This window comes from Eleutherodactylus coqui, chromosome 10 (genome assembly GCF_035609145.1).
Source record: "Eleutherodactylus coqui strain aEleCoq1 chromosome 10, aEleCoq1.hap1, whole genome shotgun sequence".
NCBI lineage: Eukaryota > Metazoa > Chordata > Amphibia > Anura > Eleutherodactylidae > Eleutherodactylus > Eleutherodactylus coqui.
Window position 1 is genome coordinate 57,620,105 of NC_089846.1, and position 121,896 is coordinate 57,742,000.

Sequence of the window (121,896 nt, forward strand, 5' to 3'; positions counted from 1 at the left end):
ACGGCTCCTTTAAATTTTGATGTGATCACACAGCCTAGCAATTGTATTCTAATTTTTTTTTTTTAGCATAATGTTGCGCAAATCCTTACTGTTTCAAGAAGGAGGGGTGCAACGATGGCAACAAAACAAAACAAGGTATTTCAGAAGCTTCATAGTTCAGTAACTAAGTGCATGAGGGTCAAAGAAAGGTGAGTCCTCATCTCACTGGGCCAAGAGTTATTCTACTTCCTCCTCTTAGGGCGCTCTCACATAGACATTAGGGCAGAGCTGCTTTGTGCAGCGTTTAGCGTGAGCGTTTGCTAAAAGAGCAGTAACAGAACTGGCAAAGAAAGCTGCTGGCGTCACCAATTGCACTTCCCCTCCCGGTGACCTGGAACACTGTGTTCAAAAACACGTTAAAATGCTGTACACAGCATTCTACCGCATTTTTGACAGTGTTTTTCGCTCCCCATTGATTTCAATAGGCAAAGCATCACTTTTAAAAACACATAAACGGTAAAAATATAACACACAACGCTTGAAAAAAGCAGAGTTAGAAGCTCTGCATTCGACCGCTAGTCTGAAAACCCCCCATTGAATTCAATAGAGGCGTTTTACGGCGTTTAGTGTGGCATTTGAAATTGGAACTATTGGAAATTTGGATTCCTGATGCTGGAACTATCTTTCATGGGAGCCAATGACAGCGGCTGGAGAAGAGAGGTGGGAGGGAGTTTAGCAGCGTAACTGCTAAACTTCCTCCCTCTTCTCTCCTCCCCTCTGGCTGATTGCAATGGGAGGGGCCTGGACGGGGGTGAAGCTAAGCTCCGCCCCATCCCTCCTCTTCCCATTGCTGGCTGTGGATAAGGGGCGGGAGATTAGCTCCACCCCTGCCCCCTCCCCATTGCAAACAGCCAGAGAGGAGGTAAGTCGGTGAGTGTGAGGGAAGGGGCAATGGCATGGTGGCCTCGGCGTACATGCGTCGGGGACCATGCGGCCTGAATGGGCGCACAAATGTTAGATTTGTGCGCCCCTTCACAAGCTTTTGGTAGCGTATATCGGCTGGCCGTGAAAACGGCATCCGATATACGCTCGTGTGAAAGAGCCCTAACACTGATAAATGTAAGGTTTTGCACATGGGCAGAGGAAATACATGTCACCATTACACACTAAATGGGAAACCACTGGGAAACACTGACATGGAGAAGTACTTGGGAGATTTAGTTAACTGTAAGCTTAATTGTAGCAACCAGTGTCAGCCAACTGCTGCCAAGGCAAATAAGATCATGGGGTGCATCACAAGAGGTCTAGGGGCACATGATGAGAACATTGTTCTTCCTCTTTACAAATCACTGGTCAGACCACACATGGAATATTGTGGACAGTTTTGGGCACCAGTACTCAAGAAGGACATATCAGAGCTTGAGTGGGTACAAAGGCAGGCAACTAAAGTAATAAATGGAATGGGTGGACTACAATACCCAGAGAGGTTAGCAAAACCGGGGTTATTTAGTTTGAAAAAAAGATGGCTGAGGGGCGACCTAATAATTATGTATATCAGGGGACAATACAGAGATCTCTCCCATCATTTATTATACCCAGGATTGTAACATGGGGGGGGGGGGGGGGGGGTCCTCTGTGTCTAGAGGAAAGAAGGTTTCTACACGGACATAGAAGGGGGTTCTTTACTGTAAGAGCAGTAAAACTGTGGAACTCTCTGCCTCAGGATGTGGTGATCGCAAATTCGCTAAAGTAGTTTATTAGAGGAGCTTGGGCAAATTTAGAATGTAAAAATTAGTTATAGTCACTAATTACTTCAGAACTGTTGTTGATCCAGAGATTATTCTGATTGCCAGACTTGGAGTCATGGTGGAATTTTTTCCCTTAAAAGAGGAAAATAGTTTTTTTTTTGTCTTCCTCTGGATCAACATGCAAAGGAGGGGAGGTAATAGGCATAACTAGCTGGACATATGTCTTTTTTTTGCTTAATCTACTATGTTACACTGAATGGCTCCCTTATTAGAGCCCCCCATTAAGTAGCACACTGGGTCTCTTTTGGCCTTCAGAGCCGCAACATTTTGTCATGGTATAGATTCCACCAGCTGATGGAATCGTTCTGCAGGAATATCGGCCACTGCGGACAGGAAGCTTCTTGTAGTTGCTGCAGATTAGATGGAGGTGATGACAGGTTCTGATCAGCTGACAGAAAAGGGTCATCGGTTCATGCTGCTTGCGCCAAATTCTGACCTCTCATCAGCACGGGGCAACAGAAATCTGGATCCATCTGACCAGGAGATGTTTTTCCGCTGCTCAGCGATAGAATTTTTGTGCTCTTTTGCCCCCCAGAGTCTCACCTTTCTGTTTTCCTTAGACATAATTGCGTTTGAACTGGTCGTCTGCTGTTCTACCCATCTGTGTTAAGGAACTCAATCTTCGTAATATAGAGCTCTATATCCGCTGTGTTGGCATAGGGATACATGATACATTTTTCTTCCTGCAAACACCACTAGGGGGAGCTCATCACTTCACACTGATCAACCACCATCTGACTGTTATATGCAGATGATTCTAATGATGTACATGTAATGTGGAACTATCTTTCAGTCCGACTCCTAAACGCGTCATTCCAGGCTTGATTAATATAAGACTAATCCATGTTACAGATTTAGCAACTGTTAGCATGAGTGCCATGCTGTCATGTCTTCCAACCGTCCCGGATTCTGTGGAACAGTCCCGGATTTGTGACGCTGTCCTACATTCCCAGGCAGCAGGAGGCATGGCCCAATTCCCCCCTCATGCTGAAAGTAAAAGCACAGCTCTATTCATATCGCGACCCCCCCTGGGGAACAGCCGCTCGGACCTCACAGTGTGGAAGTGGGAGGGGCGATGTTAGTATAGCTGTTTGTTTTTATAATTAAACAGGGCAAGAGAATCATTATTAATGAATAGGCCCTAATGAGTAGGGCATTATTATAAATGGGCTATGAGGGGCCATTATAACTAAACATAGCATGAGGGGCATTATTGATAATTGGAGCCACGTGGGGCATTATAATAAAATGAGGCCATAAAGGGACATTAATATTATTACTATTATTAATAAATGTTATGTTAGATAGTTGAAAACGAGACCTGGAACTGGCGGATTGGAGTGCACAGGCGAACCAGTTCAGGTAATATACCCCCTTCACTCCTGGAACAGAATTTTTCCTGAAATTGCACAGTTGCTTTAATGCCAGAATTCGGCTGTACAGCCCTTATTAAATTCCCCCATGGTTTGTAATCAAAAGTATCCTGAAGTGCGAAGGATCCCTAAATGGGAACTTATGGTAAATATTGGCCTTTCATATTGTAGTGGTTGGGGGTGTGGCCAGCGCATGGAGGAGTGAGCACGCTTCCTTGAGAGCTCCCGTGGAACCTACCCGCTTACAGACCCCAGACACCGGCACAATCCACCAACAAACCCTCAAACTCCGTGATGGGCAGGCGCAAGACAGAGGCAGCGGCGGAGAACAGCAGCGGTGGATCGATGGAGCGCTTCCTCAGCACGCCGCGCTCGGTCCCCGTCAGATCAAAGATGGCGCCGGAGCGCCATGTGCAGGAGACCCCGGCGGCTCAGACAGGAGCGGCGAACACCTCTGCGGCAGCCAGCAGCTCAGCAGAGGCAGAGGGATTCCCCCCACAGAGCCTCCAAACTGCCAGAAACAGCGCCAGCAGCAGTCCCAAGGCTTCTACCAGCGCCCAAGGACGGGCACATGTGAGTAACAGCAGCGGCTCTGCTACACCGCAGCCTCACACATCTCCCCCTCCACATGACCAGCAGGGACTCACATCAGAGGAGAGCTGTAGCCCTCCATGGGACATGCACCAATCTCCCCCAGACTTCCCAAAAATGACCTTAAAAAAAGCCAGAAGGGTGTTGCCAGCCATGTCCCCGGATGACACAGGGGAGGACACATGGAAAACCCACATACTGGAAATCCCTACTAGAGACAAGCTGAGTGCCCTATTCTCTAGATTTGAAGCCTCTAACAAGCAAACTCTAGAGGCCATCCACACAGAAATACACCAAATAGGTCACAGGCTGCATCAAGTGGAGGAGGTGCAGGAAGAGACGGCGGCCATTTTGGAATCTCATAGACGAGCAATACAAACCCAGGCAGACCAGATTGCCACTCTCACCATACATCTAGACGACTTAGAAAATAGAAATCGGAGAAATAATATACGCATTAGGGGCCTCCCTGAGGAAGTGGAAGGGAATTAACTAGAACCGTGGGCGCAAAATCTTTTCATGCGCTTACTGAACAGACCACCTGAACGCCCTGTCGAAATAGACAGGATTCATAGAGCACTGGGCCCCAGAACGACCGATCCCAACCGCCCAAGGGACATTCTATGCAGGATACACTTTTTCCGCGATAAAGATACAATAATCCAGAAAGGGAGGGAACAAACAGAACTTTTATCATACAAAGGCAAAAACATCATCATCTTACAGGATCTTGCTCGCCACACCTTGCAGCTAAGAAAAGCCCTGGGCCCCCTATTATCGGCACTCAAAGAAAAGGGGATACAATATCGTTGGGGATTCCCGTTTTCCTTATCAGCTAAAAAAGATGGCAGATCAGCAGTCTTCCGTTCACTAGGCGATCTGCCCAAATTTCTGGGAACATTTGAGTTACCATTAATTGCACTTCCTGATTGGCCAACGGCCCCCAATTTGCTCACACAAACCACACAAGAGCAGTAGCAGACAACACAATCTCGGAGACGGAGAGAGTCGCAAAGGAGGAGATCACACGACCTGAAAAAGTCCTTAAAGAGGTTCCGCGAAACGGAACAAATATAGAACGTTCACGTGCACGGTCCGACGGGCTTGGCCTCCGGCTAACCCGCTCGGAGGCGTAACTCCCCTCCAGGGTACGGAGGGTTTGGCCCCTAGAGGGCAAGAAGTTTCAAAGTTGCCAAAGTTTTTGGGGTGTCGGTGCTTGGGGTTCAATGTTTTTACTATCAGAGACCTCATCGAGGTCACATTGTTATACATTTGTTGGGTGGGTGCGGCCCGGAGGGGGCCTCCACTTCCTTGTTGCGCTTCCACTCTCCCTATCGGGTGACAAGTCGCTCAAAGGAGTGCGACATCTGGCGTCTCGCTGGAGTCTCGGTTTCACCACGTTATGGCTGCTATAGGCAGTTCACATCTAATTCTATCTTTTCCTTCTCTGTTCTCTTCTTCCATCCCCCCAGTCTTCCCTTTCCCTACCTTATGTCTGTCCGGCCTTTGAAGTACGCCTCATGGAAACCACCTGATGGCTAGCCTCACAGTTGGCTCCTTCAACGTGAGGGGCCTAAACAAACCAGCCAAAAGGGGACAGATATTAGACTACCTATACAAACAAGGTATAATGATTGCATTAATCCAAGAGACCCATTTTGAAGAAGGAAGTATACCCAGCTGCAGACATCGCCACTACACGTCGTGGTACCACTGCCCCCACCCGCAGAAAAAAGCGGGAGGCACTTCTATAGCTTTCCACAAACAGCTGCCACACAGAGTGCTCTCGTCGGAGGCCGACCCCGAAGGGCGCTACCTATTTGTAAAAATCCAACTGGGTGTGGAGACCTTCACCATCGCTAATGTTTATTTTCCCAACCAGTCACAGGTCCGCTTCGGGATCCGAGTGTTGGGGGCCCTGGCGTCCTTTGCAGATGGCTCAGCTATAATTCTAGGAGGCGACTTCAATGTGGCCTTGAACCCCAGCCTCGACTCGTCAGGGGGTAAGTCCAGTATTTCACCCACAGCGACAGGTAGACTAGTGAGAGAACTGACGAACCTATGATTAGTAGACATGTGGCGCATACTACATCCAAAAGTCAGGGACTACAGTTATCACTCACCAGTACACAACAGTTACCACCACCTGGACTATTTGTTCATCTCGCACAAACTTTTAGATAGGAACCCTAAGTGCTCCATAGGGGCATTCCTGTGGTCAGACCATGCTCTGGTCTGGGGATCCTTAGATTGGGGTCAGAGAGACAGAACAAACAGCAGCTGGAGGCTAAATGACAACCTCCTAAATGACGGAGCTTGCCTACAGGAGATCCAACAGGCGATAGAGCAATTCAAAACAGATCACGCAACAGACGACACGTCAGCCCCAATCAAATGGGAAGCACCCAAGTGCGTGTTACGGGGTACTTTTATTTCCCATGGGGCACGCCTAAAAAAAGACAGAAGCAGGGCAATGGAGAAACTAATCGCTAAATTGGGTCTCTTGGAGTCAACCAACAAAGCTGCCCCATCGGATGAGAGAGCAGCGGAGATTTCAGATGTCTGCGGTCAGATCCTGCAAATATTGGACCAAGCCTCGCTCTGTCAAAGAGACAGAGCAAAGGGGAGCTTCTATGAGTATGGGAATAAATGTAGCAGGGGGCTGGCAAGGGCCCTCAACCCAAAAGCCCCACAGACTTACATCTTTTCCATCCAATCACGTAACGGGGTACAAGTACATACCAACACAGAAATCCTAGATAGTTTTCATTCCTATTACCATAACCTATATAATCTACAGAATGACTACATGAGGGCAAATGACGAGGCAGTAGCATCACAAGATGCCTGCTTAAAACAGAATAGCCCTAAACGCATTCCTGAGGCGGATCGGGGCGCATTAGAGGAAGACTTCTCCCTAGGGGAATTAACTAATACAATCAAGGCCCTCAAAATAGGCAAAAGCCGGGGCCTGACGGCTTTACGCCGCGCTTTTTAAAAATATGTGGAGAGGCACTGGCTCCTATAATGCTAGATGCCTTTAACACTGTCTCACACGAATGCCCATTCCCCCCACAGGCCCTACAGGCCACCATAACAGTTATCCCTAAACCCGGAAAAGATCCCCTGGCCTGTGGCAGCTACAGGCCTATCTTATTGCTAAACATTGACACCAAGATCTACTCCAGCATGTTAGCGGCCCGTCTGAGACCTCTTATCCCCCTACTGATAGACAGAGACCAGGTGGGATTTGTCCCCGGGAGGGAGGCAGGGGATAATACAATTAGAACCCTGGCTATGGTGTCCAGGGCGCGCCGCTCCGGGGACCCACTGTGCCTGCTATCCGTAGACTCCGAGAAAGCTTTTGACAGGGTGAACTGAAGGTTTTTACAAGCGGTTCTGCGGATGGTAGGCATAGGCCCACGCTTCCTGGACAGGGTCCTGGTGCTGTACAGGGACCCTGTGGCTAGGGTACGGGTCAACGGGCGGTTATCCCAGCCAATCAAGATTAACAACGGCACCAGACAGGGGTGCCCCCTGTCTCCCTTTCTTTACATATTAGTGATGGAGACACTGGCGAGGGCGTTGAGAGCTAACCACGACATACAAGGGATTAGGGTGGGCGGAACGGAGCACAAAGTCGCACTATATGCAGACGACCTCCTGGTGTATATCACCAACCCTAGAGTAGCTCTCCCATGCATAATGAAGGAATTCGAAATATTTAGTAGGCTGTCTAACTTTAAAGTCAATCTCAGTAAATCAGAGATATTAAATGTAACATTGCCCGAGAAAGAAACAGATTCACTACAATCAGCGTTTCCCTTCGCATGGAGAAAGGATGGAATTAGGTACCTGGGGACGGTCATCACAGCAAATCCCGATAAGCTTTTTGAAAAAAACTACACCCCGCTGATCACGGCTCTCGAGAAAGACCTAGACAAGTGGAAGTCTCTTCCACTGTCTTGGTTTGGGAGAATAAATACAGTTAAAATGAATTCCCTCCCCAGGTTCCTATACATCTTTTAAACGGTCCCCATAAAATTAACAGGAGCATTTCTCACAAGGATCCGATGGTTAGTCATGAGATTTATATGGGGCAACCATAGACCCAGGAGGAACTGGAGGGCCCTTTCTAGCCCCAAGACAAGCGGAGGGATGGGAGTCCCTAATTTCTCGCTGTACCATAAGGCAGCCCTACCTAAATGCGTGCTTGACCTGCTTCATAGCAGAGGGCGCAAAAGATGGGTAGAAGCTGAGCATGATACGACACCGACCGGAGTGCAAGGGTGTATTTGGATTCCGGGAAAGGGTGGACACAGAGACCTAGGTATGCCGCCTTTCATAGAAAATCTGCTCGGCACCTGGATCGGCCCTGCTGGCAGATCAAGACTGATCACATCTCCAGGGCCGCTCAACCCTCTGGTGGGTAACCCAGGTGCACCAACGTTCTCGGGGGGCTCTTCACTATTAGGGGGAATGACAGACGCGGTCCCCAGAATACGAGATATCATGACAGGCACGAGACTAAAGACCCTACAGGAGATCCTGGATGGGAGGGACCCCCTGGCCGGAGCATGGTACCAATATCTACAACTATGTCACTATGTGAGGTCCTTGGGTAGCTTACAGCAGTTAGGGAGGACAACTACAACCTTTGATAAGATTTGTCTGTCAAACCCTGACCCCCTAATAACCATTTCCTCAATATATAAACTACTATTAGAGAGGGACACATCAGGAGGGAACAGGAAGCTAGAATTGACCTGGGAAAAAGAACTTGAGACAGATTTAGCAATACAAGACTGGGAGAAGGCCTACGTCCTGACCCATAAATTGAACATCTCCAGCAGACTACAGGAACTTAACTACAAGATCCTGACCCGATGGTACAGGACTCCGGCGGGACTAGCCAAAATATACCCCCAACACTCGGACCTCTGCTGGCGGTGCCTCCGCGAACCGGGGACCTTTGTCCACATATGGTGGTCCTGCACACACATTCAACCATTGTGGCGCGAGGTGGAGGCTCTATACCTAGCTACCTGTAAAGGCTCGACCAGCTTTACCCCTGAGCTGGCGTTGCTTTCTATGTTCCTGGGGCCAATGTCTGGTACAAAAAGCTCCCTGCTGCGGTTTTTCATATTAGCAGTCAGGCAGATCATTCCTAGAAAGTGGAAATCCACGACGCCCCCGATGCGAGTAATGTGGTTGGAAGCTATGGACAACTTAAGACAAATGGAGGAACTGTGTGCTAAAGACGAGATGCGTTACTCTAAATTCTATAACACCTGGGCGGTGTGGTTGCAGTTCCGGGTCTCACCCAGTTTAGAGGCCTGGCTACGAGACGGCACTACCGCTACTTAGCCGGCCTGGACACCCCCACCATCAAGGCCAACTCGCCCTATCCAACGGAGGAACTGGGCCGCGGGGTGTGCTCGGACTGGACAGACTTCCCTAACCCTGCTCCTTACCTTTCCCCTTCATCCACTCTTGTCTCCTTTCCTTTACTTTCTCTTTGCTTCTGGACTTTTTTTTTCACCATCTATAAATTCCAGATATTTCTAAGTTCATTCCTAAATTCCCCAAATAACGGGACGATTGATGATCAAGTTTCAGGGGAATGTGATTTACGATTTGCTATGTTACGTTTTGTTCGTTTTAAATAAAAACCTGCATGGGGGGCCGGACAGCTGTAGAATTTGCTAAAGAGATAAGATGGTTACTATGACTGTAACATGTTCATTGCCATATCTGTATCGTACTCCCTGACGCAGCTAATAAAATACTTTTGAACCATATTGTAGTGGTTCACTGTGGAGTCCGTCAGAGACCTGACGAATAGGGTTTACATCTTTGTCATAAAAAATACTGGCCAAGGTAAAAAGGGTAATAATTCCTCTGCAGTGTCCGAGGAGCGGGCCCACAGCCAAGGAGACAGCGGGGTAGAGCTGTTAACCTTGTCACGGGGCTCTATCGTCTCCTCCCCACAGGGTAGCTCAGGACCTGACCTCGTTACTGCTGGGGAATTTCACAGGGGTTATACCTTAAGTCCAGTTGTCACTCGTGACGCCACTGTTCCTCCTCCTGGAGCGGATCTTGTAGATGAATAAAATAGTCCAACACCAGAAGAGTATATTTTGGAACAAAACTGGGAATGGTGTATCTTGTCCATTTACTTCTTAATTAAGTCAATAACAGTTGTAGAAATCACAGCATACAAGAATTATATCTCGGTGGAGCTCACAGGGTAATGAACAATCCATAGTCCAAGGTGTCTGCAGGTCCTTTCACTTCCAGCAATCGCTTTCTCCACTGGCAAAAACACTCACACTTTCTTCCTTCTCTTCTCATTAATAAATGGTTCCTTTCTCTGAGTACTCAGCAGTAGTACAGAGGATTCCTGGGGTGAACGGGCCCAGGCTGAGCATAAGGAAGTCTCTTGGCCTTCTCCATACTCCACACACAGACCGACCTCACAGCCTCTTGGTATTGTTTCCTCTCTCTGACTGACGCACTGGCTCAGACTCTTAGGCCTTATGTCCACGGGGAAAATCAGGCCCGCTACGGATTCTCCATGGAGAATCCGTAGCGGGTCCCTCCTCCCCCATGGACATGAGCGCTGAAAATAAGAATAAACTTACCCGCAGCGGACCGGGCAGGTCTTCTCTTCTTCACGGTCGGATCTTCTTTCTTCAGTCAGCGGATGTGCTCGGCACGCCGGGAGCGTGCCGCGCGCATGCACCAGGCACATCCGCCGGGCCGAAGAAAGAAGATCCGGCTGTGAAGAAGAGAAGACCTGCCCGGTCCGCTGCGGGTAAGTTATTCTTATTTTAGGTCTCCCGCGGATCCGGACGGCTTCCATAGGCTTCAATAGAAGACCCGCACCTAAATGGAGCATGTCCATTTTTTTCATGCTCCATATTTTTTTTATTCACTTTTATTGACCATCCGCGGGTATTTATCTAGCGGCGGGTGGTCAATGCATCCCTATGGGATGCGGATCCGCGTGGACATGAGGCCTTATCCTGACTCTTGCATTTCATTCTTGCAAACAAATTTATCACACATCATCACGTGCTCACAAACGATACATACAAAATGATAAATTCTCCAGACAGGACTAAACATACCAGACATTAACTCTTTCAGTCCTGCAAACAGTCATACACATAAATCTAATGCACTCCACAAACAAGACAGTGACACGAGACAGACATAGAACATTCCGGAGGGGAGCCCATTAACTCTGGGCCAGTACACCTCCAGTAGTGGCTCCAATAGTAAGTGCTCCCCTTAGTGGCCCAATAGTAATAGTGACCCCACTAGTGGTCCAAGCAGTAAATGACCCCAGTTAGCTACCCCAGTAGTGATAGTGTCCCCAGTAGTGGCCTCAAAACTAAGTGTCTCCCTTTGTGGCCCAATAGTAATAGTGACCCAGCTAGTGCTACTAGTAGTAATAATGCCCCTGTTAGCAGCCCCAGTAGTAATAGTGCACTCTTTAGTGACTCCAGTAGTAATAGTGCCCCCACAATGTCCCTAGGAGTAATAGTACCCCCATTAGCATCCACAATGGTAATAGTGCCCTCTTTAGTGACTTCAGTAGTAATAGTGCCCCCTACAGTGTCCCTAAGATTAATAGTGCCCCCATTAGTAGCCCCAATAGTAATAGTGCCCTTGCTGGTGGCCCTAGTAGTAATAGTGATTCGCACAGTGGCTCCTTGGCTGATCACATCTTTTGTGCAGTCAAAAGAAAAATCATAATTTTCAGCAGCAGTTTGCCCGAAGTAAATGAGGAAGGTGCTACCAACATTGATAAAACTGTATGAAGAAGGAACAATCATATGAGCGATTCCTCCTCAACATATTCAGAATAATCCTTGTAAAAGCCCAGTAAACAAGCGCTGATTGCATTGATTGGCTCTTGTCATCAGCATGACATCACTGAATGTGAAAGGATCCTTAGACAATGGTCTACTTACCCAACCCGTTGTCTTGACCCTGCTCTTTGCTTTGGAGGACTGCAATGAGGGGTAGGCAAAGTAAGCGACTGCCCATGCTGCAGTCAGATGGCAGCACAACTTACTGATTTGAATAGGGATGTAATGCAGATATAGATACATAACATTAGCCTTTCCCAATATATGGCTGCCCAGAACCACAACTTCCAGCAGGCCCGCATTCAGACAATGAAGAAAAATGGTGACTCCGCAGCTGCTACCCTTACCAATAACAGATTGGAACCCCCCTCACCGCAATCACTTTATAGTCTGGGAATATCTAGAGGTTAAAGAGCATTTCTAAAATGGACAACCCCTTTAAAAAAAGGATTGCATTTATGAATGAAGTCTTCCAAACTAATAAAGTGTAAAATGCAAAATCTGGGCACAATTTATTATTTGGACTTGTAATCTTTATTGATCACATTTATGAGGTTTTTAACATACTACAAAGGAGGCAGCCAACAAAAATATATGCATGACACATCTTGTCCCTCCCTCAATAACTTACATAGTACTGAATGACATTATGAAATAAGACATCAAAAACAGCCAAAAACAGAAACAAAAGCAACAAAACTAAAAAAGAGTTCCTGTATTTGTTACAAAACTTAGATTCTGGATGGAAAAGTCCATATTGAAGTAAATGAATACCTCTACAGAACAAGGGAAGAAACTTCAAGAAAGGCTTGGGCAAGGGAAAGATAACCCCCCAAAAGAGACATGCCTGAAGATCATCAGTGGGATCTGTGATCTGATAACCATCTAGTGATGTTGGATGTAATGATCATATAGTGATGGTATCTTTGATCTGAGGATCGTAGGGATGGAATATGTGATCATAGCAGGCGGAGATTTAAAATTCAGTATTCAGCAGGAGGGGATTTAAAATCCCCGTCTGCTGAAAGAGCGGCCTCTGATTGGCTGAGAACTGTGACCAATCAAAGGCAGCTCTCAGCTATTGAATGACAGCTGAGAGCTGCCTCTGATTGGTCCCTGCGCTCAGCCAGTCAGAGGCAGCACTCACCCATTCATGAATTCAGAATGTGGCAGTGGACAGCGCTCTTTTTGAGCATCAAAACGCCGATGTGACTGAGCCCTTTTAAGTGGATAAACGCTGCTGGCAGCGTTTTTTCCGCCGTGACGCCCGCTTAGGTCACACAGTTTTTTGAACGCATCAGTTATGCGTTCAAAAATTTGTACGGCGAAATGCCCGTGTGACTGAGCCTTCTTTGGGGTAAAGATAAAGTCCCCTGTGAGCACCGAGTCATGACTGACTCCTAGGGTGACGTCACAATGTAATGTTTCCTTGGCAGACTGTTTTTCTGGGGTGGTTTGCTATTGCCTTCACCAGTTATCTTTAACCCCCCAACAAGCTGGGTACTCATTTTACTGACCTCGGAAGGATGAGTCATCCTTGAGCCAGCTACCTGGGAATTGAACCTGCAACCTTCAGGTCGTGAGTGAGAGCGTAGGACTGCATTTCTGTGCATTTTCCCCCCGTTCCCACCAATGTGCACTCCGACCTGATCATAATTATTTTTATAAACTGAATCGTCTTGTACTTCATGTTCGGCAACATTTCTGTGTTCAACCACTGGTTCTTAATTTGTGGGCTCATATTCATTTGTTCATTTCTGCCCCTTCCGGATTTATATTGATATTCATTGGGATGCACATTCTATAAATTCCATTTTTCTAGAATTTAAAAAAATATTTTAGGCTGGTCTCACACAAACGGATGTGAATTGCAGATTCCGCGATTCAAGCGCATGACGCGCAGTAATACGCCGGCAATCCAGTACATGTATGCAGTTTCACTCACACTCACGTGTAGGAATTGCAGATTCCACAAGTGGAAGAAAAATCGCACCACGTTCTACTTTACCACAGATTCCAGGCGTATGAGCTCCACTGAACTCAATGGATGTGTTCAAAATGTAGTGATATGTGATTACATTGCGGATGGGCGTTGGGGGTGGTGCTAGGAGACAGATAACAAATGGAATAACAGAAAGCAGGAATTTGTGGGCAGCCAATGCAGGACAGAGTCTGGGGAGGAACACACCACCCAACCTGTTGTCTGCACTGTAGGGCATTATACTAGCCATGGCTTTTGAGATGGGCAGATTAACCCCTTAGTGACCAAGCCTGTTTGCGTCCAGACCTTCTTAATGACCAGACCAAATTTTAGAAAACTGACATGTGTCACTTTAACATAGAATAACTCCGTAGAGGTTTTGCATATCCAAGTGATTCTGACATTGTTTTTAGCCACATATTGTACTTCATTTAGGTGGTAAAAATAGACCGATAGAATTTCTGTATATTTATTAAAAGCCCCAAATTGGGAACATTTTGAAAAAAATTATCATTTTTTCACATTTTCAACTGCAATATGTCAAATAAATGCAAACTAATTGTACACATTTTTGATAAGCTGTATATTTTCATTTGTTTACTTTATGTAACGATTGTGGATGTGGAATCACTGTGTCAACCGGTATTCTTGTATCTTGTCACCACCAGGCTGATGGGTGGAGATGGGCTGAGGTGAATGGAACACCCAGAGCTTCTTATCGGCAGCCACATCCACACCCTCACTGCTGTGCCCAGAGCTCTGTGCTAGCTGCTGATGGCCGCTTTTATACACACCTTCAGCCACCTTCAGGGAGCTGCAGAGACCAGCAGCTCGGTGAAGAGACTTCACAGAGGGAGGATTGGAAAGGCTTCACAGAGGGAGGGAGCTCCCTCTGTGTCGCTGGGTTGTCATGGCAACAGGACACCAGCTACAGGGGAACGCAGTGAACACTTTCCATAGACTACTATGGAAAGTGCAGCCCTGCTATCCACGGGCGGAGAATCACAGTGATTCTCAACTCGGGGGATTTAAGTCGCAGCATGCTGCGATTTGTCACGATTCTCCATGGTGAGCCTATCTGTCAGATAGGCTCAGCGCGGAGAGCCGTCAGCCCCTGCCCTGCTCCCCGGCGGCAGCTCCCGCAACGGCAATCTGCCATGGTATATCGCTACGCCCGTGGACAGGAGCCCTAAATCTGCGGCAGAATCACTCTTGTGGGCACTGAGCTATTAAGTTCAATAGAACCCAATAACAGCGTTTTTCCGCCACGGATTTACGCTCCCTCTGTGTCGCTGGGTTGTCATGGCAACAGGATGCCAGATACAGGGGAACGCAGGGAACGCTTTTTATAGACTACTATGGAAAGTGCAGCCCTGCTGTCCATGGGCGGAGAATCATTGCGATTCTCCGCTTGCGGAATTTAAATCGCAGCATGCTGCGATTTGCCGTGATTCTCCACGGCAAGCCTATCTGTCAGATAGGCTCAGCGCGGAGAGCCGTTAGCCCCTGCTCTGGTCCCCAGCGGCGGCTCCCGCAGCAACGATCTGCCACGAGATATCGCTACGCCCGTGGATAGGAGCCCTAAATCGGCGGCAGAATCACGCTTGTGGGCACTGATCGATTAGGTTCAATAGAAGCAAATAGCAGTGTTTTTCCACAGCGTATTTACGCCGCATGAACCGTGGCAGAAATCCGGCCGTGTGCATTAGCCCTTAAGAATCTCCTGTCCACGGGTGATATGTCACTGCGTTATTTGCGGCGATAATCCGACCGTGGGAAACGCAGTGACTGCTTGCCATTGACTTAACTATGGAAAGCGCAGCCCACTGTCCACAAGTGGAGAATCATAGTGATTCTCCGCTCGTGGGACTCACATCGCGGCATGATTCTCCGCTCGTGGGACTCACATCGTGGCATACTGCGATTTGCCGCGATTCTCCGAGGTGAGCCTATCTATCAGATAGGCTCACAGTGGAGACCTCTCAGTTCTCCTCCCTGGTCCTGTGGACAGGGGACCTTATATCGCGGGAAAGAAATCGCAGCATGTTCTATTCTACCGTGTTATTCAGTGGCCTGAGCTCTCCATTACTACAGTACTAATGGAAACCTCCCGGCAGCCGCAGTATAACACGCATTATTCCGTAATCACCAGCGATTGCGGTGTAAAACCACTGCAGAATCCTGCTACGGCTGTGAGCATCCGTCCTAATAGCTCAATGTTCACGCTGCAGAATTCCGCAGCGTGAAAGAAACTGTGGCATGTTCTAATTGCCGCGGAAAACCGTGCATCCTTCTTCTGTGAAGCCTCTGTGGCTATAGGTGTGCATAAAAGCAGCCCATCACCAGCCAGCACAGAGCTTTGGGCACAGCAGTGAGAGTGTGGATGTGGCTGCCAATAAGAAGCTCTGGGCGTTCCCTTTACCCCAGCCCCTCTCCACCCATCAGCCTGGTGGTGACAAGATACAAGAATACCCACGTATTCATCGTCACCAGCCTTCCATGTCTTTGCCCAATATCTGATTTGATTGACTTTCAGTTACTTCATCATATATTAAGGATCTTGAGAGCACAAAGTCTCCATCCCCTGGAAAATAGAGCGATCCATATTTCTATCCATGGCTGAGTCATCATCTTTGTCGGCAGTAGACAGCTTGTCCAGCACCCTTATGGTTCCTCTGGAAGAAGATGGTGTTGGTTTCTTTTCTTACTTCTCAATTTGCCCAAGTAGTAGATGGCAGATACAGGAGAAGACTACACATGGTGGTTTATGATGAACTCCAGCTTTCATCTACAAAGAAATGTTTGAAGCAAAGTTAAAACGGTGCATTCATCTGTAGAGTTCAGTATGAACAGTTATGTCTTTGCACTATAGTTCAACAGTCAGGAAAAAACTTTGGAGCTAGGATTGGAGCCAGAGCGACTTCTGAGAAGGGCATGTAAGAAAACACTGTGGATACAGCATACAATGCACCCTGCAGTCCTGTATTTCAGTACTGACCTTCTGAAGAAGTCTTTTTTGTCTGTCCTCGCTGGAGGGTGTGTACGGCACAATACGTCTTGGAGAGGATTGTGGTGCCGGCACGGTGCTGGCAGATCCTTAATCAGACGCCACTTGGATGGTAACTCATCGGCCAATAGGGTCTCTTCCTGGACTTCTTAGAGCCACTGTCCGCCATTGCTATGCTAATAGAGAAATAAAGAAAAACGAATTAAGTGTATACATTATAACTGTCACAGCCCAGTACATGTGAGAAGTGTGAACATGGCATCAGATTCCAGACACCGCCACCGGAATTACAATCTATAAGTAATGACATCTATATTATAAGGTATACACAGTGATGTAATCATGGGGTAGGTGCCTCTTCTGAATGGACGTCACCAGAGAAGTGTTAATTGATTTATTCTAAAACTGCTAATTAAACAATAGTGACTAGTCTGATTGTCATGGCAACATCCCTAGAGATGAGCGAGCCTACTCGGCCACGCCCCTTTTTTGCCCGAGTACCGCGATTTTCGAGTACTTCCGTACTCGGGCGAAAAGATTCGGGGGGCGCCGTGGGTGAGTGGGGGGTTGCAGCGGGGAGTGGGGGGGAGAGGGAGAGAGAGAGGGTTCCCCCTGTTCCCCGCTGCTACCCCCCACGCCGCCACGCCTCCCCCGCCCCCCGGCGCCCCCCGAATCTTTTCACCCGAGTACTGAAGTACTCGAAAATCGCGGTGCTCGATCGAGTAATTACTCGAAACGAGTAGGTTCGCTCATCTCCAAACATCACTTTTCCTACAGATTCTAATGGGGATTTTTATCATTACCGATTGTCATTTTAATAAACTAGGCGTAAAAGTGAGAATGATCAGTTCTTACATTTATTACGGTGCCTTCATTTCAGTGATCAGCATTAGCTACTTATTTGTTACTGTTGTGATCTGGAAAATATCAGTTATAGAATTCATCAACTGCAGCATCTAATACATCAACTGGGTAAGTACTGGCATTGAACGCTGAAATTAAAGGGTTAAAAAAACATGGCTGCTTTCTTCCAAAAACAGCACCATTAAGGTGAATGGGAGCTGAGCTGCAATACCACATACAACCCTATGGACCAAGGTAGCGCTGTGTTTGGAAGAAAGGAACCATGTTTTTCCAGCCCTGCACCAGAATAATATAGTTCCATCTACAATTCAGTTCCAGAGCTATGACCGCAGGCACTATGACCACACGTCTACACTCCCAGATTGTACAAGTCGTCCACAATAGAGGCAAACCTCCCACAAAGTGCTGTTAGCCACCACTAAGGGGCGCTTACTACATATATATTAATAAACAGCGACATTTCACACCATTTGCACCCCAAAATGGATACCCCTGTTTGTCCTGTGTTCAGAAACATACCCATTGTGGCCCTAATATTATGTCCGTATGCACAACGGGGCCCAAACCGAAAGGAGCAGCCGGTGACTTTCAGATCAGACATTTTGCTTGAAGGTGATTTAGGCCCCGCTGCCCACTTCTAGAGCCCTTGAGCGACCAAAATGACAGAGAACCCCCACAAATGACCCCATTTTGAAAACTAGACCCCTTAACAAATTCATCTAGGAGTCTACTGCGTATTTTGACTGCACAGTTTTTAAATGAACCTAAGCAAAGCAGTAGGAAAAATTATGATTTTCATTTTTTTGGCAATAGTGTCATTTTAAAAACAGTTTTTTCGTACAGCACACATAAGAATGAAGACTTTCACCCCAAAATGAACCCCCTTGTGTGTCCTGCGTTCAGGAACATACCCATTGTGGCCCTAATCTTATGTCCGAAATCACAATAGGGCCCAAACCAAACGAGCAGTCGGTGACTTTCAGAACAGACATTTTGCTTGAAGGTGATTTAGGCCCCATTGCCCACTAGTAGAGCTTTTGAGTGGCCAAAACGATTGGAGGATGCCCAAAAATGACCCAATGTTGAAAACTAGACCACTTAAAGAAATTTATCTAGGGGTTTACTGCATATTTTGACCCCACAGTTTTTGAATGAGCCAAAGCAAAGCAGAAGGAAAAAATTTATATTTTTGTTTTTCTGGCAATTGTGTCATTTTAAAAACAGTTTTTTTTGTACAGCACATATAGGAATGAAGACTTTCACCCCAAAATGGTTCCCCCTTTTTGTCCTGTGTTCAGAGACATACCCACTGCAGCCACAATCTGCTTAGTGGACACATGGCTAGGCCTGTAATGTGTCCCTAATCTTCTGTCTGGCTGCACAACAGGGCCCAAACCGAAGGGAGCATGAACTTCAACTGTTTTTTAACTTTTATGTGATCGCCATTATCCATTGGATAATGGCGATTAGTAACCGGAGACAGCTCACTGCGGCCCTCGGACCACTGAGGCTCTCGGCTACCTTTAGAAGCCATGAGCAAGGAGATTTTAAATTTACCGCTTCCTTCCTAGCTTCTGCACTTTCGTCCGCCATTTTGGGGAAAGGTCAGCGGATAAAGATCCTGTAGGGGAGATCGCCGAAGGCCTTATGTAAGTAACTTCACCTCCCCTCATGGTTCGGGTCCGTGACAGGAGTGAAACTTTAGCTTCTTTTTACTTTTACGTAATCCAATGGATAACGGCGATCACATGATCAGGAACGTCATACCGCGCCCCATCGTGAAATCTTCAGGCTCTCGGGTACGTTTAGTAGCCAAGAGCAGGGAGATTTTTATATCACCCCGGCAATCTGCGGCTTTTCTGCATGTGTCCGCCATTTTGGCAATGGGCGGATGTGCAGAAGCCGGGGTAAGCTCCATAGATAAATCCGGGGGCCCAAGGTACGTAATTTCATCTCCCCTCACGGATATGATCCGAGAGGGGAGATGAAACTTAAACTTTTTTTCACACTTTTTTTTTTTACTTTACATGATCGACGTTATCCATTGGATAGCAGCAATCATGTGAATGGGAACCACATACAGCGGCTCCCAGGGACATCTCTCTGCTCTCAGCTGCACATGGTAGCCGGGAGCCAGAGACATTTTAAGATTCCTGGGCTGTGAGCCCTTTTCCCGCAGTCCTACATGACAGCTCCAGGGTGTCAGCTACCTCAGGTAACCGACAGCATGGAGCTGTCACGTCCACAGCCTGCGGGGCTTTAATCCCCAGAGCAAGCGTGTTTTTACGGCCCTGGGGATTAAAGCCCACTAAAGTTAGACATAAAAAGTCTATGGGGAGGGGGTGGGGGGTCACTAAGGGGTTAATTATTCGATATGTGATATTTTCATGCACAGGAAAATAGAGCATGCTGCGTATTTATTTTTGCGCACATGAAATATATACACTGCCGTATGCTGAAAATTCTACATATCACAATAATATAATGCAGTTAGTGCTTGACAAAGACCCCGACAGGGTCGAAACGTCACGAACTATGGAGGAATAAAATGATTAATGGAACTTATATGCCTGAGATGCTGTCACTTCCTCTGGATATGGTGCATACCACAATAATGTTCCGGAGATATCCTCCATTGGAAAGGTGTTGGAGCCCCTACAACAGGATTCGTGATAAATGCGTGTTTAGACCCCCAACGATCACTAGAAGGATCACAAGCCCCCATTTCAGAGGTGTCTGAACAGACCGGTGGTCACACATGTGCGTCGCTTCATTCAATGGAGGTGGGAAGGAGAAGATAATCCAGTATGGTCATCCCTTTAATTCAGGTGCTAAACCTGAGCAGGAAACCAGTTCACTGCAGATCGTAACCAGCAGAAGTTGTTCAATTGTTTCCGGCAGCTTTATCTTTACAAAACTTAAAGGAGTCGTCCAGAATTAGAAAAATATGTCTGCGTTGATGCAGAAACAGCGCCACACCTGGTCATGGGCCGAGCCTGGTAGTGCAGCTCAACAGGGTCAAACTAGTTTCAGTATAATTCAGGTACATTTACACACCTCTATTATGAGCGGGGAGGAAGGGGGCTTACACCTCCGGGGTCATCGGGTCCGACCCCCCCCCTCCCCGCTCAACGCAGGATCACTAAATCATCCCAGGCCTCTGTCTGTCCAGCCTCTGTCTGACTGTGGGTCTAATGACCCCAACTGACAGCATCTATACCGGTCATCAGAGTCACAGTCAGTCCAGGACCTGCAGCCGTAAGGTCCAATGTCCAAGGGTGCGGTCGGAATCCAGCCCTGCCCGTGGCCAGTGAGCTCTGCGTACCTGTATTTACCTGGCAGCGGCATCCGCGCGGATCACTTCACTTCCGGGTTCGCTGTACTATGCATGGTCCTAACGGCTCGCCATCAAACATACACAAAACAGTTTTTTTTTCAAATTCCTGCTTTTCTTACCGCGGTTCTATGGCACATCTGCAGTGTCAGCTGGGGGTATGCTGCAGATCAGACGGCTTCCATTGACTCCCATCCGTGCGGGATCTGCACAAAAATAGAGCATGCTGCGATTTGTTTTCCGGACGAGAAGGTCCGCAAATCAAATCCACATGCTTTAATTAATTTGCGGACCCGCATGCATCCCTATGGGTGGATCTCCAGCAAATCAAATATGCCTGTGGACATTGGGCCTAATACAGACCCCACTGCTGCTCCTATATTACACTTACATAAAGCTAGCCTAATCCTGGAACAACACAGGTTAATAGCCAATTTGACATACAGGTTTGTGTTTTAAGGGGTCATACCACCAAAAACAAATTTTTCCATTTCTATCTTAGGCTAGTTTCACAGGGGAGAGGGCGATATTGGGCCGTGATTCATGTGAAAGGCCCATGAATGCAAGATGTTTTCATGTGAAAACAGTCTTGCATCACTATGGGGAATCCCTTAATCCTGGTCGGGATGAAGGGATTCCCCCAGCCGCGGCTCAAAGGATTCCCCCAGCCGCGGCTCAAAGGATTCCCCCAGCTGCGTCTCAAAGGATTCCCCCAGCCATGGCTCAAAGCATATCCCCAGCCACGGCTCAACGCATTCCCCCAGCCATGGCACAAAGGATTCCCCCAGCTTGCCACACCCTGGAAGTCTCCTCTGTGTATTCCAGCCCCCTTATCAGTCACCATTTTGATGGTGAAAGATTTTGGTTTTACTCTCACATTGATCCCATGATGCATCAGCGCAGCTATACAATTTCTTTCTGCAGGGGGGCAATTTAATTATCATTAGTCTCCTATATTCTTCTAAATAAGCTACAGACCATATGTGTACAGATAGGGAGGATGAACTGTGATCTCCTCTATCATAACTGTGTGACAGGAGCTGTGTGATCATCATCAGTAACTGCGCCCCCTGCAGACAAGTCCTGTGTATCAGCATCTAACAGACTCAGAAACTGACTAGAAAAGGAACACACAACCCCAAGAAAATCTGAGCTGATCAAAACGGAGATCACATGACCATCTGAGGAAAAAGAGGCCGGGTGTTTCAGATAGAGAGAAATGACTGACCAAGGTAACACCAGCCGACTTATGTAACTGGGGGATAGCTACACAATGAATGAATAAAACAAACAATCAGCGGAGTGTCCCTTTAAGCTTTTACTAGCAAATAAAGTAAAACAATGCCAAGTATCAACATCCCAGAACCCCCAGCTCTTCTGTTAAGGCTGTGCTATGGGGCACATATATGGAGTCCGCAGTGCGCTGATAGCTGCAGTCTAACTTTTTCTGCATTTTTCATGGGAACCTCCTGCGCCAAGTGCATTACATGGGAGGCAGCCATATATGCAGTAGTATACATGTAAGCACCTATACAGGCAAGCAGGTCCCAGTAGTGGTATTAGTGTATCTTGACACCACCAGGAATTGCTGGTGAAATCAAGATTGACAGGGGGTGACGCCACCTGATGCTGATTGGCTGCAGAGACTGTTAGCCTTCAGGTCCTGCAAGCTGAGTAAAGTAAATGGGAAAATGTATTTAGCGTCCAGCGCCGCTGAGTATCATGTGGAGTTACTGACCCCCTGGGCGCAGCGGCTGCGCCGGCCGCGCTCGGTGCGGCAAGGACACAAAAGTCATAATCAAAGAGCATGCAGCAGGGGATGAAGAAGCAGCTTTACAAGTCCTTTTCTCAAGCCAGTGCCGCTGAGTACCAAAACGCGTTGTCTTGTTATGAATAAAGGATTTCTCTGCACTGGACCCTGATTGTTTGTGTGGATCTGCACTATACCATTGGAGCTGACACTTCAAGGAGGGGGCTTCTGTCTTACATATCCCCCTCCTCCAGAGTAAGTGCCGCTTAAGACTTGTTTACTAGCATTGTATTTAGTAGTATCCACAAGCACTCCAGGAGTGCAGGACTTCTTGTATTGATAGTTCTCTTCTGTTGCCTCTTTTTATCTGGGAGAGCTTTTATCTTTAGGACCCCCCTCACCACCACCCCCCAGTGTCCCTGCAGCTCTGCTTTTGGCTCTAAGAGGATGGGATTGACCTGTGTGATGACCATTTGAGAAAATTGTTGCCTTCTGCTGTTAGTCCTGCATTCCACCTTAGGAGGAAGCATCGGTTGAGCACTTGTGACACCAGACCCCTGAGATGCTCTCTATATTTTGTACTGTGAGAACAGGCTGTGGCACTCACTCCACGGGTCAAAACTGATCGATGGGCACCCGACTGCTGGGACCACCACCAATCCGGAGAAAAGGCCAGGGCACTCATTCTGTTGGTGAAAACTGATCGGTGGGCACCTGACTGCTGGGACCACCACTGATCTTGAGAACAGGTTGTGGCACTCAATCCACGGGTGAAAACTGATTGGTGGGCAACCAACTGCTGGGACCACCCCCGATCCTGTCAGTTTTCTTGTATCCATTGGATGGGTGCAACGTAAAAAAAAAAGCATTTTACCGGAATACCCCTTTAAACGGGTTGTGCCAAGATAGCATTCCCTGTTCATATGTGTTTCTTGTTGGGGACCCCGCTCTATGCCCCAGAATGTGAGACTGGCCCCCGTCCTGGGGACTTTCTGCCTTCCTGTATCACTGCTATCCTGCCATGGGGAATGTCAAACTGGCCGTGGCTTCATCTTTCAGAATGAGCTGTTTGCCAGGGGTGCCATAAGCAGGACTCGGGGGGATTGAAGTAATATTTCTTTCAGAGATGCGTCCTGAGTGGTTCTCACTAGATGACATCCCCTACGGTAGCTTGTGGCCGGATGACTACATATGGCTTCCCCGCCTCTTACAGAAGAAGGAATTCCTGGCTGACTTTACGTTTCAGGGACATGAGAGATTGTGGACTCCATACTGGAAGAAGACGTGTAAAAAGGAACACGATGAATGAGAAGTTTATTTTGTAGATCTTTTCTCTTGCACTATTGGGGCAGTTTTGCTGTATTATGGGCCTAGTCACGGGTCTTGGCGCCGCGTACTCTCGGTTGTGAGGTTTTTCTCTGTAGGTCATCTGTATGTTTTTATTAATCCTATCTGCAGTTTTTATGGATGACTGCAGTAACTGATTGGAGGGGATCATATTGTATTGGTTTCCTTCAGTGCCCATTCTCCATGAAAGGCTATGCATACGGCCGCACAACCGCTGAGTTCTGTAGAACTGTAATATAGAACTGTAATAGCGCAGGGGTCTTACTTTACCCCCAATTCCCAAGGAAGGGACACAGAAATCTATTCTGACAAATTCTCTACAAACCTGACCAAAATAAAAAGTCACGTCGTACTTCATATATACAGCATTATTTCACCCATTCTTATAGGGGAAAACGTCCGTATGACATCAGGGCTACATGGTGACACCATATGGTCCCAAAGCAGGGGAGTAACTAAAGGCTCAGGGGCCCGGTTGCAAAAGTTCAGCTCGAGCTTACTTCACTTCACATAAAGGCACATATATGTAGTATATAAATCCTCTTCACATACAGAAGTACTGTAGAAAATAGACTTTGCATCACTGGGATAGAACTGCGATTTTATGTATATTCTATGGTAATAGAAGAGATATTTTCTTGCTGTGCATTACTTTTCTTCAAAATACAATAATTAAAGGCATTTTCCAGGGAAATAGTATTGATGACCATCATTAGGATAGCTTATCAATAGTTGATTGACTGGGGTTCGTCGCTCGGGACCCCGACCAATCAGCTGAGCGGGCGCAAGCTGTCAGCGCCTCAAATACACAAAGGTCAAATAGGAAGCCCCTGCGCCGACCTCCATGTAGTGGCCTGTGCTTGTAACTGCAGGCACGGCTATCATTGGAAGATAGGTCATCAATAGTATTTCCCTGGAAAACCCCTTTAAATACTGTATATACAGGCATCCAGCAAAAATGAAACAGTTTTTTGAGGATGAGGAACAAAAATCTACTATATGCCCAGCGCCATTCTTGCCCGCATAATGCCAGATGGAATACTGGTCGGAAGCCGGATGGACGCTTTTAGAGTCATGGGGTCCGTTCAGTGCCAAGGAGCCATACAAAGGAAGTAGACCGTCACCGTTGGCACAGGTATGAATGTGCCCTTAAACTCCCTTAATGTCTGGGGTCTTAGACATCCCGGCATCCCCGCAGTGATGTGAGGCTGTTTTCTGGCGCATCCCTTGGTATTCACATGGTGGTGAGCACGCTATGGGGGCGGGATTCAAGGCCCAATATCTTGCTCGCCCATATGCAGTTATTCTTATTCAGACGGACATATTTGCGCTGCGAATTACGCAGTGAATAGAACCTATTTATTTCATCGGGATTATATACAGGTCTGAATTTTGTGTCCGCGTTTCGGTTATATAAAAAAATTCCACCATGTTGTATATTGTGCGCATTTGCGTAAATACGCCCGACGTCTCTGGAAACCTGCATATTGACGGCACATATCTGCACATAATCAATGTGATTCTATACGTCTATATTTATGAACAGTTAGGCCGCCTGCACACGAGCGGAAATCCCGCCGCGGGATTTCCCGCGGGATTTACGCCGCTGAAAGTTTGCATAGGAGTGCATTAAAATACGCACTCCTATGCAGACGGACGCGGTTTGGCCGCGCGAAATCTCGCGCGGCAAACAAACCGCGGCATGTCCTAATTTTCTGCGGGGCACGCACTCACCCGGCCGCCGGCTCCGGTCTGCGCATGCGCCGGCTGCGCGGCAGCCGGCACATAAAAGAGCCGGGGCCGCCAGGCGCGGGTGAGTACGCGCTCGTCCCTGCAGGCGCTCGGGTCGGATCGCGCGGCGAGAATTCTCGCTGCCGGATCCGACCCGCTCGTCTGCAGGCGGCCTTAGTACACAAGCGAGCAGGTGTAAGCGCATCTCAGCCACACAAATATGCTGTGTGTTCGCACAGCATTAATTCGCTTATAACCATGTCAACGAGGCGTTTTGCATCCTCGCTGCGCCTGGTCCGTTTCTCCATCTTCTGGCGGGATTGGTTGGAGCGCTGGGGTTTTTCTGAGGTTCATTGCTAATTTGTTGCAGAGTTTGTCTTAGATATGCTGCATGTTTCACCCCTTCAACTTGAATTCATCTGAATGGGTGAAATCTGCTGCCGATCTGCACCAAAATCTGTAATAAAATCCGCAGCAAATCCTCAATGTGTGAATGCGCCCTCCCAAGATAGGCCGCCTGCACACGAGCGTTCCGGATTCCGCTAGCGGATTCTCACGCGCGTATGGTACCTAAGGGCTCATGTCCACGGGCAAAAGAAGAATTAAAATCCGCAGCAGATTTTAACTCTTCTCCTGCCCGCGGATCCGCGCCCCATAGGGATGCATTGACCACCCGCGGGTAGGTAAATACCCGCGGATCGTCAATAAAAGGGATTTTAAAAAAAATGCAGCATGAAAAAATCTGGACCATGCTCCATTTTCGTGCGGGTCTCCCACGGGGACGGCTCCCGCGGGCTTCTATTGAAGCCTATGGAAGCCGTCCGGATCCGCGGGAGACAAAAATCAGATTTTACTCACACGCTCCGTTTCTTCTCTTCGCCGCGGCGCCATCTTCTCTCAGTCGCGGCCGGATCATTTTGCTTCGGGACGGCACATGCGCGGGGCACGTCACCGACGTCATCTTGCGCATCCGCCGGGCCGAAGAAAGAAGATCCGGCCGCGACGCAGAGATGATGATGCAGCAGCGAAGGAAGTATCCCGAGCGTGCTCGAGGTGAGTTAATTCTGATTTATTCTTATTTTCAGCGCTCATGTCCGCGGGGCAGGAGGGACCCGCTGCAGATTCTCCATGGAGAATCCGTAGCGGGCCTGATTTTCCCCGTGGACATGAGGCCTAAATGTGCTTGCGGATAGGTGTGGTTGCGTGAAAAATCACGCGCGGATATACGCAGATGTGTTGCGGAAAAAAACGCGCAGAAAAACCAGCAGACACCCCTTATTGTAAACCCAACCCCTAGAGAACTGCCCATTCCTTGGAAAACAGCTTAAAAATCAACACCCAGACTCCGTTTTGTCCCTCTTGCTTGTGCGAGCACCGTTAAATTATTGATGTCTTTGTGGGCATGGTTGATCCATGTAACTTTTTTCGGGCGCTTCTCCAGCGTGACTTTATTTCAGTCACTGCAAAAAAATTCACAAGAGGAATTCATTACTACAGATTTTGCATTCTTACATCCTGCATTGGCAAGAAATACTACCTATCTCCCTCTACATATTTGCCTGTGAAGCTCTGCTGTGTGTTGGGACGCCTCCTACCATGCCTACTTCCTGTAGTCATAGCAACCAGTGACTCCATCTGCAGCTGCACTGCGGATGTACTGCGTGAAAAAACGCACCCATTCACTTGTCTTGGAGGCTTCACGCGCAGAATCCGACCCAAATTAGAACAGGTCGCAGATTTTTTCACGAGCGTGAAAAAACGCGATACAAATCCGTCCGTCTGGGGACAACTGCGGATCCTCATAGGAGTATATTGGCTGCGGTCTGGGGCAGATAATGTGCCTAAAATAACGCGCTGGAAATTCCGTTCGTGTGCAGGCACCCATACTCCCAGAAATACCAGTCATCACAGAATGGGGGCCGAGTCTACTATCACCGGGGATCTCATGTCGCCCCTTCCTTACTAACTGCACCCCTATGTTATAAAGGAGCTGAAATTAGCTGTGACTGAGCGCGTACACTGCGCGGGACACACAAATATCGCACGACTATGAACATACGATGCGGGAAAAAATTGCAGCATGTCCTATCTTTGGGCGTGCCCATAGGAGTTTATGGGGCTTCCAGCATTTTTTGTCCAAAGATAGGCGAGGACCCAGCTGTGGACAGCACAACTCTGTGTATATGGGGACATGCTCACATAAAAGATGGAGGCTCTAGTACACTGTTTTTGCCTCTAGCTTGGATACAAGATGTGATACAGACGGGCATGGAGGCTCTAGTTCCCACTTGTACTACCTGTAGCTTGGATACAACATCTTAATAGAGGAAGGTGTCCAACAGCATCCAAAGAGACTTGCTCAATCCATATGAGAACTGTCTATATTGATCCCAAGACATCAGTGTACAAATAGAAAGTACAGCAGCAACGTTTCAATCCGTGCTGGGATCTTTGTCAAGCTTGAAGCATGTGTCAGACCTCGTCCGACAGCGGAGCTATGCAGGGAAATCTCAATGTCGGATGAGGCCCGACACCGGATTAGAAAGGGTTAAGCTATGTTTGTTGCAAGGCTTAGGCTGGGTTCACACGGGGCGGAATTGCTGCAGAATTTCCGTGGTGCAAGTTTTGAAGCTGCATTTCTGCCACGGAAATCTTGCGGTATTTCTGTGCAGTGATTCCGGATTGCAGGATTTACGCCCCATGTGAACCCAGCATTACGGCGGTTTCACATCTGTGTCGGGGGTTCGAGGTTCCTGGGGGAGCAGGAAAGGGGAATCCCTGGGCCGAAGGAATTCTTCTCATGACGGAACTGAACAGCGCTGAATGGACCACTTTGACTACAATGTGGTCCGTTCTCTTTCCGCTCAGCTGCCCGGCTTTTAGCTGCAAGAAACAGCACTTCCAGCGCAGATGTGAAACCACCCCCTATGAAACGTCTGTCAAATCACAGTATAATGTAAGACTGAAGTATTGCATTATATTATATAAGTGATCAAATGATTGCAAGTTCAAGTCGCCTTTACATAAAAATGTAAAAAACAATGAGTTTAGATAAAAAAAACACTTTTTTCAGTCATCAAACAATAAAGAAATGTAAAATGAATTGTTATTGCCATGTCCGTAAAAGTCCAGTTTATAATATCACACTTTTAATCCACACAGCGAACGCCAACAGTAAAAATATATGGTCATCCCGTCTCTGAGACACAAATTTAATTAGAAGTGATGAAAAAGTTGTTTATTCTCCAAAATTGTACCACTAAAATCTACAGGTCGCCCCGGAAAAAGTGACCCCCACATGGCAGCAGCGACAGAAAAAGATATAAGGGGTCAAAAGCTGGAGGCAGCAGTAGATGGCCGGCTGTTAGCAGCGTATCACAGTATCCGCCGGACCTCAGTCTTCTTGTTCTACTTGGGTGACTGGATAAACGGACAATGTGCCCTTTCTTACGGTCTCCACCCTCTGTAGCTTCTATTATTGACACCGGAGATGCTATTTTCCGATGGTATCTGCCGTCTGTTCTCGCTTCTTGTTCTTTTGGACATTTTGTTCCCGTTACATTGGATAAAGTGTTCTGTGTAAAATACGTTCATATATGCTGTGCTTTATTTTATTCTGACACGCTTTTATTGCGCCGACACGGCCGCTCTTTGTTTTGTGTAGCTGTTAATCATGTTTAAAAATCTCCATAAACAAAGGTAAAAAAAAAAAAAGATGGCGGCAATAAGCAATTTTTTAAAGTAGTACAACATAAAAAACTATAAACTTCGGCCTCGCCGTATTTTAGTGAGTTCATTCTTTTTTTATGTTTTGCGCCTGTTATTTTCACAGGTGCAAAAAAATAGGAGCTGCCGTATCTTGTACGTCTTTGTGCACCAAATAGCCCCATTGATGTCTATAGGAGGAGTGCAAACACGCACCTCTGCCCGTGCAGGTATGTGGTAAACGCAGCGCATACCCGCAATCGCTAGCATCACTTTATGATAATTAGCCTTTTAAACAAGGGCATTCGCGTGAACAAGCGGTCCCTGCACAAATCTGCTCAGTGTTGAGTATCACGCTCATCGGCTTAAGCCCTGACCCCCAGAATACAGATAAAATGTCATTAAAACTGCAACATGAGAGATAAAGAGGCACATAACACTCGGAGCGCACGCCAAAATAAGGACGCAAATATACATTTTATACACCAAACACTGCAGAGCAAACATTAAAAGCAGAAAACCAGAACTGCCCCATATGAAGCGAGCATACGCTGCCACCTGGAGGCAAAAATCACTAAAAAACAGAAATTACCGGTATATCTATGAAGCAGCAAATATCCCAGAAGTGAATGAATCCGTGTTTACAAATAAGACTTCCACCAATAATAAATTATATAAATAATGAAGGGAAAGAACCAAAATATGACTAATAATATTAGCAACAAAATATGACATCAAATATAAAGAAAAATAACCCGGACCAAATCCCATGATCAGAGCTGGGGATGCTGCGGGCCAAACAATTAATGAGGCTAAATTCACACGGGCGAGCGCGATATCTGCCGTAAACTCTGTCTGATATCAAGCTCTGGAACGTGCGATGTCCCTGCGGATGTGAGGCGTTTTTGTGTCAAGAACACCTTGCATCACATCAGGGAGGCAGCGATCCTCCAGCGTAGCAGTTCCCAAACTGTGCTATGCAGAGCCCTTAGGGCTCCGAGATCAAGGGTCTGTGGTGGCAACGCTGATTCTCCTCCCCTGACCTCCCCTCCCCTGACCTCTCCTTCTTGGTTCCGCAGGAGAGGACAAGGGATGAAACGTTCCAGCTCACACACTGGCGTCAGTGTGTACTCAGGATCAGCGCCGTATCCCTACACAGCTTCCTGATGTAAACTCGATACTCACAGAATATTGATGACGCGCTATTCTTACTGCACCAGGAACGCTGTTAAGGCAACACTCCAAAAATTGCAAAATTGCATTTTCTTTTATTTCCCCCCACGTAGACTGTTTAAATGCTTTCAAATATATTTTGTAGCAAGTTAACCCCTTAGTGACCTCCCCATAGTGTTTTACATCCTGCTTTGCTGGACTTTAATTCCCAGGGCCCTAAAAACGCGCTGCCTCTGGGGATTAAAGCCCTGCAGGCTGAGGAAGTGACAGCTTCATGCTGTTGGTTACTGGAGCTGTCATGGTGGCCCGTAGGAAGCCGCCCCTGGTCAGGCGATCACATTAACTCGATACAATGTAAAAAAAACTTAAACTTTCAGCTCCCCTTACATACTCACTCCATGATGTCCCGCGGCGTTCTCGTCCTCCTTGACCTGACGCCTGATAAATTTACTCCCGACTAGTATGAGTAGCTGAGAGTACAAAGCTGTCACTGGGAACCACTGTATGAGGCTCATGGTCACATGATCGCAGTTATCCGCAATCATGTAAAAGTTACAAAAAAAAGAAAAAACTGTTTGTTTCATCTTCCCTCACAGATCATATACATGAGGAGAGATGAAATTGGATTTATATGCGGACCTCCGCTTGGCTTCTGCGCATGTGCCCATCGCCAAAATGGCGGACACATGCGCAAAGACTGCAGTTTGCTGGAGTAATTTTAAATTTTCTCGCTACCAAACATAGCCGAGTATTAGGTGGGTACAGAAGAAGACTGGGAGTCCCTAAAAACCACCCACCCCTCTGACCCTACCTACTTGCCTCGCCCTGGCTAAACCCAGGAGGACAACTGGGCGGAGGTCCCTATACTGTCTAGGGAACCCTGATCCTAACAGGGAAAAGGAGCACAAAAACAGGGAGAACCTGGAGACTGAAAAACCTACAGCAAGGAGGGTAGAGCAAGGGTTAAGGCAAGGTTTGAAGACCAGAGAGACCTAGTTAACCTCACTAGGTACAAACAAGCACTGGCAATGAACCTAGCCAGCTGCTGCCTTTTATGTCTAGCAAGGGGGGCGGAGCCAATGACATGCTGGTGGGTGGAGGAAGAAGACCCACCCACTCACATCAGAAAAGACTCTCAGAGCCACGCTGCCGCCCTAAGGGAACCGGCACCGGACCTGGAAGGAAGAATGTCGTGCCTGGACCCCAGCAGCAGGTCTGGCATGCTGCTGAGACCCGACCGCGCTGCTGGTAAGTTTCCTTATAACATTACCCCCCCTTTTACGGGGGACCTCCGGAACCCCGATCATCGGGTCAGGTTTTCGAGGAAACCTCCTATGAAAAGAGCGTACAAGACGAGGAGCATGAACTTCTCTGGCAGGAACCCAAGAGTGTTCCTCCGGACCAAATCCCTTCCATGCAATGAGATACTGAAGGGAACCACAAAGCATCCTGGAGTCTAATATCCTCTCCACCTCGTACTCTAATTCTCCCTGAACGAGGGTGGGCGGTGGGGGACCAGAGGTGGGCACCACCGCAGGAATGAATTCCTTCAATAATGTTTTGTGGAACACCTTATGGACTCTCCAGGATTTGGGCAAATCTAACTCATAGGCCATCGGGTTGATGACCCGAGTAATAACAAATGGTCCCACAAACCAAGGCATGAACTTAGAGGAAGGTACCTTTAATTTAAGGTTCTTGGTAGACAAGTATACCAATTGACCCACAGAAAAAGGCTGAGAAATAGTACACCTCTTTCTGCTACGATCCTGCATTTCCTTACATGCCTTTTCGATATTAATACGCACATAATTCCAAATCTTTTGAAAATCCTGAATACGATCCTCTACCGCCGGAACGTTAGATTCAAGAGAACTGAAAGTAGAGAATCGAGGATGCAGACCGAAATTACAGAAAAATGGAGTCATCTTAGTAGCAGAATTTACATGATTGTTAATAGCAAACTCTGCCAATGCCAAGAATTCTGCCCAACGACTGGGGTTGTCACCCACAAACAACCTAAGGTATTGAAGAAGTTCCTGATTCATCCGTTCAGTCTGACCATTAGATTTGGGATGGAAGGCGGAGGAAAAAGATAACTCAATACCGATCCTCTTACAAAAAGTTTGCCAAAATTGGGCTACAAATTGGACACCACGGTCAGAAACAATGTTGGTGGGAATGCCGAACAATCTCCTTAGTGAAAACGGTGGCCAACTCAGAAGCCGTGGGTAGTTTCTCAAGAGGAACAAAGTGAGCCATCTTGGTCAACCTGTCGACTACCACTAGGATGACGGAGTTACCTAACGATTCCGGTAAGTCCGTGATAAAATCCATAGAAAGGTGCGACCACGGTTTGTTAGGAATGGGTAAAGGCAGAAGCGGGCCCTCCGGAGGTCTGCGAACGGCCTTCCCTCGGGCGCAGACTGAACAGGCCCTAAAAAAGCTCTTAACATCCCGCGACATTTGCGACCACCAATAAAGACACGAACACAAACTCAGGGTTCCTCTAATGCCTGGGTGCCCTGCTAATCTTGACGAATGCACTTCCTCCAAAACCACTAGTCTCAAGGTACTGGGAATGAATAACCTCCCTTCAGGGACACCTTCTGGTGCTGTCTGTTGTTCCACTTGAAGTTGAGTTGCCAAGCTTGAGGAGAGAGTAGCCACTACAATGCCTGGTTGTAAAATATTTACTGGTTGGCACTCCATAGAATCAGGTGCTTCAAAACTGCGCGACAGGGCATCCACCTTGACATTCTTAGTACCAGGAATGTACGTAGCCATAAAATTGAACCAAGAAAAGAAAAGTGTCCATCGGGCTTGTCGGGCATTAAGGCGTTTAGCAGTTTCCAAGTAAATTAAATTCTTCTGATCGGTAAGCACTGTAATCGTATGCCGGGCACCCTCAAGAAAGTGTCGCCACTCGTCAAAGGCCCATTTTATGGCCAATAAGTCCCTATTGCCAATATCATAGTTTCGCTCGGCTGGGTTAAATTTCTTGAAGAAGAAAGCACAAGGCTGCAAGCCCGAGCCTCCTAGGAATTCCTGCGACAAAACTGCACCCACACCATGCTCTGATGCATCAACCTCAACAACGAATGGCCGATCCAAATCAGGTTGGGCAAGAACTGGTGTCGAAGAAAAGGCCTTCTTCAACTGAGAAAAGGCTTGAACTGCCTCTACTGACCAAGCGCTAAAGTCCACCCCTTTTATAGTCATATCAGTTAAAGGTTTGGCTATAGTGGAAAAATTTCTTATGAATTTACGATAAAAGTTTGCAAACCCTAAGAACCGTTGTAAGGCTTTCAAGTTGGTGGGTTGTGCCCATTCAGAAATCGCCTTAACCTTGTCAGAATCCATTAGGATGTTAGTAGGAGTGATGACATACCCTAAGAATGAAATCTTTTGAACCCCAAAAATACATTTCTCCAACTTGGCAAATAAGTTATGAGTGCGAAGACGAGATAACACGATATGTAGGTGTTTTACATGTGTTTCCCAGTCGGGGGAAAAAAATCAGTATATCATCAAGATAGACCACCAAAAAGGACCCACAAATGTCATGAAAGATAGAATTCATGAAACTCTGAAAAATGGCAGGAGCATTACACAAGCCAAAAGGCATGACCAAACACTCAAAGTGCCCTAAGGGCGTATTAAATGCAGTCTTCCACTCATCACCTTCTTTTATGTTTCAAAGAGTTTTATTGAAATTGAATTTAAAGTTGGCAACACTCTGCCTCACAGACCCCACGCAGGGGGAAAAGTTCAATATTGGAGAACAGAGTATCATGAATTAAGATTAACATAGATCGTCAATTTTAATGGAACCGAGGGGGAGGTAAAAGTGAAGGGGGAAAGGAAGTTGTGATAGGCTAGGTGGTGCTTGGGAGACGGGGGGGGGGGGGGGGGGAGAAATAGAAAGGAAAGAAATAAAAGGGTAGAAACTACAGATGAGCGAACGTACTCGTCCGAGCTTGATGCTCGTTCAAGTATTAGCGTGTTCGAGATGCTCGTTACTAGAGGTGAGCATTACGCGATGTTCGAGTTACTTTCACTTTCATCTCTGAGACGTTAGCGCGCTTTTCTGGCCAATAGAAAAACAGGGAAGGCATTACAACTTTCCCCTGCGACGTTCAAGCCCTATACCACCCCCCTGCAGTGAGTGGCTGGCGAGATCAGGTGTCACCCGAGTATATAAATCGGCCCCTCCCGCGGCTCGCCACAGATGCATTCTGACAGAGATCAGGGAAAGTGCTGCCGATACCGGAGCTGCTATAGGGAGAGTGTTAGGATTGATTTTAGGCTTCAAGAACCCCAACGGTCCTTCTTAGGGCCACATCTGACCGTGTGCAGTACTGTTGGGGCTGCTTTTTGCAGTGTTGCACATTTTTTTTTTTTTTTTGTATATCGGCCATGCAGAGCATTGCGTCCAGAGCATTGTGTCCTGCAGTAATTTTACATAGTCCAGGGCCAGTAGTGGTGGTGAGGCAGGGACAGTGAAAGACATATACAGTCTATATAGGCAGTGGGCTTTTCCAAAAAAATTTGGGAAAAAAAATCTATTTGGGCTGCCTGTGACCGTCCTGACTGTACTGCGTCTCTGCTGGGGGTAGTTGTCCTAATTCATACGCAGCCAGCTAAGTGTTACAGCAGGCTTGCGCAAAACTCTTTCCTGGCTCTGCGTTGCCTCGTACATCACCGCTGTCATCCTGTCCAGAGTGAAACAGTCTGCAGTAATTTTACATAGTCCAGGGCCAGTAGTGGTGGTGAGGCAGGGACAGTGAAAGACATATACAGTCTATATAGGCAGTGGGCTTTTCCAAAAAAATTTGGGAAAAAAAATCTATTTGGACTGCCTGTGACCGTCCTGACTGTACTGCGTCTCTGCTGGGGGTAGTTGTCCTAATTCATACGCAGCCAGCTAAGTGTTACAGCAGGCTTGCGTAAAATTCTTTCCTGCCTCTGCTGTGCGTTCCGTAAGCAAAGTCAGCCTCCAACCACAGGCCAATAAGCGGCACATTTAATTACAGCGTTCTGTTTCTGCACTACTGGTAATACAGCATGTTGAGGGGTAGGGGTAGGCCTAGAGAACGTGGACGCGGGCGAGGACGCGGAGGCCCAAGTCAGGGTGTGGGCATAGGCCGAGCTCCTGATCCAGGTGTATCACAGCCGACTGCTGCGGGATTAGAAGAGAGGCACGTTTCTGGCGTCCCCACATTCATCTCACAATTAATGGGTCTACGCGGTAGACCTTTATTAGAAAATGAGCAGTGTGAGCAGGTCCTGTCGTGGATGGCAGAAAGTGCATCCAGCAATCTATCGACCACCCAGAGTTCTGCGCCGTCCACTATTGCAACTCTGAATCCTCTGGCTGCTGCTCCTCCTTCCTCCCAGCCTCCTCACTCCATTACAATGACACATTCTGAGGAGCAGGCAGACTCCCAGGAACTGTTCTCGGGCCCCTGCCCAGAATGGGCAGCAATGGTTCCGAATCCTCTCCCACTGGAGGAGTTTGTCGTGATCAATGCCCAACCTTTGGAAAGTTTCCGTGGTCCGGGGGATGAGGCTGGGGACTTCTGGCAACTGTCTCAAGAACTTTCAGTGGGTGAGGAGGACGATGACGATGAGACACAGTTGTCTATCACTCAGGTAGTAGTAATTGGAGTAAGTCCGAGGGAGGAGCACACAGAGGATTCAGAGGAAGAGCAGCAGGACGATGAGGTGACTGACCCCACCTGGTTTGCTACACCTACTGAGGACAGGTCTTCAGAGGGGGAGGCAGTGCAGCAGCAGGGCAGGTTGGAAGAGGCAGTGCGGTGGTCAGGGGTAGAGGCAGGGCCAGACCGAATAATCCATCAACTGTTTCCCAAAGCGCCCCCTCGCGCCATGCCACCCTGCAGAGGCCGAGGTGCTCAAAGGTCTGGCAGTTTTTCACTGAGAGTGCAGACGACCGACGAACAGTGGTGTGCAACCTTTGTCGCGCCAAGATCAGCCGGGGAGCCTCCACCACCAGCCTCACCACCACCAGCATGCGCAGACATATGATGGCCAAGCACCCCACAAGGTGGGACGAAGGCTGTTCACCGCCTGCGGTTTGCACCGCTGCCTGTGCCCCTGTGCCCCAACCTGCCACTGAGATCCAACCCCCCTCTCAGGACACAGGCACTACCGTCTCCTGGCCTGCACCCACACCCTCACCTCCGCTGTCCTCGGCCCCATCCACCAATGTCTGTCAGCGCACCGTCCAGCCGTCGCTAGCGCAAGTGTTGGAGCGCAAGTGCAAGTACGCCGCCACGCACCCGCACGCTCAAGCGTTAAACGTGCACATAGCCAAATTTATCAGCCTGGAGATGCTGCCGTATAGGGTTGTGGAAACGGAGGCTTTCAAAGGTATGATGGCGGCGGCGGCCCCGCGCTACTCGGTTCCCAGTCGCCACTACTTTTCCCGATGTGCCGTCCTAGCCCTGCATGACCACGTCTCCCGCAACATTGTACGCGCCCTCACCAACGCGGTTACTGCCAAGGTCCACTTAACAATGCACACGTGGACAAGCACAGGCGGGCAGGGCCACTATATCTCCCTGACGGCACATTGGGTGAATTTAGTGGAGGCTGGGACAGAGTCAGAGCCTGGGACCGCTCACGTCCTACCCACCCCCAGAATTGCGGGCCCCAGCTCGGTGGTGGTATCTGCGGTGGTGTATGCTTCCTCCACTAAACCACCCTCCTCCTCCTCCTCCTACGCAACCTCTGTCTCGCAATCAAGATGTGTCAGCAGCAGCACGTCGCCAGCAGTCGGTGTCGTGCGGCACGGCAGCACAGCGGTGGGCAAGCGTCAGCAGGCCGTGCTGAAACTACTCAGCTTAGGAGAGAAGAGGCGCACGGCCCACGAACTGCTGCAGGGTCTGACAGAGCAGACCGACCGCTGGCTTGCGCCGCTGAGCCTCCAACCGGGCATGGTCGTGTGTGACAACGGCCGTAACCTGGTGGCGGCTCTGCAGCTCGGCAGCCTCACGCACGTGCCATGTCTGGCCCATGTCTTTAATTTGGTGGTTCAGCGCTTTCTGAAAAGCTATCCACGCTTGTCAGACCTGCTCGGAAAGGTGCGCCGGCTCTGCGCACATTTCCGCAAGTCCCACACGGACGCTGCCACCCTGCGCACCCTGCAACATCGGTTTCATCTGCCAGTGCACCGACTGCTGTGCGACGTGCCCACACGGTGGAACTCTACGCTCCACATGTTGGCCAGGCTCTATGAGCGGCGTAGAGCTATAGTGGAATACCAACTCCAACATGGGCGGCGGAGTGGGAGTAAGCCTCCTCAATTCTTTACAGAAGAGTGGGCCTGGTTGGCAGACATCTGCCAGGTCCTTGGAAACTTTGAGGAGTCTACCCAGATGGTGAGCGGCGATGCTGCAATCATTAGCGTCACCATTCCTCTGCTATGCCTCTTGAGAAGTTCCCTGCAAAGCATAAAGGCAGACGCTTTGCGCTCGGAAACAGAGGCGGGGGAAGACAGTATGTCGCTGGATAGTCAGAGCACCCTCCTGTCTATATCTCAGCGCATTGAGGAGGAGGAGGAGCATGAGGAGGAGGGGGAAGAGACAGCTTGGCCCACTGCTGAGGGTACCCATGCTGCTTGCCTGTCATCCTTTCAGCGTGTATGGCCTGAGGAAGAGGAGGAGGATCCTGAAAGTGATCTTCCTAGTGAGGACAGCCATGTGTTGCGTACAGGTACCCTGGCACACATGGATGACTTCATGTTAGGATGCCTTTCTCGTGACCCTCGCGTTACACGCATTCTGGCCACTACGGATTACTGGGTGTACACACTGCTCGACCCACGGTATAAGGAGAACCTTTCCACTCTCATACCCGAAGAGGAAAGGGGTTCGAGAGTGATGCTATACCACAGGACCCTGGCGGACAAGCTGATGGTAAAATTCCCATCCGACAGCGCTAGTGGCAGAAGGCGCAGTTCCGAGGGCCAGGTAGCAGGGGAGGCGCGGAGATCAGGCAGCATGTACAGCACAGGCAGGGGAACACTCTCTAAGGCCTTTGACAGCTTTCTGGCTCCCTAGCAAGACTGTGTCACCGCTCCCCAGTCAAGGCTGAGTCGGCGGGAGCACTGTAAAAGGATGGTGAGGGAGTACGTAGCCGATCGCACGACCATCCTCCGTGACGCCTCTGCCCCCTACAACTACTGGGTGTCGAAGCTGGACACGTGGCCTAAACTCGCGCTGTATGCCCTGGAGGTGCTTGCTTGTCCTGCGGCTAGCGTCTTGTCAGAGAGGGTGTTTAGTGCGGCTGGGGGAATCATCACAGATAAGCATACCCGCCTGTCAACCGACAGTGCCGACAGGCTTACACTCATCAAGATGAACAAAGCCTGGATTTCCCCAGACTTCTCTTCTCCACCAGCGGACAGCAGCAATACCTAAACAATACATAGGCTGCACCTGCGGATGGAAGCATTGTTCTCTATCACCATCAAAAACGTGGACCTTTTAGCTTCATCAATCTGTGTATAATATTCATCCTCCTGCTCCTGCTCCTCCTCCTGAAACCTCACGTAATCACGCCGAACGGGCAATTTTTCTTAGGCCCACAAGGCTCAGTCATATAATTTTTCTAAACAATTTTTATACGTTTCAATGCTCATTAAAGCATTGAAACTTGCACCTGAACCAATTTTTATTTTAACTGGGCTGCCTCCAGGCCTAGTTACAAATTAAGCCACATTAACCAAAGCGATTAATGGGTTTCACCTGCCCTCTTGGTTGGGCATGGGCAATTTTTCTGACATTAGTACTGTTGGTATACCAATTTTTTGGGGCCCTCGCCTACAGTGTAATCCAATTAATTTTTTGCCCACCTGCATTAAAGCTGACGTTACATCAGCTGTGCTGGGCACTGCAATGGGATATATTTATGTACTGCCGGTGGCTTCCTGGCACCCACCCATGCTGTCGGTCCACAGGAAGTTGTAACTGCATGTGTCTACTTCTAAAGAACCCCAGTCTGACTGGGACATGCAGTGTGGGCCGAAGCCCACCTGCATTAAACATGACATTACCTCAGCTGTGCTGGGCAATGCAATGGGATTTATTTATGTACCGCCAGTGGCTTCCTGGGACCCTCCCATGCTGTCGGTCCACAGGGACTTCACAATAGGGAGTTGTACCTGCCTGTGTCTACTTCTAAAGAACCCCAGTCTGACTGGGGCATGCAGTGTGGGCCGAAGCCCATCTGCATTAAACATGACATTACCTCAGCTGTGATGGGCAATGCAATGGGATATATTTATGTACCGCCGGTGGCTTCCTGGCACCCACCCATGCTGTCGGTCCACACGGAGTTGTAACTGCATGTGTCCACTTCTAAAGAACCCCAGTCTGACTGGGGCATGCAGTGTCGGCCGAAGCCCACCTGCATTTCACATGACATTACCTCAGCTGTGATGGGCAATGCAATGGAATATATTTATGTACCGCCGGTGGGTTCCAGGGAGCCACCCATGCTGTCGGTCCACACGGAGTTGTAACTGCATGTGTCCACTTCTAAAGAACCCCAGTCTGACTGGGGCATGCAGTGTGGGCCGAAGCCCACCCGCATTAAACATGACATTACCTCAGCTGTGATGGGCAATGCAATGGGATATATTTATGTACCGCCGGTGGCTTCTTGGCACCCACATATGCTGTCGGTCCACAGGGACTTCACAATAGGGAGTTGTACCTGCCTGTGTCTATGAATTAAAAACCCTGGTCAGGTTGGGGCATGCAGTGTGGGCCGAAGCCCACCTGCATTTAATCTGACGTTAGCTCTGCTGTCCAGGGCACTGCAATGGGATACATTTATGTACAGCCGGTGGGTTCCAGGGAGCCACCCATGCTGTGGGTGCACACGGAATTCCCATTGCGGAGTTGTACCTGCCTGTGACTATTTATAAAAAAACGCGGTCTGACTGGGGCATGCAGACACCTTGACAGAATGAATAGTGTGTGGCACATAGGTTCCCCATTGCTATGCCCACGTGTGCAGCTCCTGATGGCGGTGGCACAGGATTATATTTTTCATTGCTTCTGTACAGCATTGTGGGCTATCGCCCCGCCCCTTTTAAAGAGGGTCGCTGCCTAGCCGTGCCAACCCTCTGCAGTGTGTGCCTGCGGTTCCTCCTCATGGCAGATGCACTTATAAATAGACATGAGGGTGGTGTGGCATGAGGGCAGCTGAAGGCTGCACAGGGACACTTTGGTGTGCGCTGTGGACACTGGGTCGTGCGGGGGGGGGGGGGGGGGGTTGGGCAGCATGTAACCCAGGAGAAGTGGCAGCGGAGTGTCATGCAGGCAGTGATTGTGCTTTGTTGGAGGTAGTGTGGTGCTTAGCTAAGGTATGCATTGCTAATGAGGGCTTTTCAGAAGTAAAAGTTGTTGCGAGGGGGGGGGGGGCACTCTTGCCGCTATTGTGGCTTAATAGTGGGACCTGGGAACTTGAGATGCAGCCCAACATGTAGCCCCTCGCCTGCCCTATCCATTGCTGTGTCGTTCCCATCACTTTCTTGAATTGCCCAGATTTTCACAAATGGAAACCTTAGCGAGCATCGGCGATATACAAAAATGCTCGGGTCAATGGGGTTCGTTATTCGAAACGAACCCTCGAGCATCTCGAAAATTTTGTCCCGAGTAACGAGCACCCGAGCATTTTGGTGCTCGCTCATCTCTATTAATATGGCCAAACCAAGATAGACATTTCTTCTCGTAAGTATTTAAGGAAGTTGTAATCTTTTCTAAAAGAGGGTGATAGTTTAAAGTATATGCCTGAGAGATCTCCATAGGTATTTGGATACCTAAGTACATTATAAAAGTATTGTGCCATTTAAACAGGAATGTTTGAAACAGGTGACCCCCCCCATCCAGGAAAGACACATTTTAGGTTCTCAAATTTCATAAGATTGACTTCAAAATTGCTCAAGTACCTGAATCTATCAAATTTCTAAAGAATAGAGGGGAAAGACATTGTGGGCTGGGAAACATATATCAAAAGATCATCCACATAGACTGCTCTCTTATGGTGCCTGGGCCCTACTGAGGACCATGCACACTAGAGTTAATACAGAGGGCTATTGCTAAAAGGTCCATTACTAGACCATATAGCAGAGGGGAAAAAGGGAATCTCTGCTGTGTAACATTTTGAATGGGAAAAGCCTCAGAGTGGATCGCATTAGTCCAGACCTGAGCCGTGTTCCAACTAGCTTTTGATAAATGACATCTGTAATTTAATTGGACGGTAAACTTTACTGTCCTCCTGTGAATTAATTGTATATTACGTTTGAAGAGTGGATACAACATGCATATAATTATCTCTACGAATGGGCAGCTTTGATTTTACACCACAGTATGCCGTTATCTTATATCAGTCATTTCCAATACCCATTGTGCAGCTCTCTGACAGTGATGGGACGAACGCTGAGGTGGTCATTGAGGGGGATTCAAAAGTTTAGATATTTAGGTAATGTAGTTCATGTTGCATTCTCAATAGCTTTGCTAATGATATAAGGTCATGTCACCAGTCATAGACTTTAAATGCTGGCTTTATGTAGGGGTCCCGCAGACAAGTGGATTAAGAAAAAGTACATAAGTTGCAGAAACAGTAACAATCTTTACTTTGAGCACAATTGCGGTCCAGTCTTTAAGACATTGTGGCACAGTTTCAGCACTTTTGGCACATAGGCTTTACAATCTCTGCATCACAGTCTCTCAACTTGACAATACTATCCTGTTGGCTGCCTACTTCAAAAAGAAAATTGATGACATCCGTCAAGAAATAACTTCCCAATCCCAGACTAGCCCTGACCTTAGTCTTGTCAGCACTGCATCTAGCTCCTGCTCACTGTCTGTACTTAGACCAACGACAGAGGAAGAAGTCTCCAAATTGCTCTTCTCTGCTCGCCCCACCACCTGTGCCAGCGACCCTCTCCCCTCACACCTCCTCCGATCCCTCTCCCCAGTGGTCATCTCCCATCTCACTACTATATTCAACCTCTCTCTGACCTCTGGCATCTTTCCCTCTTCTTTTAAACATGCCATCATATCCCCACTGCTAAAGAAGCCGACTCTGGACGCGACTGATGCTTCCAACTACCGACCCATCTCTAATCTCCCCTTCATCTCCAAACTACTAGAACGCCTGGTTTACTCCCGCCTTGTAAGTTATCTATCAGAGAACTCTCTTCTCAACCACCTACAGTCTGGCTTTCGACCCCAAGACTCGACAGAAGCTGCCCTTACAAGGGTATCAAATGACCTACTGACAACCAAATCGAGGTGTGATTACTCCCTACTGATCCTCCTCGACCTCTCCACAGCATTTGACACTGTTGACCACAAACTCCTCCTCAGTATGCTTCGCTACATCGGCCTAAAGGACACTGCTCTCTCCTGGTTCTCCTCCTACCTATCTGATCGCTCTTTCAGCGTCTCCTTTGCTGGCTCTACCTCCCCTTCTCTTACCCTTGCTGTTGGGGTCCCCCAAGGCTCAGTCCTCGGCCCCCTCCTTTTTTCTATCTACACAGCTCCTGTTAGACAAACCATCAGGAGATTTGGCCTCCAATACCACTTCTATGCTGATGACACCCAGCTATGCACCATTTCCCGTGACATCTCTGCACCTTTCCTCCAAAACATCACTGACTGTCTGTCCGCTGTCTCTAACACTATGTCCGCTAGCTACCTAAAACTAAACCTCTTTAAAATTGACTTACTGGTGTTTCCACTCTCCACTAACCGACCTCATCCTGACATCTCTATCTCAGTGTGTGGCTCCACCATAACTCCCAGACAGCATGCCCGCTGCCTTGGGGTCATATTTGACTCCGATCTCTCATTTACCCCTTACAGCCAATCTCTTGCCCGAACATGTCAGCTGCACCTCAAGAACATGGCAAGAATCCGCTCTTTTCTCACTGTAGACACGCTAAAAATGCTTATTGTTGCCCTCATCCACTCACGGCTCGATTATTGCAACTCGTTGCTGATCGGCCTCCCCTGCACCAGACTCTACCCTCTCCAATCCATCCTGAATGTGGCAGCCAGGTTCATCTTCCTGTCTAGCCGCTACTCAGACGCCTCTGCCCTGTGCCGGTCACTGCACTGGCTGCCCGTTAAATACAGAATTCAATGCAAACTTACTACCTTCATCCACAAAGCCCTCCCCAGTGCAGCGTCCCCCTATATTGCCTCCCTCATCTCAATCCATCACCCAGCCCGGGCTCTCCGCTCTGCTAACGAAACTAGACTGCGCACGCCTCTAATTTGAACTTCTCATTCCCGCCTCCAAGACTTCTACAGAGCAGCACCGATCCTCTGGAACACACTACCAAAGGCTACCCGAGCAATCCAGGACTTGCAGAACTTCAGGCGTGCTCTAAAAATGTACCTCTTCAGGGAGGCATACCGCATTCCCTAAACAAACCTCTCTGTACTCCGCCTGATAACATGCTCCCTGATCTACTGACTGCAATCCTTGCTAGCCGTCATAAACCGCTCCTGCAGTCATACCGATTCTGCCATCACACGGCTAAATGTCTGACCATTGTCTATGTGTATAGTATCCCTCACTCTCCACCTCACCATACCGTGCACATCTCCAGCCCTTTACCTTCTGTATCACCCCACTACTTGTAGTATGTAAGCTCATTGGAGCAGGACCCTCACCCCTATTGTTTCCATCAACTGATTACTATGTAACCGTGGTTCTGTAATTTTTGTATTTTTGTCTCTCTGTATTTCCCCTGTCCATGTAAGCGCTGTGGAATATGTTGGCGCTATACAAATAAAGATTATTATTATTATCCTGACTTAGCAGTCCTTGCAGGAGTAAGTCACAGTCCCATTAAACAAGTTATGATCTATTTAAACATGTTATAGTTTCTTTAAGCACAGAGCAGACATGGCGTGGCTTCAGGCTATACATTCACAGTCTCTATTGTGGCAAGGCCTTCAACCTCTCGACAATACAGCAACATCAATCAACAATAAGAGCATCCTCAGCTCCATTATTTGGACTGACTGGAGCACGCTCACCTCCAAGCCATGAGGCTCTAGGTCTCTCTTGCAGTATAGTGCCTTCAGCTGTACCCAACCTCTTTTCAGACCATTCATACTAGCTACTGCACTCACACAGTGATTCTCTTACCACCACTATGGCCATAACAGCATTCACGCATGCATCAAACACTCCGCCTTTATACCACAGACACCACCCTGAGGAGCAAGACATGCCCTACCATTCACTTGACAAATGCATATGCCCCTCCCAGCACAGTGATGGGTGTAAACTGTGCATTGGCAACCTAACTGGGATTGAGGCCATACACGCAATGTCCACAGGGCCAAGACAGGGACTGTTACAAGGAATGCAATAAACTGTTGCCCGAAATCACCTGCAGTTGTACAATAAACATTAACAGTTACACAATACACCTCAGCATCTACAGCTGTAGGGAATTTGAACACTTACTGACAGGTTTCACAGCTTATTGCTCCACGTTTTATAGTCACTGCTTCATCTTCCTCCACAGATTCTCAGCCAGGGCTGGACTGGCCCACCACAGTGCGAGGAGATCCTCCGGTGGGCCCAAGCTATGACAGCATAAAACACCCTAAAGTTCCAGCAGAGAATGGTCACATTTAGAAGGAGAGAATCACTTGTCATTAGGGTCTATTTCTTATGGGATGATTCCCTAGAAACATATTCAATCGTATTAATGATACACATTGTGTGAACTGTACAATAATAAGTTATTGATAAGATGGAGGGTGGGACTTCAGAATCATCTTCTCTGGGGTCCCATGAAACAACAATCTAACACTGTTCTCATCAAGATGCAGCCAGTACTTTATCCTCGCCTTACAGCCAGCGACTCAGGGCATCAGAAACACAATGGTTCTTATCATTTTCTCTTCATAACTGTCTCCTACCCCCTTAGGAGAGCATAATATGTGTGAAAACTTGGCAGTGGAGGTGAAGAGGATCAGAGACGTTCTGAACATTAAACAGGGCAATAGCTGGGAAGATTATCTGGGTATGGAATGTATATAGATATACATGTGCCTTGCTTCAGTGGACAATTTTATGTTGCAGTAATGTAAAACTTTGGTCCAACTCCAAATTTTATCAGATGAAAACCAACCTTTCTCTAGTGCATACAGTCTAGGAAATGTTTATCCCCCTTAACAATGTGTGACAGATATATCTATATAAGCAGGTGCTTGTTCTTACACAGCTAAACATAAATCACTCACAATAATCTCATGGTTATCACCAATAGGCAGGAACATGGCTGTTACATATCCTACTCTTGCTACAATTGCTGGAATCTTTAAGATGGCTCCAGAGTTGGTGTAGGAAGGAGGGGTTTGGGTTCCTGGATAACTGGGCTGACTTTGCTGGTGGCTACAGGCTCTACCATAGGTACGGGCTGCATCTTAATGGATGCAGCTGTGCTGGGGCAGAAGATGGCTAGAAGGTTGGAGGAGTGTTTAAACTAGAGACTGGGGGGAGGGCAAAAAGAGAAACAATGGGGTAGGCAGTGTAGATAGCGACCTGGGACCAAGAAATGGAAATGGGGGTCGAGAAGGGGGTGGGGTTAGTACAGGTAGAACTGATGGAACAGCCAATAGTACCATTAATAGCAAAATGAATATAAAGAACAACAACCACCGTATAAATTGTATGGCAACGAATGCAAGACGTCTGATCGGTAAAGTGAGTGAGCTTGAAGCGAGAATGTCTGATGAAAATTATGATATAGTAGGAATAACAGAAACTTGATTATAAGTGCGATTGGGCGGTGAATTTTCCAGGTTACAATCTCTTCAGGAGAGACCGTGGAAATCAGAAAGGAAGAGGAGTGTGTCTGTATATTAAATAGTACTTAATGCCGAAGCTACGAGAAGATATAGGTGCAGGAAATGAACGCGTGCAATCTCTGTGGGTAGAAATACAGGGAGAAAAAAAATAACAAAATTCTGATAGGGGTTTTCTATAGGCCAACAAAAGCAACAGAAGAAGCTGAAATCTTATTATTAAGGCAAATAAAAGAGGTGTCAAACCACAATGAAGTAATTATTATGGGAGACTTTAATTATCTGGATATAATATGAGAAGACGAAACCTGCAAATCTCACAAGGGTGACAAGTTCTTGAGAACAATCAAAGATAACTACCTTACCCAACTTGTGCGGGAACCAACGAGAGGGAGGGCCACTCTGGACTTACTATTAACTAACAAACCAGACAGAATCACAGGGGTGCAAGTATAGGGACACTTGGGAAATAGTGACCACAATATAATTAACTTCTAGCTGTCATTTAACAAGAAGCCTTATTATGGAGCAACAAAAAACTAAACTTTAGTAAAGCAAAATTTGATCAACTGAGAACTGCTATCGATTTATTGGGATGATGTCCCAATTGGGATGATGTCCTCATAAATAACAGTACAGATGACAAATGGGAGAAGTTTAAAAACATTATAATTACTTTATGTGAGCTGTTCATACATTTTAAAAATAAAAGAACTACAAGTAGAAGAAAACCAATGTGGCTCGACAAGACTGTAAGGGGGGGCAATAAACGAAAAGAAGAAAGCGTTTAAACTAGCAAAACAAGAAAGCAGTGAAGAAGCTCTAAAATCATGCGGGGAAAAAAAACAAATCATGTAAAGAAAATATAAAAATGGCTAAGGAAGAGGCAGAGAGACTGCTTGCCAAAGAAAGCAAAAATAATCCTAAACTATACTTCAATTATATAAACAGTAAAAGGATTTGCAGTGGCCCGCTAACAAATAATGCAGGAGAAACCATAAAAGACGATAGGGGGAAAGCAAATCTATTAAATAGTTTTTTTTCTAGTGTATTCACGAATGAAAATGAAAACAAACCCCACCACTAAATATTGCAAGCCTAACACAGGAGGAAGTGCAGAACTGGTTAAATCGGATCAAAATCGATAAAGTGCCGGGCCCGATGAAATACACCCAGGGGTTCTAATGGAACTAAGTGACGTGATAGCTAGACCGCTATTTCTTATATTTATGGACACTATTGAGACCGGGATTGTACCGCTGGATTGGCGCATTGCCAATGTGGTTGCAATATACAAAAAGGGGTCTAAAAGAGAGCCTGATAACTACAGGCTAGTAAGTCTCACTTCAGTTGTTGAAAAAATATTTGAGGGGTTTCTGAGAGATGCCATCGTAGAATACTTCAAGGAAAACAATGGCATAACTCCTCATCAGCATGAGTTCATGAGGGGTCGATCATTTCAGACCAATTTGATCAGATTCTACAATGAAGTAAGTTCTAGGTTAGACCAGGGAGAGTCTATTGATCTCATATATCTGGATTTCTCTAAAGCATTTGATACCGTGCCACATAATAAGTTGATATATACAATGAGACAGCTCACATTGGTTGAAAACGTGTGTATCTGGGTAAGGAACTGGCTCAGAGAGAGAAAGCAGAGGGTAGTAATAAATGGTTCATACTCTGATTGGGCCACCGTTGCTAGTGGGGTACCACAGGGTTCAGTATTAGGCCCCATTCTGTTCAACATATTTATCAATGACCTGATAGAGGGACTGCACAGTAAAATATCAATATTTGCAGACGACACAAAATTATACAAGACAATTAATACAACGGAATACAATATGTGGCTACAAAAGGACCTAGATAAACTAGGGGCTTGGGTAGAAAAATGTCAAATGAAGTTCAATATTGATAAATCTAAGGTTATTCACATGGACAGGAGAAACGGATGTCACCAATATACAGTAAATGGGGTACTGCTAGGAAAAAATGAGATGGAAAAAGACCTGGGGGTACTAGTGGACTGTAGACTTAACTGGAGCAATCAATGCCAGTCAGCTGCTGCAAAAGCAAATAAAGTTTTGGGGTGCATTAAAAGAGGTATAGGGGCGAGGGACGAGAACATTATTCTTCCACTATAGATGGCACTTGTCAGGCCCCACATGGAATACTGTCCACAGTTCTGGTCACCGGTGCTCAGGAAACATGTTGCAGTGCTTGAGGGGGTTCAAAGAAGGGCAACTAAATTAATAAACAGAATGGAAGGACTGGAATACCCAGAGAGGCTATCCAAAATGGGATTATTTACCCTGGAAAACATACGGTTAAGAAGCGACCAAATAACTATGTATAAATACATTAGGGGACAATACAAGGATCTCTGCCATGATCTGTTTATACCCAGGATTGCGATGATAACAAGAGGGCATCCGCTACGTCTAGAAGAAAGCAGGTTTCATCACCAGCACAGAAGGGGGTTCTTTACTGTAAGAGCAGTGAGACTGTGCAACTCTCTGCCTGAGGACGTGGTGATTGCAAAATCCATAGAGGAGTTTAAGAGAGAACTAGATGCCTTTCTAGAACACTATGATACTACAGGATATAGACATTAGGTGACCAGTGGGGTTGATTATCTCAAATGTTGTTCCAGGGATTACTCTGGCTGCCATTATGGAGTCAGGAAGGATTTTCTTCCTCCATAGGGGCTAATTGGCACGCTTTTTTTTTTCTTTTTTGCCTTCCTCTGAACCAACAAGGGGGAGATTAAAACAGTCTGAACTAGATGAACATTGTCTTCATTCAGCCTAAGGCCTCAGTCACATGGGCGCATCGGCACCCGTACACCAGCGCCGATGTGCCCGTGTGACTGCAGGAAGGAGACGGACGTACCTGCAGACGGCCGTCTCTCTGCAGCGCCGGAGGAAAGAACACATGACCGGCAATGAAGCCGGTCACATATTCTTTCCTCTAGCGCTGCAGAGAGACGGCCGTCTGCAGGTACGTCCGTCTGCTGGGGTCAGTCACACAGGCGCATCGGCGCCGGTGTACGGGTGCCGATGCCCCCGTGTGACTGAGACCTAAGGCTGTATTCCCACGAACGTATATCGGCTCGGTTTTCACGCCGAGCCGATATACGTCGTCCTCGTGTGCAGGGGGGCGGAGAATGGAAGAGCCAGGAGCAGGAACTGAGCTCCCCCCCTCCTCTTCTCCCCTCTGCACTATTTGCAATGAATGGAGGTGGGGCGGGGGCGGGGCTAAGTTCCGAGAATTAGCCCCGCCCTGCCTCTCCCCATTGCAAATAGTGCAGAGGGGTGGAGAGGAGGCAGAGAGGGGGCGGGAGCTCAGTTCCTGCTCCTGGCTCTTCCATCCTCCCCCCCCCCCTGTACATGAGGATGACGTATATCGGCTCAGCATGAAAACCGAGCCGATATACGTTCGTGGGAATGCAGCCTAACATATTATGTTACTATGTATGTAGGTGACCTCTGATTGGCACAGCGTCAGCGGGTGGATGGGATTTTGTTGTAATGACAAAACCCCTTTAAGTTGGCAACAAATGGGATAAAAAGGAGATTTGTGAATGTTGGAATTTTTTTTTTTTTTTTCATTGTACCTCCAAATTTAGCAATGGGGTCAGTCAGGCATAAATCACCCAAGGCTTAACACCGGACCATCTCTGACTTTTACAAAACTTTGCACATTTGTTTGTTTCTAGAATGTATATAAAATCTCCGTTTTCTGACCCATTGGGTCATGTGGGTCAAGTAATACAGACGGGTCAATTTTCCAAAGGTCACTATTGAGCGTAGAAAGATGTACAAGGTGTCTTTCTCTTCCGGGTATTATGCAGATTTTTAACTGATTTGAAATACAAGTTATAGCAAAATTGGAACAAACATTTTACTTTTTTTTTTTTTTAACTTAGCCACTCCAGAGAGAAAGCTGAACAAATTTCTATGTATTCTACAAACATTGAAGTTCCTTTCCACAAAATTTCAGGAATTTTGTCTGCAGTTTTTGAGAGAGAAAAAAAATTCTTGATTGTGACCAACACTATACTAGCAATCATTTTAGTAGTATCAAATATGACCATATATACATGAATATGCCTCATATCATAATTAAACATGCCTGATTAAATATGTCACCGAAAGGACCACAAATCATAAAACTTAGCTTTTATTAAGTTCTAAATAATTAAAAGGCGTACTCTTATTTTCTCATATGTGACAAAGGTCACACAGTAATTAAAATCAGTAGGGCTCAAATGATGAGGTAAGTATTGCTTTATCACAATGAGCAATATAGTAGAACCTCTGTTCTATATTGTTGAGATACTTCTCTATCTACCACTCTCCCATCTCCTAATGTCTTTCCTATCCAGCCTACTTATAAGTATGAGAGATAACATATTTAAAGGACATCATCATCTGGGATAATTTATTTTTACCCTTGATAGCCATCAATGGTTTAATTCGGTTGTACTCATCTTTTGTGTACAACTGCATGAGCTACAGGAAATGAGCAGTTCACGTGATGGGTTACAGACATAAGGAAGTGTCATAGAGTATTAAGCGAACATAAGCTTGATACATCGAGCTGAAAGAAAGTGCACTTTGGATTTAACACCTAATGGTGATACATTGAGGTGACTTTTGAAAGAAAAACTAGTCACCCAAACACCGTCCTAAGAAGAACATACATTACCTCAGCAATTACTGATGAGCAACCGTTATAAATGATACCTAGAGGTGGCAATAAAAATAAATGTACTTGTCGGGTTCAATAATAAGGACAATTGGTTATTGATCCCAAATAATAAACACCATTGTACCGTGACCTACTTGAGAATAAGAAAAATCATAGATGTCCGATCTACCTTGAGACATAGAACAAGAGGTGTTGAAACAGAGAGTGATATTGTTGTACAGATGAGCACAACTAGATATAGAACTATTAGTGACAATTGCTGACCTTAAGTCACTAACAGCAAGTGCTTTACCACTTTCCAACAAGTGCTGGTGGTGTAAGTTATTGACAATAGACATTCAATCATCCCTGGATAGGAAAGACATTAGGAGATGGGAGAGTGGTAGATAGAGAAGTATCTCAACAATATAGAACAGAGGTTCTACTATATTGCTCATTGTGATAAAGCAATACTTACCTCATCATTTGAGCCCTACTGATTTTAATTACTGTGTGACCTTTGTCACATATGAGAAAATAAGAGTACGCCCTTTAATTATTTAGAAATTAATAAAAGCTAAGTTTTATGATTTGTGGTCCTTTCGGTGACAGTTTCAAGAAATTCAAAAGGATTTAACTGCTACGGTGATAATGCCTGATTAAATATGCTTCATAATTGGGTGAGAAATCTGCTTTTGGACATACAATTTGTTCAGCTAAGCAATCAATTAATTAAGCAATCAGTGAATCCTCATGACAAATGGGCATTTGAATGATGGGTAAGGGGAATTCCCTTCAAAGCTTGCTGCTTGACCAATGAGGTCACAGCAGGGGTGTAACTATAGAGGATGCAGGGGATGCGGTTGCACCCGGGCCCAGGAGCCTTGGGGGGCCCATAAGGCCTCTCTTCTCCATATAGGGAGCCCAGTACTATAAATAAAGCATTATAGTTGGGGGCCCCGTTCCAGGTTTTGCATTGGGGCCCAGGAGCTTCAAGTTACGCCGCTGGGTCACAGGGTTTTACAGAATTTCTATGTGAAATTCAGATGATTAGTACCTGCACAGTTGGGATAAATACAAGTAGATAACATATTATATAATACTATATATATCTGCAGTGTACATTTATATTATGTAAATAACTTCACACCCGCAAGGTGGCACTCAGCATGTACACAATGGCATTGCTTACTTCCTGCATGTCGCCAAATCTCCATGCACTATATTGTCGTGTATGTGCGCATAATACGTGCCAAGATAGAACACGCCTCAATCTTTTTTTGCACACATATTTCACGCAATATGTGTGACCGGCAATATGGGAGCCTATGGCAGATTTATACAGCGTTTTACGTGCAGAATTAAAAATAGCAGAATGCTGACGGCAATTACACGTCAAAATCCGCAGTTAGCCGCGTTGATTTTGGTGGGGAATTCATGGACAGCATATTCCGCAATGTTGCTGTGAAATATTCCATCCCGTGTGAAAGGTCCCATAGGGTGCTATTACACTAAAGCATTATTCCGCTGATTGTGGCTGACAGCTAGACTCATCATAGGGACTGCACTGACAAGTCCAGATGCCAGCCACAATCAATGGAGGTCCATCTGCATTTTCCAGGCGAGAGATACTACATGTAAGAACACCCCTTCTCTCAATTTTACAATTTGCCCTATCTTTTGACCAAAACACGCTGGCGGCTCCATAGACTCCTATGGGAGTCTATGGGAGCTGTTAGGAAAAGGAGGGGGAAGGGAGTTTAGTAGAGATGAGCGAGTGTACTCGTCCGAGCTTGATACTCGTTCGAGTATTAGGGTGTTCGAGATGCTCGTTACTCGAGACGAGCACCACGCGATGTTCAAGTTACTTTCACTTTCATCTCTGAGACATTTGCGCGCTTTTCTGGCCAATAGAAAGACATGGAAGGCATTACAACTTCCTCCTGTGATGTTCCAGCCCTATACCACCCCCCTGCAGTGAGTGGCTGGGGAGATCAGATGACACCCGAGTATTTAAATCTGCCCCGCCCGCGGCTCGCCACAGATGCATTCTGACAGAGATCAGGGACAGTGCTGCTGCTGCTGCTATAGGGAGAGCGTTAGGAGTTATTTTAGGCTTGAAGAACCCCAACTGTCCTTCTTAGGGCCACATCTAACCGTGTGCAGTACTGTTGAGGCTGCTTTTAGCAGTGTTGCACAATTTTTTATTTTTTGTATATCGGGCGTGCAGAGCATTGCGTCCTCAGTCTGCAGTCATTGCACAGAGTATAGGGCCAGTACTGGTGAGGCAGGGAAAGAGATATACAGGCTATATAGGCAGTGGGCTATTTCAAAAAAATTGGGGAAAAATACTATATTTGGGCTGCCTGTGACCGTGTACAGTTTACTGCGTGTCTGCTGGGGGTAGAAGTCCTAATTAATACGCAGCTAAGCGTTACAGCAGGCTTGCGCAAAATTGTTTCTTGGCTCTGCTGTCTCCGTTACATCACCGCCGTCATCCCGGCAGAGGGAAACAGTATACATAATATTATACGCTGCCTACAGTATCTGTCTGCTGGGGGTAGAAGTCCTAATTAATATGCAGCTAAGCGTTACAGCAGCCTTGCGCAAAATTGTTTCCTGCCTCTGCTGTCTCCGTTACATCACCGCCGTCATCCCGGCAGAGGGAAACAGTATACATAATATTATACGCTGCCTACAGTATCTGTCTGCTGGGGGTAGAAGTCCTAATTAATACGCAGCTAAGTGTTACAGCAGCCTTACGCAAAATTGTTTCCTGCCTCTGCTGTCTCCGTTACATCACCGCCGTCATCCCGGCAGAGGGAAACAGTGTACATAATATTATACGCTGCCTACAGTATCTGTCTGCTGGGGGTAGAAGTCCTAATTAATATGCAGCTAAGCGTTACAGCAGCCTTGCGCAAAATTGTTTCCTGCCTCTGCTGTCTCCGTTACATCACCGCCGTCATCCCGGCAGAGGGAAACTGTTACGGCACTCTGCCCCCCGAGCGCCAGTTGGGGTGCCCTGATCTCCCCCACCCCCACTGTCCCTGCCTACTTGCCTCGGCCCTGGCTAACCCCAGGCGGACAACTGGACGGCGGTCCCTGCCCTGGCTAGGGACCTGGCGACTGACAAGCAGAAACTACCTAATGGGGGGAACAGAGTGCCAACAGAGGAGGCAGATGAATCAGACCAACAAAACTTACAAGGCTGGAGATGGGACTCACAGGCAAACTGGCAGGGTGCTGGATAGCAACTAGTACTGACTGGGCCAGACTAGATTAGAGGCAAACAGGACCAACACAAACAGACAGAGTAATAGGGGACCAGAGGGAGCTGACCGACAACTAGGGACTGGCTGAGGCGAACCGCAGACAGACTGGCTAGGTGCATGCAGAACCAATAACTGGCAATGAGCTCACTTCACTGCCAGTCTTTTAACCACAAGGTTCCGCCCAGGGGCGGAGAGTGGGAGGAGGCAACTCCGCCCCCTGCTGTATAAGAAGAACGGAGGAGGGCGGGCGGCACCCTACGGGCGGACACGCCCATGCCGCCGCCCACAGCTGCTGGGATAACCTCGACACAGGGCTCCAGGCCGCCGGAGCGACGCGCCACGCTGTATGGTAACATTACCCCCCCTCTGACGGGGGACCTCCGGGCCCCCGGAAACTCGACCAGGCTTATCCAAAAAACGGCTGTGAAAACGCTGTACCAACCCGAGAATGTGACCCTCCCGAGCGGTCACCATGGACTGATCCTCAGGTCCATGACTTCGGTAGCCTGTGGCTGCCCCATTTCCTTCAGGGGCTCTCCTTTCTACATCATCTTCAGGACCAACCGTTGACATATCGTCGTGTTTTAGGTCGTCTTCCGAGTCAATGCCCGAACGTTCACCACTATCTCTTGTCCCATCCTCGCTCCCAATGACGCTGTCTTCAAAATATGAGGCAACTCCAATTTTAAAATCACTGTCATCTGAGCTATCATACTCCAAAAAACTCTTCCGGGGCCCCAAATATTGTAAGGTTCCTGTACCCCGGCGAGAATCCGGGATCTCCTGAGCCTCGTGTTCGACTTCATCACAGACCAGGGTGGGCGGCGGGGGACCGGAGGTGGGCATCACCGAAGAGACAACAGGTTTCGACAACGACTTATGGGACCCCCTGCGACCCCTCCTTTTGCGATTTCCAGAGGACCGGTACCCCTTCTGTCCCACCCTGTACGGCTCAAATACCGACAGACTCTCCTCACAACGCAACTGCCTACGAGACCCCACCCCTTTCTTCCGTCCCCTATGCAGGGCATCGGTGGCGACATCAGCCGCAGGGCGGGCGGACGGGGTTTGAAGGTAAGTGAGACCTCGGGGACTGAGTGCGGTATCGACTGGGCAGGGAGGAAGGGAAGCGTGATGGCTATGGCAGGATGGCCCCCACTGGGTTAGCTCCCCAGTGGCCCAATCGAATTGGGGGTTGTGCAACGCCAGCCACGGCATCCCTAGTATCATGTCTACCGACATTTTCTCCATTACCAGGAACGATAGACCTTCCGAATGGCGACCCCCCACAGTGAGTTGTAACACTGGGGTCCTCCATCGTACCAAGCCCGAAGCAAGAGGAGTAGCATCAATGCTAGCAAAACGAATTGGCGTCTTTAGCGCCACAAATTCAGCCCTCAGGGGCTCAACGAGACGCATGCTTATCAGGTTAGCAGCTGCTCCGGAATCAATAAACGCCTGCCCTAGGCGGGAGAAGTTCCGGAATCTAACCTGACAGGGTATCAGAAGTCTAGGACGTACCTGAGGTCCTAGGCGACCCTCCCTGCAATCGCCTAGGACTGGAAGTCTTTCTGCCGATTCAGACTGTGGACGCTGAGGCCTCCGGGGGCAGGTTATCACCCGATGTCCAGCTTTCCCGCAGTAGAGACATAGATGATGTAATAACCGAATCCGGCGTCGCTCCTCGGGGTCCAGCAGGTCCAGTTCCATAGGTTCGGGAACAGAAACTGGTACGGGCGGGGAGGGGACAGGACAAATGACCTCCCTGACTCTATGGGTCGGTCTATCTTGCTTCCCAGCCCTGAGCCTCCTATCTGCCTTCACTGCTAACTCCATAGCCTCCTTTAAGGACCCGGGAACGGGATGGGAGATCAACAGTTCTTTGACCGCGTCCGAGAGACCTTGCATAAAAACGTCTTTCAGGGCGCTATCGTTCCATGCAGTATCACCCGCATAGCGTCTGAAACTGGAGCAATAATCCTCCACACAAAGCGACCCCTGATGCAGCGCCAGCAACCGTGAAACCGCCAACCCCACTCTGTCCGGTTCATCGAAGATGCCCCCGAGTTCCTGAAAAAAGGAGTCCACCGAATGCAGGGAGGGGGAACCCTCGGGAATGGAAAAGGCCCAAGTCTGGGCAGAGCCCCGCAGCAGGGACATTATGAGCCCGACCCTCTGGACCTCCGAGCCGGAAGAGCGGGGACGCATCCGAAAAAACAGGCGACACGCCTGTTGAAAAACGAAAAACTTGTTCCTCTCCCCAGAGAACACCTCGGGAAGAGGGCACTTGGGTTCGGGACTGGTAACGGCATTCTGCTCCTGCGACAACGCCCACTGCTCCTGGGCCACCATGCGAGCTGACAAATCCCGGATCACCGGCACCAGGTCTTGCAGCTGGTTTGCAAGGGCGCTGATCGCCGCCATGAAAAGAAAAACAGTATTTTAAGGGCCAGTTATTATGTTACGGCACTCTGCCCCCCGAGCGCCAGTTGGGGTGCCCTGATCTCCCCCACCCCCACTGTCCCTGCCTACTTGCCTCGGCCCTGGCTAACCCCAGGCGGACAACTGGACGGCGGTCCCTGCCCTGGCTAGGGACCTGGCGACTGACAAGCAGAAACTACCTAATGGGGGGAACAGAGTGCCAACAGAGGAGGCAGATGAATCAGACCAACAAAACTTACAAGGCTGGAGATGGGACTCACAGGCAAACTGGCAGGGTGCTGGATAGCAACTAGTACTGACTGGGCCAGACTAGATTAGAGGCAAACAGGACCAACACAAACAGACAGAGTAATAGGGGACCAGAGGGAGCTGACCGACAACTAGGGACTGGCTGAGGCGAACCGCAGACAGACTGGCTAGGTGCATGCAGAACCAATAACTGGCAATGAGCTCACTTCACTGCCAGTCTTTTAACCACAAGGTTCCGCCCAGGGGCGGAGAGTGGGAGGAGGCAACTCCGCCCCCTGCTGTATAAGAAGAACGGAGGAGGGCGGGCGGCACCCTACGGGCGGACACGCCCATGCCGCCGCCCACAGCTGCTGGGATAACCTCGACACAGGGCTCCAGGCCGCCGGAGCGACGCGCCACGCTGTATGGTAACAGAAACAGTATACATAATATTATACGCTGCCTACAGTATCTGTCTGCTGGGGGTAGTAGTCCTAATTAATATGCAGCTAAGCGTTACAGCAGGCTTGCGCAAAATTGTTTCCTGGCTCTGCTGTCTCCGTTACCTCACCGCCGTCATCCCGGCAGAGGGAAACAGTATACATAATATTATACGCTGCCTACAGTATCTGTCTGCTGTATCAGCTCAGCATTTAAAAAAATAGAAGCAAAATACTTAAGGCCTACTACTGGCCTTTGGCCACTTGACTGCTTCTGAGCTGTGAATTCCACTAGCTCAGTGATACGCACCTACGTCTCACTACAGGCGTGCGCAAAATTGATTCCTGGCTCTGCTGTGCGTTCCATAAGCGAAGTCAGCCTCCAACCACAGGCCAATAAGCGGCACATTTAATTACAGCGTTCTGTTTCTGCTCTACTCGTAATGCACCATGCTGAGGGGTAGGGGTAGGCCTAGAGGACGTGGACGCGGGCGAGGACGCGGAGGCCCAAGTCAGGGTGTGGGCACAGGCCGAGCTCCTGATCCAGGTGTATCGCAGCCGACTGCTGCGGGATTAGGAGAGAGGCACGTTTCTGGCGTCCCCAGAATCATCTCACAATTAATGGGTCCACTCGGTAGACCTTTATTAGAAAATGAGCAGTGTGAGCAGGTCCTGTCGTGGATGGTGGAAAGTGCATCCAGCAATCTATCGACCACCCAGAGTTCTACGCCGTCCACTGCTGCAACTCTGAATCCTCTGGCTGCTGCTCCTCCTTCCTCCCAGCCTCCTCACTCCATTACAATTACACATTCTGAGGAGCAGGCAGACTCCCAGGAACTGTTCTCGGGCCCCTGCCCAGAATGGGTAGCAATGGTTCCTCTCCCACCGGAGAAGTTTGTTGTGACCGATGCCGAACCTTTGGGTCCGGGGGATGAGGCTGGGGACTTCCGGCAACTGTCTCAAGAGCTTTCAGTGGGTGAGGAGGACGATGACGATGAGATACAGTTGTCTATCACTCAGGTAGTAGTAATTGCAGTAAGTCCGAGGGAGGAGCACACAGAGGATTCGGAGGAAGAGCAGCTGGACAATGAGGTGACTGACCCCACCTGGTTTGCTAAGCCTACTGAGGACAGGTCTTCAGAGGGGGAGGCAAGTGCAGCAGCAGGGCAGGTTGGAAGAGGCAGTGCGATGGCCAGGGGTAGAGGCAGGGCCAGACCGAATAATCCACCAACTGTTTCCCAAAGCGCCCCCTCGCGCCATGCCACCCTGCAGAGGCCGAGGTGCTCAAAGGTCTGGCAGTTTTTTACTGAGAGTGCAGACGACCGACGAACTGTGGTGTGCAAGGTTTGTCGTGCCAAGATCAGCCGTGGAGCCACCACAACCAGCCTCACCACCACCAGCATGCGCGGACATATGATGGCCAAGCACCCCACAAGGTGGGGCGAAGGACGTTCACCGCCTCCGGTTTGCACCACTGCCTCTCCCCCTGTGCCCCAACCTGCCACTGAGATCCAACCCCCCTCTCAGGACACAGGCACTACCGTCTCCCGGCCTGCACCCACACCCTCACCTCCGCTGTCCTCGGCCCCATCCAGCAATGTCTCTCAGCGCATCGTCCAGCCGTCACTAGCGCAAGTGTTTGAGCGCAAGCGCAAGTACGCAGCAACGCACCCGCACGCTCAAGCGTTAAACGTGCACATAGCCAAATTGAACAGCCTGGAGATGCTGCCGTATAGGCTTGTGGAAACGGAGGCTTTCAAAAACATGATGGCGGCGGCGGCCCCGCGCTACTCGGTTCCCAGTCGCCACTACTTTTCCCGATGTGCCGTCCCAGCCCTGCACGACCACGCCTCCCGCAACATTGTACGTGCCCTCACCAACGCGGTTACTGCCAAGGTCCACTTAACAACGGACACGTGGACAAGCACAGGCGGGCAGGGCCACTATATCTCCCTGACGGCACATTGGGTGAATTTAGTGGAGGCTGGGACCGAGTCAGAGCCTGGGACCGCTCAGGTCCTACCCACCCCCAGAATTGCGGGCACCAGCTCGGTGCTGGTATCTGCTAGCGGTGTATGCTTCCTCCACTAAACTACCCTCCTCCTCCTCCTATGCAACCTCTGTCTCGCAATCAAGATGTGTCAGCAGCAGGACGTCGCCAGCAGTCGGTGTCGTGCGGCGTGGCAGCACAGCGGTGGCCAAGCGTCAGCAGGCCGTGCTGAAACTACTCAGCTTAGGAGAGAAGAGGCACACGGTCCACGAACTGCTGCAGGGTCTGACAGAGCAGACCGACCGCTGGCTTTCGCCGCTGAGCCTCCAACTGGGCATGGTCGTGTGTGACAACGGCCGTAACCTGGTGGCGGCTCTGCAGCTCGGCAGCCTCACGCACGTGCCATGCCTGGCCCATGTCTTTAATTTGGTGGTTCAGCGGTTTCTGAAAAGCTACCCACGCTTGTCAGACCTGCTCGGAAAGGTGCGCCGGCTCAGCGCACATTTCCGCAAGTCCAAGACGGACGCTGCCACCCTGCAACATCGGTTTAATCTGCCAGTGCACCGACTGCTGTGCGACGTGCCCACACGGTGGAACTCTACGCTCCACATGTTGGCCAGGCTCTATGAGCAGTGTAGAGCTATAGTGGAATACCAACTCCAACATGGGCGGCGTAGTGGGAGTCAGCCTCCTCAATTCTTTACAGAAGAGTGGGCCTGGTTGGCAGACATCTGCCAGGTCCTTGGAAACTTTGAGGAGTCTACCCAGATGGTGAGCGGCGATGCTGCAATCATTAGCGTCACCATTCCTCTGCTATGCCTCTTGAGAAGTTCCCTGCAAAGCATAAAGGCAGACGCTTTGCGCTCGGAAACGGAGGCGGGGGAAGACAGTATGTCGCTGGATAGTCAGAGCACCCTCCTGTCTATATCTCAGCGCGTTGAGGAGGAGGTGGAGGAGCATGAGGAGGAGGGGGAAGAGACAGCTTGGCCCACTGCTGAGGGTACCCATGCTGCTTGCCTGTCATCCTTTCAGCGTGTATGGCCTGAGGAGGATCCTGGAAGTGATCTTCCTAGTGAGGACAGCCATGTGTTGCGTACAGGTACTCTGGCACACATGGCTGACTTCATGTTAGGATGCCTTTCTCGTAACCCTCGCGTTACACGCATTCTGGCCACTATGGATTACTGGGTGTACACACTGCTCGACCCACGGTATAAGGAGTACCTTTCCACTCTCATACCCGAAGAGAAAAGGGGTTCGAGAGTGATGCTATACCACAGGACCCTGGCGGACAAACTGGTGGTAAAATTCCCATCCGACAGCGCTAGTGGCAGAAGGCGCAGTTTCGAGGGCCAGGTAGCAGGGGAGGCGCGGAGATCAGGCAGCATGTACAGCACAGGCAGGGGAACACTATCCAAGGCCTTTGACAGCTTTATGGCTCCCCAGCAAGACTGTGTCACTGCTCCCCAGTCAAGGCTGAGTCGGCGGGAGCACTGTAAAAGGATGGTGAGGGAGTGCGTAGCCGATCGCACGACCGTCCTCCGTGACGCCTCTGCCCCCTACAACTACTGGGTGTCGAAGCTGGACACGTAGCCTGAACTCGCGCTGTATGCCCTGGAGGTGCTTGCTTGTCCTGCGGCTAGCGTCTTGTCAGAGAGGGTGTTTAGTGCGGCTGGGGGAATCATCACGGATAAGCGTACCCGCCTGTCAACCGACAGTGCCGACAGGCTTACACTCATAAAGATGAACAAAACCTGGATTTCCCCAGACTTCTCTTCTCCACCAGCGGACAGCAGCGATACCTAAACAATACGTAGGCTGCACCCGCCGATGGAAGCATCGTTCTCTATCACCATCAAAAACGGGGACCGTTTAGCTTCATCAATCTGTGTATTATATTCATCCTTTTCCTCCTGCTCCTCCTCCTGAAACCTCACGTAATCACGCCGAGCGGGCAATTTTTCTTAGGCCCACAAGGCTCAGTCATATAACTTTTGTAAACAATGTTTATACGTTTCAATTCTCAATTCAATAAAGCGTTGAAACTTGCACCTGAACCAATTTTTATTTTAACTGGGCTGCCTACAGGTCTAGTTACAAATTAAGCCACATTAACCAAAGCGATTAATGGGTTTCACCTGCCCTCTTGGTTGGGCATGGCAATTTTTCTGAGGTACATTTGTAGTGTTGGTACACCAATTTTTTTGGGCCCTCGCCTACATTGTAATCCTAGTAATTTTTAGCCCACCTGCATTAAAGCTGACGTTACCTCAGCTGTGCTGGGCACTGCAATGGGATATATTTATGTACCACCAGTGGGCTCCAGGGAGCCACCCATGCTGTCGGTCCACACGGAGTTGTAACTGCATGTGTCCACTTCTAAAGAACCCCAGTCTGACTGGGGCATGCAGTGTGGGCCGAAGCCCACCTGCATTAAACCTGACGTTACCTCAGCTGTGATGGGCAATGCAATGGGATATATTTATGTACCACCGGTGGCTTCCTGGGACCCACCCATGCTGTGGGTCCACAGGGACTTCACATTAGGGATTTGTACCTGCCAGTGTCTATGTATTAAAAACCCCGGTCAGACTGGGGCATGCAGTGTGGCCCGAAGGCCACCTGCATTTAATCGGACGTTACCTCAGCTGTGATGGGCAATGCAATGGGATATATTTATGTACCGCCGGTGGCTTCCTGGGACCCACCCATGCTGTCGGTCCACACGGAGTTGTAACTGCATGTGTCCACTTCTAAAGAACCCCAGTCTGACTGGGGCATGCAGTGTGGGCCGAAGCCCACCTGCATTAAACCTGACGTTACCTCAGCTGTGCTGGGCACTGCAATGGGATACATTTATGTACAGCCGGTGGGTTCCAGGGAGCCACCCATGCTGTGGGTGCACACGGAATTCCCATTGCGGAGTTGTACCTGCCTGTGACTATTTATAAAAAACCCCGGTCTGACTGGGGCATGCAGACACCTTGACAGAATGAATAGTGTGTGGCACATGGGTTCCCCATTGCTATGCCCACGTGTGCAGCTCCTGATGGCGGTGGCACAGGATTGGATTTCTCATTGCTTCTGTACAGCATTATGGGCTATCGCCCCGCCCCTTTTAAAGAGGGTCGCTGTCTGGCCGTGCCAATCCTCTGCAGTGTGTGTCTGCGGTTCCTCCTCATGGCAGACGCACTTATAAATAGACATGAGGGTGGTGTGGCTATGAGGCTAGCGTGTGGCATGAGGGCAGCTGAAGGCTGCGCAGGGACACTTTGGTGTGCGCTGTGGACACTGGGTCGTGCGGGGGGGGGGGGGGGGGGGTTGGGCAGCATGTAACCCAGGAGAAGTGGCAGTGGAGTGTCATGCAGGCAGTGATTGTGCTTTGTTGGAGGTAGTGTGGTGCTTAGCTAAGGTATGCCTTGCTAATGAGGGTTTTTCAGAAGTAAAAATTGTTGGGAGGGGGGGGGGCCCACTCTTGCCGCTATTGTGGCTTAATAGTGGGACCTGGGAACTTGAGATGCAGCCCAACATGTAGCCCCTCACCTGCCCTATCCGTTGCTGTGTCGTTCCTATCACTTTCTTGAATTGCCCAGATTTTCACAAGTGAAAACCTTAGCGAGCATCAGCGATATACAAAAATGCTCGAGTCGCCCATTGACTTCAATGGTGTTCGTTACTCGAAACGAACCCTCGAGCATCGCGAAAATTTCATCTCGAGTAACGAGCACCCAAGCATTTTGGTGCTCGCTCATCTCTAGAGTTTAGCAGCGGCTAGCACTGGTAAACACTGACAGGTGCCTCTAGTGAGGCATTTAAAAGTGATTAATAGTAGTTCTGCCGACTGAGGGATTTCTGGGCTTCACAGTATTTCCCTGCAATAGGCCGCACCAAGCCTTGTGAATGGACGGAAAATTGTGAATAATAACTGCGACTTGGTCGCAGCTGTTCTTCATTCATGCAATTTTTGGCAGAGATGTCGGCAGCGTTAAAACGCAACGCCTGTGTGAAAGACGCCTAAGCTAGGAAGAATTTCCCCATTTTCATACATCTTGTGCATCGGGTAATGTTACTCCGCTCCTCCCTTCTGGAAACACCTTTTGTTAAACTGCACTGTTTGTTTTATCATTTACAGGAATGAAATTGTCCTCAACCGCTATATATACAGCACCAAATCCCCAGCAAGGCTCAGATCCCAGAAGCAGAGAGGAGAGGAAAGACAACAGTCTGTGCAGGAGAGAGAACACGTACAAGATGTTACCTCTAATCCTCCTCAGCCAAGTAGCAAGTAAGTAACACGGGAGTGATCCCAGGACATACACTGCAATACATGTACTGCAATTCACAGATGGAAAAAGCTTTATCACAGATACATTGTAGCGAATGCAGAGTTTCTATAGAATGAAGAGCTGATCTTGTCAGGTCACAATACATGCCATGTGCATGGCTGTCATTATTTAGCTTCATATTTCCAAATAGAACTAGTTTCACAAAAAGCAGAACTCCTCCCACAGATATTCTTAATAGGTTTAGTGAATATTATTTAAACTGGCACCTAATAACGCACATGTAATAATGCAGCTAATAAAAAAAAGATTTCCAAAAAGAGGGTTTTTATTGCAGAAAAGTGGAAAAACCTAAAAAAATATAAGAATTTTGGTATAGTTGTAATCGGACTGACCTGCAGAAACAAATGTATTGTGTCATTTATGCTGTATGATTAATGCTGTAAAAAATAAAAATCTATGTCAGAATTGATGTGTTTTCTCTCTCTCTGTTATCATAAAAAAAATAATACAAGTTTTACGATATAGTCTATGTAACCAAAAATGGCAGCAATAAAAACTGCAGTTCGCCACGCAGAAAACAAGCCCCTATACGGCCACGTCGACAGAAAAAAAAAAATTATGACTTTTGAAAAAATGGAGATGAAAATCTGCCAAAAATCGTTGCGTTTTTAAGCCCAAAATAGGGCATGTCCTTAAGGGGTTAAACTGGTGTTAGGGGGTCATATCAGTGGGATAATTAAGCAGGGGCTTTTATACAGGAGCGATAGTCATTCTGTGAATGGAGGTACAGCGGACGGAGATCGCTTCCAGCTGCCTACCTTAAATTCACTGCAAACAGGCAGATGTCCAGCTCTGCTAAAAACCAAGTGACTCCAACAAGTGTGCAATTTCTCACTCAGGGCCTTGTCGGTGGCTGCGTGTATACGAGATGATTATCGCTCAAATGCACTGTTTCCAGCAATAATTTAGGCTGCATTTTCTCAATTCCAAATATCCCTACCAGGACTAGGTGCATTCAAATTCCAAGAACTATTCTGTAAAATTTGTCTGCAAGGGCAGGGTTGTACATGGGACAGAGTCCTAGTTCCTAAATGCTACGTCCCTTTAAACTGTTCATTAGCACTTTAAGGAACAAGCGCTGTAAATATACGGCTTGGTCCTGGATTTAAATCCCAGCCAATAGTAAAACTACTGCATGGGATTAAAGCCTCTTCTTCTGCAATCCAGCAGGAGCAGGTCAGGTCCTCGACTGTCAGACACAGCCGAGAACCTGGAGAAGAAGAGGTTTTTAATTGCTTCTGCTTTCTCATTTCCTGGCTACATAGTGCTCAATGAGCACTATCTACTAAAAAGTGAAAGCAGAACTAACACATGACTGCCAGGTGCTCCTGTCAGAGCAGAGCTGCGGGGTCCTAGCAGACCCAGATCAGGTCTGTTAGTGACTATTGTCACTACAGGGGGATGTTTTCCCCTGTAACTGGGGTTCCTATGATGCGCCAACTACAGTGGAAAAGTGTGAAATAAAAAAATTAAAACAAAGACAATGTGAATGACCCCTAGAGGTCTTACATGATGTCATGGGGAGCACAGATGTTAAAATAAATAGTTACAAAAAGAGGTTTAAAAAATCACAGAATAAAATTAAAATATATAGAGTCATTCCATGTTAAGTGGTCTAATGCTCCCCACCTTCATATCTCAAATTTTGTTCAAAGAAATTTCCCAAAGTTTTAGGTTCCTACAGCTAATGGAGCCTGAGTTAGACCCTCTTGTTTAGGAGGGGGGCTGTCTGCAACTGCCGTACAACAATGAGTCAAATGGCATCTTTTAGCTATTAATAAATTTGGAACTACGTGATCATAAAGCTAAAAATTGTAGGTCCTGCACAACTTTGTATTCCAAGTTTAATCGTACCTTCATGAACTTTTCTGGTTCCAAAGCTAGCTTAAAAGCTTTGCTCAAAGGATGCCTCAAACTTTGTCATTCTCCATGGAAGGAAATTTGGGCCACTGTAGCATCTACCCAGAAGGTGATAAAACCCCTGTATTTTGACAGGAATTATAACCACACCATAGGTGGCATTTCAAAATGAAAACTTACTGATCAAATAAGAAAAAAAATTCTCTTTCACATAGTTTCAGTAAAATTAAAATTTAAGCTGACTCTTTTTTTTATAATTAATCTTGAAAAGTGGTAACTTTTATAATTTTTGTAAACAATGACCTATTTGATGGATTGCTGTGAAGTGCCTGTAGGTCTTCAGGAGCTGAATATTCACCAGAATACTGACTACCACTAGTATAATACATGGTACAAATGCAGCATCCAGGGAGCAGGCCCTTAGCCTAAGAGACAGTGGGGTAGAGTTTGGGCCTTGTCACAGGGCTCTACCATCTCCCACCTTGAGGGCAGCACGGTAACACATCCAAGGAACCGAGGGCAGGCCATTTAAAGGGTAAACCAATCTGTGGTCCACCCCAAGTCCTTCTCACGTGCGACGCCACCGTTCCATCCTCTGTGTGAATCCAGCGGGTGCAAACAAAGAGTCCACAGACACAGAGAAGGCTGAACCGGGAACGGTCAGTAAAGCCCGTTTACTTGAAGAATAACTTTAAACAGTCAACAGCAAATTAGATCCACTGTCAGGACACTGGTGCAGGCAAATTAGTGGTGTGACAGGGAGGAATCACAGGATAACAGACGAATGCACAGGCCAAGTTATCTGCAGGGTTCTGTTCCCGGCAACTCTGCTCTTTCCAGCTCTCTACGAGTCAACACTCACACTTAAGAATGGGCACTCAGCGCTGCACGGTGGGCTCTCACATACTTGCGGTTCTCCAAGTTCTTAGCATACAGGCCTGGGTAGATTGGGCCCAGGACACACAAGGCATTCATTCGGCCTCTTCCATCTTCACCACACACAGACTGAAGGTGTCTGTGTGCAGCCAGACTCCCCTCTCTCCAACTCCACTCCAAGAAGAGACTCAAAGACAGACAGACAGACCCTCTCATGCACCTTCCAAATACATATATCCAACAAGGTCACATGACACACAACAAGATACATTTTCCAGCCATAACCCAGACAGTAACCCTTTCAGTGCTGCAGTTATGTAATACACATCAAATTCACTCACATGGAAGACACTGACAATACATAGGCACAAGACATACATAGATCATTTAGAAACTTCTTGAAACTTCTGGAAAGGTCACATTAACTCCTGTACACTACACAAATATCAGGTTTGTATCACCTTTTGGGTAGATGCTAAAGTGGCCTAAACCCTGGCCCAAATTTCCTTCCGCAAAAAATGACAGATTGTGAGGCACCCTTCGAGCAAAGTTTTCAAGCTAGCTTTGGGACCAGAAACGTTCATGATGGTACCATTAAACTAGGAATAAAAAGTTGTGCAGGACCTAGAATTTTTAGCTTTTATGATCACCTAGTTCCGAATTTATTAATAGCTAAAAATGCCATTTTATTCATTGTTGTGTGACACTTGCAGACACCCCCCCTAAACAAGAGGGTCTAACTCAGGCACCATTAGCTGTAGGAACCTAAAACTTTGGGAAATTTCTTTCGAAACCATGGGTGTGCAATACACAAATTTTGAACAAAATCTGAGATATGAAGGTGGGGACTTTTTCTTGTTTTAGACCACTTGACATGGAATGACTCTATACATAAAAAAGATAATGACCCACCCACCGACAACCTTGGGTGACTGTTATTGTGTATCTAAGTTAAGTGATTATTCGCCCTTTAAAAGCAAGGATCTCATTTCATGTTATGTGAATGGTACTTCAGTGGTCTCTCTAGGCAAAGATTTTCTGTTCTCTGGAAGGTATAACAAGAATGCCGATCACATATTTTTATGTTGTACACAGGGTGCTAGGCACCCGCAATAAGTATATTTTTTTCATTCCTGATTAGTAATATATGTTCTTTTAATCCGTATATTTAGTGCAGTACCCCAGTTTTGTAGTATATAGATGGTGGTTCCTGGCCCAGTGTATTTTTAGTTAGCGGTAAGTTGGCAGAGGGCGCTGACCGCCCGGTGCGCCATACTGATGATGGTGAATGCCAGTATAGTGACAATATTGAAGTCAGCATAGGAGTCCCTCTGATGTTGGATGCTGCATTGCAGAATGTGGGAGGGGGTTTAATAATTTGTATGGAAGCCCAGTTCCTGCCAGTTAGCATTGTTATTGGCACTGGTGAATGTTGCCAGGAAGGATGGCCAACCAATAAATTGAATAGAGGGTCTGTTCATAGTGGAAGTGTCTGTCAGGAAGCTGCTTGCCATTAGACATTACTGGTTGGAGTGGGCGAGCCGGATCAGCATCACTTCTCTACACTAATATGAACTCTGTCTAAGGAAAAGGCCAGACAGGTGGGACAAGAGGGCTAATGGATTGTAGTAGAATTAGGACTGACCAGTGATGAACCAGTAGAACCAGAAATGGATTGTAGCAGGAACTGTGAGGAATATTGCCAAGCAGTGTTTAATCTAAGTTACTATAAGTAGCCGCCATGTGCATGATGCAACCACAAGTTTGTGCCCCAAGTGAGAGACTATTATGTAACTACCAGCTATGTTTGAACTGTAAATACCATAACCACTAAGCTTCTGTTATGGGACCGTTAAATGTACACTTATGGCTATGATCACCAATACAAGAAATAAAGCTGGATCAGTTCTCAAAGACCTTTATTCTAAATTTATCTGAGTCTATTGACTAACTTAGTATTGTATTATATTAGCTAGCTAGCTAAATACATAATATGCCCAGTGCACCCTTTTATATCTTATGGAAAAAGCCGAGTCACCTTGTAAATACATTACATTACTTATCATGTATTATTCTTCAGAGCTGTATTCATAAAGCTGCTGGTAGTAAATGGAAACTGTTAGTTGATTACTGTATAGTGCCTGGTGTAAAAGCAACACTTTCCATAATTCAAGGAAGCAAGGTGTGTACAGACATTGTAACATGAACAGTGCAGAACTCTGAATGCAGCTCTGGATTAATATACAGGCTGTAACTCATTGGGATATGTGTTATCTATTTTTTGCCCTATTGGGCAAAAAATGGCTGCCCTCCAATTATATGAATCTCTGTCCATACTGACCAATGGCTTCTGCTGCTCTTGGAATACATTTTCTTCATTAACACCATGCCTCTTTGTTTTAGTGTCCATTGCTCTTCCTACCCCCCAATGTGATCTTAATAAAATAATCATTGCCGGGGGTGAATATAGTCTGACTAATGGCATAGATGTCGGCAGCACGGTGCAGTACATCTGCCCAGAAGGAAAGTATCCGCACCCATCCTACACACAAGAGTGCCTCCCCAACGGTCAATGGTTGAAGCAGAAAGAGAAGCCTGAATGCAAAGGTAACTCACTATGTATATGTTTGCTGGTAAGATGTACTTTTGGGGCTTATTCATACAGCTGTGGCCTTGTGCTGTCTAAGAATTCAGACAGTTATGCCTCTGGCAATAAAGAGTATAACATGACTGTGCCACTTGGCAGTGTTGGAGTTTCTCCTCAGAGGCTTCAAAGACGTTTGTCCTCTACTGAAGCTTTATGGCCCATCACTGTGACATGACATGGGTCCACGAAGGATCGACTGGTACCAGAGCTCATACTTAGCATATCATTCTTATGTGTTATATTTATTCCCATCCCCCTACAGCCGTGCAGTGCCCCCGACCAGCCATGTTCGAAAGCGGAGAATTCTATCCCCGGAAAGTGAGATATTTTGTAGGAGACGTCCTGGAGTTCGAGTGCTGGGGAGGATTTAAAATGTTCGGACCTGAATACCGTACCTGTCAGCCAAATGGAAAATGGAGTGGGGAAAATACGATATGTGACGATCAAGGTACAAAAATATCATAAATCTCATATGGTTGTGTAGTAGCAGCATGGTTATGGTAGGTTGTATGAGTATGCTTTTCTGAAGCGATAACTTCTCAGGTTGATTTTGAAGGTTTTGAATGTGTGATCATTTGGAGTACCGAGTTCCAGAGTATGGGGGATGCATAGAAGAAATCTTGTAGATGGTTGTGTGAGTAGCATTGATTTTGTGAGGATCACAGATTACATGTGGGGGTTGGTATTAGGAGGTTAGGTTAGAGATGCATGGAGGGGACAGGTTGTGGACTAGAACTTACATGTGGGGAGGTATCAGAGGATTGGGTCAGAGATGTATGGAGGGCAGAGGTTGTGGACAACCTTGTATGTCATTGATAATATCCTGAACGGGATTCTCAGGATGATGGTGGCCAGGGAAGGAATTGGCAGAGGGGAGAACAGCAGGGAAGTATCTAGAGGAAAGGTGGATTAGTCAGGCAAAAGAGTTGAGAATGTAGTGGAGGGGTGTAAGAGTGTCATAGTACTAGGATGTTGCAGTAGTTAAGGCAGGAGATAAGGGCATGCACTAGAAGTTTTTCTGTCCCATAGTTGAGGAATGAGTGGATCCTGTAGATTTTTTTTGGTTTCATAAGGCAGGAGGTGATAAGGGCTTAGTTATGTGGTTTGTAGGAGAGGGTGGAATAAGGGCTTACCTCAAGGCAGCAGATCTGTGAAACTGGAAAAAGCATGGAGTGGGATTGATAGGTCTAGTGGGAGGATTTAGTGAGATGGGGGGGGGGCGCCTAACGAGTCAGGTTCTCTCTATGTTGAATTTTAGAAAGCGGAAGGAGAAAGGAGGAGGATATGGTTGATGGATAGCAGGGACCTAACGTCTGGCATAAACGTGGTTCTGAAAGTCATGGGATTGTATCCTAGGCCAAAGGTATAGATGAAGAAAAGTAGGGGTCCCAGGACAGACCCTTGAGGGACACCAACAGAGAGAGGGCAAGAGGGCCAAGTGGTGTATGAGCCGGAAACACTAAATGATCAATTGCGACGTTATGAGGAGATCCCAGTGAGGGTTTAGAAGAGTAAATGTACAAAACATGATTTACTATGTATATTATCTACAGTGATTGTGCTCTGGATGGAGGAAATGCGGTGACCGAGACACAAGGCCAATGCTGAGTAGCTGGCGGGAGCAGAGATGGCACTTGTCACAGTGGCTCTACCAGACTCCTCCGCTCCTAAACAAACACACTCCGAGATGCAGAATTACAGCGGAGGGGGACACAACACTCCGCAGACACTCACTTGAAAATTAGCAGATTAATTGCTGTACTCCTCAAAGATGGTTCCTGAAATTGGGGACCTCAGGATACCTCTCTTCAGCTTCCATCCCTTCACCACATGAGGCTTGAAGGTACCCCCATGTGGCCGGCACTCTCACTCCACTCTCAACTGTTGAAGAAGATAGAAGACCCAGACATCCCTCACTCGCTCATATTTATATCATTCAACACCATGTGACTAGAAAAACTTGTTACATTTTCCAGACATATCCCAGCCACTTGCAGAGACATTAACCTCTTACATGCTGCAGCTGTGCAATACACATAACTGAAGACAAGACACTTTGCGCAGTGCATCCACATTGAAGACATGACATGTATGACAATTATGGAGGAGCCAGACATACGTGTTTCGGGCCATTACAGAAAAGTAACCTAATATTACTCTGACACAATTGTCCTCTCTCTCCTCTGTACATCTCTCCTGCCATTTCTATTCCCCTCTAACACCCCTCTGCTTTCCATACATTATACAGAGGGCGACTGTCCAAACCCAGGAATTCCTCTCGGGGGAAGAAAAATAGGTACTTCTTACAAGATTGAAAAGAAAGTGAAATATGAATGTGAGCTTGGGATGAAGATGTTTGGCTCTAAGGAGAGAGTATGTAAAGAAGACAAGAGTTGGTCGGGTGCAGAACCGTCCTGCAGATGTAAGATCATTCAGATTAAAGTCAAACTGCCTGACTCGCTGTTGTGGAGACTTCCATTACTTTGCCTTTTCTTCCCATAATTCATCTGTCCTATCCCCACAGCCATCCTGTTGGAATTTCAGGGTAATATGATGCAGTTGTTTGAGATTAGGTTTATGTTAAATTGATATATATCTATAATCTATATATATATATATATATATATATATATATATATATATATATATATAAATAATATATATATATTTTCATGTATAGCACCATTATGGAAGTCGCCAACCTCACTGTAAGGGGTTTTCAAGGACTAAAATTTGCATTTACCCTGAGGAAGTCACATGTAATGCGGCGATACACGTGGGGCTTGGGGCAGACATATATTTTGTGGCTATTTCAGCTTGGATTTAGCTACATTCACTTTCTGGAGTGCATGGTATTTGGACTATGTTTGCTACTTTCCAATACTAGATCATTCTACTCCATTTGGGACTTTTCAATTCTGATTATCTCATGCACTTGCACTTTATTATGTTTTCTTGTCCTATTTTATTGGACTCGGGCTCGGACTGACCCAAAGGAAAACGGGTGAATCCTCTGTTTACCCTGGTTAATTCCTTTCAAAGTTGAATTCCCCGGTGGACCCCCCACTTGTTGCACAAGTGGTGCATTGACAGGCTAGCTAGAATCCTTCTTCCCTGGGGCTGGCCTTCTTGATGTTGCTGTGGGGCCTCCATCATCTTGCAGCTCCTCCATGCTGCATGCACATGTATGTTCAGCTCACAGAACTGATAGGATGAATAGTGTAAGGCAAGATACAGGCAGCAGGCTGCTGAGAGGGCTACTACATTCCCCGACAGCTGCACACCTCCAGGACCTGCTAGGAGTTGTAGTTTTCCCTACAAATTGCATTCCTCAAGGAACTTTCGTAAGGGCTCTTTCTCACGGTACGGAATTTGCTGCCATGTAGAAAATTCTGCACCAAAATGGTCAAAGTCTAACATGAAGATTTTAATGCGGAATTCAAAATTGCTAATTCTGCTGGCAATTCCACATCAAATCTGCATTTACACATATGGTTTAAGCTGTGGCAAACTCTTCTGTGTTCAGCGGAACAATTCCGCCCCATGTGCTAAAGATCTAAGGGTGAGGTCACATGAAAACCGCACTGACATTTGGCTTTAACACAAATCGGCACGGTTTTCTAATTGATTGCTAATATAGTTTCACAAGTGAAACTGCTATTCGCATGCCAAAGCATGCCACTATTAAAAACCAATTTGAAAACGTTGTCATTTTGCGATAAAACTGTGTGTTGGTGCTGTTTTTCTGGCCGTTACATGTGATTTTATCCTCTACTGGATAAATGCCACCTCTGGGTTTCACACCTTATGGGTGAACAGGTGTCCACGAATTCCTGCTCTCAGCATTCTCCATATACAATACTTCAGTGGAGACAAAGATGCTCACAAATGCAGCCGCCTTTCCACTGAAGTGTATAGAAAGTGCAGTGCCTGGAATTTGTGAATGAGGATCAGGTAATATTTGCATGTATCTGTAAAGTGGGCCCCCAAAATAAATGTTACTGGTGGGCTCTAGGCACTGATAGTGATTGGACTTTATAAGCACTTTGTTTATCCTTGTTGCCTATAATGACCGTTTGCTTTATTGTAGCATAGGTATGTCTTTCAACTTGACCGCCATCGCTGATTGACTATTGGTCACGTATCCTGAGGCTAGGCCACCACTACTATACAACTGGATAACCCCTTTAACTACAGCCCTTCACAGATATAGATATAGAAATAAAACGTAATAACTTTTATTAGATTAAGATTAAAAACGTGGGCTGACACATAACACTTACAAACATCAGACTATCACGAGTGACATATACGTTAGAGTATACAGAACCAACTCTGGTAAATTGGTCGTATCAGGTAGCTCGTCCCCTATGACATTTAGGGAGGCTACTATGATATAATTTGTTCGTTTTTAAGATATTATTCGAGCGTAATAGTTGTACAAGTACACAGCTTGAAGGTGTCGCTGTTATCAAATCGATGATATACGGTCTTGAACAGTGATTGGACCTTGTACTGGTCTGATACTATCAAGATAAACACCCAAGTCCAGTACTAGGGTTATGGGTGTTGGTTTTTGAATAATTATGCGATACGGTGAACGATATAGAGACACTCGATCGTAGCGGGGTGTTAATTGATCGAGAAGGAATAGGTGATCAACGCGTTTCCCTGTCCTGATTAGGGACAGTTCATCAGGAGCGAAGGTGATGATCACCACAAGCTAATGTAAGGTAATCGTACTATTAAGTAACTGTCACCAAAATTGGATGACTAGTAGAACATGTGATAGTCTCTACTTGTTCTAGCGGTGGGGTCCGGCCGTGGACATTGCCACCTCACTTCTCGTGAATAGGAAATACTACTCGGATATTAGATATATCCTCATACCACTCCCTTTGGGGCATTATCGCATCGACCCACAAAACTATGGGAGCCGACTGCGTCACTGCTTCCAATCATTGAAGCTTCCCAAAAAGGTGTGCATAATTGAGTCTGATATCCACAGACAACTGGAAATATCTAATATCCGAGTAGTATTTCCCATTCACGAGAAGTGAGGTGGCAATGTCCACGGCCGGACCCCACCGCTAGAACAAGTAGAGACTATCACATGTTCTGCTAGTCATCCAATTTTGGTGACAGTTACTTAATAGTACGACTACCTTACATTAGCTTGTGGTGATCATCACCTTTGCTCCTGATGAACTGTCCCTATTCAGGACAGGGAAACGCGTTGAGCACCTATTCCTTCTCGATCAATTAACACCCCGCTACGATCGAGTGTCTCTATATCGTTCACCGTATTGCATAATTATTCAAAAACCAACACCCATAACCCTAGTACTGGACTTGGGTGTTTATCTTGATAGTATCAGACCAGTACAAGGTCCAATCACTGTTCAAGACCGTATATCATCGATTTGATAACAGCGACACCTTCAAGCTGTGTACTTGTACAACTATTACGCTCGAATAATATCTTAAAAACGAACAAATTATATCATAGTAGCCTCCCTAAATGTCATAGGGGACGAGCTACCTGATACGACCAATTTACCAGAGTTGGTTCTATATACTCTAACGTATATGTCACTCGTGATAGTCTGATGTTTGTAAGTGTTATGTGTCAGCCCACGTTTTTAATCTTAATCTAATAAAAGTTATTACGTTTTATTTCTATATCTATATCTGTGAAGGGCTTCCGATTCAATATATAGATTTCTATACCACTGTGATTCCCCTTTAACTACAGTTGAGAGATTCCTGCTGATTTTGATGGTGACTGATTTACCTCTTTCTTCCACAGACTGGTATACATTCGATACCCCAAAGGAGGTGGCGGAAGGTTTCTCTGCTTCCATTTCTGAAACAATTGAAGCATCTGACCCTGATAGGGTAGAAGGTAGTAGAACTAGACATAAGATGACCTCTACAATGGAATATACCTATGTGTAGTAGGAGGATGGACACAATAGAACCTTACCGCTCTATGGCGGGAGAGCATCGATGCTGTCTATATTCTGCTATACGGGGCGCATTATAATCATAGACTGGTATAAAGGAGAATGCAGAAAACTACATGTTTCACAATGTAGCTCAGATTAATAACTCTGACCAGGCTCCAGGATTGGATAGCAGAGTCAAATAAGAAGAAGAAACAATGTTGGGTTCAAGGTCCAGTTTTGGATTTTGGTTTCCTAAGAAGAGACTGTTGATGTTTTGTTTGCACTTGCGAAACTTCTTATCACTAAATGAGGCAATGAAGGAAGTAGATGAGATTTCCACAGAAATGCAGAAGGAAGAGCCAGTATCTGAAATACAGAATAATGGTGCTGAATTAAAGGAGTTGTACAGGATTAGAAGAACATGGCTTCTTTCTTCCAGAAACAGTGCCGCACCTGTCCGTGGCTTGTGTCTGGTACTGCAGCTCGGCTCCTTTTAATAAATGAAGTGAGCAGCACTACCACAAACAACCTTTGGACATTTTGAAAAGAAAGCCACTAATAAAAAAAACCAAACAACTTTTTAACCCCTTCCTGTTGTAGCACTTTTTTTAGGTTTTTAATTTTCATTTCTTCATTCTCAATTACAACTTTTTTATTTTTGTGGCGGTATATCTACATGAGGGTTTATGTTTTGCGCAACAAATTATGTTTTTTTAAGGTACCATTTAATGTACAATATAATGTATTGGAAAACTGTTATTAATTTCTGAGTGGGGTGAAATGAAAATAAAGGTAATTTCGCCATTTTGGCAGTGGGTTTGTTTTTACGACATTCACGGTACAGTAATAATTACATGTTATCTTTATTCTGTGGGTCGCTAGGATTACAGCGATACCATATGTTTTTGTTGTGCTACTTTAAAAAAAAAAATTACTTGCTGTCACCATATTCTGACCACCATAACTTTTTTATTTTTCTTTCAATGCGCTGGTATGGGGGTTCTTGCTTTTTCTTGGGTAAGTTGTAGTTTCTATGGGTTCCATTCTGGGGTTCATACATTTCAGTACTGCAGTAGATCAGACTTTTATTGTCTTCCTATTATGTCATGCCGCGGGACATGCAGGATAAAATCCATGTCAGGTCTGGGCAGCATCACTAGGCATTTCCCCTTACACAATATTTTAAATATTGAAAAAATAAAAATACCAAAAAAACCTTACATATACACTAATTAGTATTGCCACATAATAACAAACTGTTCTATAAAATCTTACATTATTTAGCACAGTAAATCCCATAAGAAAGATAAGAAAGAAAATGACAAAATAGCTGTTTTCTGCTTTCCCAAAACAGGGATAAAAGGTCATCAAAAAGTCGTTTAGAGCTCAAAATGATACCAACAAAAACTAAAAGTCACCCTTAGCGAAAAAATTAATAAATAGTTTTTCAATACATTAACTGTATCTGAAATTGGTTCCTATAAAAACTAGAACTCATCCTACAAAATACAAGGTGTCCGCTGGGACACAATGGGAAGCCATTTACTGGCTCTTAAGGCTAAAATTGAATATGTCACTAAGGCCTCACTCACACGAGCACTGTTTTCATGCAGAATAGGTGTGCAAAGAAAGTGCACCTATACTGCACTAAAAATCACGTGAACGGGCAATGTTTAATGCACAGAAGACCCAAACTTCATGTGCATGAAAATCACCCATTCACTGGAGCAGGAGGAGAGAGAGAAGGGATTTCCCCATAGCAGGGAGAGAGAGCGGAGCTATGGGGGATTAACCCATAACAGGAAGAGACAGAACGGGTCTATGGGTTAATCCCCCATAGCAGGGAGAGAGAGTGGGACTATGAGGGACTAACCCATAGCAGGAAGAGATAAAGTGGGGCTTTGGGTTAATCTCCCATTTAGCACGCCTAACAATCGTTCATGTGAACGCTTCTATAGGAACCAATTGGTTACTATAGAAGCATATTCTGTGTGCACCTTTAATGTGTGTGTTTATGCGGGACGGTTCATAGACCGTAACTCGTTCTGCAAGTTACGTAAGGTTTGTGTTAAAAGTGGCATTTCTTGCAGTTTTGGGTGTCGGCTTCCCAGTTTTTGTAAGATGGCATGTCAGAAACTGCTCTATGGTACTTATAGTTCACTACTGCTGGTTTAAGTCCACTATACAGATAATTATATGTCTCTTGGTAAATTTTCCTTCATTCTTCCCACAGATCAGGCTTATCGTGCAATAAAAGTGCAAACTGGAGGCCTCATGAATATTTTCATTATCATGGATGCCTCTAAAAGTGTAGGAGAGGATAACTTTAACATTACTAAGAATGCCAGTGTGTCGTTCATAGAAACGGTATGTAAAACATATACAGATTTTATGGTCTCTGCCCTTTTAGACTACTCTACGTAGGGATGGCTATATGTTTGATGTGGTACCTTCTGTTGATCCCCTCTCATATAGTGAGCTGTCATATAATGTACAAATAACTATACCCCATAGTGCTGACATATCAGCATCATTCAGGATGGTACTCAGATAGTAGTGCCACACAGTATAACATATAACACTTCCATACAGTTGTCTAAATAGCAATATTATACAGCACTGCCACCGCCATACACCGCAATAGTAATATACTGTATAGTGTCTATGTAACAGGTCTACAGAATATAAATATGGCCATACAGTGCTCAGATAATACCAACATACAGTGGCCAAATAATAGCTTTATTCATTCACAAAGTAATGCTAAATGTTTTAATACCATTACTACTGGTATGCAATTAATTCTGACTTTTGGTGGTCATGAGTTTCAGGTTCCAGGACATCACTGTTGCCCCCTGCAGCACACTTATGGAGCCTTAGTAATTGCAAATATTAAACACCCCTAAGGTTGGCCCTTAATTAAATATGTACTACTAAACAAATATAGATTAACAGATTCTATTACATTCAGCAGGTTGGAAATAGATGAGAAATTTTGCAACCACTTTAAATCACAGTGAAATTGTGCCCCAGAGGCCTGAATTGTGGTGGGTCACAACTTTCTTTCATTAGAGGGGGTGCAGGGGAACTGGAGCACATCCTGATATATCATCCAGACAAGTGCCAGTGCTATAACCTCTGCACTCACAAGAGCACTGCTCTGACAGGTCCTCCATGATGTGTTCTTACCTCACACCCATTCCTATAGCCATGTAAACCCTGCAACTAGTGTGAAGTGGCATCTGTACTCAGCCGATATTCTAAAATTGCCTCCTATCCTTTTTTCAGGACCAATTTTATAAGACCCATTCAAAACAATATTATGATTATAGGGGTCTTCTGTGCGTTCCTATACTGCACAAATACAATGGAGGTACTGTAATTGAAGAAGGGCCATAAGTCACAGCTGTGGCAGAAAAAAATTCATATATCCTTGCACAAGCTGTACTTGTGAAAAACTGGGCAATTTTCCCCTTTATTCATCACACTCACCATCCTAAAAACAAAAATTCAGTCCTGTAAATTTATACCAGAAATTGGCGTAAACAAGAGTGTAAATCTATACCAATGGATTTGGCTTTCTGCCACACGGATACCCAGAGATGCGCCAGATTTCTTAAGAGGTGTCTTGTAAATCCGTACTTGTATAAAAACCTGCATTGGCCCATGTAAAATGGTTCTTCAAAATACTAACGATGACCTATCAGTCTGTGAGTGCGTGAGTTACATGTTCCGCCCCTGATCACATGATGGTGACCTCATCACAGGTCCTGTAAGTACACGGCTACTGTCCGGCTAGGTGTTTGTTAGTATTTCATAGCAACTGAGGCCGCGGGGGTTTGTAGGGGATGCAATACTAACAAACAACTACAGCAGCCGTGTGCTTACAGGACCTGTGATGTCCGGGGAGTCCAGGGTCACATAACCAGGGAGTGATCAGTGTGTGCAGGACTCTGCTGTGCTGCTTTTGATCCCTGTTGTATGAAGAATGTATGTAGCAGAGCTGTATGTGTGTGACGTACATGTAACTGAGGTGTATGTGATGTACATGTAGCAGTGCTGTGTGTGTGACGTGCATGTAGCAGAGCTGTATGCGATGTACATGCAACAGTGGTGTGTGTGTGTGGGATGTGCATGTACCATAGTAACATAGTATGTTAGGCTGAATGAAGACAAGGTCCAACAACCCGCTAGTCACCTAATGTCTATATACTATAATATCATAGCGCACTATAAAGACATCTAGTCCCTCTTAAACTCCTCTATGGATTTTGCCATCACCACGTCCTCAGGCAGAGAGTTCCACAGTCCCACTGCTCTTACAGTAAAGAAACCCCTTCTGTATTGGTGATGAAACCTGCCTTCTTCTAGATGTAGCGGATGCCCTCTTGTTACCGTCGTAGTCCTGGGTATAAACAGATCATGGGAGAGATCCTTGTATTGTCCCCTAATGTATTTATACATAGTTATTTGGTCGCTCCTTAACCGTCTTTTTTCCAGGGCAAATAATCCCAATTTTGTTAGATTCTCTGGGTATTCCAGTCCTCCCATTCTGTTTAATAATTTAGTTGCCCTTCTTTGAACCCCCTCAAGCACTGCAACATCTTTCCTGAGCACTGGTGTCCAGAACTGTACACAGTATTCCATGTGGGCACTGACAAGTGCCTTATATAGTGGAAGAATAATGTTCCCGCCCCCCCACTTGTATACCTCTTTTAATGCACCCCAAGACTTTATTTGCTTTTGCAGCAGCTGACTGGCATTGATTGCTCCTGTTAAGTCTACAGTCCACTAGTACCCCCAGGTCTTTTTCCATATAACTTTTCCCTTGCAGTACCCCATTTACTGTATATTGGTGACATCCGTTTCTCCTGTCCATGTGAGAGAAGAAAAAAAAAAAGCTCGGCACCCAGCGGGTCCCATACAAAAATGCCAGAGTCTCCCATTGAAGTCAATGGGGTTTGTTATTCGAATAGAGCTCTCAAATTTAACGAAAAGCTTGACTCGAATAATGAGGACCCGAGCATTTGGGTACTCACTCATCTCTAATAAAGTAATTACGATGTTTTTAAACTTCTCCCATTTGTCGTCTGTACTGTTATTTATGTTACAATTAATGTTACCGATAGCAGTTCTGAGCTGATCAAATTTTGCTTTACTAAAGTTTAGTTTTTTGTCGCTCCATAATAAGGCTTCTTGTTAAATGACAGCAAGAAGTTAATTATATTGTGGTCACTATTTCCCAAGTGTCCCTATACTTGCACCCCTGTGATTCTGTCTGGTTTGTTAGTTAATAGTAAGTCCAGAGTGGCCCTCCCTCTCGTTGGTTCCTGCACAAGTTGGGTAAGGTAGTTATCTTTGATTGTTCTCAAGAACTTATCACCCTTGTGAGATTTGCAGGTTTCGTCTTCCCATATTATATCCAGATAATTAAAGTCCCCCATAATAATTACTTCATTGCGGTTTGACACCTCTTTTATTTGCTTTAATAATAAGATTTCAGTTTCTTCTGTTGCTTTTGGTGGCCTATAGAAAACCCCTATCAGGATTTTGTTTTGTTTTTCTCCCTGTATTTCTACCCACGTGTTCAACTCCTGCACCTATATCTTCTCGTAGCTTCGGCATTAAGTACGATTTATACATAGTTATTTCATCGCCCCTTAACCGTCTTTTTTCCAGGGTGAATGATCCTAATTTTGATAGCCTCTCTGGGTATTCCAGTCCCTTCATTCCATGTATTAGTTTAGTTGCCCTTCTTTGGACCCCCTCAAGCACTGTAACATCTTTCCTGAGCACCGATGTCCAGAACTGTACACAGTATTCCATGTGGGGCCTGACTAGTGCCTTATATAATGGAAGGATAATGTTCTCGCCCCTCGCCCCTATACCTCTTTTAATGCATGTGACATGTATTTTTCCATGGCATGAGCATAATTTTAAATTTATCAGTGTTCAACCTCAAACCCACAATTTATCCATATCCATTTGTAACCATATAGTGTCCTTTCTGGTGTTAATTACTTTCTTGTGTTAATTAAATATTGGTATTTTACTGTGTAATCCTTCTACCAGGTCATTAATAAATACATTAAAAAGAGTAGGGCCCAGTACTGCCCCCTGTGGTACCCCACTAGTAACGATGACCAGGTGCATAAATATAGGGGGTGCAGAGGGTAAAGTCACACCTTGCCCCCTTTAGCCCTAGGGGCCCATAAAGTCTCTCCTCCCCATATTGCAAACCAATACAATCAATGAAGCTTTATAGTTGGGGGCCGAGTTCCAGATTTTTCACTGGGGCCCAGCAGCTTCAAGTTATGCCTCTGACGATGACCCAATTAGAGTATGTACCATTTATAACCACCCTCTGCTTTCTATTACTGACCAGTTACTTACCCACTTACACACATTCTCACCCAGAGCAAGCATTCTTATTTTATATACCAACCATTTATACTGCACAGTATCAAATGCTTTGGAAAAGCCCAGATACACAAGATCAATCCAATGACTCTCCTCGGTTCAGTCTAGAATTTACCTCCTCATGAAAGCTGATCAAATTGGTTTGACAGGAGCTCATTGCTTCAATTTTAAAGCTTGCTTTTGCTATATAATGGCTGTAATCTGATTGGATGTTATAGGTAACATGACTGTCATCCTGTGAATTAATTGTATATGACCTGCTATAAAGACTGGATTCAACACAACTATAATTATCTCTACAGATGGCCAGCTATGATTTTACCCCTCGATATGCTGTTATCTCATATGCTTCATTTGCAAAGCCCGCTGTGCTGCTCGCTAACCATGACAGTACGGACGCTGAGGCGGTCATTGAAAGGATTAAAAACTTAAAATATTCAGGTAAGGAAGTTCATGTCGCATTCTCAATAACTTTGCTAATGATATAAGGTCACATGACCAGTCACAGAGCATCAGCCAAACTAGAGTACAAAGGCTCGCTATATATTTTAGATGATTGGCAGACAACTATTCTTGACCCCCCCTCCATTCACATACACTACATGCTTGGCTTAGCCAAGCCATAAGAAGAATGGGGGCCCTCTGTTCAGGCAGAGTGGAGAAAAGTTATAAAGAATGTTTCTCGACCTGGAGGACCTATCGTGTCCTGCATTACACATACCAATAACGGATGGGAATAGGCACTGTGTATGCATCATTTCCCCTGTGGTGGCGCTGCAAGGAAACACTTACTGCCAAGTTTCTCAACACTTTACAGCTGATCGCTGGGGATTTCAGCAGTGAGACTCTTTGCAACAACCTCATTGTAGAAACACCTGAAGACAAATTGTATTACTTCTCCTTTTCCTGATCATTCTGCTTCTGGTTTTCTTTTAAAGAACATGAAGATAAACAGGGAACAAATACTTCGGCTGCTCTGCATGAAGTTCGCAAAATGTTGTCTCTGGAAGAAAAGAGAGATCACAAAAAGTTCATGGAAACGAGAAATGTTATCCTACTGATGACAGATGGCAAGTATCAGATCACTGATGGTGCTTCAGATCTCATCCAGTGCTTCATCCTTGTATCATCTCAGCCGTACAGCTTCTTTTTGCTCTTCAATTCAAAGCCACTGCTGCATCTTCCTCCACAAATTCTTAGACTGGAGGCTAATTAGGCTATCTATATTAGGGCTGGTGATTTATTACAGCTATTCTTGTATTAGATTTGAGCTAGGGACGGCCTTAAACAATTAGATAGGATGGGAAAAGACAGGAGCAATTACCAAAAATAGTAACTCCCAAACTGCTAGAATACAGGATAGGGATAGAATTAAATCCCATACCCTGGGAAGGGAGCTCGTGCTCCTCCTTTGTGACTGCGACCCCCCTTAAGCATATGGGGGTTCTGAGATTAGGTGGAGAGAGATAGCGCACGTAACAACTTATATTGCAGCAATCTGTATCCTCATTACACCGTGGTCCTTCCGAATTTTTTATTAAGGGATAACGAATACAGTCTCCCCTGTACGTGTCAGACACTGTAGCCACTAGAGTATCTTTATATATATAAATACTGGAGGTCATCTTAGCCCCTGAAGAGCTGACCTCAAGCGAAACGCGTTGGAATTAAATCTAAGCACCACCTTAGTATGAGAAAATTGGTTTTCCATGATCTATCTCAGGATCCGTAGTGGCCAAAAATAGTGAAATATTAAGAATCGGTGCCACCTATAACTTTTTAGGGAGGATACATGATATCATTTTTCACTTTTTCATCAGTGATTTATGTGACACATATTAAGTAACCTTGAGGTATCAAAAATATCGTTTCCCCCTTGGTTATTCTCATTTTCTATCTCTTTGATGAATATTCCTTAATGTATGTTTGTTCGTTCAAAAATGTGATTGATATTTAATAAAGTTTAGTTATTTTATATTTAGTAGTAGTCCAGTCAGTGATTAGAGTCCCCAAGCCCTTGGACTACCCTTGCCTCAGTGATCTCCTAGCCAAGTGTCTAGTAATTAATAGGCAAAAGACAACACCTCTCTTCCAGAAATTGAGGGCCAGTCTACCTACCAGCCCTCAATTGGCCATTTCTTAGTACTGAATTCTTACAGTGTGCAATGATAACAAGATGTCGATAAGATGGAGGATAGGCCCTTAGAATCATCTTCTCTGGGGTCCTAAGGAGTAGTGTTGAATGAACCGAAATACTCAAGCCCTGTTTCAGGTCGAACTTTGCTAAAACTTCAGTTGGCGCGAACCCGAACCTCAGGCGATTCATCTCAGTTGAACCCAATTAAACTTTTCCTTCTTCTCCCAGTTTTAGGGGTGTTGGTGAAGTTCGGGTTCAGTACAAACTAATTCGGATTGAGCTGAACTTTTTAGCCAAATTTGGAAAAATGCCCAAACCAAAGTTTAGTAAAGATTACTCAACATGACTAAGGAGCTCCAGTCCAGCACTGTTCTTCATATTCCTCTTTGAATTTGTATATAGTATTTTATCCTCACAGCTAGCTCTTCATGTCATTACAAACACAATGGTTCTTGTCATGTCCTTTTAACAACTGTTTTTTCCCCCGTAGGAAAGTATAATATGGGTGGAGACCCAAATTTGGAGATGAAGTACATCAAACAAATGCTTGACATCGAAAAAAACGTTGCGCGAGAAGATTATCTTGGTATGGAGTATACATGGTATATACAGTACCTGCACCTTGTTTTAATAAATGAGGATAGGTCATTACCAATATCCTAGTCTCAGAGAACCCATTTGGTCTCAAAAGTATTTTACTAAGTGTTTAATTAGACAGCAGCTAAATTGAAATAAACATGGTCAATACAGGTTCATAAGCTCAACCAATATAGCTTATTACATACCCTCCCCCCAGGTCCTACCCGAGTCAGGGGTCGATAGAAATCACTGATGTCAATTTTACACAGATTCTATGTTATATTAATGAACAAACTCAACTTAACACATTGTGAAGTAAAAGATAAAAGATAGAGAAAAGGAGAGGAGAGAGTAGGAGAGAGGGGTAGAAGGAGGAAAGAGAGGGGGGGAGGGGTAGAAGGAGGGGAGAGAGGGGGAGGGAGGGGTAGAGGACACCAGGTATCGTTTTCCTCTTTTCATTCAAGTTATTATGATCGCTGTAGGTCATGTGTGCCTGAGATGATCCAATCCCTAAATCTCTGATATGTTTGTATCTACACCAATGGTTGCCAGATGCCAAAGAACTCAGAGTACTTGTTTTTGTCTTCAGCTCTCATTTTCTCATATCTCAGGAGAATGTTCATTGATTCTACCCATGATGCTCTGGAGGGAGCACTCATGGTATGCCTAATCTTGGGATGATTTGTCTAGCTGCACAACAAAGAAGCACAACAGTAATTCCTTTATTTTGGAAATGGGTACTGGAAACATTGATAGGAGGGCAGTTTCCAGAATTAAGGCAACAGAGGAGTGGCACGCTAAGTTGTAGAGGGACATAATATCTAGCCATAGGCTGGCCACTGGAGAACATTCCAACCATAGGTGGATCATGTTGCCCACCTCAGAGGAGCATCTCCAACATAGGGGAGAGTGCTGGCTATACATTTTATGTAATTTCTCTGGGGTTCTGTACCATTGAGTTAAGATCTTATAATTAATCTCCTCCAATCTACAGGATACCACTATTTTGTGTGATAAGAGGAAGACCTTATGCCAGAGCTCCACCGGGAAGCATATACTTAATTCTCTCTCCCACGCCACTACATATCTCGGCTTAGAGTTCCCCACCTCTAGACTCAGCAGCGCCTGGTAGATCACCGAGATAGAGTGTCTGGGGGGTCCACGGATACACACAGAGCCTCAAATGGGGTGAGGGATCTGGTGAGGTTCCCCTCAGGTGTCAGGGAGTCCACAAAACTTCTTAACTGAAAGTAATGTAACCAGGCACCAGTAGGAGTCACAGATTCTCTAAAGAAGTTCCTAGAGGGTCTCAATCCTGTTTGTGAGTAAACGTTTGTTAAATGGGGGGGTAGGGACCAGGGAGGGATAGCAGAGAGGAGCTCTGCAGTGTGACCTTGAATTGAGGATTACCTACCAAGAAGGTGAGTGGGCTTGGGGAGGTAACTAGTTTAAATGAATCAAGGAATCCCTCCAGATTTGCAGTATCTTATCAAGGAGTGGTGAGGATACCACTATATTGTCATGATACCTCCTCAGGATCCAGAATACTACCTCTAACTAATCTGGTTACTGGTCATATTCTATTTCCGCCCAAATTTTTTTAAGGCGATGGTGTAGGAGGTCGAGTACGCAGTTACTAATACACACTGTATACTATAAGGAGAAATCAGGTAGACCTACTCCACCCAAAAGCCTCTCGCGCGTTAGGTGTCATGTTTTAATCTTGGTTTATGCACCCGCCAGACAAATCTAAAGATCAGATGATGATCCTTCTCTGCGTCTACTGTCAGAAGGCACCCAGCCTGACTAATGAAAGGGTCTACCATGAAACGCGTATCTGCTGGTTTTAACTAATAAAAAGAAAAGTTGAATAAATGCATCCCACTGTTTGTAAAAACAATAACAGGTCTTTACCCACTGACTCATTACAATAGTTGCCCAGTATGGGGGTTACCTTTGGGTGATGCATTTTACCAGCTTTGCCTGTTCCACAATCAGAGATACAATCCCCCACCACAAGATATGCATACCGAAGTTGTACTGTACTGTTGGGAAGGGTTATAGTTTGGAAAAGAAGTAAGAACATTACAGCAGAAACTGGAAATAACGGCCTGCCTCACAGTGAATGGCCACCTCAACAATTTACAATCCATTATCTCACATTTAATTAATCACTTTTCTACTATGTACAGATGTCTATGTGTTTGGCCTGGGTGAGGAAACCGATGAAAATGAAATCAATGAACTTGCATCCAAGAAACATCCCGAGAAGCATGTCTTCAAGTTGAACTCTACACATGGAATAAAGGAGGCCTTTGATGAAATGTTAGGTAAGAAACTTTACATCTCTTCCTTCCCTACTGTTATGATGTGATGATGTCATTACATCTGCCTGTGTGGAGCTGCTGGGAGACCAGGCCACAGGCTGGAATCCTTTACTGATATGGCAATGAGTATAGAAAAGTATACATATGGCAGTTTTGGTGGTCTATAGACTTTAGTGGCAAGGGCCACGGTCATGTCTGCCAAATTCTCCTACATAGTAACTTAGTGTGTAAAGCTGAAAAAAAGATGCAACATTGATCCAGAGGAAGGCAAAAAACTCCATAGGTAGAAAGTAGTTATCCTCATTTTAGGAGGAAAAAAATTCTTCCCAACTCAAAGTCTTGCAATCAGAATAAATCTCTCGATCACTGACCTTTGTAAAGTAATTAGTGACTATAACATGGAATATTGTTACACTCCAGGAAGGCGTCCAAGACCCTCTTGTATTCTTTTAGTGAGTTTGCCATTTCCACGTCCTCAGGCAGAGAGTTCCTTAGTCTTACTGCTCTTACAGTAAAGAACCCCTATGTTGTAGAAACCTCCTTTCTTCTAGACCTACAGGATACCTCCTTGCTACAGTTAGGGGGAGTTCAGGTCTGATAGGTGGGATGGAGGAACCCATCACATTTTGTGCCTTGGAGCTGCCCACAACATTAATCTGTCCTGTATGGATGGGTTCTGTTTCTTTATCAAGTTTGCTTTTTATTCCTTACTTTTAGATGTGGCAGAAACTATGCAGATGTGTGGACTTTCCAGAGAATTCTTTCCTATAGCGAAAGAAGATGTACAAGAAAAGTATCCTTGGATTGCTAAAATTACCATCGCTGTAAGTGGCCATCACCACGCTCTTAATAAATAATTAAAAACAGCCCATTTACTTGAGTCCATTTATGCTTAGTGCCTCAAAACCATTCACAAGCATACTGTAAGAGAGCCTTAGGCCCCCTTCACACAAGCATAAACATATTTGTGTGCTCCTGAGAGCTGCGTATTAGCGGAATAAACTATAATAATCTTTATTTATATATCGCCAACATATTCCGCAGCGCTTACAATACAGGGGAAATAACAAGGTTACATGAAGTAATCAGTTGATGGAAACAATAGGGGTGAGGGTGCTGCTCCAACGAGCTTACATACTACAGATAATGGGGTGATACAGAAGGTAAAGGGGCTGGAGATGTGCACAGTATGGCCAGGTGGAGAGTGAGGGATGCTGTACACACAGACAATGGTCAGGCCGTATGGTGGCTGAATTGGTATGACTGCAGATGCTGGTTGATTATGGTTAGCAGGAATGCCAGTCTGTGGGACAGGGAGCATGTTATCAGGCAGGGTACAGAGGGGTTTGGTTTAGGAGATGTGGTATGCCTCCCTGAAGAGGTGGTTTTAGGAGCACGCATGAAGTGTAGTGTGTCAGTGATTGTCCGGATAGCTTTTGGTAGCACGTTCCAGAGGACAGGTGCTGCTCTGGAAAAGTCTAAAACTATGTTGTTTTGTTTGCCCATTGGCGTATTTTACTGTACTTTTTGCGTCTGCAAGGCATGTTTATTTGCGTGCAGAAAAGATGCACTGATTGAAATGGCTAATTAGTCTAATAAATTCTAGATGTGTTCTTTTCGCTCTGAAATTATGCAGTATTACGCATAGGCATAACTTGAAGCTTCTGGACCCATTGCAAAATCTGTAATAGGTTCCCTGACTATAATTCTTTATTAATAGTACTGGGCTCCCTATATGGAGAAGAGAGGTCTTATGGGCCCCCTAAGGCTCCTGGGCCTGGGTGCAACTGCATCCCCTATAGTTATGCTCCTGCATCTCTTAGCCTCTTGCGTGAGCCTTTGGGTGCATAAATGTGCAGGGAAAAAGAGCATGTTGCTATTTTTTGTGCAACTGAAATGCGCAGGTAAAATACGCGCATGTGAACAAATCCATTAAAATCAATGGGTTCTATTCCCTGCATATTGCATGCTTAAATACGCCCATGTGAAGGGGGCCTTAGGCATGCTACACCAAAAGAAACATAGGGTCAGAAAGTCATGGGCCTGCAAGGTGAGGATACTATACTGTAGATCAGGGGTGCACAATGTTTTTTGATGTGAAGGCTGCATTGTCATGTTTTACTTTAACGGTCCACAATAAAATTTAAGCTGCTTAAAGTGCAAATAGAACAGCCATATTATATTATTTAATAGCACCATCTTAGGGTATGTACAGATGTAGCAAATATTAACTTGACACTAAACACGTAATGACTAAAATGTGCTATATCATGGAACCAATACTTCTAGTAGTTCTGTGCCCAATAATCCGGTCACACTGTGGAAGGGTGCGGGCAGACGAGCGCATAAACGGCGCGTTTTTGCGACCAAACGTATATACGTGACCATCTGAGGCAATGGTTTCGAATGTATTCGTTCACATGGGCGATTTTACGGCGCGTAAAAACGGCAATTCGAAAAAAAACGGAACATATGCGACCGAAATACGCGCCAACGCATATTCGATCGCCGAAAAGACCGTTTGCAAAGTAGGAACAAATGAAAATACGCTTTCTAGCTCTGGTCGTGATCGGTGAAAAACGATCGCTCGGGCGATTATACGTTGCGCTCGTGCGAACGTAAATACGCCTACGCTCGTCTGCCCGCACCCGAAGGCTGTAGAAAGTTAATTAGGTTAATGTAGAATAGGCAATTAAAAACATAGACAGAGGTGGAGGTGACCGAGTGTGGTATCATGCGGTAAAACTAGTTCATGATGATTTTTGTGTGAGCCCAGTGTTTCTTTTGATATGCATTTTAATTGATGTTACCTTTATTTGAACACCCTGGATCTCTCACTACAACATATGTATTGCAATTGAATTGCCACATCCTGTCTCTGCTCTTTCAGTTGTCATGTTGTCAAGAGTTATGCTGTTTTTGACTAATTTAGAATAGGGTTATAATGTTAAGGCAGATAGATAAAGAGATTATAAGTATGGCCGATGGGGACAGTTTGCAAGACACAAAGCGCAAAGTCTGATGATGTTCTGTCGCAGTTGTTATTTAAGCAGAAGTTCCTTGCCCTGCCCTAACAAAGACACTCCCTGCACACACAAATACAGGGACATTATGTTTATCAGCTAGGAGACATGTTGCTGTAACTGAAGGTCTTGATTCTCACAGCCTTGGGAGGGTCAGATAAATAATCAACTACCCCAAACCCCAATAAAACTATATACAACAGTTTATGGTCGGCAGTTTAGTTATATAACCTATAAACAAGCAATCCAACATTGCCCCCAAATACCACAAATAGCGACAAGAGTGACGTCATGTCCCAGTTGAGTTCACCACCATGAATATGTGATCGGGCACCCCTCATCCTTACCAAATTAAAATGAAAGGCGGAGGGGCATAACAACCTGCCTTGACAACAAGCAATGGTTCTCTCCACTGTCGTTAGTTGGGGCCACAGAGGAGACACTATTATTAGTCATGGGCACTATTACTGGTTAGGGACGGTATAACTTTGTGGGGCAATGGGGGACATTAGCACTATGAGGCAATTACTAAGAGGTTAATTGGGGTGTAGCAGCAGAAAGGGAAGGTAGAAGTTGAGGCTGCAAGAAGTTTTCATGGCAGTCTGGGCTTAGAAGAAAAAAAGGGGACATCAACAACCTGTAATTGCTAGAGGTGACTGCACTGTCCCTATTCACATTTTGGCAAGGTAGAGACCGGTCTCTTACATGTCTGGCAGCTGTGTCTCAGTTGATGTATAGCTCAAGCAAATACTTCTTGCGAGCTTCACAACGGTGGAGGTCCTGTTACTACCCTCTTGGATAGTCATTGGGAAACCCTGTCAGAGGTGGGCAAATGGTTCCTGAAGTTGGGTGATCCAGCATTAGTGTATCTTGATGCCACCGGAAGCTAGGGGTTTGACAGGAGGAACGCCCCTCTCGCACCCCCAGCTCCCTATGGGGTCAAGTATTGAAGGTCCTAGTAGCGTCTGTATGCCAGGCAATGCACGCTGCAAGGAGTTTAGCAGGGGTGTCAGACCTGGACCCTGGAATCCCCCGGCGGCAAGATGATCCGAGGCCCTGGCCCCTGCAGTCCTTGGCTTTTACCCCTGGAAGCGCCTTCCTCGCCGCCGCAAGCGGCATTCCCGCTGTACTCCCAGTGCCGGTAGCAGCTTCACCGCTGTCCTCCCCCATTAATGCGCGCTGCCTCAGATTAATGCCAGCCTCAGTGTGTTCACCGCAGGACCACTGCACTTCAGTGGAAGACCAGAGGACCACTGACAATGATCGCCGACATTTCAGCTGTGACAGCACAAGTGCTAATGAAAACAAAGATCTGGTACCGTGTTAGCCAGTAGCACAGATAGATAAGACCCCCATCAACAGTAATTCAGGGACCATAAACTTTCACTCCCTTATCAGTATTTAGCTAAAAATGTTTGTGTATCTCTTATAACAATTCAAGCCTGTTGACCTTTCCCCCCCCTCCAACAGTAATTTAGGGACCATAAAACTTTCACTCCGCTATCAGTGTCTAGTTGCAGAATTCCTTTTAAGTGCGAACCAATCACATCCATATCTGTGCCTTGTCATAAGTATGTATGTTATAAGTGTGTATAAATATGCATGCCTCTTCAGATCCAATCCATTTAAGCCGGAAGAAGTACCCTGCGTTGGTACGAAAGCTCGCTATTATTACATCATGTATTTTTGTTAGCCATTAAAAGGTATCATATCTACAAGATTACGTCGTTTCTCTTGCTGAGCACAAGTGCTGAAACAGATCGGTGGTAGGGGAGGGGGCGGGGGGCAGTGTGAGCTGCGGAGGTCCGGAGGGGGTACTGTTAACAGCGGAGGTCCGGGGTGCTTACTGTGACCAGCGGAGGTCCGGGGGGCTTACTGTGACCAGCGGAGGTCCGGGGGGCTTACTGTGACCAGCGGAGATCCGGAGGGGGTGGCCTTACTGTGACCAGCGGAGGTCCGGGGTGCTTACTGTGACCAGCGGAGGTCTGGAGGAGCGGGGCACAGCAGTAAGAAGGAGTGAAATGTGAGTAGCGGACAATGTCCTGAACAGTAGCATGCTGCTCGGACCGGAGGGGGGGTTTGAAACCTGAAACATCAGCACGCTTCTGGGGGCCAGTGTCTGGAGCGCAACAGCAATGCACTTCTGTTCCTTCCAAATTGGAAATGCTGCTATGAGCATCAGTGGGGAGCTTACATCACAGCCTACAGTATTCTACAGAGCGCCGAGGACCTGCAGGGAAGCAATGCCGCCAGCCAATCAGCTACAGGGGGCATCACCCCCCTGTCAATCTTGGTTCCACCAGGACTTCCTGTTGGCGTCAAGATACAGTAATACCAGGTGATCCTGCAGCTTGTTGAACCAGAGGTTCTTGGCAGCAGCAGTCCGCAGCTCCAACAGTCCTCAGCAACAGCTCTTTAGCTTAGCAATCAGCACAGCAGGACTCACATCAAAATAGGAGATGCGGCAATTAGTGAAAAATCGCTTGTGTACAAGTGAATTGGTTCATTTCCTGTGCGAATTCCGACCATACTGCAATCGGACGGAACTCACGTCAGAATATTGCCCGTATAAATATGGCCCAACCTTCAGATGATTGTTCGTCCCCCATTCACTTCCATTGATGTCAGCAGTACATCCCTCCTGTTCACACATGGAGATGTGCTGCTGAGTAAAGTGCATTTTCTGGCTGCACCAAAGATGCGATCAGGCATAAACAAGTGTTTGCTTGTTTTTTGGCCGATCGTTGACCTGTTTATAAAGGGCCATGAGCATGCGAACAAGCGTTCATTAGTTTATAACGGGCAATGAGCAGGTGAACAAGTGTTCTAATAAACGCTTGTTCATGATCACTTGCCTGTGTAAAAGGGCCTTAAATTGTCAGAATGCTATAAACCTGAAATGCCACAAAGCTGGTGATTAAAGATTTCATCAATCTATTAGAAAGCTATAACTATATAATGCAAAAAATCTAAAGATTTGCATGAGCAAACTGTTGGAAAGCCGTAATCATGTAGTATAAGAAAGCTGTATATTAATAGTAGCAGCGTGCTATCAGAAAGCCATAATCTTGTAGTGCCAGGCAGCTGCAGATAAGTGGTGTCAGTAAGCTGCCTGAAAGCCATATAATTCTATTGCAGTATAGCTGTAGAAAAAGCAGATGGTGTTATTTTCCAATAGACTGTATACATGAAGTGCCAGCATCAGGCTCCATTTATTATCATATATTCAGAAGAGCTGGAATCTACCACACTTTTTGACACTTTTCTTTCCTTTTATTTACTTAAAGCGTGAACGTTCTCAAGAAAAGTGTAAAGGATCCATTGTGAGCAAATTTTTCATCTTGACTGCCGCTCACTGCTTCTACATTAATGATTCTCTCCATGCTATCAGTGTCAGTGTTGGAGGTAAGTGCTCCCATTTTCATTCAAGCTCCAGCTGATGTCCAACTACAACCTCTAACACGTTCTCTATCAGGGATATGAGTCTCTAGGAGACACCCTACAATATGAGGCATTCAGGACTATGTATGTGTCTGCTTACTCTATTTACATCTATTGCAGATAAGACATTCAAAGTGAAGAACCTTTACCGTCATGAGAAGTACGACCCAGCGGGCAAACAGGACAAGAAAGTGCCGAATTCCTTTGATTACGATGTGGCTCTCATTGAACTGGAGAAGAACATTGAGTTTTCCAGAAAAATCAGGTAACATTTCGGCTATCTGGCCTTTTTCAAGCATTGATGCTGCCACTATTTCTTTACTGGATGTGATATGTGGATCATGGTTCATGATCCATTTATTGTGGCATTTGCATGAATGCTTCCCTCACTGGATACAGCTTTAATTGAGTGCTGCTGGTAACTCCTTCTTTTCCTAGCTTTTATTATGGAGCAGGAGACTGGCATTATTATAGGGGTACTACAGTTGTGTTATGGAGGGTGACACGTTATTGAGGCTTTCATAGTTATTTCACCTCCCTTGTCTCCTCACTATCCCACAACCCCAAACGACTCTTCAACACCTTCTACTCCCTCCTCAGTCCCAAAGAACAGGCCCCCGTGATGGATCTCAGTGCTGGAGAACTAGCCGCCTATTTCAAAGAAAAAAAATCGACAACATCCGAAAAGAAATCTCTGAAAACTGCATGGTCTCCTCAGCACTGCATCCATCACCCACTCACTATCTATACTAGAACCAACGACAGAGGAAGAAGGCTCCAGACTGCTTTACGCTGCTCACCCCAGCACCTGCGCTAGTGACCCTCTTCCCTCTCACCTCCTCCGGTCCCTTTCCCCGGCTGTCATTACCCACCTCACTACCATCTTCAATCTCTCTCTGACCTCTGGTACCTTCCCCTCCTCATTCAAACACTCTATTATCCAACACGCCTCTACTAAAAAAAAAAACAACCCTTGACCCGACCGATGCTGCCAACTACTGACCCATTTCAAACCTCCCCTTTATCTCCAAATTACAAGAATGCATAGTCTACTCCAGCCCACACACTTTCTCTCTGACAACTCTCTCCTCGACCCCCTCCAGTCCGGTTTCCGCCACCTACACTCGACCGAAACCGCCCTCACAAAAGTATCAAATGAGCTGGTGACGGCAAAGCTGAGAGGAGACTACTCCCTACTAATCCTTCTTGACCTCTCTGCTGCATTTGACACTGTTGACCATGACCTCATTCTCATTATGCTACGCTTAATCAACCTAAAGGACACTGCTCTCTCCTGGATCTCCTCCTACCTCTCTGACCGCTCTTTCAGTGTCTCCTTTGCTGGCTCTATCTCCTATCCACTTCCTCTCGCTGTCGGGGTCCCCCAGGGCTTGGTCCTTGGTCCCTTCTCTTCTATCTACACAGCGCCAATTGGACAAACCATCCACAAATTCAGCCTCCAATACCATCTCTACGCTGATGACACCCAGCTACACATCATTCCTCCAAAATCTCACCAACATCTTGTCTGCGGTCTCTAACACCATGTCCTCCCTCTTTTTCAAACTTAGCCTCTCAAAAGTTTACCTCGTCTTTCCACCTTCAACCAGCTGACCTGCCCCTAACATTTCCATATCAGTACCTAGCACCACCATAACCCCCAGGCAGCACACCCACTGCCCTGGGGTCACACTGCACTCTGACCTCTCCTTTATCCCCTCCCACATCCAATCTCTAGCCTGTACATGCCACCTGCACCTCAGAAATATTGGTAAAATCAGGACCTTCCTCACCACAGACACACTAAAGACACTCGTTGTTGCCCTCATACACTCCCAACTCAACTACTGCAACTCAATGTTCATTGGCCTTCCCTACACCAGACTCTCCCCTCTCCAATCCATAGTAAACGCAGCAGCTAGGCTCATTTTTCTATCGAGCCGTTTCTCAGATGCCTCTGATTGCACTGGCTGCCCATTCACTGCAGAACTAAATTTAAACTCCTCACCCATAAAGCTCTCCATGGTGCCGTGCCACCGTACATCGCTTTCCTTTTGTCCGTATACCACCCAGCCCGCACACTCCAATCCACTAACACCTCAGACTAAGCACCCCTCTAATACAAACCTCACATGCTCTCCTACAGGACTTCTCCAGAGCAGCACCCATCCTCTGGAACGCTCTACCCCAAGGCATCCAGACAATCCCCAATGCACGAAACTTCAGGCGCGCTTTAAAAGCACACCTCTTCAGGGAGTCATACCAAATCTCCTGACCTAGTCCCCTGTCTCTCGCTATGGCTGCCCACACCTTCCACCTTGCCTATTGCATTCGACCCCTACCCCTGCACCTCATTAGCTCCCCACCCTGTTTGCTTCCTAATAACTGATTTCCACATGTAATTTCTGTACTGCCTGTGTCCCCCCCATAGCTTATCTCCCCCTACCCCATTTGTTTCAAACTGATTATATATCACATGTAACTATTGTATTGTGTGTGTTCTCTCATGCTTGAAAGCGCTGTGGAATAAGTTAGTGCTATACAAAAAAAGATTATTATTTAGTTATTATGGGGACAGTGTGGCTTGCATGGTTATAAGTGCAAGTTCTTTGATTGTATTAGTATGGGGCAATAAGGTTGGTATGATCAAGGACTGGGGAAATGCCTCACAACTATCCCTACTGCTCTTCATAACCATCTTAATAACATTATAGTGAAAAACATGGTAGAGTGTGGCCTTGTGACCAGTAAATGCTACATGACACCTTATGTAATACAAAGAGAGATTAGTTTTACCCAATAAACACTACAAGGAACATTTTATGTTTATTCTCTTTTTATTAAATTTTAAATATTTCTCAAACATTAGAAAATAGCAGTAGAAATAAAGACGGGTCTCGCAGGACCTTCAATTCACATTGTACAGCAATTAGGCACATCTTCATTGGAACGACAAATAGAACAAATATTTCTTCTAGCTCAAAAGTGATCTCCCAGACCTCCTCCCCCCAGTCATCTATTCTTTAACTATATCAGTGCAAAACTGGCTGAAAATAGGGTTGGGGCCTCATATCACAATAAAATGCTACCATTTAGAAAATAGAAATCCCTCTAATTGGAAAGGGGAAGAATAAGAAAAAAAAGGGAAAATATAGAAAACTCTGAGAAGATTAAAAACAGATATGACAGAATAGCAAGGCACTTCAGTAATAGCACACAAAATACACAAAACCAAAGAAAAAAAAGAGAAAAAAGGGGGTGGGGAGGGGAAGGGGGGCACCTTGTGCATATTCCTGTCGGTCCCTTATTCTGGCGGACCTGTGTCCCCCTCTAGGCTCATGGGTGGGTCTATTGAAACAGGCTGGTGAACTCTGTGGAAGACTAAAACATAATCCAGGGCCCCCATGTTTCTCTGTATTTTTCCCTTTGTTTTTCGGGTTCTCGAGAGTGTTCCGCGCATAGCTTCTCCATATTGTTGAGATACGACATTTCTTGTTGCCACTCTTTCATAGAGGGGACTTGTATGGTTCGTCAGTGGTGAGGGATAACTGCTCTGGCTGCTGCAATACAGAAATGGAGCAGATCTCCCTTTTGAGCACTAATTGAGCCCAGTAGAATGGAGAGCTATCCGTGGAGTGTTGTTTACGGATTTTCTGCACATCGAGTTATAGGTGGCAAACACCCTGTCCCAAAAGGGGCGCAATTTATCGCAACCCTACCAGACGTGTAGCAGAGTGCCTCTGTCAGTCCCACAGCACCAACACATATCCGACACCAAGTGGAAAATTGCGTGGAGTCGCGTCGGGTATCTGTACCATCTAGCCAACACCTTGTACTCTTTCTCCTGAGCAGCGCATTCCATTGTCAACTTGTGTGTATAAATAAATGACTTTTGCCAGTCGCTCTGTGTGATTTCTTGCCCCAACTCCTGCTCCCAGGCCCACTTGAAGATCATATATTTATGACAATACATGTTCCGGAGGGGACTGCAACTCAAACAACACCTCAAAGGGTGTCAATTCTAAGCCTGTGGTGCCACTTCCATCCCAAGGCACAAGGAAGGAGCATAACTGGAAATACTCGAGCCAGGAGATAAGAATATCTCCGAATTGGTGTCTATGTTCTTGAAGAGAAGGCATTGATTGTCCACCCAGAACCTGCTGGACCCTGGTATCATCTCGATTTTTCCAAATCAGAAAGCGATCTCGCGCCCTTCCTGGTGGGAAAGCTGGATTATTAAAAAATGGTGTCAAAGTGCTATTCTCTCTGGACAGGATTTGTTGACAGGTTTGTATTTCCTATAGTCTGAGTGTACCCCTAAGGAAGTAGTTTGAACCTACAGATTGGGCCCTATCCTCTTTTTTCACTCAAGGGAGTAGCCTCAGGGGAACTGTACAATCGGTTTGCTCCAATGCTATCCATTGTTTATTGTTAGTGTGATAATGCCAGTCTAAAAGATGCGTAAGAACCGCCGCCGTATGATAGTTTTTAAAGTCGGGCAAACTTGCCCCTCTTTTTGATTTGGGATACGACAACACGTGCACAACCACCCGCGGTCTCTGTCCCCCCCAAATGAATCTAAACAGTGTCGACTTCAGTTTGTTAAAAAAATGTTTAGGGTACCATAATCGGGATGGCCTGGAAAATGTATAAGAACCGGGGTAGGACATCCATTTTAATGGTATATATACTCCCAAATAATGACAAGACTCTGGTGGAACAGGAGGAGAGGTCTTTTAGAGTGCGGTCCAGAAGGGTGGAGTAGTTCATGGAGAATAGCTCAGAGTTTTCCACTGGGATATGTATTCCTAAATATTTTATAGCCTCTGGTTGCCACTTAAAGGGAAAGTGTTCTATTATGTGGTTTTTTTTTTGCTTCTGGGCCCAGGGATATATTTAGGGATTCAGTTTTGCTGTAGTTAATTTTAAAATTGGCTAAGTGGCCAAGTCTCTTGAATTCTTCAATCAAGGAGGGAAGGGTGATGTGCTGTTGTGTGATATATAACAATAGATCGTCGGTGTATAAGGCCGCTTTATAATGGATCCCCCCCAGTCAATCCACTGATGTTCAGGTTGTTTCTGATTGTCACCAGATGTTCCATCACTAAGACATATAACAGAGGGGAAAGGGGGCAGCGCTGCCTAGTACCATTCCCAATATAGATGGAGGAGGAGAGCGTGCCGTTTATCCTGACCCTGGCCGTGGGGCAAGCGTAAAGGGCAAGTGTTCTAGTCAAAAATTTAGAACCCAGCCCTATCTGTTTAAGGGTTGTCGCAAGAAACTCCCAGTGAACCCTGTCAAAGGCCTTCTCCGCATCCACTGACAACAGACACATTGGATTAGCACCGTCTCGCGGCTTCCAACGCGTCTCTGGAGTTGGAACTTATTATTCATAGGGCCGTCTCTGTTACATATTTGGATATTCGGTCTTTTAATAAATTTTGGTTCATGTCTGTGAATTGTCCCTTAAGATTGTAGAGCTGGTAATAGTATTTCTGGAATATATCCAGGATTTCTGTAGGAAGGAACATTTTATTAATATCTACACAACACAGAACTCCCAAAGGTTGAATAGTCCTGAGACTTCAGTAGTCATTAAAAGTGTCATTTTGTGGTTAATTTGTAGAAACCACTTGTTATTGTAATTGTATTGAGCTATTTAAATTGTTCTTGTTTGTTTGTTGTATTTTTTGCAAAACGCTTAAAACTTCTAAATTTGGTAAATAAACCTAATTTGCATTGGGTCTTGATGAATAATTTTGATAGCAACTGTAAGCCCTAAGAATTTGGGTAATTTGTAGAAACCACTTGTTATTGTAATTGTATTGAGCTATTTAAATTGTTCTTGTTTGTTTGTTGTATTTTTTGCAAAACGCTTAAAACTTCTAAATTTGGTAAATAAACCTAATTTGCATTGGGTCTTGATGAATAATTTTGATAGCAACTGTAAGCCCTAAGAATTTGGATTTTTCTTCTTAGAGCCAGAGATTATTTGGCTTTAGTGGAAAAGAATGTAATTATTTAGATAGCAACAATGACACGGTTTTCTCTTCCTGCAGACCTATCTGTCTTCCATGTACAATGGGAACATCCTGGGCTTTAAAGCAACGAGGGAAACCCGTAAAATGCAGCGATCATTGTGAGTGTCGTAGGGAAGGCTTTTGCACAGTGGATTTGTGATTTTGTGTTTCGAGCTAAAATTTTGTTTTCATTTAACTTCATAAAAGAACTTAATAGGAATCAGACTTCATTTTTGTGATACAGAGCTCCAAATCCTCTGCTACCTCTTACATAGCCATAGCGTAAACTAATACAATCTGGCTGTGAATAGTCACCACTAGGTGGAGCTTAGAAGGTTAATGAAGACAGATTTATTATTGAGATCAATGGGAACTATATAAATGTGTCACGCTGGGGATGGGTGGCTGGAGACAAGATCACTAAGTCTACAGTTCAAGTGTCATTGAGTTTCATAAAAGTGTAGTTAAAGATGGAAAATGTAAAAGTTTTTTTTAACCCATAGCATTTTACATTTCCTAGTACAAACATTACTCTCTGGAGAATTGGTGAAGGCCATGTTTGTTGCAGAGGAAAAGGAGAAGGCGCTTCAGCGGAAAAATGTCTTGATAAAACAAGGGAATCAAGTAAGGAGAAAGAATAATGAAAGAAATTCCTAATGAGCAGATTGTCTATGGACAGAATGGTGTAGAAGTTTAGCACCTATATTAAGAGAGCAGTCTGTGGACCCCATGTGGGGGGATCCAAGTTTCTTTTACTAGAGCTGCTGTATGTATGTGTTGGGGTCTTAAAGGGGTTGTCTCGCGGCAAACCTCAAAATTTTACATTACCCCATTCCCCCTGTCACCCCCCTGGCATAAAATAGCAAAGTAAAGCGGTTTTTAAGCCGCTTGCTACTTACCGATCCGACGAAATAAGGACTTTAAAAAATCTTCTCCCAAGATGGCCGCCGGTCCTTTCCCAGGGATGCACTGCGGTTTTCTCCCATGGTGCACCGCGGGTCTTCTCCCATGGTGCACCATAGGCTCTGTGCGTTCCATTGCCGATTCCAGCCTCCTGATTGGCTGGAATCGGCACACGTGATGGGGCGGAGCTATGCGATGACACGTAGAAGGGGGCGGAGCCAGAACGCTGCTCGTGCCTGGACCGAGCAGAAGGGAAGAAGACCGCATAGCGCAAGCGCGTCTAAAAAAGCAAGAAGACATCAGAATTAGACGGATCCATGGCGACGGGGACGCCAGCAACGGAGCAGGTAAGTAAATAACTTCTGTATGGCCAATATTTAATGCACGATGTACATTACAAAGTGCATTAATATGGCCATACAGAAGTGTATAACCTCACTTGCTGCCGTGAGACAACCCCTTTAATACGGACCCTAAAATGCAGCAAAATTACAGACATGTAAGCTCAGTCTAAAGTGAAGGTCCTCCAATGTATGTTTTTTTTAAAATCAATTCTGATAAGCCCCTAACAGTCATATTCCCATTGGAAGATCCCTCCTAAAAATGCAATTTTTTAACCCTTTCCCGTGTACTGGGCACATTGAGTGTCTGTATATAAAGTGAGTTCAGGAGTTGAGCCCACAACATGCATGGCTGGTGTCAGCTGACACCCACCGACAACAGCTGTGATCAACGTTGATGCTGATTGCAGCAGTTAAGCCTTGTTAGAGTATACATTACATTTTTGTAATAATGAACAGGTATTGTAGCCTTGTCAATCAGGTATGCCTAATTATTATTTGATGCATTGGAGAAGAAAACCAAGAGAAACACTCTAGTGATGTTTCCAAGCTCTTCTGAAGCGCTGTATTATTGCATAGTTTTTATAGCAAAATTTCTAGCAATTGCCAGGTGTTGATCACGAGTTACCTCGCCCCATCAACATCCAATCACAATGCAACAAACAAATCATAGTAAGCTTATACATCTCGTGCACATTTATGTATCTAAGCATAGAAAATCATTTTAGACATTATGTTCTATTGCAACCAACACAATCCTTGAAAAAGATGCTCAGCACATAAGCAAAGAAAGACTGCCAAACTATCTAGAAGTATGATTATGAAAACAAAGACATTATTATAAATTGTATTTTTCCACTGTTGACCTGCTGCTTTGTGAAATGGGCTTCTCCACTGTAGCCCCATAGAAGGCCAAGGTACAGGGAAAAACATCCCTCTGTAGTAACATCAGTCACTAATAGAGCTGATCAGGGTCTGCTAGGACTTTGAAGCTCTGATGTGACAGGGACAAGCGGCAGTCGCATAGCAGAAGTAACACTTCCACTTTCACTTTTTAGTACATAGCACTCATGGAGTACTATGTAGCTTGGAAAGGAGAAGGCAGAAGCGGTTAAAAAACGCTTCTCCTCCAAGTCCTCAGCTGTGTATTAGGCTGTCTGCTCACGTATCACTTGTCATGGCTCTTATATGCCGTGCAATGTGCATGTGAGGTTTCACATTGAAATCAATGAGAAACACTTCCAATCCTCTATCGTGTGTGAAACTGACACAAGAGGATCGGAATTTCACAGATGAAAGGCGTTTTTGCCTGAAAAATGCCTTGCACCTTCTGGTACATCGTCTCGCCCATGTGTAGGTAGACTTACTGAGACACTCCCAGCTCATCTAGCTGCTGTCTGTACTGCACACTGCAATTACTCTGGATATTAGCTGGTGGTCATAATAATGGGACTTGACCCTGTACAACGCGTTCACAGAAAACAAGCCCTGATGTAGCTATGTAACCAGAAACATAAAAGAGCTATGATTTTTGGAAAGTGGGGAGGAAAAAAAGAAAATGAGAAATGAAAAAGAGCTGCAGTGGGAAAAGGTTTAATTGTAGATATTTAATCTATGTCTCTAGTAAACCTAAATAAGACTTATAAAATACATAGCAAGACACAATGCCATAAGAATATGGTAACAATACGGTAAAGTGTCAAACCAGTATAAAAGGCTGCCAAATATCATAGACCAACAACTAAAACAGTGCACAAAATTGCCATATTAAAACAATATTTTATTGAAACTGCATTAAAATAATAATATCTAAAAAAGATGAGTCACCATAGGAAAAACACTGAGCCACGGGAGAAGAATCCCAAGACAAATGCATGAATGTATTACCCATAAGAGGTCATACATGGAATATCAATTAAAGTGTGTTGGAGTAATCATTTAATTTAGGTGATATTCGAAGGGTATCGTAGCCTTATCAGTCAGGTATGCCAAAGTCGACGATGCACTGAAGAAGAATTCAGCATGAAACAGACAAGTGGCGTTTCAAGGTTTGCTTCCTCCTTTGAAACTCTCTATGAAGGAGGGATTACGTTTCCGAACTCAGCAATCATCAAATTACTCTAAGAGTTACAATTGACGTGTTAGTTATATTATCTCAAATTTACATGTCTAAATATAAAATTGCTTAATGCTAAAGCTAGCAGTTACATTATCTCAGGCTTGCTGTGAACATATGTAGTAGGTAATCTTATCTCAGGCTTGCACAGCGAACACATATTTTACTGCTGAATTCTGTTTTTGACTGCTTCTACGAGTCCCAATGATAAATCATAAATAACCCTTAAATAAAATAATGTGCAAAACACTATTACAGGTTACCCTTACAAGTGCAAGCTAATAAAGCAGCATATATAAAAAAATAGTATCAATGTAGGTGAAAAAATATAATAAGGAAGAAATACTTAGCTCAGTTGTCTGGGATGCCTCACACCATGGCATCAGCCCAGATGTACATTTTGGCGTATATATCTTCATCTTTTTAGATATTTTTTAGGTGTTTTCAATAAAATATTATTTTATTATGGTATTTTTGTGCACTTTTTTTTTGTTTGTCTTTAGAAAATACTAGTACCAGTGTTTCCGGTGCGCAATGCACCACTTAGTAATATAATATAGTGAAAGAGTTTGGAGTTGGTCAAAATATTTCTGTGCAAATAGTAAGCTATCACCATTATTTGTAATTTTGCTGAACAGCGCAAACACCCATGAATAAGGAAATGTCAGGAAATGTACAAAATAGCAATACCAATACTTGTTGGCTCGTTGCTTTCGCATATGAGCTGCATGTGGTTTATGAACTTCAGCAGCTCTCCCAGGAAACATGTTCGTTCGTTGCTTTCACATATCAGCTGCACTAGATTTACAAACTTCAGCTTGCTCGCTAAGGTGAAATTGTGGCTTGTCGCTGTGTCATGTAAGATACATTAGCTTCACAGCGGCGTTGAACCCTCTGTGGTGACGTATTTGCACAACAGCAATGGTTTCTTTCAATACTGGACAACGGTTCACAATTAGATAAATGCTGGACTGGTGTTGGTGGCATTAGAACTTGAGATCACATGATATCACGTTCAGGAGATGTGAAGATAGTGGTGAAGGACTATGATTCAATGTTGTTGGTCAATATGCACCGCCAGCTATGTATGTGGACATTTGTGAGGTGTCATTTATTGGAGTCTTCACACAGGTGTCCAGCTGTCTCACAACCAGCTACAAACTGCCAGACTGAGTTCTGCTGTATCCATAGCAACTGAGGTCGCGGGGGTTTGTGGGGGATGTAGTCCACCTGTAATTCCTTATTCACTGCACATGGATGAAGGACCTATGATGACGTCACCGTCGGAGCATAGGCAAAGCTCAGATCTTCAGTTACTGATCACATGACGGTGACATAATCACAAGATTATATCACCATCTTCCAAACGCTGTAATAAAGATGCGTGAGTAAATTGAAAAAAGCACATACAGAATGGGAGGAATTGGGCTAAGCAGCAGCACATGTGAAAAAGACTTGGGTATACTAATAGATCATAGACTGAACGTGAGTTAACAATGTGATGCAGCAGCTAAAAAGGCAAACACAATTTTGGGATGTATTAAGAGAAGCATAGAGTCTAGATCACGTGAGATCATTATCCCCCTCTACTCTTCCTTAGTCAAACCTCATCTGGAATACTGTGTCCAGTTTTGGGAACCCCACTTTAAAAAAAGACATAGGCAGACTAGAGCAAGTTCAGAGAGGAGTCAGCAGGATGGTGAGCGGTCTGCAAATCATGTCCTATGAGGAACAGTTAAAGGATCTGGGAATGTTTAGCTTGCAAAAAAGTAGGCTGAGAGGAGACAATAGCTGTCTACAAATATCTGAAGGGCTGTCACAGTGCAGAGGGATCAGCCCTATTCTCATTTGCACAAGGAAAGACTAGAAGCAATGGGATGAAACTGAAAGGGAGGAGACACAGATTAGATATTAGAAAACACTTTCTGACAGTGAGGGTGATCAATGAGTGGAACAGGTTACCACAGGACAAATATCTGTCTGGGATGATTTAGTGATCCTGCACTGAGCAGGGGGTTGCACCCGATGACCCTGGAGGTCCCTTCCAACTCTACTCCATATCAATTCCTAGAATCATAGAATGGTAAAGATTTTAAATCCACAGCACGTCAATTTATGCACCAGATTTTCGCCATAGCTTTCTCCCCTTCAAATTAGTAGGGTGAAATTCACCATTTGGATTTTGCTGTAGAAACTCTGAAAAATCCTTGCTAGATCTTCTGTTGTGGACAATGTGTGCAGTCTGGACATACTCCAAGGGCTCACTCACATGGGCGTATGTCGCTCACTTAACCCCTTAGTGACCAAGCCTCTTTGTGCTTTAATGACCAGACCAAATTTTGGAAATCTGACGTGTCACTTTAACATAAAATAACTCTGTAAAAGTTTTGCATATCCAAGTAATTGTGACATTGTTTTTTCGCCACATATTGTACTTCATTTCAGTGGTTAAAAACAGACTGATAGAATTTGTATATATTTATTAAAAGCGCCAAAATTTGGAAAATTTTGAAAAAATTATCATTTTTTCACAATTTCTAGTACAATATCTCAAATATGTGCAAACATACTGTACACATTTTTGATAAGATATATATTTCCATCTGTTTACTTTATTCTGGAAGCACATTGGAAAAAACTGTATTCATTGAGGGGGGGTCATTAGCATTTTGACCCCACAGTTTTCTTTTCAGGAGTTAAAGCAATTTAGAGGAGAAAAAATAAAATGTCATATTTTTGCAAATATGTCATTTTAAAGACAGTTTTTTTTCTATAGTGCACAAGAAAATGAGGATTTGCACCCCAAAATGGATACCCCTGTTTGTCCTGTGTTCAGAAACATACGCATTGTGGCCCTAATCTTATGTCCGCATGCACAAGGGGGGCCAAACCGAAAGGAGCAGCCGTTGGCTTTCAGAACAGACATTTTGCTTGCAGGTGATTTAGGCCCCATTGCTCACTTCTAGAGCCCTTGAGCGGCCAAAACCATGGGGGAACCCCCCAAATGACCCCATTTTGAAAACTAGACCCCTTAATGAATTCATCTAGGGGTGTACTGCATATTTTGTCCCCACAGTTTTTGAATGAATCTAAGCAAAGCAGAAGGAAAAAATTACGATTTTCATTTTTTGGCAATCATGGAATTTTGAAAACTGTTTTTTTGTATAGCACACATATGAAGACTTTCACACCTAAATGGATCCCCCTGTTTGTCCTTTGTTCAGAGACATACCCATTATGGCCCTAATCTTATATCTATGTGCACAACAGGGCCCAAACCGAACAGAGTTTTTAAATTAACCCGACAATCCACGGCTTTATTGCATGCGTCCGCCATATTGGCGACGGACACATGCACAGAAGCCGGGGTAAGGTCCACAGATAAATTAGAAGTTACCTTACTAACATAACAACTTCCTTCTTTCTTCACAGAGGCTTGCCTGTCTAGATGATACCAAAAAAATAGAGAGATTCAAGGATATTCCAGACATTAAAGATGCTGTGACTGACAATTTCTTATGTACAGGAGGAATAAAACCTGAAGTGGATCCACAAACCTGCAAAGGTAAATTGTGTTCATTTGGCCTACTGTAAGCATTAGATCTTTAAACTTTTCATATGTCCATTGCCATTACCCACCGATATCGACTATGTTTCCCCGAAAATAAGACCCTGTCTTCTATTATTTTTGGCCCCAAAAGAGGCGCTGGGTCTTGTTTTTGGGGAGGTCTTATTATACGTACCTAGCAGGCTCGGTCTAGGTCCCTCCCACTGCTCTCCGATGCTTCAACGTGCTTCCTTTCAGTCCTCGGCTGCCCACAGTATATCACTTCCTGGTTACGGGATTTATAAATCCCGCCTCCAAAAAGCAATGGCTCTGATTGGTTCTCGAGCGCTGCTCAGCCGATCAATGCAGCACTCGATGAACCAATGCTATGGCTGTGATTGGTTCATCGAGCGCTGCATTGATTGGCTAAGCAGCGGTCAAAGAACCAATCACAGCCATCATGTTGTGGAGGCGAGATTTATGAATTGGATGAGCCACGGCGTTGATTGTCCAATTCATAAATCCCGCCTCCACAACACGATGGATGCGATTGGTTCTTCGACCACTGGTCAGCCAATCCATGCAAGTTCCCTACTGGAACAAAAATGAAAAGTAAAGGAAAAAAAATTGTAAAAATAAAACCATCAAAGCCCCACCTTCTATGGTAAACCGCAAGAATAAAAAGGAATATTTGCGCTCGTAGGGAGAAAGAAGTCTTATATACTCCAATATACTTTATTTAAAAATTAATAACAGAGCAACGCGTTTCAGCGATAACATGTCGCCTTTCTCAAGCTCATCAAATACAAATAGTGAAAACATATATATAGAATATACAGATCATACTCGCATGTTTTGGCTCGTTACGTACAAACCGAGGGATGTATGCTGTGATTAGACTGGGGGACGGAGACGCACCTCCCGATCATACGTCAGAGAGCGTCAAATAGAATGCCCGTGCAAACCAAAATACGTAGGTAGGACCATTAATAAACTCAAAACACGTATCAATAACCATCGTCTTAATATAAAAAATAATTTACGCACACATAGTTTATCGAAGCATTTTAATGATTTCCATAATGCCGCTTTTTTAAAAATGATTGTTACTCCATTGGAGTGCATCGATGTTAAATCTATCAGTGTATTACGTAAGAAAGAAATGTACTGGATACATAGACTAAACACTTTGATTCCACATGGTCTTAACGAAATACTAGAAAAAATTTAATTTTAGATATTGTTCTTATATGTTCTGACCCCGGTGTGGTCTGTATTATTATTATTATAACTATAACTATATATATTTATATATATTAAAATGACAATCTATACAATAATAAATGAAAAACATTTCTTATATATTTAGTATGTTTTAGGTTTTAACAGAATTGTTAATTTAGGTATTTTTTGTTGTTACATTAATCTGTACGATTTAAGAGTTTTTTGATAGTAATGAATTTTTATTATTATTTTCAGATATTTCTGGTAAATATTGCCTATGGATAGTAGTTTATGATAATCATGTTCTCAATGAACTATAACAAATACAACACTTTTATAACAGTGTGTTAGAATAAGCTTGCAACGTATTGCGTGTCTCTTAACATGTCTAAATAAAGTTTTATTGAATACATGGAACGCTAAGTGCGTTCCATGTGACACTCTCTGACGTAGACGTATGATCGGGTGGTGTGTCTCCGTCCCCCAGTCTAATCACAGCATACATCCCTCGGTTTGTACGTAACGAGCCGAAACATGCGAGTATGATCTGTATATTCTATATATATGTGTTCACTATTTGTATTTGATGAGCTTGAGAAAGGTGACATGTTATCGCCGAAACGCGTTGCTCTGTTATTAATATTTAAATAAAGTATATTGGAGTATATAAGATTTCTTTCTCCCCACGAGCGCAAATATTCCTTTTTATTCTTGCGGTTTACCATATTTTGTCGCAAGCACCCACTATTGGCGGCTCTCCGTCCATCCACGGATTCGGGAGTAAAAGAATTTATTTCAAGCCTTCCCGGACTGCGGGTGTCAGCGAGGTATGTCTAGCCAGATTTACCTTGCTGTGCACCAGGTGATTGATTGTTTGATTGTTAACTAAACTCACCCTGCTGATTTACTTGGCGCATTCCTAATCTAAAAACCCGCCTTCTCCCTTTACTATGTAAAAACAAATACTAAATGAAAAAAAGTCACACATGTGATATTGTTGTGTTTGTAATGAACCAGGAAAAAAAAGTTATTACATTATTTAACCCGCACAGTGCATGTTATGAAAAAAATAGGGTGAAACTAGTTTATTTTGTCTATTTCGCCTTACAAAAAACAGAATAGAAAGTGATCAAAACATTCCATGCATCATCAAATGGAACTATTAAAAATTACCATTCATCCCACACAAGAAAACCCTTGCACAGCACTGTTGACAAAAAAATAAAAATGGATAAATGGGGACTAAAGCTCATCCTGCAAAAAACAAGCCCCCATAAAGTTCCATCGATGGAAAAATACTATGGCTGTTGTAATGTGGCGACACAACAGCAAATCTTAAAATAAAAAATGTTTTTTTGTGTACTGAAATAGCAAAACATAAAAAACTGTATAAACTCGGTATCGCTGGACTCGTGCTGACCCAGAGAATAACGTTATCACATTATTTATTCTGCATGCTGAACGCCGTAAAAATGAAATCCAGAAAACAAATAGAACTTCTTTTTTATTTCCAATCTCCCTGAAAAAATTTATAAAAGTTACACAATACATTATATGAACCCAAAATACATCTTGCTCCACAAACAGCCCTCACTTGACTATGTTGATGGAAAAATTTAAAAGTTATGGTATCTGGAATGTTACAATGAAAAAACACTGAAAAATGAGTTGGCCAATAAGGGGTTAAGCAAAAAAAGAAAAAAAACCCACTCTGTTGACTTTCACTGGGTGACAGTTCTGTAATCAATGTAGGGAGAAGCGGCTGTTTGAATAGAAAGCAAATCCTACTACAGATACAGTGCATAACAGGGTGACCGACCGGGCCTGCATGAAGAGCTGTAGATGTGCAGGAAGGAAAGAGTGGAGTAATATGGAGGGTATATATTACAAAGGCGAACACTAGGAATTGGTGGGGGTGGGGGCAACAGGGACAGTTAAATTAATGCATGTCCAGCTATGATGCTGAACTTCAGGATGGTGAAGAGACATTAAGTACCTACCTTGGGCACCAAAAGGGATTGTCCCATCCCTGAATGGCAGCTTGAGGCTGAGTTGGACCTGATGACTTTGGGGCTGCTGGATTTTGTTTTAGATCATTATGGGGCTGGGGATTCTTATGACTATATGACCAGGAAGTGCATCTAAGTCTACTTTTCTTCTTAATTCAGGTGACTCTGGAGGTCCTCTTGTTGTGCCCTTCAAACGACGCTACATTCAGGTAAGTGACTGTCACATCGAAGCTCATAGTCTCTTTGGTTCCTTGGCTGGATTTGCTTCATGTTGGGTGAATTGTGACATTGTCCACAGTGTTCCAATAAGCTGTAAATGAAAAACCCAATCTTCCCACATACTCAGTGGCAGCCCCTATGGTCTATTGGGAGGGCACTACCAGCTCAGGTTGGGTGCACCCTCCTTTTCCTCTTCACAGGTAGTATATCTTAGCAAAGGCAGGGTGTATGTCTGTCTTCTCTTGTACAAGGGGTAAGTGGGCAGGTGGCACATTCTCCTTATATCATGCGATAGGTGGGTATGAACTACAAATGAGTAAAGTGTCCTATTAGACCCCTAGCTATGAAAACACCTGTTGAACTCTTGGTAGATTGTTCTATTATGTGTTTAGCTGACTAGGCTCAAGACTTCTGCCTTTAGTGTAAAGGGAAGGTGTCATCAAAGAATGATGCATATTTTTAATAATTTCTGTATGTGGAAGAGAAAAAAGTGGACTTATGCTAGAGATTTGTTTGCTCTTCATTTCTATAGATAAAGGAAGTACAGATTCATTTACTATTTGAGGGCTCATTCAGACAAGCGTACAATTGTGCGCACATAAGCACGCATCTATTAGAACCATTGGTTCCCTGTGTTGTGTTCACATGTCCGTGTTTTACAGGCGTGCAAATGCGCGTACCCGCAAAACATAGAACATTCGTGCACATAGGTCTGTGCTGCACGTCAATATTCCTTTTACATGCAAAGATTATCGTTCAAAATTCGTTCAAACGGCCAAAGATGAGTGATAATCGTTACATGTAAATGCGGGCAGTCGTGCACCATTTGTTCAATTATCGTTAGCCAAGGTTTTTAAGCTGGCATAAAATCCATCGTTTGATTGCTGGAAATTTGAATGCAGTTCGTTTAGTGTTTCCAGCAGCCAGCCATGGTTTTGTTTTGCTATGCAGTGTTTACTCAGCCATGAGGAGAACAAAGGAATGTGGCGGCCTTAAATTTGCTTAGCTGGGCAAAAAGCCCCATTTATGTACAACGATTATCGCTCAAAAGCCATAGCTTGAGCAATAATCGTTATGTGTAAATGCTCCCATCTTTCACTCTTCGGCTGAACAATGATTTTAGGTGACCGTTCCTTCATTGCTGTGTGATGTGCGATTCGCAAAATGCTGTCCTATTTTTTTACAAGTGCAAATATTATTCGCTGGTAAAATAACGGACATGTGACTGCTTTCATTTGAAAGCATTGGTTCTTATAGATGCGAATCGCAAACACACCTAACATGCGCGCACAAAATCGTTTGTGTGACTGAGCCGTTGAAAAAAACAAGCACAATAAAACAACACAAATAGTATCACCACGTCCCTAGAAGTCTGATCTATTAAAATATCACATTATTTATCCGAATTGTACTTTTTTGGTCACTCCATTTTCAAGAAAAAAATTGAGTAAAAAGCAATCAGTCATATGTACACCAAAATAGTACCAATGGAAACAACTGACCCCACAAAAAACAAGCCTTCACACAGCTCCATCGACAGCAAAATATTAAAAACGGTTGCATCTCAGAAGATGGCGACAAAAGCAATTATTTATTTTTAATTAGTTTTATGAAGTAGTACAACAAACTGTAAGAATTAGATATCACCATAATTGCATTGGCCCTAATATAGAATAAAGTTAATGTGGTGCCCCATGGCGAGCAAAACACGAGGCCCACCCTGAGGAGCTGGCAGGGGTAGTGGTGTCACTTGTCATGGTGGCTCTACCAGACTTCTCCCCGGAGGGATGCACGGAACCCCGGCCAAGGCACCGCTAGGCCTCTTCTGGGCAATGTCGGGTGGTGGTTACCTGAATAAGCGTAGTGGACTTGAAGTTGTCACTAGAGATGACCGAGCATACTCGTTAAGGACAAATACCCGAGCGAGTATCGTCCTTTTCGGGTATCCCCCTGCTCACTCCTGCAACCCACCACTCATCCCTGCCCGCACCCGAATCTTTGCGGATAACCAGGGAGATACTCGAAAAGGTATTTGTCCTTAGCGAGTATGCTCGGTCATTTCTAGTTGTGACGCGTGATGCCACTTTTCCTTCACACTGGTAAATCCTCAATCACTCGGAACGGGCAGTGACTGAAAAATTTTACTTCTTGTCAATGTAAGCTTCACACATGAGTGCAAGAATTACAGTTAGGCAAGGTCAAGGAGGAGGACACAGGATCATATCGGACCTTCAGTCTGAGTTGTCTGCAAGGTTCCGGAACGCTCCTGGAAAGGTAACAATCTGGAGGAGGACGAGGGAAGGGAACACTCCACTGACACTCACTTGTATTCTGTCGCATGAACACTGCACGGCAGACTCCTTTCTTCTCTGACTCTTCCTGGAATGAAAGGCCTCAGGATACCTTTCCTCCGCTTCCATCAGTTCACCACATGAGGGTTGAAGGTACCCCCATGTGGCCAGCAACCGCTGAGACAATCAGAGGCAGTTCTGACTCACACCCCCTTCACACCCACTGCAGGCCGGCCACGCTGAACTCCGGCTGCCGGGACAAGGTGAGTATATATATATTTTTTATTTTAACACATTTCTGGATGAATTGCAGGGAAGGGCTTATATATTTAAGCCCTTCCCGACAATTCATCCCACGCACGCCGGCAGCCCATTGCTTTCAATGGAGCCGGCTGTATTGCCGGCTCCATTGAATTCAATGGGCAAACATCGTTCTTCTCTGCCACAGCTGTTACAGCTGTGGCAGAGAAGAATGATTTGTCTTCTATATGTTCTCAATGGGGTCGGCGCTGCTGCCGCCGGCCCCATTGAGCTCATATAGAGAAGAGAACAGGAATCGCAGATCGCAGATAGGTGCGATCTGCGATTTCTGTTCTATAATTTATCGGACGAGCGCATAAAAAGCGCTCATGTGTCTGATACCATTGCAAAGCAATGGTTTTATAAAATCGCCGGACGCATGCGCATGTGTAAATCGGGCGAAAAAACGCCCGTCTGACTAAGGCCTGACAGAGATCAGGAAAAGTGCTGCTGATGCTGCTGCTGCTATAGGGAGAGTTTTAGGAGTTATATTAGGCTTCAAGAACCCCAACGGTCCTTCTTAGGGCCACATCTGACCGTGTGCAGTACTGTTGAGGCTGCTTTTTAGCAGTGTTGCACAATTTTTTTTTTTGTATATCGGGCATGCAGAGCATTGCTTCCTCAGTCTGCAGTCATTGCACAGAGTATAGGGCCAGTACTGGTGAGGCAGGGAAAGAGATATACAGGCTATATAGGCAGTGGGCTTTTTCAAAAAAATTGGGGAAAAATACTATCTTTGGGCTGCCTGTGACCGTGTACAGGTTACTGCGTGTCTGCTGGCGGTAGTAGTCCTAATTAATACGCAGCTAAGCGTTACAGCAGGCTTGCGCAAAATTGTTTCCTGCCTCTGCTGTCTCCGTTACATCACCGCCGTCATCCCGGCAGAGGGAAACAGTGTATATAATATTATACGCTGCCTACAGTATCTGTCTGCTGGGGGTAGTAGTCCTAATTAATACGCAGCTAAGCGTTACAGCAGCCTTGCGCAAAATTGTTTCCTTCCTCTGCTGTCTCCGTTACATCACCGCCGTCATCCCGGCAGAGGGAATCAGTATACATAATATTATACGCTGCCTACAGTATCTGCTGGGGGTAGAAGTCCTAATTAATATGCAGCTAAGCGTTACAGCAGGCTTGTGCAAAATTGTTTCCTGCCTCTGCTGTCTCCGTTACATCACCGCCGTCATCCTGGCAGAGGGAATCAGTATACATAATAGTATACGCTGCCTACAGTATCTGTCTGCTGTATCAGCTCAGCATTTTAAAAAAATAGAAACAAAATACTTAAGGCCTACTACTGGCCTTTGGCCACTTGACTGCTTCTGAGCTGTGAATTCCACTAGCTCAGTGATACGCACCTACGTCTGACTACAGGCGTGCGCAAAATTGTTTCCTGGCTCTGCTGTGTGTTCCGTAAGCGAAGTCAGCCTCCAACCACAGGCCAATAAGCGGCACATTTAATTACAGCGTTCTGTTTCTGCTCTACTCGTAATGCACCATGCTGAGGGGTAGGGGTAGGCCTAGAGGACGTGGACGCGGGCGAGGACGCGTAGGCCCAAGTTAGGGTGTGGGCACAGGCCGAGCTCCTGATCCAGGTGTATCACAGCCGACTGCTGCGGGATTAGGAGAGAGGCAAGTTTCAGGGGTCCCCACATTCATCTCACAATTAATGGGTCCACGCGGTAGACCTTTATTAGAAAATGAGCAGTGTGAGCAGGTCCTGTCGTGGATGGCAGAAAGTGCATCCAGCAATCAATCGACCACCCAGACTTCTACGCACTGCTGCAACTCTGAATCCTCTGGCTGCTGCTCCTCCTTCCTCCCAGCCTCCTCACTCCATTACAATGACACATTCTGAGGAGCAGCCAGACTCCCAGGAACTGTTCTCGGGCCCCTGCCCAGAATGGGCAGCAATGGTTCCTCTTCCACCAGAGGAGTTTGTCGTGACCGATGCCCAACCTTTGGAAAGTTCCCGGGGTCCGAGGGATAAAGCTGGGGACTTCCGGCAACTGTCTCAAGAGCTTTCAGTGGGTGAGGAGGACGATGACGATGAGACACAGTTGTCTATCACTCAGGTAGCAGTAATTGCAGTAAGTCCGAGGGAGGAGCACACAGAGGATTTGGAGGAAGAGCAGCTGGACGATGAGGTGACTGACCCCACCTGGTTTGCTAAGCCTACTGAGGACAGGTCTTCAGAGGGGGAGGAAAGTGCAGCAGCAGGGCAGGTTGGAAAAGGCAGTGCAGTGGCCAGGGGTAGAGACAGGGCCAGACCGAATAACCCACCAACTGTTTCCCAAAGAGCCCCCTTGCGCCATGCCACCCTGCAGAGGCCGAGGTGCTCAAAGGTCTGGCAGTTTTTCACGGAGAGTGCAGACGACCGACGAACTGTGGTGTGCAAGGTTTGTCGCGCCAAGACCACCGGGGAGCCACCACCACCAGTCTCACCACCACCAGCATGCACAGACATATGATGTCCAAGCACCCCACAAGGTGTGCCCCAACCTGCCACTGAGATCCAGCCCCCCTCTCAGGACACAGGTACTACCGTCTCCCGGCCTGCACCCACACCCTCACCTCCGCTGTCCTCGGCCCCATCTAGCAATGTCTCTCAGTGCACCGTCCAGCCGTCGCTAGCGCAAGTGTTTGAGCGCAAGCGCAAGTACGCTGCCACGCACCCGCACGCTCAAGTGTTAAACGTGCACATAGCCAAATTGATCAGCCTGGAGATGCTGCTGTATAGGGTCGTGGAAACGGAGGCTTTCAAAAACATGATGGCGGCAGCGGCCCCGCGCTGCTCGGTTCCCAGTCGCCACTACTTTTCGCGATGTGCCGTCCCAGCCCTGCACGACCACGTCTCCCGCAACATTGTACGCGCCCTCACCAACACGGTTACTGCCAAGGTCCACTTAACAACGGACACGTGGACAAGCACAGGCGGGCAGGGCCACTATATCTCCCTGACGGCACATTGGGTGAATTTAGTGGAGGCTGGGACCGAGTCAGAGCCTGGGACCACTCACGTCCTACCCACCCCTAGAATTGCGGGCCCCAGCTCGGTGGTGGTATCTGCGGGGGTGTATGCTTCCTCCACTAAACCACCCTCCTCCTCCTCCTCCTACGCAACCTCTGTCTCGCAATCAAGATGTGTCAGCAGCAGCACGTCGCCACCAGTCGGTGTCGCGCGGGGTGGCAGCACAGCGGTGAGCAAGCGCCAGCAGACCGTGCTGAAACTACTCAGCTTAGGAGAGAAGAGGCACATGGCCCACGAACTGCTGCAGGGTCTGACAGAGCACACCGACCGCTGGCTTTCGCCGCTCAGCCTCCAACTGGGCATGGTCGTGTGTGACAACGGCCGTAACCTGGTGGCGGCTCTGCAGCTCGGCAGCCTCACGCACGTGCCATGCCTGGCCCACGTCTTTAATTTGGTGGTTCAGCGGTTTCTGAAAAGCTACCCACGCTTGTCAGACCTGCTCGGAAAGGTGCGCCGGCTCAGCGCACATTTCCGCAAGTCCAAGACGGACGCTGCCACCCTGCGGACCCTGCAACATCGGTTAAATCTGCCAGTGCACCGACTGCTGTGCGATGTGCCCACACGGTGGAACTCTACGCTCCACATGTCGGCCAGGCTCTATGAGCAGCGTAGAGCTATAGTGGAATACCAACTCCAACATGGGCGGCGTAGTGGAAGTCAGCCTCCTCAATTCTTTACAGAAGAGTGGGCCTGGTTGGCAGACATCTGCCAGGTCCTTGGAAACTTTGAGGAGTCTACCCAGATGGTGAGCGGCGATGCTGCAATCATTAGCGTCACCATTCCTCTGCTATACCTCTTGAGAAGTTCCCTGCAAAGCATAAAGGCAGACGCTTTGCGCTCGGAAACGGAGGCGGGGGAAGACAGTATGTCGCTGGATAGTCAGAGCACCCTCATGTCTATATCTCAGCGCGTTGAGGAGGAGGAGGAGGAGGGGGAGGAGCATGAGGAGGAGGGGGAAGAGACAGCTTGGCCCACTGCTGAGGTTACCCATGCTGCTTGCCTGTCATCCTTTCAGCGTGTATGGCCTGAGGAGGAGGAGGGGGAGGAGGAGGAGGATCCTGAAAGTGATCTTCCTAGTGAGGACAGCCATGTGTTGCGTACAGGTACCCTGGCACACATGGCTGACTTCATGTTAGGATGCCTTTCTCGTGACCCTCGCGTTACACGCATTCTGGCCACTATAGATTACTGGGTGTACACACTGCTCGACTCACGGTATAAGGAGAACCTTTCCACTCTCATACCCGAAAAGGAAAGGGGTTCGAGAGTGATGCTATACCACAGGACCCTGGCGGACAAACTGATGGTAAAATTCCCATCCGACAGCGCTAGTGGCAGAAGGCGCAGTTCCGAGGGCCAGGTAGCAGGGGAGGCGCAGAGATCAGGCAGCATGTACAGCGCAGGCAGGGGAACACTCTCCAAGGCCTTTGCCAGCTTTATGGCTCCCCAGCAAGACTGTGTCACCGCTCCCCAGTCAAGGCTGAGTCGGCGGGAGCACTGTAAAAAGGATGGTGAGGGAGTACGTAGCCGATCGCACGACCGTCCTCCGTGACGCCTCTGCCCCCTACAACTACTGGGTGTCGAAGCTTGACACGTGGCGTGAACTCGCGCTGTATGCCCTGAAGGTGCTTGCTTGTCCTGCGGCTAGCGTCTTGTCAGAGAGGGTGTTTAGTGCGGCTGGGGGAATCATCACGGATAAGCGTACCCGCCTTTCAACCGACAGTGCCGACAGTGCCAACAGGCTTACACTCATAAAGATGAACAAAGCCTGGATTTCCCCAGACTTGTCTTCTCCACCAGCGGACAGCAGCGGTACCTAAACAATACGTAGGCTGCACCCGCGGATGGAAGCATTGTTCTCTTTCACCATCAAAAATGGGGACCTTTTAGTTTCATCAATCTGTGTATTATATTCATCCTCCTCCTCCTGCTCCTCCTCCTGAAACCTCACGTAATCACGCCGAACGGGCAATTTTTCTTAGGCCCACAAGGCTCAGTCATATTACTTTAGTAAACAATGTTTATACGTTTCAATTCTCATTAAAGCGTTGAAACTTGCACCTGAACCAATTTTTATTTTAACTCGGCTGCCTACAGGCCTAGTTACAAATTAAGCCACATTAACCAAAGCGATTAATGGGTTTCACCTACCCTCTTGGTTGGGCATGGGCAATTTTTCTGAGGTACATTAGTACTGTTGGTACACCAATTTTTTTGGGCCCTCGCCTACAGTGTAATCCTAGTAATTTTTATGGGCTTCGCCTGCACTCATGGTACAGCAAGGTGTGTGGGGTTGACCTACACTTTTGCTACATAAACTTATTACCAATCTGACTGGGGCATGCACTGTGGGCCGAAGCACACCTGTATTGTATGTGACGTTAACTCTGCTGAGCAGGGCACTGCAATGGGATATATTTATGTACCGCCGGTGGGTTCCAGGGACCCACCCATGCTGTCGGTCCACACGGAGCTGTAACTGCATGTGTCCACTTCTAAAGAACCCCAGTCTGACTGGGGCATGCAGTGTGGGCCGAAGCCCAGCTGCATTAAACCTGACGTTACCTCAGCTGTGATGGGCAATGCAATGGGATATATTTATGTACCGCCGATGGGTTCCAGGGAGCCACCCATGCTGTGGGTCCACAGGGACTTCACATTAGGGATTTGTACCTGCCAGTGTCTACGTATTAAAAACCCCCGGTCAGACTGGGGCATACAGTGTCGGCCGAAGACCACCTGCATTTAATCGGACGTTACCTCAGCTGTGCTGGGCACTGCAATGGGATATATTTATGTACCGCCGGTGGCTTCCTGGGACCCACCCATGATGTCGGTCCACACGGAGTTGTAACTGCATGTGTCCACTTCTAAAGAACCCCAGTCTGACTGGGGCATGCAGTGTGGGCCGAAGACCACCTGCATTAAACCTGACGTTACCTCAGCTGTGATGGGCACTGCAATGGGATTTATTTATGTACCGCCGGTGGGTTCCAGGGAGCCACCCATGCGGTGGGTCCACTGGGACTTCACAATAGGGAGTTGTACCTGCCTGTGTCTACTTATAAAAAACCCCAGTGTGACTGGGGCATGCAGTGTGGTCCGAAGCCCACCTGCATTTAATCTGACGTTAGCTCTGCTGTCCAGGGCACTGCAATGGGATACATTTATGTACAGCCAGTGGGTTCCAGGGAGCCACCCATGCTGTGGGTGCACACAGAATTCCCATTGCGGAGTTGTACCTGCCTGTGACTATTTATAAAAAACCCCGGTCTGACTGGGGCATGCAGACACCTTGACAGAATGAATAGTGTGTGGCACATGGGTTCCCCATTGCTATGCCCACGTGTGCAGCTCCTGATGGAGGTGGCACAGGATTGGATTTCTCATTGCTTCTGTACAGCATTGTGGGCTATCGCCCCGCCCCTTTTAAAGAGGGTCGCTGCCTGGCCGTGCCAACCCTCTACAGTGTGTGCCTGCGGTTCCTCCTCATGGCAGACGCACTTATAAATAGACATGAGGGTGGTGTGGCTATGAGGCCAGCGTGTGGCATGAGGGCAGCTGAAGGCTGCGCAGGGACACTTTGGTGTGCGCTGTGGACACTTGGTCGTGCGCGGGGGGGGGGGGGGCAGCATGTTACCCAGGAGAAGTGCCAGCGGAGTGTCATGCAGGCAGTGATTGTGCTTTGTTGGAGGTAGTGTGGTGCTTAGCTAAGGTATGCCTTGCTAATGAGGGTTTTTCAGAAGTAAAAATTGTTGAGAGGGGGCCACTCTTGTCGCTATTGTGGATTAATAGTGGGACCTAGGAACTTGAGATGCAGCCCAACATGTAGCCCCTCGCCTGCCCTATCCGTTTCTGTGTCGTTCCCATCACTTTCTTGAATTGCCCAGATTTTCACAAATGAAAAGCTTAGCATCGGCGATATATAAAAATGCTCGGGTCGCCCATTGACTTCAATGGGGTTCGTTACTCGAAACGAACCCTCGAGCATCGCGAAAAGTTCGACTCGAGTAACGAGCACCCGAGCATTTTGGTGCTCGCTCATCTCTATTAGAAATATGTAAAAGTTTTCCAATACATTATATGCTATGTTAAATGGTACCAGTATAAAATACTACTGGCCCTCGTACAGCTCTGTCGATGGAAAATAAGAAAGGTATGGCTCTTGAAAGGCAGGAATGAAAAAATGAAACAACTGTAATCTTGAAAGGGTTAATCCACATTTAAAGGTCTAACATTTAGTAATGATTGTTATGTGACTCACTCTTTGGATCTTTATCGGTTTTCATTTGTACTAATTTCATTTCTTCTTTACCGTTTAGGTGGGCATTATTAGCTGGGGGACAATCAACAGCTGTAATGGATCTAAAAGAAAACATGAACCGGTGCCGGCACTATCTCGGGACTTCCACACTGATGTGAGCCGCATGTTGGATTGGCTGAAAGAAAAGTTGAAAGAAGAGGGGTTGGAATTCCTGGACTAAAGTTTCTTGGCGATGGAGCTGAGCAAATAATGATTGAGGCCAATTCAAAGGGCCAATCGATGTTTGAGCAGACTTCATAAAGAGATTTCAGGAAGCAACAATAATGCCAGGCAGCACCAGCGCTAAATTTTACAAAGCACTATAGTATCATGTGCACAAATACGATAAAAGTACTATTGGAATTGTATAAACATTGCCTCTGGAATTAACCCTACTGACCCTTTTCCTGTCAGCCATAAGGAGGGCAAACCAACAAAAAGGCAAATAGAAGAACGTTATAAAATGTATCCTCATGTATAAATAGTGCAGGCAGTAGATGGCAATGCTGTCTGCTTCTATCATTAGCCCATGCAGAAATGAAAGCTGTAATTCAATTGGCTCCTATGGGTAACACCCCTGCTTAATGTCTGGCCTAATATTTATGCACCAGGCCATATTTAACCTGTTTGACTCATTATAATGTGTTTTTTTTTACATTGAGAAAGGATAATTCTTGGCAAAAAATGAAAACATCAGTTTTGCACAGAGCTTGTACCATCCTCCACCTCCAATGATTACTTATGTAATTAGTTTGAGGAAGATATTGTTTAATCACTAATCCCCCAGCCAGAGCTGTCGTTAGGACTTAGGGTGCCATAGAACCACAATGGTTCCTTACCTCCCCCATTATTATAGTTCTCTGAAGAGGGAGGGTGGGACAGAAACTAGCAGGAGGGGTGACAGAGCAAGATCACCATAAAATTAAAAAAAGTAAGCAATGGTTGGTGGTGGTGAACGGCAGTACAAAACAAAAACTTCTGAATTATCCATTAAAGCTACTGATGTATTGTAAATATACTAATATACTGTAATAAACTATAGGAATAACATCCTGTCCTTTCCTTATGGTGCCAATCAATCACTTTAAACAGTAGAAATCGTCAAGCAGCAAAAAGATGACTGGGGATAACTAATAAGGCATATTCACCATTATCAACCATATTACCTCCCATTAACAGAGATGCAATCTGACATCCTCCATCTGAAAGTCATTATCCGTCACCACCAATTAATACCTTAGTGACATGGCCTATTTTCGACCTAAGGATGCGACAATTTTTGAGGATTTTCATCTCCTCTTTTCAAAAGCAATAAGTTTTATATTTTTCCATGAACATAGCCATATAAGGGCTTGGTTTTTATTAAGTGAGCTGTAGTTTGTATTGGTACCATTTTTAGGGCTCAGTTGCATGTCAGCAAATCGCGTGAACGGGCAAAATTTCTAAGCGCAGAAGAGTGGATCTTCCTGCAACTGAAATTTGCCCATTTCCAGAAGGAGAGAGAGAAGAAGCCTTGAAGGCCTTCGGGATTTCCCCATAGCAGGGAGATAGAGTGGACCTACGGGGGATTTCTCCATATCAGTGAGAGATAGAGCGGGGCTATGGGTTAATCCCCCATTGCTTTGCTCTCTCTCCCTTGCTATGAGGAAATCCCCCATAGGTCTGCTCTAGCTCCCTGCTATGGGGAAATCCCCATAGTGCAGAGAGGGTGGGCGGAACTGAAAGAGGGCGGGGCTATAGGGATTCTCACAGAGATTCCCTATAGCAAACCATATAGGGGGTGGAACTAGGCCCGGATCCCTCAGCCCTCTCCTTCCACACTCTCTGGGAATACCCTAGGGAAGAGAGGGGGAGCGAGTCCCCTATTGCCACGCTGCTGGGCAATTACCAAGGAGCGGGGCAGGAGGAATACCCCGCTGCTTACAGCAGGGCATTTAAAAGGTGCTTACCAGAAGCATTTTTTAGATGTCCCATTGTAAATTCCTGTTTGTCTCTGCGGGGATTAATGAAACCCTCGGGGAGTCCCCTCATCCCCGTGGGGAGTTTTCAGTGGGACGTTTGAAATGTACTTTCTGGGATTCAGTACAGGAGTTTCCATTAACTCCTGCTCCTATAGGAGTCAATGGTAACTCCTGCCCATCACGCAGCACGGACATGCATCTTTTCTAGGTGCGCGCCGTTTAGCACACCTAAATTCTCTCCCGTGAGCGCTTCTAAAGAAACTTATTGGTTCTTTTAGAACGGCTCTTTTTGCGTGCGCTTAAAAATAGCTTGTGTGACCGAGGCCTTAGGTACATAATATGTATGGCATAACTTCAATAATTTGTTTTAGGGCATGGTGAAAAAAAACCCATAAATTCTGCCATTAGGCTTTTTTTTTCTTTTTAAAACATTCATCATACAGTCTGAATGCTATAACTTTTTTTCTCTGGGTTGGTATGATTATGACACAAAAATTTTAAAGTTATTTTTAGGTGTCACGTCCGTGAAAGGTGTGGGGACAGCAACTTACACGGACG

The 121,896-nt window shown here is 45.9% G+C and overlaps 1 protein-coding gene across 1 annotated transcript; it reads left to right on the top strand.

The window, feature by feature from the left end:
- Window positions 1–63,683: 63,683 nt before the first annotated feature.
- LOC136579753 (complement factor B-like) lies at window positions 63,684–119,994 on the top strand. Its single transcript, XM_066579814.1, has 18 exons — window positions 63,684–63,753; window positions 68,954–69,157; window positions 69,460–69,645; window positions 71,446–71,619; window positions 75,007–75,102; window positions 77,379–77,512; window positions 81,868–82,006; window positions 82,504–82,635; window positions 84,193–84,288; window positions 86,474–86,611; window positions 87,326–87,432; window positions 92,919–93,036; window positions 93,193–93,337; window positions 99,133–99,212; window positions 99,614–99,717; window positions 105,886–106,018; window positions 109,393–109,442; window positions 119,397–119,994. The coding sequence occupies exons 1-18, from the start codon at window positions 63,720–63,722 to the stop codon at window positions 119,556–119,558; spliced, it is 2,232 nt and encodes a 743-aa protein (XP_066435911.1). The 5' UTR covers window positions 63,684–63,719; the 3' UTR covers window positions 119,559–119,994.
- Window positions 119,995–121,896: the final 1,902 nt, after the last annotated feature.

Excerpts from the sequence above, each read along its gene's own strand:
- LOC136579753 (XM_066579814.1), top strand. The coding sequence starts at position 63,720 with ATGTTACCTCTAATCCTCCTCAGCCAAGTAGCAA. Across the intron at positions 69,646-71,445 it reads TACGATATGTGACGATCAAG|AGGGCGACTGTCCAAACCCA; the intron begins GTACAAAAATAT and ends TACATTATACAG. Across the intron at positions 86,612-87,325 it reads GGCCTTTGATGAAATGTTAG|ATGTGGCAGAAACTATGCAG; the intron begins GTAAGAAACTTT and ends CCTTACTTTTAG.